This window comes from Lagopus leucura, unplaced genomic scaffold (genome assembly GCF_019238085.1).
Source record: "Lagopus leucura isolate 7727_CA_CO unplaced genomic scaffold, USGS_WTPT01 Super-Scaffold_100001, whole genome shotgun sequence".
In the NCBI taxonomy this organism is placed as follows: domain Eukaryota; kingdom Metazoa; phylum Chordata; class Aves; order Galliformes; family Phasianidae; genus Lagopus; species Lagopus leucura.
Genome location: NW_024962262.1, coordinates 10,436,845 through 10,573,019, shown reverse-complemented (window position 1 = coordinate 10,573,019; position 136,175 = coordinate 10,436,845). Strand labels below are relative to the sequence as shown.

Sequence of the window (136,175 nt, the reverse complement as noted above, 5' to 3'; positions counted from 1 at the left end):
AGATGGCCTTCAGGGGTGCCTTCCAACCCAAACGATTCTGTGATTCTATGAACACAGCCACCTGAGCTGCAGCCTTCATTTTGTTTCTGGCTTTACAATCTGAATATAACCTCAGTTTACTCTGGCATAAAGATGAAGACAAAGCTTTTTTCATCAGGAGTGAGAAACAAAAAGACCAAAGATCACAAATAACTTGTAAAATACTTGAAAGCTGTTGGATCAAAGGCAGTATAGTAAGTGCAAAACACTCAGGTATGAGGAAAGCATATCACCACGTTTCAGGCTCTTTCCTGTTTAGTGAATTTATTTACTCCTCTGCATTACAACAGAGGAAATACATTTTTTCTCAGTGATTAAATTTTTTTAAATTGTGTTTCTAAAGGAAAAAAGCATGGCAAAACACTCACCTATGTAAGTTTGTCAGACGTTAAACATAGGCAGTAAGTGAGACTTGAGTTTCAGTCCTGGGCACTTGGTAGAACTTTCAGTGCATTGCAAACACTCTTCCCCATCACCAACAATCTCTTTGTAGTATTATTTTATTAACAAATATGATTTATTAACAATTTCCTTCACCAAATCCACAACTGTGACACATCCACTCGTTAGCTGGCACCCGAAATGGTCAGCACACAATGAGCTTCTGGCACATCCACATATCTGTGCACAAGTTCCTCCACAGTGGTGCTGCTTGGAGCTGAACTCCTGTGGCCAGGCTACTTGCATACACTGGGAGCTGCTCAGCATTCAAAGCAAGGGCTGAGTGATGTCATAGAATCACAGAACCATTAAGGTTGGAAAGATCACTGAGTTCATCCAGTCCAACTGCCAACCCATCCCCACCATGCCCACTAACCATGTGCCTCAGTGCCAAACCTACATGGTTCTTGAACACCTCCAGGAACTGTGATTCCACCACCTCCCTGGGCAGCCTGTGTCAATGCCTCACTGCTCTTTGTGAGAATGTTTTTTTTCCCAGTATCCAACCTAAACTTCTTCAGATGCAACTTAAGGCCATTGCCTCTTGCCCCGTGTCATCACAGGAACCCATCAGGGTGAGGCCCTGGCACAGCTGCCCAGAGAAGCTGTAGGTTCCCCATCCCTGAAGGCAGTCAAAGCCAGGTTGGATGGGGCCTTGGGCAGCCTGAACTACTGGCTAGCACTGCCCATGGCAGGGGAAGCCATGGATTTTAAGGTCCCTCCAAACTCAAGCCATTCTGTGATCCTATCATTCTATGATTCCATGACACAGCACAGATTGCCACATCTTCCGTGGTGTCCTAATGGTGACAAGCTGTGATCATTATTAGACACACGCACATGCATACTCCTTCTCTGTATGTTGTGTTACAAGCTCCTCAGCAGGCATTTACCTTACTTCCCTGAACCTTCCCAGCAGCACTCCAGATGGCACTCTGCCTTCGGAGCTTTCACACCACGCACCACAGCCGGTGTATGGGAGAGTAACCTGGCACATGGATTCAAACAGGGCCACAGTGGGAATGGCAGTGGCATGGGGCTGCAGCCTGCTGCTTGGCCTCGGCATGCCAGTGGGGCAGAGGTCTGTGCTGCATGGAAGGCTTATTTTCATGGTCACACAGATGGTAACTAGGAACAGTGCTTTGAATTTTGGACTTAAAAAAAAACCAAAAAACTGACAATTGCTTCCTCTTGGTCTTCTGTAGGCCATGCCTCTGGAAAGCAGGGAGATTCTCTGCGTGGCAGCAGTTAACACAAAGGCCTCTTCAGATCCTTCTGTTGTTTTCACAGAATCACAGAATGGCCAGGGCTGGAAGGGACCTCAAGGATCATGAAGATCCAACCCCCTGCCACATGCAGGGCCACCAACCTCCCCATTTAATACCAGACCAGGCTGCTCAGAGCCCCATCCAACCTGGCCTTGAACACCTCCAGGGACGGGGCATCATTTTGTAGGAGAGAGGGTGTATATTTAAAGCACAGACTGCACGTCTGGGAAATACAGGTAACAGTGGTTTGAGATAAATCAGTCGCTCTTGTGTAAAAATGCATGGATTTCTCTTTTAAGAAGCCCCTCTAGAAGACATTTCCATTCCTTATCAGCATGTCCTGCCGCAGCAGTCCCCGAATTTACTCATGATGAGGAACACCCATGCACACGCCAAGTTGGGCAGCGGACGGGCACTGGAGAGCGGAGGGCTGAGATCACCGAAGCCTCCGCCGCCGCGGGCCCACTGGAGCTGTCACGGGGCCTCAGGTGCCTCCGTCCCAGCGGCCGGGCCGTGTCACCGAGGCGCTCGGCCGAGTCCGGCCGTGGGCGCGGGGCGGGGGCGCCGCCACACCCTGGCGGCGGGCGGGCGAGGGCGGCGCGCCCCCGGCGGGAGCGGGGCGGGCGGTGCGGCGCTTCGCCTCGCCTCGCGTCTCTTCGCTTCGCCTCGCCGCCAGGGGCGCGGGTTCCCCTCGCGCGGCGCCCGCTGACAGCCGCCCCGCCATTTACCCCGGCCGCTGCCTGAGGTGAGCGAGCGCCGCGGCCGCGCGGCAGGCGGCTCTCCGGAGCTCGGGGGTCCCGCGGTCGCGGTAGGGAGTGAACGCGGGGCCGGGGGGAGGCGGAGCGGGGCGCGCTGTGCTGGGGGCGCGGGACCGCGCTGCGTGTGAGGAGGCGCGGAGTAACTTCGGGCTCCGGGCTGCAGCCCGCTGCCCCGAAGCGCGGACGGGAGAGACCGCGCTGCGTCCTGCCGTGCGCGGCGTTGCTGCTGCTGGCCGTCGTGCGCCGGGCACAGTGCGCTGTGCAGGCGCCAGGGAGGCTTTCTCCTGCTCGTATCGGCGGTTGGTGGCATTTCGGAGCTGATTCCTAATTGTTTCAGCTGTGTGATGCGTGTCACGATCCTTACGATAAACTTCCGTAAGTGGGGGATCCCAGAAACGATGGGCGATACAGAGAATGCCAGCAAAATCTGGAGGAGAGCGGAGGAGCGGATGGCTGCGTCCACCTTACGCCACGAGGGTCGATCCGATGCATTTAATTCTGCACGGAGGTGATTCATTATTGCTTGGATGTTTTCCTGACCCTCCTTATGCTTAATGAACTTATTGTTACTGTACGTTTTCCACAGCAAACCTCATCCATCTATTCACTCTGCTGTAGGATGGGGAGTACTGGCAGCTCTCATATTGCTGAGCCAATACCAATAAGAGCTGACAAATCCCAGCATTTCTGAGCATCAGCCCCAAATACTGATAGCTGTATGCTTTACCAGCATATTATTATTATTTTTTAACCTCGCAAAAGCGCTGTCATTTTCATCCCGATGAATTTAGATGCCTAATTTCAATACGGCCATTATCTGATAACGACGTCGAATTGTCTGATGTGTAAATAAGAAAGAGCGATGCCTTTGAGGCTGGCAGCCCCGGCCCCCTGCTGCGGCACACAGCCTATGTGCGTTTCCCCGAGCCCAGCTCCAGTCTCAGAGCGCAGCTGCCGGCCAGCAGCCGTGTGTATGGCCAGCAGCAGTGGGATGTCAGCGAGGTGATGTGCACCTGAGGTGCTCCCGCATTTGTGACGGGGAGGAGGATTTGGTGAGAAGTTTTGAAATTCCCAGCAGGTGGTGACACTTCAATGGCTGCCTAATGCCACGGCGCAATAGCGAAAATAATTAATCTCTTTCCCTACAGACAGATGAAGTATCTCACGTTTGCAGAAACGTGGCAGATGGACGCTTGTTTTTTGTGCTGCTAGCGAGCTTCCTCAAGTGAAAAGCAGGAAGGGCTCTCTGACTTAGGCTGGAGCAACTCTGAGCACCTGATCGAGCTGTAGGTGTCCCTGTTTGTTGCAAGGGAGTTGGAGCAGATGGCCTTTAAGGGTCTCTTCCAACTCAGATGGTTCTGTAATTCTGATTCTATGACTTCCAGGATCTGTTTTGCTGGGCTGCTTCACTGTCAGCCACTCTCATGCATAATACAACTGTGCAAATAGGACTGCAATACTTTTACTAACAGACAGCAGTTAAGGAGACTTGTTTTTCATCTGGGACTTTGTTTTCCCTCTTACATTCTAGCAAGGTTGACCTCAGTACAACCTTTCAGTACCTAAAGGGAGCCTACAAACAGGAGGGGAATCAACTCTTTGAAAGGGTTGATAACTGCAGGACGAGGGGAAATGGTTTTAAGTTGAAGGAGAGAAGATTTAGGTTGGATGTCAGGGGGAAATTGTTTACTATGAGAGTGGTGAGGTGCTGGCACAAGCTGCCCAGGGAGGTTGTGGATGCCCCATCCCTGGAGGTGTTCAAGGCCAGGTTGGATGGGGCCCTGGGCAGCCTGGTTTAGCATTAAACGTGGAGGTTGGTGGCCCTGCATGTGGCAGGAGGGTTGGAGATTCATGATCCTTGAGGTCCTTTCCAACCCTGGCCATTCTGTGATTCTGTGATATTGTAATGTTTTGCTCATTTTGAGTTTCAGACTTTATTTACCTGACAGCTCCTGGCTGGGTTCCTCGAGGTAACTGGGAGAAGGCATCTGAGCTATGATGGGATGAGGTGGGCGAGAACAGGCCTACTGCAGGGGGGTGGAGTGAGGGCAGGGGTGCTCTGCCAGGGATCTGCAGAGTACACATAGGGAGAATACAGGCTTTGTCTGATGCACATGTCATCTCAAAGCCTGAGGCTTGTTTGTGGGGTGGGTGATTGATTCCTCGTTAACTACAGCCCCCTTCTTAACTGCAGCACTGATTTGTCTTTTGTCTGCCCTATGAAGAGGACGTAGTTGCTGGGGGATATGTTGGTGAAGCTGCACACTTGTTAGCTGTGCACACTAGCAGTGATAGCACCATCCACCCTGCTCAACAACCAGCCTGCTCTCTGGCCTTTTGACGTACCAACTCGTGGAAAATGCACAGGAAGTCATAAATCCAGTAGGTTTTGTTGTTGTTGTTGTAAAAGCTATCTGCCATCCAAAGTGAACATAAAATAGTGTGACTTTGGTTCTTGCACGGTTCCTGATATTGCAGTGCCCACGTGCAGTGGATTTGTTCTCCTAAAACCTGTCAGGCAGCAGGGTGCAGCTTCCAGCAAGAGCCTGTGCCAGAGGAAAGCTAAGTGATGAGACTAAGACCACATGAATTGAATAGAATAGAATAGAATAGAATAGAATAGAATAACATAGAATAACATAGAATAACATAGGATAACATAGAATAACATAGAATAGGCTAGGCTAGGGTAGAACAGAGTAGAGTAGAGTAGGATCAGGGAATCATTTGAATTGGAGGGGACCCTTAAAGGTCGTCTAGTACAGCTTCCCAGCAAGGAACAGGGACATCTAAAAGGTATTTGTGACAGAGGAAGGACTCAGTGTTTTCCTGGCATTTGTGCTACACGCAGACCTCTTGCTCTTCATCTCCAAGGCTTTTATGGCTTATGCCCTCCTTATCTGCCATTTCCAATTCCTTTTGGAGAGGAAGTCTTCTATTTCCAGTTGGCCCCCTTCACCGTCTCTTGGAGCAGAAAGCATCTTTTTGTGCTGCTGTCCCTCTGCTGCGTCTCACACAATGGAGCCTCAGTCCCTGCTGGTCCACCAGAGTAATAAATTAAAAAAGCCAATTATTCAAAGTCTGATAGTCTTCTCTGTTCCATCATTTTTCATCTCATCAAGCTAATGAACTCGAGGTAAAAAGATCTGCATAGAGAAGAAACTATTTAAGATACGCTGTCTGTCTTGAAAAGCAAGATTTTATGTGAGTACTAGAAAGGGAGCAATAGTGGAGCAGGGGGCAGGAGGCAAGGATGGGGAATTTTTAAGCGAAGAAGAAAAGAGTGCAAGGGAGAAGATGGCTGAGGGAAGGCTGAAGGGGAGAAACGTGAATCAGGTGCAGAGGTCTGTGTGCACAAAACTGAGATGGGGAGGGAGAGAAAGTCTGAGAGGAACAAACATAGGGGAAAAAAGAGTGAAGGGAGAGGGGGAATGCAGTGCTAGGGATGGGTGGGCAGCCAGCTTTGTGCTGGATCAGGGCTCCAGGGCCTTGCAGGGCTGCAGGGCTACACAGGGCTCAGCCCCAGCATAGGCTTTCCCAGGCACCTGGGTGAAGTCCCTGGAAGTCAGTCTTGGTGCTGGTTCAAACACTCGTCTGAGCTTGGGTGTTGCCTGTGCACCCTGCCAGAGCCTTTTCCTAAGCAAACTCAGATAACACAGATGAAAGAGTAAAAGGGAAGAGGGCTTATGGTCTGGTGAACGGAACGCCCAGAGGTGCTGGGCTGTGTCCACAGACGTCAGAAAAAGCTTCCACCCTGCACAGTTTCTGGTATAAATACAGCACGGGGGAATGGGAGGAGAGGAGCGGATTAAAGCTGCAGTTTGCTAACATGGTGCATCTGACCGAGGCAGGAAGAGGAGCAGAAGTCAGGTCTCCTGTGTCTCCCTCCAGTGCCCCATCTCGTGAACCACGCTGCTCTTCCATCTGTCAGCCTGACATGTGTGAATTAAAATGTATGGCCGCTGTCTCAGGAGAATTCTCCCGCTCAGCCTTCTTTCTTTCTTCCCTAGGATGTGTTCTTTCTTCTGTCGCTTTGTTTCTTCCTGCAGCGTGTCACTTGTGAGGCTGCAATTAGGATTATGTGGATTTTACCTGCTGGTATGCGATGGTCTATAAACAGTATTTGTAAAACACATTGGAAAAATACATAGCTGGGAAAGCTGGAGATGGAAAGGACCCGTTGAAGCTTTCAGCACGGCTGTGATTGTTGCCCACAAAGCATCTTTCTTCCCTCTTTAGTGCAGTGAAATTTCAAGCAGAGCTGCTTAATTTCTTCTGTTTTCCTTAAGTGATTGTGCCGTGGCTCTGCCAGCAGCCTGCCCCTGTGTGGAGGCAGGAGGTTTGTCTTCTGGTAATTTACAGTGTATCAGATGTGGGTGTTCGGGGTATCGCTGCTGCTATCTAATTCTGGAGCCTTGTCAGGCCTGTGGGCAGGCGATGATATTCCTTGTCAGATGGGTACAGCTATTGCTACAATGGGCCTGTGCTGAGCAAGCTACAGAAATTATTCTCTCCAGCCACTTGAATTATGTGCATGAGAGAAATCAGAGAGCAAATTGGCATAGAGAAGACAGGAGAAGAAGCTAAAACAATTTTACAAGCTTTCAAAGAACACATCGGCTGTGTCGTAGGTCAGCAGCGCTAACAGTGTTACTGTTGAAATACCTCATTATTTTTGTGATTCCTGAAGATGCACCTCATCTTTGCCATAGCCCTGTGTTTCATGTTTACGTTCCACCATGCCTGCTGCCGTGCCAGTTTTCTCTCATAAAATTAGGTTGTAAACTCCACTGAACAAGAACTTTCGTGCTTGTTTGAGTGATGGTGAGTGCAGTCAGTCTGACTTTCTGACACTCCTTTGCAATGCAAAAGAGAGCAATTCTCATATTTTGAGAGTGGCTGCTTTGAGCTAGATTTTCTCTTTGTAAATACTCTGTGACTTCTGTTTCTGTAGCATGCTGTTGGTTTTGCTGCAGTCCTTCTCTTCCAACCTGTTTTATGTGATTGTTATGAGACTCGTGATGACTGCTTTAGAGCACATTGAAGTAAGATCCTGAAACTTTCCAAAAGGATCTCTATTTTTGTTTGCATAGGCGATGCTACAGGAATTGTGAACTTAAAAAATTGTGGAGAAGATAGCTAAAAATATACAGACTGGCACGTGGGATCACACAGCTGAGCTTTCACATCTGAAAGACAGAGAAAGCAGTTACGGGTCTTTTATAGAGCCAGGCAGATAACGTAATGTGTTATATAGAGCCAGTGAGATAACAATAGATTACTGAAAACAGTTTGAATTATGTAGCAGCAATAAACCTCTAGTGTCTACACGTGCTGAGGTGAGTTACATTTTGTACAGAATACTTGTTACTTTGCTGTCATGAATCACAGAATGGCCTGGGTTGAAAAGGACCACAATGCTCAGCCAGTTTCAACCCCCTGCTATGTGCAGGGTCACCAACCACCAGACCAGGCTGCCCAGAGCCACATCCAGCCTGGCCTTGAATGCCTCCAGGGATGGGGCATCCACAACCTCCTTGGGCAACCTGTTCCAGTGCGTCACCACCCTCTGGGTGAAAAACTTCCACCTAATATCTAACCTAAATCTCCCCTGTCTCAGTTTAAAACCATTCCCCTTGTCCTATCACTATCAACCCATGTGAACAGTCATTCCCCCTTTTGTTTATACTCTCCCTTCAAGTATTGGAAGGAGTCTTGATCTTAATATAAGACATGCACAAGAGCAGTTTCTGCAGTACAAAGGTAAATTCTTGTGGCCTATCTTTGTTGTTGTGACTCAAGGGCTGACGTATACTGAGGGAAAATTTATTCTGTGATGAAATATAGTTGCACTTATCCATTGATCCAATATTAATAGTGGTTGGATAAATGGGATAAAAATGTTAATCAATGCTTTTTATTTTCTTTCTTTCTTTCCAGATGTAGTCTTCCTCCTTGTATTTTATGAAACAAAGTCAATGCAGCTGTAATTTTTTATCTTTCAGGTGTTCTTGAAAAAAGTGCCTGCACTTTAGAACTTTGGAGCTGAAGAAGGACATGAGGAGTAAAAGGACCTGGGATCTCACTGGTCAGAATGAAACAGATGTTGAAAGATTTTTCAAATCTATTGTTAGTAATGCTCTGTGACTATGGTGAGTATTGGAGCTTACAAGGGAGAACTGTGAGTTGCATATTCATAAAGTAGTTTTGGATAGTGCTGTTTTCATTTTGTCTGCTGAAATAAAATCACAAAAAATCACTGCTCACACAAGCCAGCAGTGATATGCCCAGGATGTAGTCAAGGCCTTATGTAATATGTAGGTGGAAGAGACAGCTTTCATGAGCTGCTCCTCTGTGTCAAAGTGGCAGGAACATTTCCTGCTATGAATTTGCTCTGTGAAGGAAGCAGGATAAGTGAGCAGATTTCTGTGGGCCTCATCAAGGGACTAACTGTGTTAGAAGCAGTAGCAGGAGCTCTGCTCTCTTCTGAGATTTGTATTTGGTAACATTTAATGCATGGCAGATGATAGATCAGAGATCAATTAAGTGTCTGTACCAAGGTGGGAGGAACCACAGCGTACAACTGCCCATTTCTATGAAAGTAGCTTACAGTGGTTGGATGAAATGTGACCATCTATAGTGCAGGTCACTTCCTATGGTTGAATGAGACCCCATGTGATGGACTTCACCCACCAATTCAGAGAAAACTTTTGAGGACAGGAAGGGTATTGCCTCCTCTGACTGTGTAGGAATCCAAAGGATGGAATTCATACTCATTCCATTTTGGTCATGTAAAATTAGTCTGAGTGTTGTTTGAGTAGTTCACACACAGATCAGCACATCTGGAGGACAGTTACAACCTAACCACAGCCTGAGATTCTAAGGATGAGAAAGCACCTCCTTCTCACCTTCAGCTGCCAATGGAAGCTGGACATCTAGTTTGGGTTAGCTATAAAGTGGTTGCAAGCTGAGGGGCATGCTATGCATGGCATCTATCTTTTCTAAGAATGTACTGCATAGAAGGTAGATTTGTAAAGTGAGTCAACATTCAGTTTAGAAATTTTGAAAGTAAGATCCTTAGTTTATAAATAATACATAGATTTTCAAAAATTACATTCATAACTTAAAAGTTGTTAACCTCCCAGTTGAAGTACATTGTCAAACCATGATAAAGAATGAAGTCATGCATTGCTGAAATAGCTATAGCATGGGAAACTGGAAAAAGGACTGTTTTAGTTCCCAGTTATGACATGAGCTGTGATAGTAGGTAGGTCATGCATCAAAAGGCTGAAGATGTCTTACAAAGGAGAGAAATGGACCAAGAAAGTGTGCAGTTTGCTCTTCCTGTGTATGTGAGAAAACAGACACCTTGGTGTGTGTTCCACCTCCACTCTAGAACAAGGGATCATGAGAAGACATAAAGAACTTAGGACTGCCCTCTTTTAGATGAACTCAAGTCTAACAGAAGACACTTGCTTTTAGTACTATGTGTTATTTTAACAAGACAGAGTTGACTAGCAAAGTTAAGAATGGTGCACTGAATGGGAAATACAGTAAAAATAAAGGCTGTTGACGTAGTCTACCTAGACTTCAGAAGAGCCTTCAGCACTGTCTCCAGTGGTATTCTAGAGAAGCTGGCAGGCTGTGGCTTGGACAGGTGCACCCTTTGCTGGGTTAAGAACTGGCTGGATGGCTGGGCACAGAGGTGGTGGTGAATGGAGTTAAATCCGGGTGGCAGCCAATCATGAATGGTGTTTCCCAGGGGTCAGTATTGCAGCCCATCCTGATTAATATCTTTATTGATGACCTGGATGAGGGGATTCAATGCACCCTCAGTAAGGCTGCAGATTACACCAAGGTCGGAGGAAGTGTCAATATGCCTGAGGGTAGCAAGGTGCTACAGGGGAATCTGGACAAGCTAGATCTCTGGGCTGAGGCCAATGGGATGAAATTTAGCAAGACCAAGCGCTGGGTCCTGCACTTGGGCCACAACAACCCCAGGTAAAGCTACAAGGTTGGGGCAGAGTGGCTGAAAGATTGTCTGGAAGAAATGGACCTGGAAATGATGATCGACACTCAGCTAAACATGAACCAGCGAGTGTGCCCAGGTGGCCAAGAAGGCCAATGGCATCCTGGCTTGTATCAGAAATAGTGCAGCCAGCAGGAGCTGGAGGTGATCACACCTCTGAATTCTGCACTGGTGTGGCCACACCTCAAGTACTTTGTTCAGTTTTAGGTCCTTCTCTTCAGGAAAGACAGTCAGGCCTTGGAGCGTGACCAGAGAAGAGCAGCAAGGCTATGGAGGTGTCTGGAGCACAAGTGTTGTGAGAAGTGGCTAAGGGAACAGGGGTTGTTCAGCCTGAAGAAGAGGCTCAGGGGAGACCTTATAGTTCTCTACAACTACCTGAAGGGAGGTTGCAGCAAGGTGGAGGTTGGCTTCTTCTCCCAGCGATAGAACTAGAGGGAATGGCCACAAGTTGCACTAGGGGAGATTCAGGTTGGATGTTAAGAAAAATTTCTTCTCTGAAAGAGTGATCAGGCACTGGACTGGGCTGCCCAAAGCAGGTGATTGAGTTAACATCCCTGGAGGTGTTGAAGAAATGTCTAGATGTTGCACTAAAGGACACGGCTTAATGGGGGAATTTTGGTGATAGGTGAACGGTTGGACTGGATGGTCTTGGAGGCCTTTCCAACCTTGGTGATTCTATAGTTCTATAACATTAAGTTCACTTAACCCAAGAAGGGAGGTGAATGATTGTGATATCCACTGCTTCTTGGTGTGCCAGTCCTGTAGGCATTCACAACTAGTTGACTCAGAGGTAAAAGCTATTATTCCGGAACTTTATAGAGGGTGTGTAGTTAAAAGGTGAGTGAGTAGCTAAAAGGTGCAGTTGAACAGCTAAATCTCTGTTGCAAACTTTAGCTGTATTATATTTTCCCTTGTTTCTAAAGAAGAGTAGTCCATACTTCAGAAAATAACTTCTAGTTTTGTGTATACAAATCACTTCTTAGATAACTGTTTCCTTCATATGCTTATCTGTATTACACCAAGACTGTTTCAAATGTGTTTTAAACGATTAAATATAAATGACCGCAATGCTATAAAATAAAAACAACAAACAAACCAAACCAAAACAGGCATACAACAAAACTGTATTCTCATTTCTTACTGTTTTTTCTGGTGCTTCTGGTGCTTTTTCTTCATAGCCCTGTGCTACTGGTTGCTGACAAGCCAACATCACAACCCAAGTTGGCTTAAATATAATTAAAAATAAATAAATATCAGAACAGCATGCCACTCACTCTTCAACAAAACAGGGTTTTCCTTTTGATCTTTCTAAGAGGGAGCTCCTGCAAAGACCACTGTGGCATTTGGTTGGTGCCACAGCCAGGCTCCATTCAGTGGGACAAAAACTGTAGTGACAACTAAAAATACACAAATTGAAAACTGCCCCTGGGGCCGAGGTTTGGCTTATGGCAGAGATGTTCACATGCAGTAGGCTGGAGGGCAGTTGAAGGAGCATGCAGTGGAAGCTCACTTTTGCTGACTGTGAGTGGCCTTTTGCAGAAAACTGTTACATGGGGCACCTAGAAGTGCAAATTTTGCTATTAAATGAAGATGGGAGAATGATTCTGTGACCTGCAGTGCACCAGGCAGAACTCTGCAGTGCTGTAAAGGCGTCCTCCAGTAATACTTGCTTTCCTCACTTTCCAACAATCCATATGAGGGTTGATGAGAGCTACATGGCAGACCCCTGGTCTTTCTCTCAGTGCTTTTCATTACTATCACACAAATGTTTTTCTTGAAAATTTGAAGCTTGATGTTGAAATTTTTCATGTTGAGGTTTTGTTATGGTCTGATTTGTTTTTCTCTTAAAACACTTCAGCCAAGTTGAATCTGATCAAGTCCTTTATAGAGAAATATGTAGGTTTGCTCATGTTCAAATCAAGAAAAACCCAGCAACTTGTAAGCATTTCACTGGGAAACTGTAACACAGCTGTCAAAACTTCATGATGCTCTGGGACATACTTTTTGTTCCCCATATGGAGGTTTGCTTGGACTTGGTCCATATCTGAGTCCTTGCAGATGAGTTCGCAATGAAGTTCTCCAAAGGGTCAAACATGTTCCATGTCCGTTCAGTTCCTCTTGCCAGCCCCACATGATACTGTGCATGCTTCAGCCCAGGCCAGCAGATTTCCACATGCTTATAGTAACAGGCCCTCGAGCTGCATATACTGGGCTCTCCACTCACACATTCTTGTGTTAAAAGATGGTTGTTTAGTTAATGTTTGACAGTTTTCACCTTTATGTCTTTGCCTTGGTTCCTAACACTCTAAACAAGAATAGTGACATTTACTCATCTTTCTGGAACATTGCAGGGATAAACTCATTAATATTTCTAATACACTAATATACTATGATAAGAGCACAATAGCAGGATCCATGGGGAAAATGAATAATTCTGTGTTATCAAGGTGAATTTTGAACGGTGCACAGTCAATAATACATGGGACCACCCAAGGAAGAACGAGAATAAAAGACCCTCTGGTAACAAGCATTATCCATCTGCCAAATGAGGCAGAATCTTGTGCAAAAAAAGTAGTGTTGAGTCACTCAGATGAAAGACTGACTTACAATACATGTATGTAAGAGTATATACGTGATTTATGTATGTAGGCTGTGCATACAGTCTTCATTCAGACATTATGGATGTGGTTAGAGCTGGTTATTTTAACCACATTATAGCTGGTGGGTCTTAGTAGTGTACGCTGTGCCTCACCCTGACGTAAATGGCCTTAGCTGGTCAGATGAATTTCTTCCTGAAACTCATTTTCTGTTGACAGGAAAGTGAATCCAAGGTGACAAACTCAAACTGAAGCTTACAGTAGTAGCTGTCTAGTATTCTGTAAGATGAGTCCTGCTACTCCTAAATGCCGAGTGCTTGCTTTGGCACTTGCAGTGTTTTTCCAGCAAAGCTTTCTTTGAGGTAATCTTAAGACATATGTAACAGATTTAACAAGTTGAAGTACTGTTAGTTGATACTACTTATGAAAGGATTGCTTTAACTGAGGTTTTATGCTCCCAGAGCACCTTCCATCCAAGACTCAGAAGCCCTTTTCCAGACACTTTATTATATAGAGATGTCTCACAGCACATTCTGTATCTGGGATAGGTGTATGTAGTTCCCATGTTTCAGGTAACCTGTCAATGTCTGAAATCCTTAAGTTTCAGGCAACACAGAAAAACTAGCTGAGCTGAGAGCAGGAATGTGATCTTCCCAATCCAATGCTTCAGATATCATCTATCCCCACTAGTTACAGCATGTCTCGGGATAATTTGGCAACTTGCACAAACATGGTCATGCAAGAAGTGCATCTAAAAAGACTGTGCCATTTATTATGAAATGATGTCATTTAGACATGTTGCACCACATCTGAGACAAGAAAAGTGCTGCAGTCACCATCACTGTTATTTTCAGCCCTTTCACTCATGTGTCTGTGATGCAAATGAGCAAAATGAAAGATTCATAAGACAGAGCAAGAGAAGAGGCTTCAAAAAGCATCATGCAGATTTACTATCTTATTTAATTTGAGGGATATTTTTCATGTTTCTGTATTAAGAAACTACTGTGGTTTTTTTACTGCATTACCACTAAAGAAGGTAGAACAGCTGATCATGGTGAAATGGACTATAAGAGTCTACAAGTGAAGGGAAGTTGAGCATTTTCATGGTCTATCCTTAGAACTGAAGTTTTCTGTACATCTTTTGTTTTTATTTGAGAAACCTTCTTTTAACCTTCCTTCCTAAACATGTTGCTACAGTGGACTTTGAGCTTTTGCAGATCACGTCCCTGCACAAAGGAAAGGTGAGCTATAACTGCTCTAGCTAGGACCTTTTTTTTAGTGAACTGATTCATTCACATTTAAGAGTTTAACAGCCATTTCTTAAATATCCACTTCATAAATACATATTTTCTTCTTTATGTTTCATAAGCAGTTGGCTGCTGCTTTGATTCTTAATGCTGTTGTTAACCTGTTTTCATTTCAGTTCTTGGTGAAGTGGAGGACCTCCTGTTGAAGCACCCAGGTCATGTAGCCTTCAGCAACGACACAGTTTCTGTGGAATACCACTACTACAGTGGTAATGAGACAGCAGAGAACCTGTCCATCCTACTGCTGGATGCCAACACCAACAAGATCATTGCAAGAAAACAGCTTCCAGCAAATCAGTCCCGGGGGATGGTAGAGTTTGAATGTTCCTATTTCACAAGTGCTGGAGACTTTTTGTTCAGAATGATCTCTCCCAGTGATAATAGCAGTGCTGCTGCAAGCAGAGGAAGAACATCCACCCTCCATGTGGAATGGCCTGTATTTCACATTGATTTGAACAAGACTTCAGAGGTGCTTGGGAGCTCCCTTCAGGTTGGAGTTTTTACAAATGAGCAGCTATGTGCCATGAACAAGACATTGGTTTCACTAGATGTGATATTCACCAGCACACTTTATGAACTAGGAAGAGTAAGCTCTGATGAGATGCTGGGCATTAGAACTAGCAAAGGAATCCCACTCTCTAGATCCCAGTGGGTAGAGTTTGACTGCCCACATGTTGGTCAAGAAATGTACATCACTGTGTTACTGAAATCATTAGAAACACGTTCTGTTATTGCCTCTATGGGACCCATAGATCTCCACAAATTTGGATACAGACTGGTTGTGGCACCAGAAGCAGTGTGCAGAACCTTGGTTCAGGTCTTCATAGTCTCACCACCATGCACTTCTATCAGTGGAAAAGTTGTTGTCTATAAAGAGGCTCTCAGGCATCCTAGTTTGAGAACAGCTTGGCTGTATGAGAACACCATTCACCCAGGAGACAACAGGACAGAATTTAACTGCACTTTGTTCGATGTGGGAAAGAACAAATACTGCTTTGACCTCTATAATTTCTCAAACCGAAGCCTTTTCCCAACAAGAGTTAAGCAGTGTATGATGATCGAAAGGAATATGGGTTTGTACCAATGTTTGTCTTCTTTTATCAAATATCAGCATTCTTTCCAGCCAACGTGGATAATGATAAATGGGTTTGACTGTATTGTCTCTATTGCATAACTATTTTTTGGGTCTCCTGCATGAGAAAAAAAGAGTTGGAGAGGTAGATGGAAACAAATTGGATTAGACCTGTGTAGGGGCATACATTTAGTAACAAAAGCCACAGTGGTAGCTTGAAACTACTTAAACCAAAACAGTTTGGGATATTTAAAATGATGTATCTATCTAGTTTCAGTAAAACTGAAACTTGGCCTTCACAGTGATTTAAGAAGGCACAACAGTAGATCAGACCCATTGGAAACATTAAATCTAATCTCTGTACATACAGAGATACTACATTTATGTGTCTAGAAGTCAAGTGTCCAACATTGAGAACCCATCTACCTATTTAGTCAAGAGAGACAGACATCTCACAAGGGTGATTCATCCCATATAAAAATAGGTATAGCAGATAAATGGGCTGAGTCCATGTCTAGCTATCTTTTTCTCTACCATTTGCTGTGGGAGATTAAAAACCTACCTACTAGATACATAAATTTTGGTCACATGAATCAACGTCCGGCTATAGCAACAGACACTTGTGGGTTTTTCTATCACCCTTCCAACCATGTCTCAGCTGCTGCTTAAAAGCAATCATGGCACATTTTATGATCAGTAAGGCCACCTGACAATCTTGAGTCACATCTGCACATCTAAGTTCTCTTCTTCCAAGCAAACACTAGATGCATACAACTAGCTGGGGACAGTCTGTAGTCTGTGTAGTCCTTTGGCCATGACTGGGCATTCTTCAGGATAGTGCTGGTTGGCAGAAGCCAAAACCATGGAGTGTAAGTGGTCACAGTTAAGGAGTGATCGTAAATGGGGATGAACTTGGGCCGTTCCTCAGTCCTGTCTAAGGAATATCCATGCATCTGTTTATATCTCTACAACGCACATAGATGGACCCTCATAGTCATTCAGGGGTAGGAGTCCAAGGTTTGGCATTGTCCACAAATCCCAGTAGCAAAGCAGAGTAAGACAAATGCATTTTTTTCCCTAATTTGTAGACGGCAGCCATAGCGAGGGATGGGCTGCATTTACATGAGGGGATAGGAGTTGGGTTAGGCTGTGTTTCCCACATCCTGGAACAGAAAAGTAAATGTTCCGAAGGCTTGGTGCAGGCTTGCGTCCATAGGTAATGAATTAATCTTTCCCATGAGCACACTTCAAAGAGCTTGGCTTGAAAGGCTGGAGATATATTCTATACCTCCCCACCCTTGGTCTTCCTGAGAAGGAAGTGCAGGTCTGAAGCCAAAAAAGGGTCACTGCACTTCCTGGGCAGGTCTCTGAGGAGATCATTGGGGCCAGGAGCACGGAAGATGTTCTATAGCACGTGGTCCAGGCACAACCTACTTTAACAAGGCTTCTAGCGTTGTGTGGTTTTACTTCAGGCTATCTCACAAATTTTAAAACTGTTAGCCCTTTAATTAACAATCTGTACTAAGAATGACCTCTATTTTCACCACATGCCAAACGTGGTACGTAGTTCTCTTTTGCTTAACTTTCCAACTATATTCTCTGTTGGCACTCTCTCTCTTTGGCACAAGAAAGTCCGCCTAAAAATGAAAGCGTTTTTCCTTAATCAAGGTAATTCTCAAGGAAAAAGGAAGAGAGAATTCTAATTCTTCTTCTGTGCTTGGGTGGTATTTTTATGTCACGCTGATACTATCTAGCTAATTACCCAGAGAGATGAATATGCAGGATATGACATAGCTGTGTTTCTGTGTCCAATATTTGACCGTTTTAATTGGTGAAATCCACCCTAGGCAACAACTCCCTGCAATTTGCTGTGTTTCCTGGGCTGCGCGGTAGCACCATCCTTGTGACTGCAGTCGAAAGAATCAGGCTACCTGCGTGCGGAACGGCCTGAAGTCAATAGCTGGCAAGTTAGAGGTGTCACATCCACAAAGCCGATGAAAGCGTAACCACATCGCGTAGCCGTAAATAAAACGTCAAACTGAAATTAATTAGGCGGCAGCTCATCTGTCTTCGTGTCTGTGCAACTTCAAAGCCTCCAGGCAGCGTTGAGAGGAGCGGGCTGCGCTTGGAGGAGCGCGTCAGCCTGAAGCCGCGGCACGCAGAGCGAGCCTGCGGAGCCAGAGATGGCTGCCGGCCTCTGACCGCCTCACAAGGCCCTGTCCTGAGCCTCTGGCCCTGAGGGAGGTGCAGGGAGCCTCCGCTCCCGGTGATGGCAGCCAGCTGCTTCACGAGGCCTTCTCCAGAGCCCCTCACCGTGCCTCACTGCACTGTAGGTAGACCTGCACCCCTGATGGCTCTCCATGTAAAAAGTGCTTCTCTGCTCAGATCGCTGATATTCTTCTGCCTTGTGCTTCTGAGCTTGCTCAGGTTAAGGGCAGTTAAATCGTTGACTGTGGTCTCCTGTGCGGCGTGGGCCATTGCAGTCATCCAGTTAAGCTGGTAAGGAGCCCACAGCCGGTCTTTGCATGCAACTGCTGCTCATCCTCCGCAGCCATCCAGTGTTTTGCTGAAGGCACCACCAAACAGAGACCCTTCTGGTAATTTCTCTCAACACTGTGCTCTGATGTAAAAGAAGAAAGGATGTGGCATGCAGTTTGTAACGAAGCTCATCTAGCTTCATCCTCTAGTGACTGGCTCTTCTGCTAGTCTCTCTGCTAGACTAGACAGCTGTTTCCTATCCATTGTGTTCCCCTTCAGAAGCATTTGCACGTCCAAATTGTGTCAGTCCTTCCAGATAATCTCAGTGTTCTTTTTAATAAGCTGAAAAGATTGAGTCTTTAATTGGAACGCATTTTCTTCAGGATTTAATTAATTTTCTGGCTCTATCTGCCTCTATTTCCCTTTTTTTTTTTTTTTTTTTTAACAGTACTTTTAATTTCACTACACAGTCACCGACTTTGGTGCCTTCTGACATCCTCCTCACCGATGCCGTTTGAGCAGCAACACTCTCCTTACCCTGACTTATTGCTCCTCAGTTTTTAATTCCACAGATGGCATTGGCTTTGACCCTACAAACGCCTCCCAAGCTGCTCTTGCATGTGACCTCTTAGTTACAATCTACCATTCTACAATCTCTGTGCTTTCTGCCTACGTTTTACATTTTGCTGATTTTACAACTTAGCTGGCAACCTCCATTGCCCCATGCACTATGTACTTATGTCATCACAGTAGTGACATATTTTCTCATTAACGATTTTATATTTACTTTCCTGTCACTGAGGCAAGCGTTGTACAGAACAAAGCATTATACTAATTCCTTTGAAATCTCTCCAAATGCATTCCCACTCGGTGATGATTTTCTGTTGACAACTGCATATCAAATCTGTCGCTCAGCCAGTTCTTACTCCATTTAGAATACAGTCTATTATTATGAAACAAAGGTATCGTCTTGTAAAAGATGAAATATCTGAAATCATTAAAGCTATCTTCATCCAAACCGCAGAAGATGAGATATAGTTTATTTTGCAACTACCCGTTTTCCATAGGTCAGGCATCAGTTGTGTTCCTGACCCTTCTTCCATCCATCTCATTACTCCTCATCCTTGGCAGGGCTCGGGCAGCCCGTGGAGCAGGAGTCTGTCTGCTTTGTGCCTGCAGTAGGGACAAGGTTCCTGATGACCCATAGAGAGCAACAGCTCTCCCAGCAGGAGCCGTCAGCTTCAGAGCAAGTGTCACAAAAATGCCCCTGCTTTCCAAGACTCTGAATCTTACCTATTAGATGTGGGGAGAATGTCTATCAGATGTGAGCCAGTGCTTGTGTAACTTTCTGTAGACTCCAGCTGGAGAACCTGTGAAAAAATAGGAGAGATGTGAGTCACTTAATTCATCTCAGTGGGGTGCTAACTGTTTCCCACAGATGACTTAGAGAGAGCCATGCAGAGTTCCCTGCATCTGACGGAATCGTCTGAATGTCTGAGAAAGAAAAGTGCTAGATGATTTTACCCAGCAGCAGAAGTGCTGTAGGCTCATTCATTTCAGTGTGTTATCCTGTGCTTTACATGCTTAGACTCTGAGCCCCCAGCAGTGAGACTTCTGCTCTCCTTAGGAAAACATCCTAGATCCTAGCCATTGTCAAGCTGGAGTCGTTTGGGATGCCTGATAAAATTAATCAGTAGTGCTGCAGCATAGAAAGGGACACGCTTTTTGTGTATTTCCAGTGTTAATTTTTTTTACAGCTCTTAGCTACACTTCTGAGGCCAGTTTCAACTCTGATCTAAGTCCTAGTGGAGCTTATTGCCTTTATTGGGATGAGTTTTGTTACCTTCTCTGGCATCTGACTTCTTCCAACTATCCAAAGAAGCTGCTGTACACAAGAAGTACAGATGTTGCTCTCAAACGGAAAGCAGAAGGTGGGAAAAGACCTTGTGAAGGGAGCAGTAGTTGGTAAACAGGGAGTAAGTGGAGTACCCAGGAGTCAGGCAAGGATACAAGACTCCCATCAACTTCTTGCTCCCTGAGTAAAGTAGTATGAATCAGACCTGCCAGTTATCTGTAGGAAGATCTGGGAACCAATTAGCTCTGTTGCCTGAATTGCTCTTTGGTTTGCATTTATTTAGAAACAGACTAATTTGGGGAAGCACAGTTTGTGCCCCAGTCGACTTCTCTTACGCCGTTGAGTTCTACATCTCCGTATCCCCAGCATTTTAAGAATACATCAGGTGTTGTGGAGTCACAGGGATGGCTCTGAGCTTCTGAGAAAAGATTTTAGGCAATGCTCCTGCAGTTCTTAAAGGTGCTGGTTTGTGGGGAAAAGTCTGTAATTAGCCCAGGCACAGTCTAGGCTTTCTTCTTTTACAGGGATCATCGTCCTTTCATTGTCCAAATTAGAAGCTTGTTGGAGCATGCCACCATGTCAGCTCACCTGGGTTTTATTCCCATAGAAAAGCACAGGATGGGTGAGAGGAATGTTTTCCCAGGTCTCATCCAAACATCACTGCACCTGGTCTCAAGACCTGGAAACTGATCTCAGCTTTCACAAGTAGCCTGCACTCCCCCACGCTAGCAGAGGCATTTGCGTGAACCTGTAAATAGTGATTTTATCCCATATTACTGGTCTTGCTGGAGAGCTTAGGACAGTCATACATGGGAGGCTGGGAAGGTGATGCAGAGCATTCCTTGCTGGCTCTGCTGTTGGATAGCATCACAGACACACAGTCTCACAGAATGAGGATGAAATACAGAAGTTGGAGGGGAAATACTTCAGCAGAGCAACAATTAACACAGTTAATTGAGTTTATCTTTCATGTCGACAGATCTGCCAACTGTCAGCTATTTCAAACTAACTCATCAATGAGATGTCTTCATGTTGATAATTGATTCCTCAAATGCGTATAGAAAGAATTCACACTTATTAGCGCTAGTTTGCACTGCATACCTTCTGGTTTTTTCCCCTGGCGCTTTGGATCTGTTTGTCTTAAATGGAGGTTAATTATTTTGTTTCCTTGGGGGAGAATAAACTCTGCTTCATTTTCTTTTGCATTCTGGTAATTGCAGGAGGTTGCAGAGCAAGTTGCAGGGTTTAACTCTCTGTTTCTCACAGGGGCTGGAGCGCTTCCTGCTCTCCTGCTCTGCTGCAGGCACACATTCATAGCCCCAGAGCTATGGATGCCAAGTGTTCCAGCTAAGGAACTCCATGCCCTCAGCTGAAGCTGAACTCTGTGAAAAGAGCCTGAAAGCAATGGGCACGTCCTGGGTTTGACATTAGAATTAGAAAATTACCCATCCTAAATGTTATGTACATTGAAGCTTGCCGGCTCAAATGTAGAGGCCCCTCCAGTTGAGCGGGGCCTCAAATGTTGAGCACCCTCCAGTATAACAAGTAGCAGCACTGGAAGCAGCCAGAACCTTTCTGGATCTGGCCCTCTATCTGACTGTTATTAGCAGAAGCTAAAACAAGCAGGGAGTATGGAAATAGGGAAACAAGCAAGCTCATGCACTGGAAATGATGGGACTGATTTATCAAGCTGCTTACATAAATTGATCTGCAAGGAACTTTGTGCTTCTCCTGCTCGTCCCTCTTCTTCTGCCAGTGGTGGGACACTGCTGGGGTCCTTCGTGACACTGACATCAAGAAAAACGTCCTGAGACCCCAAGGTACTATGACACCATGAAGTGCATTGGAGGAGGGACTGTTTGACTATTGATGATGGCCATGCTTTCCTGCTTCCTTCACTGATACCAGCTCATAGCTGGTGGGGCCAGGGTGTGTTTGTTCAAGCTTTGGACCGTGAATATCTCATTGCTGCTGTAGGGTTGGAGGCAAATGCAGAGATCCTTTGACTTCACATGGACCTGGAGCACAGTGCCACCAGGCCCCTTAGTGTTCCCCCCCGTGCTCCACAAGGCCATGCAGATGTACTGCAGCATGCATGGATATAGCATGAAATCACAAAGCCATTTCCAGTCACAAAGCATGACAGTTGTGCAGCACTGGATGTTGTTCACTGATGAGGAGCGCTGAGGCATTCCAGCAGCAGAGCAACTGTGTAAGAAAATTAAATATCATGACCTGGGTTGGCACTAGCAACCATAAATTATTTAAAAGAGCAAGCTTTAACAAATCCAATTTGCTTTTTGTAATTTATCTGATTTTCTGTTTTATCTCTGAGCAGGGAGATGGAGTAATTGCTCTGTTGTTTTTCTTCCTAATGCATTTTAAAGACAGGTATTGAGTCAACTGACCAATCAGACAGTCCCCAGAGTACTTATCCTTAAGGACTGCACTTGGACTCATCTGTTACTTTGGAACTGGAAGTCAGAAATGGTCCCTTTCTGTCTTGGGGTCCTCACTGCTATAAAGTTTGGGTGTTGAGCACTGGATGAGGATGTTACCTTAGCAAGAAAGAGATTGCATTTAAGTATTGAGTTAGCATTAGAACCTGAGCCTGCCTCCACTTAAACAAAATAAATAAACCTGCAAAATCTCATCTTGCGTTAATGGCTGAAGCACAAGAAATAAAACAACAGGGATCTGTAAAGCTGTCAGATGAGTGATTCAATAACATGTTTGTGTGCTAAGAGGATCATAAAGAGGAAAAACAATATTGCCTTTTCATTAGGCCTCATAGGCTTCTTGTCCTTTCACAATTATATAAATCAGGAGTAACTACACTTAAGTCAATGAAGTTATCCTGCTGTAAAAGCAGTATTTGCCAGGTAGGAATTGGACTCATGAATATATAAATTACTAAGCCATTAAAAAGATTTGTGGATTAATTTCTATTTGCTGTTGTTCCAGACAGCTCTTGCCAGCCTCAGTTAGCTGAGTGCTGCATAGCATGGGGCAAAGAAAGGAAAGCAAAAATGGGAGCTTTGCCCCAAGCTGGTGGGAACGGGAGCAAGTCCCTGGATGCTGCCTGCTCTTTTGGTGTTGCAGTTTGCATTGTTTGGTTATTTATTGCTCTTCTTAAATAACAGAGGATAGTTAAATGCCTTTCTCCATACGGACAAGGAGGTGGATGTGTTTCTCATTGCTGTGAGCTTGTGTGTTTGCAGAAGCATGGAGCCTGTGGCAGCCCTGGAGCCCCTGCAGCGTCACCTGTGGAGACGGCATCCGGGAGCGCTTCCGAGAGTGCCTCACCTCCTCACCTGTGAAACCAGGCTGTGCTGGCTCCCCAAAGGAGACCTCCTTGTGCTCGCTAGAGGAGTGTCTGAGTACGTAGCTCTGCTCTCCTCTTCCTCTGGCCTCATGTTGCAAAAGCCAGCAAAGTATAGTTAGGAGGGCTTTGTAAAATGAAAGTGTCCAAACTCTCCTTCAGTCCTACTGATTTATGGAGGGATGTCACATTTCTGTGGTTGACAGGAGCATACCTGTGTTTGTGGGACAGCTGGAGATAGGGCTCCAAGACTTCTGCGTGCTGGGGATGCTATGGAAGTGGTTTAAAATGTGAGTTTTAGGGACATGTTTAGTGGGCATGGTGGTGATGGGTTGATGGTTGGACTGGATGACCTCAGTGGTCTTTTCCAGCTGTAAAGACACTGTGATTCTATGAAAATCTCCACGTGGCTGAGGGCTTAGGGAAGGACTGCAGGAAAGATCTCAGGGCCAGGGGAACAAGGAAGCAAGAGTGGGGTTGGTCTCTTCTCACTGGTGACAGATGACAGGACGAGGGGAGATGGCCTCAAGTTGTGCAAGGGGAGCAGCAGCCAGGGGAGATTAGTTTCTAGGTTGGATATCAGGAAACATTTCTTTAGAGAAAGGGTTAAGCACTGGAATAGGCTCCCCAGGGAGGTGGTTGAGTCACCATCCCTGGATGGTTTAAAAAACATTTGGATGTGGTGCTCAGGGACATGATTTAGTGGAGGGTTGGTAGTTAGGGTAGTATGGTTGTGGTTAGACTTGATGATCATTAAGGTCTTTTCCAACCCGAGCAATTCTATGATTCTATATCTGGTACAATATCTCAAAGACTGTAGGCAATGGAAATCTATTAAAAAGGTAATTTTCTGGCTTGCAACTGGAGGAATTATTTATTTTTTACGTCCTTTGGAAAGGTGTGGAAAAATCTACTGCCACAATGAAGGTACCTGTAAAAAAGCTGGAGATGTATGTCATACATAAAATGTGCAGTATGCTGGGATTCATGAACCTGCAGTAGTGGGTGTTGGGAAGTTCTCCAGTGCCACCTGCATGGGACCTTGTGGTTTTAACAGAGTATGGAACTCTGCCATATTTCTGTTTCTTGTGCTGCTTCATAATCAACTTTCAAATTGTCTCTGCTTTGATGGGAGAGATTGGAGGTCTGTCTGCTCAGAACCTGGCTCATGTAGGAGATGCAATGTCCTCATGTCCCATAGGTGCCACTGCCCGGCAGGGATGGGTAAAGGGGGGCTCACAGGGCCATGCAAACTCCTCGTCTCTTAGGCTATAATTTAACAGATTACAGCTATAAACTATCTATCTCTGTGCTATTATAAAGCGAGCAATGCCTTACTGCTTGCCTTGGCTGCTTCCATGCCACTTAATCCCTTCTGCTGGCAGAAATTTGGTATGGAGAACTGGAGTGGATCCAGCTAAAAAGTGGGTAGTCTCGGGTTTTTGTAAGTTGCATAGCACATGGACATTGCAGTGCTTGTGCCACTGAAGATGGAAGAACAGCAGAGGGGGAAAACATGTAGCCACAGCAGGAAAATGCAGGACTGCTCTTTCGATGAGAGCATTGGCTTGAACCAGCTTCAGAAGGTTTGTTGAACATTACTATATTGTTTCTAGAAGGTAGGAAAGAAATGCATTGTGGAGCATTGTAAGAAATGGTGTTGAGCAAAAGGTCAGGTGAAAGGAAAAGGAAAATATTAAAATATAAATATCATTACAAATGATATTCCATATAGCCAGGTTTTGCATTTTGTCAGTCTTCATTTTAGGAGTTGGTTGTTAAGGTTTCTAATGTTTTTAATCACCAGATAAGGCTGTCTCTGTGGACTTTCTTATATTGTAAACCTGCAAGTGTAAGAAGAGGGGAACAACTCAGAGGGCCACAGTTTGAAGCTAATGGCCTGCTCTAGGGGCGGTCACCTTCTCTGTGCCCATCTCCTTCAGACTGCTGAGGGCAGTAGTGACACCAGGGGCTAGATTGTCTTCTAAAGCTGTCTGATCTCAGCCTGGGATCGTCTCTCCCTCGGCTGCCCACACTTGCCCAGAGCAATTCCAGCCTGACCGTGTCTGCAGTCAGCAGTCCAGCAGATGGAGCAAATGGCTGAATAAGTGGAGAGAGAAGCAAACCCTTGTAACTTTACCCTGTTTCAAACGTCACTGTTTGCTACCTGTTAGTTGCATAATCCAAATGTTATAGCACAATGCACATTGCAGATAGAAAACAGAGTATTTAGAAACTGAGCAAAATGAAACTGAGAAAAGGATGAGCAATGGATGAATTACTCTGCAACAGTGCTAATGACCAGGTCAAATGCAGGTCCTGCTTTCTCTGCTGGGATCAGAACAGCAGTGCTCTGTGCCCTGGGTGTGGTGGTGCTGGGCTGAGTGTAGGTTTTAGGGATCCTCAAAAACATTCAACAGGCAGTGCTGCTGTTCCTCGTGCTGATATTAAGCTCTCAGTGTGGTATGAAGATCAAAGTTTAGTTCACAGCGGGATTTTTCAAAGGTTTTCGGGCTGCCATTGCAGCTCTGAGTCAAAGAAATGGGCCTCCAGCACCCTGCACATCCATTATTGTAGCAGCCTGAGACCTTCTAAGCTATGTTTGCTTGTGCATTTGTACATCTTGCACACTTAATAGCTTGCTGCTGAATGAGCGCTTTTTGGGGTTTTAGGCAGTACATTCAGACTGGTGTCTGCCTCTCATTATTCTACACACGTTTTGCATGGTGGACAGTCACTGCGAGGCAGGCATGGCCAGATTTACAACAGACTGTCCATGGCTTTGATGCAAGGCTCTAGGTCCTGGATCAAACTAGAAACTGGGGCAAAGCTTTAAGTGGTTCAGTCTGTGTTCACAGCTTCATGGCCAGCTCTTGACCACCACAACGGAGCAGCTTTGTCCTCCAGCAGCATTTTCATGGCCTTATGAAGATGTTTGGCTGTAACGAATTAGGAAATGAGTGCTGTCTGCTGGAACAGCTTACATGCTTTCAGTTATGCTGTTTTCTGCTTGGGGATGCCACTGAAATGCCGGAGACCTTGTCCAAAACAAGAGTTACTTCTCTCTCAGTGATTCAGTGTTGCGATGTAACCTTCAGGAAGGAGGTTTAAATGCTATGGAAATCTTTGAGATGTTCGTATTTCAGTTAGTATTTTTCACTTTTTGAAGGTCCATCTCCAGTTCACAACAGAAGTTTTAATGCCAGTATAGCCATGGCAGCAGAGCAATGGAACCTCATTTAGGAACCTGCCGTGTAGGGGGAAGGCTTTGTCTTGTGTGGTTGACAACACTGGGAAGTGGAAGAAGCACCTGCAAAGGACTGCTCTGTTAGTGCTGTCTCTCTTCAATCTGCAGGGCTCACAAGTTGATAATTTTCACACCCCTTAAGTGACCCTAAAAATAATGTTAAAGTGATACCTGTGCTACTCTCCTGTTATTTTTACTCCTTTGCATTACTTTTCAGCAGGGGATTTTGATGTACTTTATAAAAGAGGGCAAGTATTATCATCCTGTTTTACACTTATTTAGGAGTGTCTTTTGGAAAGAGCAGAACAGGCAAAGGTGACAATTACATTTGAATGATCTTTGGGTCCCTTGATTTAAAGTAAGTAGATCTGGTCCTGCCAGTTTGAAGTGAGCCATCTGCAGTAAGTCATCTGCAGTGAGCAAATCGTATAGGCAGACCACTTACTGTACTGTATTAATTAGTTACTCTATTGAAGTATCCATTCTAAAATACCAACTTCTGCTGACAAATGTAACTCTGGTGACAGACTGTGCTCTTTGTTGCAGCTGTCAAGCCTCCCACCCCACCTTCTGTCCAGCCAGGAGAGGACCAGAAAGCAAACAACATAGTCACCATCACAGGTATCTCCTTGTGCCTGTTCATCATCTTTGCCACTGTTCTCATCACCCTGTGGAGAAAGCTCTGCAGAGCTCAGAAGTGCAGCACGGCCGTGCATCGGAACTCCGTCCATTCCCCTGGCTTCCGAAAAAACTCTGACGAGGAGAACATCTGCCAGGGCAACAAGCAGCGGGACAGCTTCACCGAAGTAGGGGATGCCCCTGTTCACATTCCTCTGACCTACAGGCGGAGCCTTCAGTTTGCCCAAGAAGACGATGCCTCTGGAAGCGAGAACTTTCAGCCAAACGCCCAAAAAATAATCCCTCCGATATTCAGCTACCGCCTCGCGCAGCAGCAGCTGAAAGAGATGAAGAAGAAGGGCCTGACTGAGACCACCAAGGTGTACCACGTCTCTCAGAACCCCCTCACGGACACGGTTGTTGGTGCCACTACGATGCTTCCCCTGAGTGCAGAAACCCAAGAGGAGGGAGTGGCCAACAAATTTAGGATCAAATCTCCGTTTCTGGACCAGCCGGCCGGTCAGCCCAAATTCCTAGGAGAAGGCTGTAACCCGAGGCTGGATTTTCCGTTCTCCCAGGCCGGTGCTGCATTGAGCCCCACGCAGACCTTGACAAGAAGAGCTCATTTCAAACACCCGGATAACAGAGGTGAGTTGTCCGAGAGGGGCTGCCACAGAAACCCTCAGTTTAGAAGAACAGCCAGTTTTCACGAAACGAAGAAGGCCAGGCCTTTCAGAGAGAGAAGCATGTCCACCCTCACCCCCCGGCAGACTCCTCTGTATACCTCCAGGACCAGGATGTGGGACCAGTGCTTGGAAGACAGGACGCGGCCAAAACCGAGGAACCCAAACCCAACCTCTGAAAAGCTGGATCAACCCCACGGCGCCGCGCCAATGTGTGAACATGGCACAAAAGGCCACCACAGGCCATGTCCGCCTGTGAAGAAGCTGGATCTGATCGCCGATCGCCAACATGCCAGTCAGGACAGGGCCCCTGAAAAGCCTGAGCCCAGCAGGAGTAAGCGGGGCTCTTCACCTAACCCCAAAGGTGCCTGGCGGAAGGAAACGAGCTCCGCTGGCAAAGAGAGTTACCAGAGAGGCCTCACTGTAAGCCCTGCCCAGTACCGAAAGGACAAGTGCCAGAGCTTCCCGGTGGACCCTGAATTTGCCTTCTACGATAATACCACCTTTGGCTTAACGGAGGCGGAGCAGCAAATGATCGATCTCCCTGGGTATTTTGGCTCAAACGAAGAGGACGAAAGGAGTACTTTAAGTATTGAGAAGCTTGTGATCTGAGGGACTCAGTGCAACCGCATAGGAGGGGTGTGTGCGGGAGCGGGTCTGCAACATCTGCTGGATTCTGCTGAGAGGAGCAGTGGGAATTATGTTCTTCTGCTTGGAGAAGGAGGGAAATCCCAAAGTCTGACTTGCGGGAACGCATTCCTATATAATGACTAGAAAGTGCTTTCATATAATTATTTTTTGTATGTGTGTGTCTAAAAATACACACATGATACCCTGGGAAAGCTCGTGTTAGTGAAGGCGTGACACAGGAGCGATCCACTGGGTTTTGTTGCATAAAGCAGTCACCTTCCATGCTTTAGACATCATGAACCCCATTGATATAGACATTTTCGTCTCATGAAAACCTTCTACTAGTAGATGATGATGTCCTAAGAGATCCGTTTTCCAAACATCTGTCCTAATTAGTGAATCATTTCCCATTTAGGAAGCACAAACCCCAAGCTGCGAGCAATTTCCATCATTTTTTGTGGTCATTATTGAGCTGTGTTGATTGGTTGCAATTGCTGAAATATGTCATGTGTTGGTGCTTCTCTTTGCTGGTTGGGTGAAAGTGCAAGCAGTGCATACTGCACATTTGGAGAGAAAATGGAGGGGGTATTTTTCATCATTCGGCGCTTTGATGTTCTCTTTCTGCCAGTATTTATAGCAAAAAAATACAGTGATGTGCAGATATTTGCAGGAGATAGTAAAAAAGAGCATGCTGATGGGAGGGGCAAAGAAAAGTATTAAGTTGTAGCCCTCAGAAACCTTAGTGGAGTGCTTGGATAGCCATAGTGGGCAGTGGGAGCCGTCTGACCACCCGCCCATTCTGTGATCATCATTGCCTTTATTGAGCGGTTTATTTTCTGTGTCGATTAAACGACAGTAATACTACTGAAGCAAGTTCAAAATAAATTATGGACAAACCCTGCAAAGAACACATTTATTTGGTAAATACCTGGTTTGCAAATCAAAAGGAAAAAGGCTTGTCAACATCTGTCGATTCCCAGAGAACTTGGAGGTGAAATGCAAAAGTTACATTGGTGTTTTCTTCTTCATGCTTTAAAATCAGGAATTATAAACTGTGATTACACAGTGCTGCAGGAATTCAGAGCTGGGTCTAAACCCTGACTGACAGCAGAGACAGAGCTCGGGCCAGCGAGAATGACTCAGGATGTTTGCTTGGCGTTCGTTGGAGCAGCCGCCTCTTCAGAGTCTGCAGGGACAAGGGGAGCACTGCTGGGCGTAAGCAAGGAAAGAAAAGATGCTGGCAGCAGAGGATGGGATGAGAGAAGGTGGGTTCAGGCAGAGAACTGTCAGTCTTCAAACACCCCCATAAGCAGCCTGATCTGTATGGCAGGGCTCGCTGTGCTGGGAGGAGGCAGGATGTCAGCATTTGGCCGCCGGAGTTGGGCTCTACAGCCGATGGAACATTTTGCAGCTGCTGCTGGAGCTCGGGGCCTGAGTGTCAGCATGCTGAGTGCAGCCTCTTCCCAGAGCTGCTCCAGCACGGCGACGTGTTCCCATCAGCTGTCAGCTCAGTGTGCTGCTTACAGCAGCTCAGAACATGTCCGCACTTGAGGACCAATCCAAAGCTAATCAAACGTAACTGGTCTTTAAATTGACTTAAATGAGCTGGAAACCAGATCTCTAGAGCAATTACCTCTTAGCTCACTTACCACCCCTGTGCTAAGGTAAACTTGGCTGTGTGAAGCACATTTGCCCTGAAGCAGTGATCCATCAGCTTCAGAGCTACAGTGCTGCGAGATATATTTACAGTCTCGTAAGGCAGGAGACCCTGGAGAAATGGATGATCAAATGTACTGCATAAAGACATTCAGGAAGCCTTAATAAAACCTTCAGTGGGAGGTATTTGAGCTTGACAGTAGTCCTCAGATCAAACTAGTACTTGTCTAGTGTCACTTTACGGTATTTATTAAGATTAAAAGGGTTCTGAAACACTCAGTAGGGTTTGCTTTAGGTGCTGTGGGGTCCTGCCCAAAGCCTTGTGACTCTTGTGTCTCCAAGGGGCTCCCAGCACAAGAAAGAGGCAGCTCTGCTCTAAGCCAGTTGCTGCTTTCATAGAATCACAGAATGGCTTGGGTTAGAAGGGAACTCAAGGATCAGTAAGTTCCAACAGGCCTGCCACAGGCAGGGCTGCCAGCCACTAGACCAAGTAGCAGATCAGATTGCCCAGGGCCCCAACCAACTTGGCCTTAAGGCTTTCTGCAGCCTCTTCTCAACGTCAGGCTCCCTCCAGTGACTGCAGTGCATGAGGTGGACATCACAAATCTAAAGCACCAGTGAATGAATCAGACTCCCTTCCATCCCAAGCTGACAGATCTTGACCCCATTTTCTGCCTGAGAAAAGCAGCAAAATACCGGTGCAGACTGAAGTCAGTCCAACTGTAATGGCTTTGGATAATGGACTCCTGAAGCTTTATGGCTATTGGAGGATTGGACTGGGTAACAGCTGTCGGAGTAAGCCCTGTTGACTGCTGCTGCTTGGTTGTTTGGCATCAGATGGGGGTTATTGGCTGCTCAGCAATCTGTCAAACCACTAATGCTGGCCCTTTGGTAGCGTTGCTGATTTCCAGCATGCAGAGTTGAGTTTCACCAGCTTAGTCTTTACTCTGCTTCCCTAGACCTGAAGAATGAAGGCTGAGTATCATATGCCTGCTAGAAGGCCTTAACAAAACCTGAAGTTGTTCACATTTCTCTGCATCTTCTGCATAAACAAAAATTGTCCTTCCTGCTCTTGATACCACACCACTGGCTGCCTCATTATACAACATGCAAAGGGATTTCTTATGTTCTCAACATACAGTTAAAGCTTTGCACTGATTTTACCATTGTAAAATGCAGAAGGGATCAGTTGAGGAGTTGGAATAGATGATCTTTAAGGATCAAACCATTCTATGATTCCACGATTCCATAAAATGATATACTAAGTGCTGGTTGTTAGCAGGTCCTTCTTCACAAGGGCAAGCTCACTGCAGACATACAGGTGCAGGTTTTTCCACGTGGACCCACATCAGTTCTTGGGAAGAGGACAGTGATGTGGTGTCATCAAGGCGTGGACTTCAGGAGAAAGTCTCCCTGGAGCACCAGCCCACTGCACGTAGGCATTCACTTTTGCAATCATTGGGGTGTCTAGAACAAGTGAGAACAGGATTTACCTCCTGAAAAAGCAGGGGAATCAAACCAAATGATACACTGACTATTCATACGTCTCCGCATTGTCTCCAGGACAGCCTGAGACATAAAAATCAGATTCACTTTGCAGACCCCTCTGAACTACCCAGGACAGGAGGTATCTAAGTGCCAGAGATAACAAAATAATGAAATTCCTGCATTATGTGCTTTCTCATCCAAACTTCTGTTCAATTTCCTACTGTTTAAAAACAGATACAAAGTGTTAAGTGCTACTCAGATGGTTTTATTTCACACTTATGGCTATATAATACAAATTATAACATGTATTGTTCTAAAAGCAAATAAATGAAAAATAACCTGTTTAAAAAAATTGTAATTCAGAAAAAAAACCAAAAAGGCTCATCCTACAACACAGTAGTTAAATGATTTGCATCAACTTGACAATACTGTTCATTTTGACTTGTTGTTCTCAACAACTTGTGGAAAATAAATTTTCAGCATTCTGTTTCAGTCATTTATGCTCTTTTATTTCAGTCAGATGAGATAATGAATGCACTATGCCTTATGTTTCAATCCCTTTTTGAATTCTAATTCCCCTTTGCTAAAGAAAGTCTTACAATAGGTTTAGTGAGGCAGTGGCACGGGTTGCCCAGAGAAGTGGTGGATGCCCCATCCCTGGAGACACCCAAGGTGAGGCTGGACGGAGCTCTGAGCACCTGATGGAGCTGTAGGTGTCCCTGTTCATTGCAGGGGAGTGGGACCAGATGGCCATTGGGGGTCCCTTCCAACTCTGACAGTTCTATGATTCAGTAATTCTAAAGTGGTCTGGTAAATTGCATGAGACCATAGAGATGGATCACGATTGCATTTTGTGAACTCCCAAGGATATCTGTTCTAATCTTAAATTTAATAAAATCTGCCTCATTTAAATCTAGACTTAAATATAGTTACCAGCATTGTCTATGATTGCATTAGCATGCCCCATATGCTGTAGAAGTGGCTCTGCAGAGCAAAGCTGGGGCAATGAAATGCAGCATCAACACTGCCCATGCTGTGGGGGCTTACTCTGAAGTAGTCTTACTTGAAAGTAGTCAGGTTGCTGATCAGCTGTTGGAGCACATCCATCTGCTGGCTTGGTGTCACGTTCTAGGTGTGTTCTGAAACTGAAGTGTAGCAATTGGTGACTATAGAGAGTTGCTTAAAAACATGCTGCTAATCCAAATCCAAGCTCTAATGAGGGCACACCCGATGAAGTCCAATTCCTTATCACTTCATTATTTCTGTTATCATGTTCTCAGGCACTGACCATCACAATCAAGATGAGAAAGACTTACCCTTGAGGAGTACAGCTAGCTAAAAGAACATGCTTGATCATTCAGGATCCAGAGAGCTTTTCAGAAACATTCTGCAGTGAAGTCCCAAAAACTGCTGAAAAAGGAAGCTGTGTTCTTCTCTACATTTTTCATTTGATTGTTGGCTGGCTGTGCTCAAACAACTCAGCTAGTAGAAACAGCTGCAACTACAGTTACTGCAGTGCCGTTTTGACAGTTGGCAGCAGCAGCAAGTTGGCTATTACTGTACAAAACTCATCCCATACTTTTTCACTTTTCAAAGCAGCAGATTTCAGCTGCCCTGACCATCCTCACCATCTCCGCTCTCGCCGTCAACAAAGAACGGAGACCTGATTTTCATGGCCGAGAATTTGAGCGAGTACCACATCCCGTGCCACGTAGCCCAAACAATGCCGTCGTCATGGGATCCGCTGTACCTCCCTGTTGTGTAGAAACGTCCATTGAGATTTACAGCGTGGCACCTTGGAACAATAATGTAGGGGAGGGAAAAAGGAGATCGTGTTGAGCCTGGGAAGACATTGCGTTGTTATAACAAGGTACAACTTTCACACAGCAGATGTTTGGAAATACCATGGGTGGGATTCACTGACAGGTTCAGACACTGGACACACCTGTGATAAACTAGATGTCTGATATCCTACTACTACCTATGGAGAACTGGTTAATGCAGTCAGTGGAGCCAAGATAAGTATGCGGGTCATCCTAAAGTAAACAACTACTCTGGTCAGATAACACAACCTGCTGGCTGCTTTGAATGTACTGACCAGGGACGTGATTCATTTCCCTGAACGCAGAGAGGTCTGTGGTATGCTTCAGCTCAAGTGTGGGTAACTATGTATTAACACCTAAAAATGCAGATGTCTTTGAATCTAGGTATTGATGTACACTTTTGTAGCTCCACTGACTCCAAATTGTATGCAATGGGGGCTTAGACTAAACAAAAAAGAGGTTTGTCCTGTGCCAAAGTGTAGGAAAACTCCTGATGGTGGGATGTCTATGCTCCTGAGGCTGGTGAACTCTATCTGCTTTTTGTGGGCATACCCAAATGGAAAACATATCACCAGGAAGAGTAAGGAGCAGCATGTCCCCCTTTACAAGTGCCATAAAAATACTTTTGCATTCTTCCTCTTGCAGTGTCTATGACTATTTTCTTTCTTAGGATATAACCCAAAGCACTTCCAAGGAATTTTCAGTCAGGCTCTTCTTCCAAGTCATTCCCCCTGTACTTTTATTCTGGCCTATTTTCTTAAAATGAATGCAACTGACCTGCTTGGCTTCATAACAAAAGTAGCAGATTGTTTTCCTGTTGGTATGAACATGTCAGATTTAGCTGTGAGAGGTGGCGTGTGCCAACAGCAACCTCCATCTGCTGCAAGGCAGGCAGGTACTCTTGGCAGAACTGCCACCCACACCCTGTTCGTACTTCCAAAGGCTGAGTAGAATCAACTGTTTTCCATACCTGTTAAACCACCAACCACCACTGCTTTCCAATGCACAGTTGCCTGCCAGGAATCGATCGTGATCCTCGTCAGATGTGGTGAACTGCATTCCTCTGTGGGAGGCTGACCACTGATCTTCAAAACTGCTTCCACCAGACAGAGCGTCACCGGCATTACCAGAGTAGGTGCCAAACCACAACCTGTAGTTGTCCTGCAACGGGATGTGAAATGTGTCTTTGATATCAGCTCTTATTTTTGAGATATCAAATTTTCTCCGTCCATTGTATCCCCTGTCAAATAAGTGGCTGTTGAAGCGACAGGTGACTTTTGGCCTTATGATTTACAGAATATCAGAATGGTTGAGGTAGAAAGAGGCATCTGGAGACCGTCTGGTCCCTGCTCAAGCACGCTCCCTATGGCATGTTATGTGTGTCCACACAGCTTTTGAATATCTTTAGGAAAGGAGACCCCACATACATTCTGGGCAACTTGTACCAGTGCTCTGTCAGCCATGCAGTAAGAAGTTTTTCCTTGTATACTGATGGAGCTTCCCATGTTTCAGTTTCTGTCCACTGCCCCTCATTCTATCGCTAGGAACAACTGACAAGAGTTCACCCCATCCTCCTGGCACCCTCCTTCCAGGTATTTATACACATGGATAAGTTCCCTCCCGAGCCCTCTCTCCTCTAAGCTGAGCAGGCCCAGCTCCCCCAGCCTTGCCTCATATGAGCAGTGTTCCAGTCTCTTCATCATTTTAGTAGCCTTTCTATTATACTAGCATTGACACAAAGGGCTTCAGGTTTTATTGATTTCCATGAATCATTTGACACACTATGCAACAAGCTGGAAAGCTCTGCCTGGCTCATTGGTCACAACACCTGTTGCAGGAACCTGTGCCAAGCAGATGTTTTCATAAACTGGTCATGGTTCAACTACAAGTCCTGTAGCATTTTCTCTCCTCTAAGACCTACAAGTCATCTGATTTTTAGTTTAACAGACCTGTCCTCTTAAGAATTCTTGATAGAACTGTCTGTGTGCAGCTAACATTTCTGAGAAACATTTGATATGAGGTGGATGATTACTTCTGTGATGTGGAGTGTTCCTGATATCACATTCCAATTCTATTTATGGGAAAAAAAAGAAAAAAAAGAAAAAAAAAAAAAAAAAGAGAATGGTTATTTTCAAAACTTTTCATAAGAAAGCTGTAATTGCAAATGGAACACAGTGCATGCATTTCTGGAACAACGATGGAGGTGGGACTAGAACTGGTCCACGCAGGGTGTGTGGGGCACTTACACATGGGGTTCAGAGGTGCAGCCCCTGCACTGAGTAGTTTGCTGTCTACAGATAGAATGCAAACATGGAAGTACATGAAAGATCTGCCTGTCTCTTTCTCTGCCTGTGGCACTTAGTAGAGGATTGATGCTGAAGGCTGACGCTGTGTGGATAAAACAAGAAGTCATTGCTCTCTCCATTTCTTACCTGTTCACTGGTGAGCTGGAAGTTTTCATACACTGCGTAACGTCGTTCCCCATGCCAGTCCATCAGGTCAATCTTTAATGAGCTCTCTCCTAAGCACAAAGTGGGCTCCTGTTAGAGGAACTATCTCAGGTGAATTGGAAAAATCAGCGGAGGGAGAATACTTGCACCTCTAGCAAGCAGGTCATAGATGTGGTCGTTGCCCAGCCAGTATTCATCATTCTTGCCCTGGAACTTCCCAAATCCCAGTTTGTAATCATTCCATTTCCTGCAGTAGATACAAATATGAATTTCAGCATATGAGGGCAACAAGTGTCGGTGATACTTGCAGTTTCATAGATATAACAGTCTTGGATGAATAAAGTGATATAGTGAAGAATCTGAAAATGAGCAAAAGCTGCATACAAAAGCTTCTGGATGAAGCTGGAAGGAAGATATCTGGATCTGTTTTGTGTTGCTGTTCCACTTAAACCTATTTTTAATTCACTGACCACTCTCACTTCTGTTTCTTTGCGAAGTCACTGCTTGTGGCAACTTGTCCTTTAAGGATACATACTTGTTTTTCCCCAGAATCCTGTAGCTTTGTTGTTCTTAAGATAAATCTTACATTATTACATTCTTCTAATCATTTCAGTAACTTAAAACCTCCTGTTATTTCTGTGCTGTCCTTGATATTCACATATACTTTCTGTGTACTGATATTTCTAATTTAATTAACCCTGCCTTTATTCCCTCTCTCAGGTTGTTTGTGGGGATTTCAAATCTGCCTGACCTACTTACTAGTCAGTGCTACTCCTCAGAATGTTTTTCACTCTGCTAAAAGTTGAATCACCATGGCTAGATAGCTACCCTCCTCTAGGTAGGCTAGCTTAGAGCCAGTTGATGTGGCTTTACAATAGGTTGCACTTGATTTAAGAGACACTAGATATGCCCTAAAACTCTGCGAGCTATAATTAATCTTCATGGGGACATTTTTTTCCAGGTAAAAAACTTTTTCCATAAGGGTCATCAAACACGGGAACAGGTTAAGGGGCATTTGGATAGTCCTGCTCCTAATGCACTTTGACTCTTGGTTAGCCCTGAGGTGGCCAGGCAGCTGGATGATCTTTATAGGCCCCTTCCAACTGAACTGCTTCATACAAACATGCATGCACATACACTCTCAAATGCAGATGACCATGGAAAAGGTATTATAAATCCATCTTCAAAGTGGCCTCCTGTTACCAGTATATACCCACACATTGCCCTAATGCAAAGAGTTACCATCATTATCATCTTGCATATCCTGCTTCCCAATCCTTGGGTCCTGCCACCCGTTGGGCGCTGGGGGTCTCACTGAAGGTTCTGTTGGTGGCACCTCAAGGCACCTACCTGTTGAAATTCTCTCTGCCGTTACTCCGCCGCTGAATTATAGTCCAACCACCACCATCAGACATGTCACAGTACACCAGGAAAGGCTCTTGGTCTGCCCTGGGCCTGACTCGATAGTAGCCACTTTGGGTCTTCTTCCTGTTATACACTGCAGAACAATCTGGGCAGAATGGAATCAGTTTGTTACATGAGGGAACACAACGGGGTGCGTGCAGCTGAGAGAGGGCATCGCTGAGAGAAATAGGACATGGAACCTTGGCCGGCTCTGCAAGGCCTGCAGAGACAAAGCAGACAGGTCAGAAAGGTGTTAGCAATGCTGACTTTCAGAGCAGGGCTTTGGAGCCTTGGGAGTCATTCCCAAATATGCAGTGAGAAGGGGACAGGTGCAGCTCAGGTGGGGCGAGAGCACGTGGAATGTGGGAGCAGGGTTGGCTCTGTCAGCAGGTGCCGTGCAGAGACCAGGGAATGGCATGGGCAGCTGGCTGGGCCCAGCTGTTGTGCGTACTTCAGACTCCCAGAACAATACAGATCTAGCATCACTGCAAGCGGTATTAAATTTCCACGTGGAAACTTAACCTCAGCTGTACTTTGACCTGGATAAAGGCCTAAAATTTCTAAAGCTAGAGGTGAGTTCGTGTGACCGCCTCCAGCAGGGATTCATACTTTTAGAGTAATGCCCATCAGGAATGAAATCACAGCCACAGTCTATGATTCAAGTTATGACAGCATTATCAAAGTGACAGCAAGAGGCAGAGCATGCCTGTGCATTACCATGCAACAGAACAGGAATGCTGGTTTCTTCCAGACAGGTTGCAGTGCCTGCATCCCATCTTCTCCTGCAGCGCATGTCTAAAGCAGGTCTGATGGAAAAGAGCTGCACCATGCTTTTTCCTTTGCACCAGAGTCTCTGGGTGAAAACCTAGCTGCAGATAGCTGGGTGGTAGCTGGGTGCTGGCTGCCTAAAGCTGGGCCAGGTGAATCCTGCCCCAGGGAAGCCTCCTGGCACCAAGGCCACAGCTTGCCCTTCTCCTTCCATGTACCTGACTGCGTGTTAAAACACATTCCACTTGAACATTTTAAAAGCTCAGTAAATTTTTAGCAGGAATAAAATGTGATACAAGGGACACTGCAGGAAGAACTAAACTTTTTTGCAAGCTGACATTTCCACACAGACTAATGCAAAATGTACCTTGGTCATAGACTATCAAATTTCCACTGGTTGTGGGTAAAGGAGCCTCAAGCTGTATGCTCCCGTTGCCTGAGAAGAGCCCACTTTTTGTCCTATGATAACTGTTCTCCAGGATGTCCTTCAGCTGCAGTTCATATAAGTAAAGCAGATCTTGAAGATGTTTTAACCTTTGCCTCAATTTACTGTTGTCTAGGAAACAAATATCATTTTCCTGTGGGGGGAAAAAAATAAATGAAAAGAAAGAACAAGAAACACACTTCAATCAGTGATAGGAACAGAGGGGCAGAGAGGGAATGAGTGCGTGTCTCCTCTTGACCTTAGCACATTGCTCTGCCTCTATGGATCAAGATGATTCTATGATAGCAGTCCCTCTCTAAGAAGTGTGAGTCCTGCAGCATGGGCTGTTGAGTTGAACCCAATGAAAAGTGATTTCTTGCAATGGTCTTTCCACTATCTGAGCATTGCAGAATATCATCAGATATGTGGAAAATTACTTTGGACAAAAGTCATTCAGCTCAGTTAAGGAAATCAAAGGGAATTTTGCAGACTATGAAACTGCTCAGGGTAATAAGAGCAGAAAATCCTTGCTCTTGCACTGCAGCCAGACTAAACCAGTGAGGTACCAAAACATCTTGTAAAACTGGAAGATAAAAGAGCTGAAAAGCAGTGGGCCTACTGGGATAAGTGGAGTAACTTCAGAGCTGCATTACTATAATCAAGACCAGAATCAGCCCGCTGTGGCTGGGACTTTCAGCAGTCTGTGGTGGATGTTACTCCATTAGTTACATCAACAGAACAGAGCAAATTATCTTCCAAGAAAAGGTGTGCGTAAGAACCGGCTGCTGGTTTTGCTCTGAGCATGCTGGTTGGAGCAACACCAGAGCAGGCCCAATTCTAGGCATGAGAGAAACAAGCAGGACAGCAGATTGCCTTGTGTGCCAACACATGGTTGCCCAGCCGCCTGCTTCTTTTCCTCCACTTGTTTGTTTTCCCCTGCAGAGGAGTGTTGCCAGGTTGGAGCCACACAGGAACTTGCTGCAGACAGCTCTGGGCTCACCTCTGCCAAACTCTGTACCTCTTTGAGCTGGCCCAAGAGTAATTTGCTCATCAGATGAAAACGGATTGCTTCAGACTATGTCTAGCTCCTCTTTCCCTGCTTCTTAAATTGCAGTGAATAAAAAGAAGACAGTTTTCCCTGAGGAAATGGGATGGAGTATTTCTCTGCTGGCCGTAAAATCTTTTTTTTTCCCGTCTTTTTTTTCTTTTTTCCCTTGAAAGGGCTTTTTTGTTGTTGCTTGCAATTCTTAGCAATGTCAGTCCAGCCATGTGGAGGGTTGCACAGCCCCTAATGCTGTGAAACTCTTGTTATCAGCAGCAGGAGTAACCTTCACTTAGTCGTAAGCTCCTGCAGTCCCACGTTGTCTGCAGGGGACACCCATCCCTATGTGACTGGAAATGATAACCACTGGCATATCACAGAGAGGCTGTACAGACACTGGTTGAGGCATACGCACCGAAAACCTGGGTGCAGATGAGCCAAAGTTGACCAGAAGGAGCAGCAGCCACCAGGACATCAACACACTCATCTCTTATCACCTGAAAAGAAGCATTGACAGACTGCACTGTTTCTCTCTCAGCTTACCCTTTCTCCCCTACATCACAATCACATTTAACTCCCCAGTAAATGCTGCAGGACTGGATATGTTTTCACAAAGAGTGGTGAGCACTGGCACAGGCTGCCCAGGCAAAGTGGAGTCACTGTCCTTGAAGGTGTTCAAGAACTGTGTAGATGTGGCACTGAGGGACAGGATCAGTGGGCATGATGGGATGGGTTGGTGGTTGGACTAGGTGGTCTTAGTGGTCTTTTTCAACCTTAACAATTCTGTAATTCTGTTCTATTTGTTAAGGAGGTAACTTGAAGCCACAGACAGGAAAGAATGGGAGAAAAGGTACATGCAAGGGAGAAGCTGAAACATCAGTGCAGTGTGCTGACATGGAGGCCGAGGGTTTGATCCAAGCTTCTGCTGCACTGGAGGAACAAACCCCCTATGTGATGCTCCAGCAGCTCTGCCCCCTCTCTCTGGTGCTCACACACATGGGAAGTTACTCAGCATCTCACCAGAGTGCTCCTTGTCAGAATAGATTATCAAAACTACATAGTCCCCATGCAGTCCTTTCTCCCCACAGATAACAGGAATTTTGCCTCCTGGTTCAGTGTGCATATGGATTTTCCCTTCTGAGCTCCACAGAGCTGTCTATTAGTAGGGGAGCTGCAGAGTGAGCACAGATAAGGCACAGGATGGTTTTCAGTGGAGTTTTCAGTTTTTCAGTGGGGAAGTGGGAAAAAAAAACCTCTGTTGCTGTTCTTTGCCCCAGCACACAGACAGGGCTTTGGGATGAGGCTCAGCTATAAAAAAAACACATAAACAACCACCACTGGGAACATGCAGCTGAGTGCAAGCAAACAGTACAGATTGTTCATAGTGTGCCTGCGTGGTGCACTTAAAAAAAAAAACAAAAAAAAAAAACAAAACAATCGTAAAAGAATAAAACAAAATCTGAGAAATGGGATAAAGCAACTCCCCCTCTTCATATCTGGAAGTGCTGCAAAAAAGTTGGCTCCCCAGATCTGCACTCCCAAGACTTGCTTTGCTTTAGCTGCAACTCTAGCAGCATCGCTGCAGCAGCTGCATATAGAGCTGGCAAAGCTGCTGTGACAGGGGAGCTGCCTGGAAGCAGGGCCAAGGCAAACCAAGAGAACTGCCCTGTGGAAGTCACTGATAAGAGACATGCAGGTGTGAGCTCTGGCACATGGCATTTTTTCAGATGACAGAGAAAAGAGTTCAGAGTTATAGAATGGTTCCCCCTGAGCCCAGGATTGCTGGTACTTCTCCTTCCCGTTGCCCTGCAGCATGCTGACATTCTGGCACTGAGGTCAGGATCAGGCCCAGTGCAGAGAATGAGGGTGGAAGCAGAAAGGTAACAGGAAGGATGGATTGGAGCAATGACTCCTGAAAAATAGGTAGTGAAGTCTGGAGGGGAAAAAAAAAGTGATTTTGTCTATGCCTTTATCAACATATATTAAATCCACATACCTGCAACTCGCCTTTCCTTCAGACCTCCTCCTGATACGAATATCTCTCTTGAAAGTCAACTGCAAAATAAAGTGATCATAATCCTGGCTTTCTTTCTAAAGGCTGAGTAGATTTTCCTTTCCAGATGGCCCACATCAAGGGCTCAGGAAAATGCTTCACTGCAACAGGCAGCTGCACACAAAACACGTGCGGTTTTACACTAATCCTGATGTATCTGTTGTTACCCAATACTGCTCTTACCCTGCTGCCTCACAGTTAGAATAAGGAACAGTTATGTGGTGCTCTCCAAATGAGAGTGACTCTGCTGGTTGTGCATCATTACCCACCTTATCTGACCATGGAGCTCAAACAAGACTGACTTGCTGAAATGTGTATATGAATCACTCAGACTAACGCTCCCCGTGGGAGTTTTATCTCATATTTAATACGGCCAGGCTCATTTCAGTAAGCCCCGCAAGGTGGAACGAATGCAGCTTTTGTGGTCGGGTGTTTCTTTAGCTGTTTGATCTGGTTTATATGTAAAAAGCACAGTGCAGCCGTAACGCCGAAAGAGCTGAAAGTTTGAACCAAGAAGTGAATGCAGGGGTGTTGAGCAAGATTTGATACTCAGCTGAAATCTCAGAGGGTTTACAGTTGTGTAACTCCTCGGAGCTGGATGATGGGATTTGCTAGTTAACACAAACAAGGACATTTGTGGAAGAGAGAAAAAAGCAAACAGATGAGTGCATCCAGTTGCATTATGGCCAAGGAATTACAGATTATTTTAAATACAATCGCAGGAATGCTCCATTTTACAGGGCTGAGGTCAGAGGAGGGGCTGTGGGGCCAAAAGACAAGGTATATAAGTGAGCCCTTCATAAACTTTTCTATTACTCTTCACTAAACAGGACTTTACAGCTCTTACAAAGCACAGCAGTGATGTTTATTTCTTAAAAATTCAATTTGTCTTCTTCATCAGGAACTGCTGACCCATCTCATCACAAAAGGGTTATGTAAGCAATGCTCTTCTCACCACTTATTCACTACCCTTGTTTTGAGGCAGGCTTTTGAGACTGTTTTGGATGCCCCTGAGCACATGGAGTCTGCCTGCTGTTCCCTGGGGCCGTGTCACTCAGCTCTTCTCTTGCTTTTATCCACGTTGTCCCTTTCTCATCTTGAGCAAGTCAGACAGTGCTTGAGATGACACACACCAAACTATGCTCTTGCCTACCTGGCCAGCATGCATGTCCCCTCAACCCATGGATGTATCTTGATTCTGGATAGAGAAGCACAATGGATTCCAGCCAGCAGCAGCAGCAGCATTACAGCAATATGGTCAGCCATGGGTGTTTGCAGCGTCCCATGGAGGCCATCAGACCCCACATCTCCAACTCCAGCTGGTCCCTGGTAGAATGGGGCAGTGGGGCTGCAAACCTGGTTGGGGAACAACCCCTGCATGTATGTTAAGTGACTGCCACTTTGTAGGGGCAGAACTCAAAGTCCAACCCTTCTTCAGGGACCTCCAAATGCCTCTCAGAGCCCAGAGGCCCGGAACGCCCATGTTCTGTTCAGGGCTGCAGTGGTGATAGCCTCAACAGTGTCTGCATGGGGAAAATCCCGGTCAGCTGGAACATGTTCCTTGCATATCTATTTCATGATGAATTTATTTGCCCAGGCTAGAAGAAGAGTCAGGAATACCTGAAGTACTGGAGAGAGGTTGCCACGAGGTTGAGTTCCCATGAGGCAGCTCCAGCAGAGAGACATGTTCCTGCACCGCTTCACTGGCCCTGAGGTGAAACGACCAAGTCATCGTGCAGAACGCGGACAGTGTGAGCAATAAAGCGTCCTCACAGATGTTGAAGTCTCTAGGCAATGGGGCTGAACTTTTTTTTTGGGTCTGAAATACACGTGCTTCACACACGTACTGCAGTGCAAATTCCTGTTTGGTTACTTGGAAGGAGACCAAGTTCCCTCTTCACAAGACACTCAGTGATCTTGTCAGCAAATAATAACCATTTCATTAAATAAAAACTTCCCCACCCTGCTTTCTTCTTCCCTGCTCCCAGCGAAAGTACGTAGGTGCTGAATAACACTCGTAAAAAAACTACTATTCATGCATTAAATGCACAGCCAGCACAGCAAGAATGGAAAGCAGTGGTCAAAAGTGAACAGAGGGGCTCTGGGACAGCTCTGGATATTCCTGCAGCTGTGGTTTGCTGGGCTTCCCCAGAGCTGCTCAGCATGAAGACGTGAAGATGATACCCCTAGGACACTCACCTCCCCCTAGGCATTAATAGAACATCATTGCTGCTGGAAGACAGAGGTGGCATCCCCAGACTCTCAGGACAAGTTTTTCTCCCAAACAAGTTCCTGGCTGTTTGTTTGTTCTTAAAGCAGTAAGGAAGAAATGAGCCAGCTGCTCCAAGGCTTCAAAGGAGTTACAGACTTGAGGTTTTCACAGCAAGAGTCTGGCTACCTACCCGCTCCCTAGGAAAATTCAGAGCAGTCCAGAGCCAGCTCCAAGCAAAACAGCTCATTTGCACTGAACCCAGGTGCTCTATGCATTTGCCATTATTTCTGTGCCTCTCCACCACTTCCCACCTTCCATGAACATCTTGCTCACTGGCAGAGACAACAAACCCGTGTTCTTTGCAGGCCCTGCAGGTGTGGAGGCAGCAGCAGCCTGCAGGCTCTCAATGAGCCAGCTGCTATGCATTTTCTGGAGGAATGTGGGCTGCTAGGGTTTTTGGTTTTGTTTTTTTTTAACAAAGTTAATTTATGAGGTTTGAAGCAGTTTTGTTTTGTTTTTCAAATCTAACAATAAAGGACTTCAACGAAAGTATGATAAATTTAAAACATCCTGATGACGTCAGCCACTGTAGTTTCAATCTATGAAATAACCGAAACCGGGACATACGTATGAAAAGTTTGTGGTTTGTTAGCAAGGGATAACCACAGAAATCTGTGCACAAAGGAATAATGGTGGCAGGCCTTGAAACATGCCAGATCTGAATGTTTTGATAACGTTCAAAGAGCAAAGACATAATTCAGTCTAAGAAGCCTATATGCAGCCTATGAGTATCTAATGGGTTGATACAACAAACATAATTAGTTCCTAAGCCCCTGAGGGCAAGCACAGGTCTGAGCCCATCTCATTTACATCAGGAATAGCTGTACAAAAGCGAATTAGTCACAAGGCCAGAGGGAACATGTGGATAATCTGTGTGATCTCCTACCTACCTCGGGTCAGAGAACTCCCCTGACCTAACTCATTCCCATTGGAACGGAAGCATCTCTTTGAGAAAAAGATATTTTGTTGTTAAATATTCCGTGTTGAACAACAAACCACAGACCTTTGCATGATCTTTCAGTGCTTAATTACTCTCATTGTTTATTATTATTATTATTATTATTACTATTATTATTGTTATTTGCCCTGAGTCAGAATCTGCCGAGGCCCATCCTCCAGCCTTTTATTCTCATGATGCCTTACTCTGTGAGCCCTCTTGTGTCAAATTTGTTTTTCTCTGCTTAAAGCCAAGCAACTATGAGCTCTGTGCCTGCCTCCAATTGGGAAAAGCAAGAGCAAGTTCTACTCCTGGGCTGATTCAGAGTTGCTTAATGCAGAACTCGTACAGAAAGCTTCAAAGAGCTTTGGCTGGTCTATGGTGGACTCAGGGGCTTTACTGAGCAGGTAACGCAGTACTTCTCTGCCTACATTTGGGAACCTGCTCTGATCTGCCCCATTAGGAGCAGACACAGAAGGCCAGAACAGCCCAAGGCATGCCAGAAGCAGAACAGCAAGTTCTGAGGACCTCTGCAGTCCAACAGCAAAGTGCCCAAAAAAGCTTCATATCCTGCAGGATTAAGCAGGTGGATCTTTTTACATCTGCCTTTATCTCCTTTTGGTTCCCTAGATGTTTTTCTGGAACTAGCCTGACCAACAGTGCTAAGTCATCCCTTACCTTGGATAAGTTGCATAGCTTTGAGCTCTTAGATGTGATGAGCTACACTTTGGTCGTTTGTTCTCATCATGGTCCTTTTTCTTTTTAGAGTTACGGCTATCAGGACTAGAGAACTGAGAGAACACAGGAGCCAAGTAGCTCCAGCAATGCCCTCAGCCTCACATCTTTCCTGTTTGTGGATCTAAGAATCTGGTTATGCATTTTGCCACAGAGACGTACGGAAAGACAACCTGCAGCTGATTACTCCCTACAGCTAAGCCAGATTTTTTCAGTTACTTGTTTTCACAACACGATCACTGGTGCTCTAAGTCTGATCTGCCTTGGTCTTAATCACTGCAGTCAGGATTTGCAACACATGAGAGGTTAATCTAGAAATGCTCATGAGCTTTATGACACATACACACATTCCTCATTCGGGTGGCTAATGTCTCTCAGTGACAGTGAGACTACAAGATGACCAGGACTTTTGTTTTCTGAAAGATGTTGCATTGTTCCTTCAGGTCTGCAGGCTGCACCACCCTGAGGTCCTTCGTTGCGAGACTGACAGTGGATGTATGGAATGCAAGCTCTTCATTCATCTTCTCTTACCAAATGTTACAATTAATCAGTGCTTGGCAGCAGTTCTTGTAACTGACCGCTTCTCCAAGCTCTGTGTCAGCTGAAAACTTTATCAGTGGAGGTTTTATTTGGGGGCACGGTTCAAAACAAAACAGCCCAACACAGTGTTAAACAGTAGACAACACCCAGTCCCTGCAGAATCTCTTTGGGAATGAACTGCTTAAGGATTGTTCTCCTTTTACATTTATTTTAAGATTAGTGTGCAAGGTTTTCATTAAAGTCGTGTGAACCACATTGATTTCATGCCCTTCAAGCTCTGTAAACAAATACAATATTCTAGCCAGACAGTTGTTCACAGAAGCAACAAAATACCTGTGTTTTATCAGTAAAACTTGCAATCTTGTTTTTGAAATACCAATTAATTTGACAGGAATTATTTTTCATGATCCCACGTTGACTGGCATTAATTATTATTACTATCACTGAGCTTCTTCAATATTCTATCAATTGAAGCCTCTGTCTACCCTTCTCTGATTTTCTGAGAGCCAAACCAACGGAGCTAGCACCATTAGGCCATCCCATCTGTCTGCTTTGGATACTGGCACAGAGTTGATCCCCCTTCCCCTCTCCTTATCTCCATACTTCTGTTATCCCAAAACAGAATAAAAAGCTCGTTATTTTGCTTGGCTCTCTCTCTTACAGGTATCAGATATAAATGATCTGTACCTACTTATCTTGACGTCTGTCAAGTTCAGAGATTCTGTTTATCATGCTTCTCTGTTATTTTTGGAATTTAAAATATGCCATCACCTCTCTGAGATACACACACTTCATCTTGCTCCTACCCAGTATAACTGGATTATTTACTGAACATTTCAATCTTTTTTTGTATTTTATTGTCAATTCTGCTGTTTTACACCTATGAGTAATCATCCAGGGATCAGAACTGGATTCTGAGGGGTTTTTAAATGTCAGTATCATGAATTAAACAACGTAATACAACAAAACTGATTTACAAGACTTGAATTTAAAAAACAGAATACTATAAACGCTTCTTTTTTATTTTCTGTTTCATGAACCTTGGGTCATATTTATACATCTTTCTCCACCAGCTGAGAGCTTGAAAATCAATTTTATTAGAAGCTAAATGTGGTGTTTTTACTTTAGCCCTCTCACTTCAGAAGTCGTAGTTTTAAGAAAACAGATTGACCATCAGGAAACTCATGAAGATACATCAGAGCTGGCAAACCTGCTAGAGCCATTGGATTAGCTGTACTGAAAGCAAGTTATAGTACAATCACTGGCAATAAATGAGAAAAACTGTTTGTTTGTTTGATTGATTTTTATTCTAAGTGCATCTGCATCCTCTAGGAAGTTGTTGTATTTTTGGCCCTCGCATTCAGCCTGAGTGCCAAACTGGAAGCCTGCCAGCCTCCAGCCCCTGCTTGGATTGATCGTTGTAGGTTGTTAGTGTAAAATCCACTTCAACAGCCTTCACAGTTTGGTGCTTACAAGGCCCAGGAGAGAGGATACCAAATTCCCAGATCTGCACACTCTTCTGTGATACAGTCCTCCCCACAAAGGTGTCCCACAGCCACAAGATCCTGATGAAAGGAACGTACAGAATCCCACAGGGTCTGCAGGATCAAACCTGTACCAAATGACCTGCCGTATTTAAGGTCATTTTCAGAGTTAAGAAGTTAATCTAATGCTTCTTCTCATCATCCAGCTTATCTTTGATCCATGTTTAGCTGTTTCTCTAATTATTTGAATAGCCAAAATGTATTTAGCTCATCGCTGACTAGCATTGTCTGTAATAACTACTTTTTCAGATATTAATAGACCTGAAGGGGAAACTACTTATTCTGATGTCCAGAAATGTTCCACTTTCATAGACTTATTTTTGTTAAGGTTGGAAAATATCACCAAGATCATCTATTCCAACCACCAGCCCATCCCACCATGCTCACTGATTTGTGTCCCTCAGTGCCACATCGGCACAGTTCTTGAGCACTTCCAGGGACGGTGACTCTACCACCTCCCTGGGCAGTCTGTGCCACTGCCTCATTTCTCACAGAATCACAGAATGGTCTGGGTTGGAAGGGACCTCAAGGATCACGAATCCCCAGTCTCCCTGCCACAGGCAGGACCACCAACCTCCCCATTTAATACCAGACCAGGCTGCCCAGGGTCCCATCCAACCTGGCCTTGAACACCTCCAGGGACGGGGCATCCACAACCTCTCTGGGCAGCCTGTTCCAGCACCTCACCACTCTCTCTGGAAAGAACTTCCCCCTGACATCCAACCTAAATCTTCCCTCCCTCAACTTAAAACCATTTCCCCTTGTCCTGCTATGATCTACCCTTTCAAAGAGTTGCTCTTTCTGAGAAGTTTTTTATCTGTAAGTGTTACAGGAGAGCGACATAATTCAGGCAAAATACTGAAAACAAAAATACTGAAGCCTTCAAGAAAAGCTTGTCCAGCAGTCCCTTCCTCAGTGCTCGCGTTGAAAATGTTATTTCCTTCGGCAAAGGCTGCTGCTCCCTGCCCCCCCCTGCCTGCCCAACCTTGCAGCTGTGGAAGCAGGCCCCAAGCGCTCTCCTGGAGCTCCCTCTGCTGCTGAGCGTGCTGCAAAACGCTGGAAAAGGGCAGAGCTGGCCCCAGCGTTAATGAGAAGCAGGTTTCTGCCACAGAGTGCTCATGCTAACGGGCAGCGTGTAGATTACTTGATATATGGTAACGGAGCAGCCGTGTACCACGTGCTGCTTCGCAGGCTTCTCAGGGAAGGACTGATTCAGCCCAACTGCACGGGCTGAATGTCACAGAATAACAGAATTGTTGGTGTTGGAAGAGATCTCTGCAGATCATGGAATCCAACACCCTTCTAAAGCAGGTTCCTTACAGCAGGCCACAGAGATAGAAGTTCAGACAGGTCTTGAATATCTCCTTTGAAGCTCAGAAAGCAAATGATATCCTGGACTCTATCAGAAGAGGGGTGGCCAGCAGGCACAGGGAAGTGATTGTCCCTCTCCGCTCTTGCGAGACCCCATCTGGAGTACTGTGTCCAGGTCTGGAGTCCCCAGTACAAGAAAGACAGGGAGCTGTTGGAGAGGGTGCAGAGGAGAGCCACAAAGATGATCAGGGGGCTGGAGCACCTCCCTTACAAAGACAGGCTGAGGGAGCTGGGCTTGTTCAGCCTGGAGTAAAAAAGGCTGTGGGGTGACCTCATTGCAGCCTTTCAGTACATAAAGGGAGCCTATGAACAGAAGGGGAGTCAACTCTTTGAAAGGGTTGATAACTGCAGGACAAGGGGAAATGGTTTTAAGTTGAGAGAGAGAAGATTTAGGTTGGATGTCAGGAGGAAGTTCTTTACAGAGAGAGTGGTGAGGTGCTGGAACAGGCTGCGCAGAGAGGCTATGGATGCCCTGTCCCTGGAGGTGTTCAAGGCCAGGTTGGATGGAGTCCTGGGCAGCCTGGTCTAGTATTAAATGGGGAGGTTGGTGGCTCTGCATGTGGCAGGGGGTTGGAGATCCATGATCCTTGAGGTCCCTTTCAACCCGGGCCATTCTGTGATTCTGTGATTCTGTGAAGGTGACAGACAACCTCTCTGGGCAGCCTGTTCAGTGCTCTGTCAGTCTGACAGTAAAGTTCTTCACATTCATATGGAAATTCCTGTGTCCCAGCCTGTGCCCATTGCCCCTTGTTCTGTCACTGAGCACTGCTGAAAAGAGCCAGGTCTCATCCACTTGACTCCCACCCAGTAGACACTCATAAGCATTGGTAAGATCACAGAATCACAGAAAGGCCTGGGTTGAGAAGGACCTTAATGATCATCTAGTTTCAGCCCCCCTGCCACAGTCAGGGTTGCCAACCACCAGAGCGGGCTGCCCAGAGCCACATCCAGCTGGACAGCATACCCGCTCAGCCTTCTCTTCCCCAGGCTGAACAGCCCTAGGGCTCGCAGCCTTTCTCGTACAGGAGGTGCTCCCGGCTGTAGCGGAGGGCAGAGGCGGGCGGCGGAGCGAGGCCGTCGCCATGGCAGCGGTCGGGCCCGGCCCGGCCCAGGTGCGGCCCCGCGGCCCTTTTAACCGCGTCCCGGGCTGCGGGCCGCAGCGCTTTCTTGCCTCGCGGTTCCGCTTCGGCTCGGCGGGTGAGCGGGGCTTCGCTCGGGAGGTGGGCAGGCTGCCCTCAGGAAGTTTAACGCAATTTTCCGCTGAGTTCGCGGGGCGCCGGGGGCGGGTGTCCGGGCTCGACTTTGAGCTCGGAGGCGGGTGACCGTGCCGAGGTGAGGGCGCTCGGGGAAGTTCCCGGGCCGGCACCGCCGGAGGTGGCCGGGGCCGTAGCTGGCGACGACCGGGGTTCGGCCCGCGGGGCTCTGCTGGGCGGGGAGTGCCGGGGGCTGAGCGGGGCCGGCCCGCAGCCCGCCTCGGAGCCGCCTCTCTCCTCAGCCCGGCGGGTGAGGCTGTGCCGGGCGGGGCTTCGGAGCCCGGGATCGGACGAGCTGGGTGCAGCAGCCGGGTGTGAGGTGTGGGCGTCACGCTGTGCTGCTACCCGGGTTCCTGGCTTTGCCAGCCGGAGCAGGGGACGGGCTGGAGGTGGGGAAAGGATGGTGCCGAGATAACAAAGCTGTCGTCTCTTGTGCGTGCTAGATGTGCTGGGTTGTGGTGCTGAGCGGTGGCTCCTCGGTCCTCTCCTGTGAGGGAAGGGGCTTGAGAAGGGAGCACAGGCCTGCCCTCTCATAGCGCATAGAGCTACTATAGGCAAGAATGTGAATACTCCTTGCTGCTTGTACTGCTATCTAACTGCATGTGTTTCTCTTAACACCAGCAGAGCAAGAAAAACCACAATGACGACTGTGAGGTATGAACAGGGGTCAGAGCTCACTGAAGCTTCGAGGTGAGTGGAATGAACTGCACTGGTGCACGAGTTCAGAGCTGAAGTGTGCTGCCTGCAGCCTTCTGCCTAGCATTCCTTACTTAGTTGAACATAACAAAGAGGAGATATGTTGTATAAACTTCAAGCACTTCATACACAGTCTCTCTTTTTTCTTTTTTCTTCCACCCTGAGAACAGTGCTTCTTGAGGAGTGATATCTCTGATAGGAATGTGCTTTTGTGCTGGGCTTCTTACAAGTGGTTGAGAACTGTAATGAGGAGGTACAACTAACCTGCCCTGGTGTGCTAAGTTGAGGGCAGTAAGTCTGCTTTCTTCTAGCTTTTGGGAGCCACTGTCAAGTTGTTCTGTAGTTAGTGCATTGCTCTGCTCTCCTTACAGTCTTCCAGTCTGATGTTTGCTCTAACTGTGAGCAGTTGAAGTTGTCATTCCCCTGTGAAGACAGGCTGAGGGAGCTGGGCTTGTTCAGCCTGCAGAAAAGAAGGCTGCGGGTGACCTCACTGCAGCATTTCAGTACCTAAAGGGAGCCTATAGAGGGGAGGGCAATCAACTCTTTGAAAGGGTAGATAACAGCAGGACAAGGGGAAATGGTTTTAAGTTGAGAGAGGGAGATTTAGGTTGGATGTCAGGGGGAAATTCTTTACAGAGAGAGGTGAGATGCTGGAATAGGCTGCCCAGAGAGGTTGTTGATGCCACATCCCTGGAGGTGTTCAAGGCCAGGTTGGATGGAGTCCTGGACAGCCTGGTCTAGTATTAAATGTGGAGGTTGGTGGCCCTGCATGTGGCAGGAAGGTTGGAGCTTGATGATCCTTGAGGTCCCTTCCAACCCTGGCCATTCTGTGATTCGGTGAGGAAAAACTTGTGTACTCTTTAGACAGTACATAGGCAGGAAATAGGTTGTAGTATGCCTTCATTTTCTTGTCTTCTTCCTTGTGTTTGAAGACTAGATGTAGGATCTTGTAGCAGAAAGCTTTTTCTAGTTTGGGCAACAGTTAGATGTAAAGTAAAACTATCTGCTAGGGGAGCATTATTCAGATCTGAATTACTGTGTGAGAGCACAGTGTAAATAGTGTCCTTGGAGTTGGCTTCTATTTTCTTCTTATGTTAGCCCAACACACTGTTGTAGCTCGTTCTTATCTTATTTCTCTCAGAGTAGAGGATAAAAAGCTGGCTTTAAGTTCCCTTCACTTGTATACAAGTACAAGCAAGTGATCTGCAGCTGGAGTGCTATAGTAGCAGTAACACATCCTTATAAATGTTTCAGCCCACACTAAGCAGATAACTCTGAAATGAATGTCCTGTGAGAACAGCTGGGAAACAGAGCTGAATGGTCACATACCTCCAGAGCCTTCAGTTTTGGGAACAGAGCAAGCTTGCCAATGCCTGGAGATACTGGAGCTGGAAAATACTGTGCATATGGTTGTTTCTGTGTGAGTAGCAGTGATGCCAGAGACAGAACCGCAGCAAACACTGTGGCTGTGCTATTATGCAATACACTATTTCTGCACAGTAGGTTAAAAATGCAAATCGTTGGATTTGCCTATTACATTTGACTTTCTATGAAGTCATCTTGTGGTATTCAAAGCATTTAGGTGGCTAAACAAAATCCTGATTTAAGGAGACTCTTCTGAGGAAGTTCCGGTGAGCAGCAACTGCACAAGTTTTCAGCAGCCGCTGCTGCCCTGGTCTTCCAGTTTCCGGTCTGGTATCCTGCTCAGCACAAAAACATTGCTGTGCTAAGGCTTCTCCTAGCAAGCATTCTATGAACAAGTACTTTACTGTAGTAGGGTTGAACTTTTGGGTTGGTTTTTTTTTTTTTTCCACTCTTTTGCATATGCATGTTTCCAGCACTTCCAGAGTCTGGACTTGTCTCAAGTTCTTGACAGACTTTTGGATGATTTACTTCAAAGTCCTTTGTCTTATTACTTAATAAAATATCTTCCCTTCCTTCCCCAAAAGAGAACTTTGGTAGGTGGATAGTTAAGTGGATCTAGGTCAATACAAACCAAAGGCTTCTGTTGTGCCAACATATGGAAAGTCTTTCTTCTGGTACTACTACTGTGCTCTTGCCCAGGTTGCTCCTTGCTGCTCAGCTGACAGTAGTTAATGCTACTTTATCTGAAATAATGAAGGGTAGCAATATATGAAGTTGATGTCTGTACTGGTATGTGATTATTTTTTTTGTGCTGTTCCTTTGCCAGCTCTCCAAAAGCAAATGAGCCCACGATAAAGATTGATGATGGTCGTGATGAGGATAATGAACAGGACAGCTGTTCCAAGTAAGCTAATGAGAGACTAAGTGCCTTTTTTTACCCCCTCCCCCCCAAAAGTGAGAATGCCTGAGCCAAAATGAGAAGGCAGGTGGTGTGCTGAAGTTAATGATAAGCCTTAATTATTTTGATACCAGTGCACTGATCTTATCTTGATACCTTGAAGCTGTACGTCATTTGATACCAAGATTTGCTCTAATGTATAACTGCATGCAAGTTCAGGAAGCTTCTTAATACCTATGGAGATGAAAGCTCAGTTCACCAATTAACAACAAATCTGTTACAGAGTGGGAAAATAGGTAGTTCATACTGCACTGCATACGTGTTCTCTCAAAAGAATTGGCTTGGGAGAGCACTGAGGAAACGCTGGTGAGAAAATCAGGTGAATGAGTATCTGGAGCAAATGGTAAGCATCATCAAGAATAAACTGTCTGAACCTGCTAGTGATCAGTAAGAACAGTAAGATTAAGCCTGTTATCTCAGTTCCTCTCCCATTGTCCTAAATTGTATGAATTCAGGTCAAGGTGCTTAGAAGTGCGTTTCATAAAGGCTTAAGCTAAATATGCAAGCAACTCTTGTGCTTTTAACTGATCAAAGATGTTGGCAGGCCAGAGTAGAGTACCTTTATAGTGCATCCAATAAAGGTGCTTGTCCTTGGGCTGTGGAAGCTGCAGTCTTCCTGTACATACTATACCTATATCATAGGGTTAGCTGGACAAAGACAAAGTCACAAAATAATGTATACTTGTTATAAATGTTACTTGTTCATATTTTGAACTTTAAACTTAATAATGAGGAGTATGGACGAACTCAGTGCGCCCATCAAAATGCTTCCTCTTCACTTCAAAGATACTCAGCCTTGTCTTAAACTGGATAATGGAGTTAAGGTCTGTCACCAAGTGAAATATAGTGCTCAAACTGCCCTAAAGGAAACGAGTAGTTTAGATGAGATTGAGGTGCAATATAAATTACTGAGTTGAACGTTTCCTCTAACAGGGTGTCTCCAATGGTGTGGGTGGTGATGGGGAAGTACAGTAACCATACCTAACAGGACAAATATGTGAACAGTACTGACAGAAGAGTACTGTTTTTTTTTAAGGATGTAGCTGATAAAATACTACTTGTTTGAGTGATGAAAGATTTTTTTTTCCAAACACTGCCTTAATGTATTTGCTTCAAGAATCATAGAATCATAGAATCACTAAGGTTGGAAAAGACCTAAAAGATCACCCAGTCCAACCGTTCACCTATTCCCAATAGCTCCTACTAAACCATGTCCCTCAACACAACATCCAGTCTTTCCTTGAACACCCCCAGGCTCGGTGATTCCACCACCTCCCTGGGCAGTCCATTCCAGTGCCTGACCACCCTTTCTGAAAAGTAATACTTCCTCATGTCCAGCCTGAATCTCCCCTGCCGTAGCTTGAAACCATTCCCCCTGGTCCTATCACTAATGACACAAGAGAAGAGGCCGACCCCCAGCTCACTGCAACCTCCCTTCAGGAAGTTATAGAGAGCAATGAGGTCTCCCCTGAGCCTCCTCTTCTCCAGGCTGAATGCAGCTGAATACTCTTATATCAATGACACAGTTCTGAAAATAAAAAAATGAACTTCAGTAACAGTGGTACTCTGGCTTAATCAGTAGCAAATTGTCATTGTCTTGATGCTGATTCTCTTTTCTTGCAGTACCATTAGGAGAAAAATTTCCCCGTTTGTGATGTCATTTGGATTCAGGTAAAAGATTATGCTTGTAATGATGTGGGAAGGATAGAAGTAGTTCTTTTTATTGTAGGAACTCTGAGACTTGAGCCTCTGTCTGGGAAGTACTGAATCTATCCCCTCCAGCAAAGGGGAGGTTTCTCTGAGAAGGATGTCTTACACAGATGTCTGTGTTCTCCAAAGAGAATGGGAAGTTGGAGTTGTAAGTGTTACTGTCATTTGTTGACATAAGGGTTCTTAATGTTGTATGAAAGCCTGTGACAGCTGATCTGCTGTATACAATCTAGGTGCTACAAGAGGGTGAACCATTAAATATGCTTATTTCTGAGGGACTGCTCTTCCTTACACGTGGGAGGGAAAGTGAGTAAGCTGGAAAGCAGCACTGGTGCTTCTGTGCCTTAAAGCACTCAGGTTGGCATCATACATGGATAGATATGGGATTATTGATTAATAACTACTGTTGAGTCTAAAAACATACAGTTCCACGTGGATGGTATATTCTGTGCAGGTCACTTAAAAAATGCAATTTGAATCTTTCAGCTGTAACACAAGCAGGACTCAATCTCTGTATCAGCTTAAAATAAAAACCTAGATGTGTAATCTCCAGTTTGTGTATTCCACTAATTATTTGCTGTTTCTAAAATTAACTTGTATATTTATTTTTTTCCCTCACAGAGTATTTGGGGTTGTGCTTATCATTGTGGACATCGGAGTTGTGATTGTGGATCTGGCCATCAGTGAGAAGAAAAGAGGCATTAGAGAGATTCTTGAAGGTGTTTCCCTGGCTATAGCACTCTTCTTCCTCGTTGATGTTCTCATGAGAGTGTTTGTTGAAGGGTAAGACACAAGCAAAGGAATTCAGTGTGGCAAGACCTCAAGCAGTAAGAGCAATGCTTCAAGCTTGGAACGATAGGCAGGTTGACTTCTCATAGAGAAGAGCCTCATCTTCTCTTGGCTGTGCTCACTGGCTGTTACTATTTCATAGGCTGATCTGTAGAATGCTTTGAAGTGCTTGGAAATGGCATTGGTCTTGCTGTGACTGCTCTCATAGTGGGTCTTTTGTGTTTAGCTTTCTAAGAAGAAAAGCTTTCTTTTTTTTTTTTTTTCAGCTTCAAGAACTATTTCCGCTCCAAACTGAATACTTTAGATGCACTCATAGTAGTGGGCACTCTGCTAATTAATATGACCTACTCCTTCTCTGACCTTGCTGCCACAGATCAGATGCCAAGGTAAGAATGGTATGACAGCTGTTAAGTGTGAGCTTTCCATGATGGGCAATAAAGAATGTTCTTGGCATATCTAGGCTAGGTGAGTGTCTGCTAGATGACAGATATAGCTGTGATAATATTTCACAGTACAGAATTCAAAGGAAAGTCGTCTTATTCCCCATCTGGAATACTGTGTCCAGGTGTGGAGCCCTCAGTACAAGAAAGACATTGAGATTTTGGAAAGGGTCCAGAGGAGGGCGACGAAGATGATCAGGGGGCTGGAGCACCTCCCCTATGAGGACAGGCTGAGGGAGTTGGGCTTGTTCAGCCTGGAGAAGAGAAGGCTGCGGGGTGACCTCATTGCAGCCTATCAATACCTGAAGGGAACCTACACCCAGGAGGGGAGTAAACTCTTCAAAAGGGCTGACAATAGCAGGACTAGGGGAAATGGATCCAAGTTGAAGGAGGGAAGATTTAGGTTGGATGTTAGGGGGAAGTTCTTTACTAGGAGAGTGGTTAGGCCCTGGAACGGGCTGCCCAGGGAGGTTGTGGATGCCCCGTCCTTGGACGCGTTTAAGGCCAGGTTGGACGGGGTCCTGGGCAACCTGATCTGAATGTGTATGTTTGGTGGCCCTGCTAGGCAGGGGGGTTGGAACTACATGATCCTTGGGGTCCCTTCCAACCCGGGTCGTTCTGTGATTCTGTGATTATTCTTTAGGCTTACAGTTGTGTTGTAGCTTGACCCTGTCTCAAAGGCAGATATGATCTAAACACTTACTGGTGTAATTAAAAGTGAATGGTGGGAGGCAGAGGGGTGTTTCTGTGCTGTTGTGGGTTGGTGTGCAAGTACCTTGTATTCTGACTTGATGGAGCTTGTAGGACAATCTCAGTTTTTGCACTGCCTAGTGCAACACAAGAAATCATGCTGGGATATTCAGCTGGGACCTGCTATCTCACCCATGCAACTCCTGAGGCCCTCCGTAAGACTTCTTCTGTTAAAAGCTCTTCAGTCCTGCTCAGATGCCGTAGACGTGGCCAAATATCAAATTTTGAGACAATTTTGAGTCTTCCCACCTAATCCTCCAGTTGCAGCCACACAATCAAACTAATTCCCAGCAGCTTACCTGAGCTTTTGTTGCTTTTCTTTCCTCATGGCTCTTCCTTCAGATATGAACAGTGGTCTTAAAATCTGTTCAGACTGTTTGGAGATTTGTCGAGTGCTCTCTGTGGGTGACAGCTTGTCATACAAGTTAGATTTCAGTGGCAGTCCAGAGAGGCAACATCACATCCTTTCATCAAGGGGTATCTATTTAGAACCTGATCTAGCTAGTGTGGATTGGAGCAAGTGTCTCTTGACCAATAAAAGGATGTCTGAGTTGGGTATCTACTTGCAAACTAATGCTTGACTAGCTGCCTTTGAAAAGGGCAGAGGGCAAACTCTTCATGTAAGCTCTGGTTCAAGCAGAGGAGGGGGCTCTAATGTCTTCAGTCTAGTATTAGTTCATGTCCTTGTCTGGCTTCTAGTTCAAGGGAATTCCTCTGAAACAATAGCAGAGTTATCTTGGAGTAGGAAGGAGCTGGGGAGAAATTGAAACTTAGCAAGCTTCTGGGACAGCTCTGTGTGTGGTTGACTTCCACAAGCTCTACGTTGGTGGAGAACTGTGGGTATCTACTGAAGTTCTTACCTTAGGTATAACAGGACCTGAAACATGTATGTACTCCTTAAAAATGTGTGCTTGTGTACCTCCTTAAGAAATGAGTGCTTGTTTGCCCTTGTCCCTAAGGGTGTGCTGAAGCAGCTCCCCCTGTTTCTGTAGTTACTCGCATAAGCATCTTGCCTGATCCAAAGTTCAGTAGGAGTTCAAAGTTTCTCAAATTTGTCAAATTGTTGACTGATTAAAGAAAATGTTTCTTGTTGAAGCATGTCTAGCTTATTTAACTTCTTTTCAGCTTGTTTGTCAGGTGGCTGGTTCCACTTCAATTGTACACTTCAGTATCAAGGGATAATTGGCAGTGTTAAGGGAATTTGTTACTTGCTGGGTGGAGATAGCTGAGAAAGTTCCTAGAATAGACTCTGGGACTTTCTAGTTCTGTTACTACTTTAGAATGTGCATCACTAGTACCATCAACAATAAAACTGTGGTACTCCAGGTGTTGGGTTTTTTACATGAAACAAAGCTTTTTTTTTTTTTTAATATTCTCTGAAACAGCTGTTAAATAATTTTGAGCTTTACATTTAGGCTCAACACTTCTTTTTACAATTCATCTCTTTCATCTAGAATGGTTACTCTCCTTCGAGTTCTGAGAATTGTCATCTTAATAAGAATATTTCGCCTGGCTTCACAGAAGAAACAACTTGAAGTGGTAACCAGAAGAATGGTAAGCTGGCCTAGTAGTATATCTAGGCAGCTGTTACTCTTCCTTTCTCTAGGCAACTGTCAAAAAAACAGCAAGCAACAAATCTGTCTGCTGCATATTGATCTGAAACTGATAATACAGCAGAAGCAACATGCCTGTTCTGTGTCCTTGATGGGGTATTGCAATTCTGCCTTTGGCTGCAGTAGAACTAGCAATTCTTGCCTCTAGTTGAGCAAGAAGCTCCTTGACTTACAAAGCCAGAATATCAGTGATTGTGACACTGTGGTGTGTCTTGGTCATTGCTGGCTTGTGTGGTGCATGGACTGCAGGTTCCTCCTTGGCTGACGAGAGGTTGGTGGAAAACTAAAGCAGCTCATCTGTTAGCTGCATTAAAGCCCTGTCTGTTTTAGATACCTCTTACTTTCATCAGGGTACTAAAGTGAAATCTGAAGCTTTGAGTTCAACCCTTTACACAGCAGTAAATACCTAAATATTCTGCCCTAATCATTCTCCTCCTTTTGTTCAGCTCCCAAACGCTGAAGTAGCAAAGACCCATTCATGTGCAGCTTGTGGAGAATCTACAGTGTTTTTCACTTCTATTACCTAAAATAATTTTTGCCTTGATGTATAGGAGATCATTCAAATAACACAATCAAACTCGTTCTCAGGTAATGCTGTGAACTCCTCAAAAATAAAATGAGGTTCTGAAACATGACTTGGTCAGGGTTTATTTTTTTTCCTAGTAATAGACAACACTTGTTGATCTGTGTCATTCTCTTGAGAGACTGCTCCATTTTCACAGGTCTCTGAAAACAAAAGGCGTTACATGAAAGATGGCTTTGATCTGGATCTCACTTATGTTACTGGTTGGTAGAAATCCTATAACAACAGATAAAACTTCACAGCATGAAATTGGCTACTAACACTGAAGTAACTACTGCTTTCAAGGGTTAGCCTTCTGGGAGAGGGCTTGTATGTGCTATAGGTAGTGATAGCAGTTCTGAGGCCTAGGGAAGCTATGTAACTACTGCCTAACTCACTGGAGGGGTTTTGTCTGTGGTGGCTGGCACTTACTGGTAACTAATCCTTTAGAAAGGTCTATTAACCTGCTCTAGCTGTGCTAATTGTGGGAGTGGGGGGAAAAAACTCTTGGAAATGATTAGGTGCTTTTCCTAAACAGTGTACTCATAGGGTAAGAGTCAATTATTTCGTAATGATCTCAGTCAAATTGTTCTTGGACTTGGGGAGGGAGGGGAGCTGCCTCCATGTTGTTACTTCTGATTGCTGTTTTCTCCACAGATCGTGTTATTGCAATGTCTTTTCCATCTTCTGGGAAGCAGTCTTTCTATAGGAATCCTATAGAGGTAAGAATCTCTCATTACCAGGTTTAGTATTTCTAAATGCTGTTTCACTTCTAGGTGAACTGGAACTTGCATGTGAACTAACTTGTGTGTGGATTACACTATCGAATCCTAGTCCTGAGCTTGGCTGGTCAGAATGATTTAATAGTGATCTCCCCTGTGCTGCATTGCTATGTTTTAGTCTCAGCCTAATAAGATGCATCTTGTGTGGACAGACTGATGTTCTGATGTCTTACCTCTTGAGGAATCTTTCAGTGAACCAAATAAACTCTCTCACAGGCTAGTGGTAGTGTGAATAATATGAGCTATGTAATCATGACAATGTTTAAAAGCTTTATTGCTCATGTAGAGCTGTGCTGTCTGATACCTTTACATAAATATGTAGAGTAAGGAATTGAATCACAGTCATGCTGTCTCAGAATTGAGACAGGAATTTGAACTACTGGGTTGATGAAAAGGCCTCTTGGTCAAGGACAAGAGCACTAATTACTTTGAACTTGTTTCTTGTTACTTCAGGAAGTTGCAAGGTTTTTGGACACCAAGCATGCAGACCACTATAAAGTCTACAATCTCTGCAGTAAGTGTGTTTTGTTGCTGACGATTGAAAGACTGCTAAAAAGAAAAGTATCACTTCAAGGTGTGGTGTTGATGCTATCAGATCTTCAGGAATTTAAAATGCATCAAAAGGACTTCAACACTATTTTATGCTCAGACCAGCAGTCTTTATCACAAGCTGCTTTCATTGTTGCAAGCTGTTGTTGCTCTTCCTGGTGTAACACCAGCTCTTACTTTGTAGGTGAAAAAGGCTATGACCCTAAGTACTTCCACTACAGGGTAGAAAGGATCTTTATTGATGACCACAATGTTCCAGCATTACAGTGAGTCTTGTTAATGAGTACTTGCACCAGTATAACTTTTCATGCTTTTGCTTTGTCTGCACTAATTTTCTTCTCATCTAGGGACATGCTGAAATTCACTGCCAGTGTCAGTGAATGGATGAGTCAAGATGAGAAGAATATCATAGCAATTCACTGTAAAGGAGGCAAGGGTAAGGCTTCTCATATACAGCCTGTGTATGCCCCAAATTGCACATTCTTTGTTAAAATAGGACTTAAGGATAGTCTGGTACTCTGAACCCATCTATTCTGTGATTTAATTTGTCAGATTCTACAGGCACTGTGACTGGCAACAGTGTAATGCTGTTTAGTGTTGCACACATGTGTTCTGAAGTAGTTTTAAGAAATCAGCTGCTATTTTATGGAAAGAGCTAACCTGAATTCCTCTGTAAGTTCCTGCTGTCCTGGCCCTCCTGGTAGGAGGGACTGAGGACAGGAGCTACTGATGTTGCTGCTACAACTGTGAAGCTGCTGCTTTAGTTTTGTGCCAGCCGGTGATCCATACATACTGAGTATTTTGCACTGCAACATACTTTGAGCAGCTGAATTTCTGTGGGGGGTTGTCCAAAGTATTGCTGGATCCTTAAGGCACACAAGGCATTGAGAAAGAGTACATGGTAGATTTGTGGGGACAAGATTTTGTGTGAGCTCCTGCATAAGGTGACCTGTGGGTGCTGTGTGTAATCTGTAGTAGTGCAGGAGCTGTTGAAGTGCATTAGTGGCTGTGTGAACAAGCCCTGAAAACTTCTGTCACATTTTTTAGATGTAGCATCAGGTGACTACAAATTCTGGTTCACTTGAGCCAGATGTCTACAAAAGCTTTTTCTCCACAGCTGAAAACTTAGCATGGAAGGCTTAATGAAACTGAAAGCTGAACCTACCTGCAGGCCAAAACCAGCTTGAAGAACAAGGGTAGGGAGGGATGATGTGGTTTCAGGCATGAATTTGAGACCGAGATTGTACTGGAGACTGTGTGCTAGTAGTCCTGGTGCTGCTTTAGTAGGGCTGAGGGGGAAAAGTGAAGTGGAGAAGTTACCTTGTGAGACTTCAGCTGGCACTGGCTGGTGCTGTAGTGTGTAAGGACTTGGTAAGATGTGCTTGACTCTCTCCACTGCTAAATAGAGGATGCAGTTACTGCCCAATTAAATATCTTAAGTAATACCATAAAGAATTACAGGGACTGCTTTCAGTAAGCAAGGTAACAAACCACAGTGTTTTATTCTTCTCAGAAATACAGATTCTTGATTACTTGTGTGCCACTTATTTCCTGTTACCCCTATTTTAAGTTAGGAATTAATTTCCACAAAACTAATTCTCAAATCTTTGAGCTCATATAACTCAGTTTCTCTTACTTCTAATACAGGTAGAACTGGAACAATGGTCTGTACCTGGCTTATACACAGTGACCAATTTGAGAGTGCAAAGGTAAAAACTAGCTTTTATTTCTGCTTCTTTCAGTAGTCAGAATACCCTCGTTAGAATCTGCTTACTTAGTGAAATGCACTGATATTATAAACTAAGAATATTGTGAGTCTGTATTTAAAAAAAAAAAAAAGAAAGTCTTACAGCTGTGTGAACTTTTTGTTTGAGATTATTCCTGATCAGGGAGAGTGGCCTCTAAAGCATTTCTTTAGAAACTAGGATCTTAAGCAACTTCTTCAAAACTGTAGGTGGCTTCCTTGCATCCACTACTAAAGCCAGTCTCTGTTTAAGTAGCCTTGTGCAGTTGTCTTCCCTGCCCTCCTTCCAAGGTGTGCAAGGCATCAAGAACTGCTTGTGGTTTTATTTTGATTGCCAGCGTTGCAGCAAGAAGTCTTCCTGAACATCCTGGGGAAAAGGAGATGAGCAAGTCTGCAGTCAGAGCAGCCATGTTCTTCTGCTTTGCTGTACCAGATCTTTGCTGCAGGCTCAGAAACCTGGGTTGCAGAAGGCTCAGGTCTGCTGTAGGTGATCTGTGTGGAGCATGTATCAGTTTGGCCTCTTGCTTTTCTGAATTTAGTGTAGATCTCCACAAACCAGTGTTCAGCTTTTGTCTGCCACAGGTAACTTGAGAAATGTGTATGGTTCTACAACAATTGCTTAAGCATGTTGCTTTCCTCTTTCAAAGAGTTTTACCAGCTTGCTTTCTGAATGGTGGACTTAAAGCTACTCGTTAGGAAGTCAGCTACAATACCTTCTAGCTAGAAGGTAACAGAAAAACTTGTGTATCTTCTGTATTCCTTTGGAATTGATTAGTTTAACTCTGGTTTGTGTTAGCCTCAGGGAGGGGAAATGGTGGTGATTTCACTCTTGAAATCTTCCTATATAGGAGAGTTTGGACTACTTTGGGGAGAGAAGAACTGACAGAACTACAAGTACCAAATTTCAAGGAGTTGAAACTCCATCCCAGGTAAGTTTGAGCAGGTTTTGTAATGAGCCAAGTTAACCCTAGCCTTATGAGCACTTAAACAAGGTGGCAGAGATGGAGCAGCTTCAGAGATGTAGGTTCCTACTACTGTACTCTTTTCTTTAGGGATTGGACTATCGACTATTAGGGTTGCATTGCATCTTTCTTATATGCCCTTATTACAGCCCATTTCTTATGCTGCTTCTGAGTGCAGTATTAAATGTGATTATGGTATCTGGGCTCCCAGCCTTCTAAGACGAGGAGACCATCTAATCCAGCCCCACTGTTTAAGTAAGGTGAGCCAGAGCAGGCTGCCCAGGGCCATTCCTGATTAGATTTAGAACATCTCCACAGATCCTGATTCACTGTGTACTGTGAGATGAAGCTGTTGGCAGAGGTACTCTAGTTGCTGGTATAAAATAGAATGGAAGGGTAATTACTCATCCAGTTGGTGCTTTTTCAAAGTAAAAGCTTTCTAGAGCTTTTTAAGGGGTAAAATGTTTAAGCACAAAGTTCCATGCTTTTTGCTGATCTCTAGAGATTTCTTCTTAAAACACTAAGTATAAATACTGTTTAGAGATAGATATAAAGCTTGTTTAGAGCTTTAACAACAACATGCTTCAATTGTGGAAGGAAAAAGCAAATGGCTTAGTTTCTTTTAAGCCTTGGACTTGAGAGAAGAACTCAGTGCAGACCAACTTAATCCTTCTACCTGGAATTAGTCTGTGTGGGATACAGAAACTGCATAATGTGTCTGGGTTTTTTGCATTACAGAGTAGGTATGTTGGGTATTATGAGATCCTGAAAAACAAGTATAACTTCAAACTCCCACCAGAGAGACAACTCAAAATAAAAAACCTCAAAATCCACTCTATACATGGTAAGAACTTTTGAATTTGGGCCTTTCTATCTGGTGATGGTTTCTTAGCACAGGCAGCTGATCTCTGTTCTGTCTCTTATTAAGCCTGTGGTAGGAATGCAGACATACTGCGACTTGAGAATTTCAGTGGCACAGATTTGAAAACAAAATCTGAAGTGCAGTTACCTTGTTTTGTCACTTCCTGGGTATGTGGTCAAACGGTGCTTTACGTGCAAGCTGCTGTTTTGGATAAGTAATCAATTATCAAGTAGGATTAGTGCATCCAACTCAACATCTGGAGCTGCAGTTTCTCAGCTTGATATACAGAAGTTTCTGTATGTACAAACAAGCAACTAGTACTAGAAGTTTGGTGTTATTTTTTTTTCTAGGGGGCCTGAACTGCTGCTCTTGTTCAGTGATAGAACTACACGTTCCCGCTCCACTAGTAGGATTCACTGGTGCTTCAAAATCAAGCTCAGACTCTGCAGCTCAAGCTACTTTCAGGGTTTGAGTTCTCTGAAGTCTGTAGCAAGGCAGTTTTGAATAAGATTGATGTACTTGGTTTTGATTTCTGCGTAGTTTTCAGCAGATGTTTTGCTCCAGTGTAATGCAACTTCTTTCTTCCTAGGAGTTGGGAAAGGCAATGGAACTGATATGAAGGTGCAGATAATAATGAAAAAGCAAGTTGTGTTGGAATGTGTGTGTGCCACTCAAGGAAACTGCAAGGTGAGAGTATGAAACTGTCAGCTGAGTCACAGAAGCTGGATACTGGACATAAAACTATCTAAATAAATAGACAGTATGAACTTCAAAAAGATGCAACTTTGCTAAGCCTTAGGAAAAATAGTGTAAGGTATAAAAAGCTTTCCTAGAAGACACTTGAATGTACTTAATGGCTCACTCTGACCTGGGAAGCTTAAATGGTTGGCTAATATTCTAGCACTGCTATTGTATTTATATGTGATGATTTGTAGCTTTTGTTGTCATCAGTTGACCTTCTGTCTCTATGGTGGGTTTTCATAAACGTCATATTTTGCTCTGTTACCTAGCTCTTCTTTGATTCTGAAAGTGACTCTGTAGTCATTGGCTTGGAAGACAGCCCTGTTATAAGTGGTGATGTGAAAGTCAGATTTGAATCTAACTCTGTAAGTACAACAGCACTAAGATCCTCATTTCAATTTGAGGCAGGACAGCAATGCAAATGCCAGCTGGGTCTTGGCTGGCTTAGCTCTGTGGGGCAAAGCCTGATTTTGTTTTGTTTTTATTTTTCTCCCCCCCTGCTTACTTTTGTGTAGGAATGGACCCTAATGAGCCAAACAAGAGCTGCTACAGTGCAGTGAGAACATAGCAAGTGTTACTGCAGTAGCTTGTACAGATGGGGTGGCTGTTCATACAGAGCAACTGAAGCATCTTAGTTGAGCACCTGCTGCTTCTGATATGGATCTTATGTTAAGCTTGGGTGGCTGGGAACAAATTGAATGAAAAATGTGATCTGGGTGTGATACGTCTTGTTAAATGTACTGATTCTAGCACACCAGTTTTGTAAGTCAAACTGAGGACAAATGGCTACTTGTGTCTGCAAAAACTGTTCCTTAAATGAAGCATTTACTTTCAGGATCTTCCAAAAGGCTATGATAACTGCCCGTTTTTCTTCTGGTTCAACACTTCCTTTATTGAAAATAACAGGTAAGCGATCACAGTGGCTGCCTTCAGAAGCTGACTTCTGGTGTATGAACAGAGCTGGCAGTTACTGAACACAGTGCTGAGAGTTGAAATAGAGTGCTAACCAAGCCAGTCTTTAGCTTCTGTATGGCTTTCTGATTTCCAGTTCTAACTTGTGAGCAGGTACTTGGCACACACTTGTACTGTGCTAAGTGGATTAAACATAGAATCATAGAACAAGATGGGCTTTAAGGTCCCTTCCAAGCCATTCTAACCTCCTGCTGTGGACAGGCTTGCCACCCAGCAGCTCAGGCTGCCCAGAACCCCATCAAACCCAGTCTTGAGGACCCTCCAGGGATGGGGCACTCACAGCTTCTCTGGGTAGCCTGTGCTAGTGCTTTACCACCCTCTGAGTAAAGAATTTCTTCGTAATATCTAATCTGAATCTCTCCTCTCTTTAGTTTAAAACCATTCCCCTTGTCCTGTCAGTTATCTTAATCCATTGGTTTGTTTCCCAGCATTCTATAGTTAATAATACCCTTTTGTTCAAGGTGGTTAACTATTCAAATGTCAATAGCACAACTGACTGAGGCTGGAACTTGAATTTAGCAGCTAAGCGAGGCAAATGTTAAAAGTTAGATATCAATGTTTTGGATCCTAAAAAAGCTCTTAACTTGTTAGTTCTCATGCTTTTGTTAAAAGTTTAAAAACTTTTGTGGGCTTGTTGTTGAGACCAGAATTCCTGGGGGAGCTCCTGCCAGCAGAGGCTGGGCTTGTCTGTCTTGCTAGGGGAGTGATAGAGAAGTAAAGAGACTTCAGCTCCTTCTGGCCTGTCTACTAAAATGGGTAGGATTAGACAGCAGAACAATGAACTTGTGTCAGGTAAAATTCTTTCCACAACTGTAAAAGAACAAACCTTACTGAATTTCTCCTGTCAGTCTGAGGAGCCATGAGTTATAACTCTAATCCTAATGTGCTAGGCAGCAATGCACCTTGCACCTGAACTGAGATAGTCATTTACACGAATCTAGCAGCAGGAGGAATGTGTGCCTGTGGTCGTGTAGCTCTGCAGCAGTGTTATAACAAAAGGTGAAGTGCAGGTGCTATCTGGTGATTGCTAGAAATGAATTTGGTAAGCATTAAAGGAGAAAGGGTGGGGAGAACATGGTGGCTGAGCTTGACTGAATACTGAACCAAGCGCATGCCATGAGGTCAGTTATTAAACAGGTGTCTATTCCCTTGAAAGGCCCTGAGCTGGACATAACACTAATTTTACTGTAATGGTTGTGTCCTGGGTGGAATAGACCACAAATCATCAGGTTGGCTGTGTATTTGTGAGCTATTTCATGTCCAAATCCCCATGCCTATTTCATCCCCATTACCTAATGTCTGTCTGAATTTAAGATCTAGGCCTGTAGTTAATACTCTTGAGCCAAGCTTCAAGCCTTCTCCACAATCTTAATGGAAAAGCATTCCTCAGGCCCTAAGAAATACTATTGGATTTTATCTTTCAGACTGTACCTTCCCAGGAACGAGCTGGATAACCCTCACAAGTCAAAAACATGGAAAGTCTACAGTGAGACGTTTGCTGTAGAGATGAACTTTACTGAGCTGTAAGGGAAAGCTGAAAGAAGGAAAATACTTTAACTCATCTCCTGTCCTGATGATGCCTTGCTGCTTCAGTGTAGTGAAGCGGTCTCACTTTGATGTACTTAATGTATTTCTATGTAGATACAGCTTCTCAAATAAACTGACCTGAAGTTCTGTTGTGCAGAGCAATACATCTCTGAAGTATTTAATGTCATGTAACTGTGATTTATGTGAATGTGCTGATAGATCTGCTGGAGCCTAGATATGTTTACATGCAGGTAATCCCTACTCTAAGCTGTGAGCATTAACCAACAGCATTCACTTGTTGCTGGGTAGAGAACAGCAGTCTGCAGGGCACTGTTGGAGTAGACTGAGACACTTCCCCCAGCATCAGGTCACCAGAACTAAGGTAATATTGAGGGGAGGGGAAATAATAACCTGCCACTGGCAGGTGGGTGCTTACCTTAGCTAATACCCATAATGAAGTAAGCAGAGATCCCAGACCTTCCAAATGCTCAGCTGAGGGTTGTGGCATGCTCTGAGGTACGTATACAGACCTGAGTCTGGCTGTTGCTGAATGATAGCCTGGTATTTAGTAAGTGTGGTGTTGAAGCTCCCATCTAGTTGGCAGCAGCAGCTTCTTTTGCACTGTGGTTCAAGTACAGAGGTCTGAACTCATTTTGAAGGTGCATTCTACAAATGCTTAGCACTTCCATAAACAGGATGCTGTGGGCCTGGGTCTCTTAGTTACTACACGTGGAAGTGTGTAGTGAGATGTTATTGGAGCTTCTGAAGGTGAAGGGATGACGGTGGAGTTAATGCTCTGCTACTGGTCTGATGGCAACGAAATTTCCCCCTTATAAAGGCGTGAGGCCAAAGTTCCCTCGCTAGAGGGCGACCGAGTAAGGCAGCAGGCAGGGCCCTCCAGTGCAGACCGAGCTTACTAGGAGCTGGAATCCAATGCTGTTTTATTGCAGCTGGAAGTGTCTGATGACTGAGTTCCTTTTAGCTCAGCTCTGGCAGTGAGATAGCATTCACCTAAACTGTCCTTTCTAATCAGCTGCAGGGCACTTAAGGTTCTCTGTCCTGCTTGTGAAGGCTCTCACAGCAAGAAGTCAGGGGTTTTTGTCCAGCTGAAGTATGCACTTCCATATTATAAGCAGGAACAGGTAACAAAATAAGTACAAGTGCTGCACTGCATCTCATTTCAGGGATCCAAAGACTGCTAGCAGTAGTTTCTGAACTTCCTAGAGCAGTAACCTCTGGCTTCAGTGTAGTGGACACTCATCCTTTGCTTCTGGGGGTCTTATGTGACCCAAGTTTCCCTGTACTGAGCTACTGGTAGGTAAATAACACAAGCTGAGTGTTACTGAAGGGCAAAGCCTGCTACTCAGTTGAATCAAACTTTATTGCTATGAATTCCTGTAACATTATGAAGTTCTCAGCTGAACAACCCATACATGTGTGCAGCTTAATTGCAGCCGTAGAAGTTACTGCTTGGTTCAACCCTGAAAGGTAAACTGTTCATGTCACCAACTTCCTGCTGTCAGTGGTTCTGAAACTCCTGCTTCTCTTGAAGCCTTTTTTTTTTTTTTATTAGTAATTAGATATTGCAACTGAGCTTTATACAATGAAAGCAAAGACAAATCTAAGACATAGATTTCAGTATTCCCCTGGTATGGATTCTGTTATCTTTGTATGCAGTTGTAATAATAATGACATTTGATATTATTTCTCTTGGATAAACTACTTCAGAAAGCAGGAAGCTTAAGACTCCTGAAATCCAACCCTTGTACCTGAATTATTCAAGCCTTTGCCACAAGCTCCTTTTTAAAGAACTGACTTTGTGCAGTGTTACAGCCACAGATACCAGTGAGTCGAGGTAAAGTTGTGCAATAGACAGTACAGCCTCTTCAGCCATGCACTGTTTGTAACTGCTCCTCAGGTGAGAGTGGTTTGTGCTGCTCCTGAAGGCTGAAGAAACAAAAAGGGTCTGTGGACCTGCAGTAACCACCTTCCACCAGAGACCAGTAGCCCATTCCACTGTACTTGGACTCCATCACAAGAGGCAGTGAGATGTTTTTCTCTGTGTCTACAGCTTTTTCCTCTTTCTGGGGATATGAAACAGGCTGTAGTATGAAACTGCCACTTACTGGCATGTTCTAGGTGCTGTAACAAGTGGCTAATTTCTATGTGATGTGTCAAAGTGCTGCTAGCCAAGAAGGTGGCTGTGTCCAAAGGGTGAGTATGTCACACCATCACATAGGTAACATCTCTCTCAGCACCTCCAGGTTTGATTTGTGAACTGCACTGTACTGAGATTTGCTTTGTCTTCGTCCAGGCTTGGCAGTAGGCTGCTTTCTTAAAGAAAAGGAAGGAAGCAACTAGAAAAGTAGGTGCTACAATCTCATTTTGGGTAACACTAACTGGCCTGAAGTTGCATATTTAAGCAAACGCCAGGAGAAAGCATATGTGTCCTTCAGTCCTGAGGGTGATGTGAATGGCCCGAGACAAGTGCTTTCCACTTAACTGAAGAGCTGCAGCAAGTGGCACATGTGGCAGGACTCCAGTTGATGTAAATTAAAGCCCATGGTATCAGCTGTCTTCAAGAACTTGGCTCTGGCTTTTTCTTCCTCTTCAGCTTCCTCTCCTTCCAGCACAGGCTCATCTACATCAAGGTGGCCCAACCCTGAGCTCGCACATTACAACTCCATGCTTTGAACAAGCAGCTGTTTCCAGTAGCCCTCCTATGTTAGTTTAGTTCAGTGACATTTATAATACTTCAGCACTGCCTGCAGCAAACACTTGTCACAAATGCTGCCTTGTCTTCTTACACCCAGAAACTTCATCTTTCATCTCAAATGCAACCCTACCTCAGCTCTAGATCATAGGACTGTAAAAGCAGGGGGTGAAAGCTTCTAGCTTCTGTAAGGCCATCAGTGTGTCAGAGTACGAAGTCAGGAACCAGCTGCAACAATCATAGACAGTCACTGGGTGGAAGGGAGCTAGAAAATGACAGCCACACTCAGTAGGATTAGACAAGAAGCCCCTCACTGCAAGAAAGATATTGAGGCCCTGGAACGTGTTCAAAGGAGGGCAACAAAGCTGGTGAGGGGTCTGGAACACAGGGCTGATGAGGAGAGGCTGAAGGAGCTGGGAATGTTCAGCCTGGAGAAGAGGAGGCTCAGGGGAGACCTCATTGCTCTCTATAACTTCCTGAAGGGAGGTTGTAGTGAGCTGGGGGTCGGCCTCTTCTCTCGTGTCATTAGTGATAGGACCAGGGGGAATGGTTTCAAGCTACGGCAGGGGAGATTCAGGCTGGACATGAGGAAGTATTACTTTTCAGAAAGGGTGGTCAGGCACTGGAATGGACTGCCCAGGGAGGTGGTGGAATCACCGAGCCTGGGGGTGTTCAAGGAAAGACTGGATGTTGTGTTGAGGGACATGGTTTAGTAGGAGCTATTGGGAATAGGTGAACGGTTGGACTGGGTGATCTTTTAGGTCTTTTCCAACCTTAGTGATTCTGTGATTCTATGATTCTATGATTCTAAGATTGGAATTACTTGGAATCAGATACTGCTAGCAAGAAATGGGAAATGCAGCAGTCACAGCCCAGGCTCTAAAGCAATGCTCCTCTTAAACAAATCACAGCCTGTTATGTCTGTAACATTAAAAACCAATGTGTCTTTTTAGCACCATTACAGGCAGGCATTTATGATGTGCAGCATACCCAGTGCAGAATCTGCAAGATGGAGACAGTCCTGCCCGCTTAATTCAAGAAGCATATACACCTCTCCATAAAAATCATCAGAATTTAAAAGATTACAAATCCTAAACTGGAATTGAGTTCCTAAAATCAGGTCAGTGATCTGGTAATGCTCTCAGATCATGATGAGTCCTTTTTGATTGTTTATTTAAAGGGTTGATCTGTTTGCTAGAAGGTATCAGTAAGAATCTATCTGTTTCATCATAAGTTTCCGACTGTACTCATAGGCAAGGAACAGTGCCCCATTGGCCAGGAATGCACGGATCATAGTTGGCTTTAGTCCAGAATACAAGGCAAGCACACCTGGAAATGAAATTACAGCTGGTTAGCAATTCATTATAATGCCTTTTATCATCAAGTCCTATGCTTTCACCTTTCAAGGGCACTTAAGTTACGGTTCTGCACATGTACACACAGCCACACGCAACTGAAGTCCTTGCTGTAGCAGTTAACTAGAGAGCTGCTGGATACTGATACAGGAGCATCTTACAGTACTAACAGGAGCTGAGCTTTTTAACTTTTGTTGCTTACATGAGACACATCTCAGGCATGATGGAGTCTTCAGAAGGCTACCTTTGTCTCTAGAGGATGCAGGCTACCCCTGAGCCACAAAATACCCCTGCTCTGCTGACTATCTTCCTCAGTATCAGGGTCAGGAATCGCATCTACTGCCATTTATGTTCTTACACCACTTCTGGAGTGCCTGCTCCAGGCTTTTTCCACAGAGGACATGCTTAGGTAGAAGCTCCAAGTTGCCAGTCCAGATCAGACCAATTTATCAAACAGCCTGCGGTCAGTCATAAATCAACTTCTAGAGGTAATTTCAGCACACTTCTTTAACTGCTTCCTTCAGGTTTTATGCATAAATAATGAAATTTACTTGTCTGATTTTAATGCTTAATCAGCTTTTGTTAGCTGTAAGGGAATTGCTTCCTGACTCAACAAGCAGAGCAGAATGAAGTAGGTCTCAACTTCTAGAATCCAAGATTCTCAAACTAGGAGAAGCAACAATAGCTCTGCTAGAAACTGTTAATAAAAGTCTCTTAACACATTATCAATGGACAAGGTTTATTAAGCTGCTTTTGGTGCTGAATAGGTTTGAAGACGTAGCCCTAGAGCTTCTCTCCATCTCCTGCACACTTACCTTCAGTTCTCACAACAGTTACAAATGTTCCCATGAAGCCCGCTTGCTTTCCAGTCATTGACAGAACCTGAATTCTAGATTTGACACAGTCCACAGGATACACAGCAATCCACAGACAGCTGCCTCCAAAACCTCCGCTGAGCAGCAAAGGAATGGGACCTAGGGTTAAGAAGCGAGCTTTTAGGCATACCACAAAACATTTGCAACATACACATTGCATTATTTCAACTACAGAAGTCAAAGAGAACACAGAGGATCTCACAAAAGAAGAGCAGTTTGTGCTTCCTCAGAAAGCTCTAAGTTAATTTTAAGCCACTGCTATATTGCAGGTCTAGCCAGAAGCTCAAAGGTTACAAAGGAATGCTTTATAGTTCATTGGCCATGCTAAGAAAGCACAGCTCAGAGCTCTGTTTTGACTATTAACCAAATTAACTCCACTCCCTTCACACCTTTAATCACTTTCTAGTGTTAATTATGAAACAGTTAAGAGAAACACCACATAGTGACGCTGATTACCTTGCAGAGTTTTACTTGGCACAGTGAAATTATTATGTGATCAATCATTGTTCATGATGCAAAGTCACTTTGTGTTTCAGATCACATTTTAATGAATATTTTACAACAGGGTTTAGAATACACACAGCTGAAGTAGAGCCTCCCAGCAAGACAAAGTATTATTGTTCAGTCTTTGAGAAGGAGACAAACAATGTCTATTCTCTGTTGGCATCTCATTTCTTAATGTCTGATTTTTAATATCTTCTCTTACTGTCACTTTAATGACCTCTACAGGTCAGCATACATTTATTTGTACAATGCAGTGCTGCAGAAGACTTCAAATCTCATTCCAAACAGCCGCTGAGAAGAAACAGTTCAGAGATGTTACACAGTGGTGTAAATATTACTGTTATATTACTGCATATGTTTTCCATTTACAGTGCATCCTGCATCATTAGAAGAGGATGATTTCAGTAATTGATTACTGTTTATGCACAAAGTGCAGATCTCTGTATTCCGTATATCTGGTTCCCTTTGTTTTATATCTGCTGTGCATCATCCCTCGCAGATTCACCCTCTCCCTTACGAACCCCGTGACAGCATGCTGGAATCCACCTGAAAAGGGCACCGTACCCAATTCATCTTTCGATCTCCCAGAGGCAAAGAACGTCCGGCTCAGTTCATACCCCCCAAAGAAGAAGAAATAGCCGGGGACTTCCCGCAGCAAGGTGCTCGACAGGCCGCGGTAGAACCCGAGGGGGCCGTCCCTTTGGATAACGCTCTTCACTACTGCCCAAACTGTACTGAGGGAGAGATTGATCCAGTTAGTGATGCTCAGTGACTCAATAACAAGATTACGGACAAGAAACCAGTAAGTGTTAGACGAGTGTGCAGAGAACAGGGCCCACATAGAACTCAGAACTAGGTTCTGCCTACAGTCTGTCCTTGGCACCATCTTTACCAGTGCCTGTGGGGTCTCCAAGCATAGGCCATGACCCTCCCATCACAGCTCTTCTCTGGCTAACAGCGTGTTACCAGTGTGGCACTGCCGAGACGGCAATTAAAAACAATAAACACACACACAGAGGACTCAGAGGCACTGAACGTGAGCAACACTTACTTCTGTCCCTGCGTTATCTTTCCCGACAACTGCATTTCGTGCATGGCCTGCAGCCGGCACTTCACCAGCTCTGTGGGGCACAGGGCAAGTGCAGCAAAGGCAGAGGCGAAGGAGCCCGCGGCAGCGTTCTGTAGGTCACTGCAAGAGAGGAAGGCACAAAGCTCTGAGTGCACAGCCGTTACTGACAGGCAGCATCCAAATGTGCATCCTAAATGTTATCGACAAACTGAAGGACAACCCTGGGGAAGGAGCCCCAATAGAGGAGAATGGCAGTGTGAAATATGGAGATAGATAACAAAACTCATCCCATTTTCATATCCACCTTGAATACAACCTTTTGACACCTGAAAAGACATAGTGCAACCTTTACCCTTTTTTGATGTAGCAACAGCAGAGGAATTAACACAATCAAACCTTCTCCTTGGCTTTTACAAGAATTCCTATCAGCTGCGTAGATCTGGGGACTTCTTACTGTTGCAAAGAGAGTATGAGCGATAACTGCCTTAGGTAGGTATCCCTGTGTCATGGTTCTATGTTTTTTGTTTTGGGGTTTCAGTATTCCACATCAAAACATCATGTAGTGTACGGGGCATTAAAGTGTCACTGCCCCAATTCCAAGTACCTATCCCTGTACATTACAGCAGTCACGGGATCTGGCCCTTCCGGGTGGGGGGGGCGCTCTCTTGCTGCCTTGCAGTGGGTGCTGGAGGGTGCTTTCCTAGCCATTCCAAGCTTTTCAGGTTTGAATCAGTCCCAGGAACTCTCTCTCTCTCATCTTGTCTGATTTATTAATCTCAATTTCAATTAAATTGTATATATTGTGTTATCTTGTATTCCGGTATCATAGTAAAATAAGTTTTCCTCCTTAGATTGCTGCCGCTGCTCTTTTCCTCCCTTCTTTCCTTCCCATTTTGTGGGACAGGGGTGGGGGGGAAGGGCAGAGGCCTATTGCCCCCCTGTCACGGACACAGATTGATCTAGTCAACTCCATGACACCTCAAAAGACTAGGCATACTGCCAGCGTTCTGGGATATTTGTAATCTTTGAGCACCGCTTAGTCTGGGTAGTGCCTTTTTCTTTTCTTTTTTTCTTTTTTTTCCCCTCCTCTTGTTAGCTTCAATTCATTAACCCCTTTTTAGCAGGCACCAGCAATGAACCCATTCTTTATCGTGGGGGCACTGTGTAAAGGATTAAAAGCAATGGTGTTACTCACAACCTACTGGCCAATAATCAATCACATTGATTATCCACTTGTTATGGAATTGTGTTCATAGATAACTGCCTAAGGGCACTGATGGAGACACCTGTATTATACCTACATGCAATGTGGTATGACTTGTAATTTGACATTTACATCACAGACAGAATGGCTAATTTTACAAAAACTACGTCCCAAATGGAATAGCTGATCTTACAAACAACACGATGTTCAGACCAGTCTCCAGGTTTTCTTCTCAGTTTATCACACGTTTTTTGAATCTTGAATTAATACTCATGTTGGTGTGCATGTTATTAATTTCCCTGATTATATTCCAACGCACTCATAATAAGGGGAAGGAGTCTCCTCCAAAACCAGAGAATGATGACTGGCAGGGAATATGGAGAGGCTTAGGAAAGGTCTTAGAAGCATGGGGACCAGTAGTGTTATGGGATTTTACTCTTGAACACCTGTGGGATCCTGAGAAACTAAGCCAGTATTTGAGTCAGGGACTATGTGGCTTACATAAACCTAAGGAGGTACAACTTATTTGGGGTTTGGCTTGTGCTTACCGTGCCCTATATAATACCATTCTGGAGAGAGAGAGTTTCCGAGCTGAGGTTCAAGCTAAAGGGGAAAATCCCCAAGTCAAATCTAATCAATCACAGGAGACACCAGTAACAATACCAGTTGCTCCTGTGGAGGGCAAGAAATGGAAACGAGTGTCTTCGCGTCTTGAACGAAAAAGAGAAGAAGAGGAGGAGGAGGTGGAGGAAGATCCAGGCGAGGGGCCCTCCTCAGAACCACCATCATGGCGAAAGGAAAAACATAAAACCATGACACAAGGTCAGGTTTTCCAGCACAGAAACCCGAAGTACTGATAATGCTCCTTAACGAAGCTCTCTAAGAGCAGAGAGAGAGAGATTCATACTAAAAGCTAAAAAGCAGCTGTGCCCACATTCTCCACCAAAATCTGTCACAGAGTTGACTAGATCAATCTATGCCTGTGACAGGGGGGCTGTAGGCCTCTGCCCTTTCCCCCCATCCCAGTCCCACAAAATTGGAAGGAAGGAAGGGAGGAAAAAAACAGCAGCAACAATCTATGGAGGAAAACTTATTTTACTATGATACCGGAATACAAGATAACACAATATAACACAATTTAATTGAAATTGAGACTAATAAATCAGACAAGATGAGAGAGAGAGAGAGTTCCTGGGACTGAGTCAAACCTGAAAAGTTTGGAACAGCTAGGAAAGCACCTCCAGCACCCACTGCAAGGCAGCAAGAGAACGCCCCCCAACCCAGAAGGGCCAGATCCCATGACTTCTGTAACGTACAGGGATAGGTACCTGGGATTGGGGCAGTGACACTTTAATGCCCCGTACACTACATGATGTTTTGATGTGGAATACTGAAACCCAAAAAAACCCAAAAAACATAAAACCATGACACCCTGTACTCAAATTCACCTTGCCAGTAACAATAAAGGATTTTGGTGGGAGATGCTACAAGTCTGAAACTAAGGCAGAGCGGACCGCAATAGACGTGCTGCCACAAATGCAACCACGTGAATTGGACACAGTGCAGACAAACATAAACCATGCTGTTGAATAAGACAGCACTGCAAACTGTGAACTCACAGCATTACACATGTGGGACTTGGTGATTTTAACCATACTGCAGAGAACACCGGTAAGCTGCCAGGAATCAGAGGCTGGCACTTCAGGATTGCACTGCTTTACAATACATCTGAACAGGCTCCTGCAAAGGTATGCTAGATAGAACCAGAGAATCCTTAGAGCTAAAAGGGATCTTTAAAGGTCACCTAGTCCAACTCCCCTGCAGGGAACAGGGATACCACAGCTCCATCACGTTGATCCAGCCTACACCTGAAAGTCTCCAGGGACGAGGCAGCCACCACATCTCTGGGTAACCTGTTCCACTGCCTCACCACCCTCACTGTAAAAGACTTTTTCCTTGTATCCAACCTATATCTACCCTCTCTGAGCTTGAAGCCCTTATTCTGTCACCACAGATCCTGATAAAGAGTCTGTCCCTTTCTTTTCTGTAGCTCCCTTTTAGTGACCAAAAGGCTGCTCTCAGGTCTCCCCAGAGCCTTCTCTTCTCCAGTCTGAACAGCCCCAGCTCTCTCAGCCTGCCCTTGTAGGAGAGGTGTTCCATCTCTTGGATAATTTTTTGGCCCTCCCCAGGACACACTCTAACAGGTTCATGTCTCTGCTGCACTGAGGACTCCACATCTGGATGCAGTACTCCAGTTGAGGTCTCACAGAGCAGAGCAGAAGGGTAGGACTGCTCCCTCATCCTGCTGGCCACACTGCTTTTGATGCAGCCCAGGGTACAGTTGGCTTTCTGGGCTGTGAGGGCACACTGCTGGCTCATGTCCTGCTTCCCATCCACCAGTACCCTCAGGTCCTTTTCAGCAGGGCTGTGCTCAATCCTCTCATCCCCAAGCTTATACTGTTAACGGATGTTGCCTTGACCCAGTTGCAAGATGCTGCACTTGAATTCATTGAAGCACATGAGGTTGTTCTCCTGGGCCCACTGCTAGAGCCTGTCTAGGTCCCTCTGGATGGCATCTTGTCTCTCTGCTGCTGTCTACCACACCCCACAGCTTGGTGCCATCCCCAGACTTGCTGAGGGTGCACTCAACCCCACTGTCTATACCACTGACAAGGATATTAAAGAATTTTTTGGACAACAGTGCAGAAAAACAAGCAGGGCTTCTCCCTTCTTTCAGAACCTGGGGAGCAGTACAGCAGGGACTGCTGCACAGAACCTCTTCCCATGCAAAGGAGACATCTGCCCTGTGCGTGGTTTTAAACACCCACAGTATCAGAGATTACAGCTGCAACTTCTCAGCCCACAGAAGCATTGTGAGACCTAAATCACAACATAAGATAAAGCTTCTGATGTATTCAGATATGGCAGTGACAAGAACAATTAGACTGGAAGAAGTCAATTTTGCAGAGCAGCAATTAAGTAATATGCAGTAAATACGGAATGACAACTCTGGTCACATAATTCTCCTGCAGCACACACAGTTTGATATAACAGGGACCTGAGAAGAAATCCACTACAGGAAAAGACAGAGCAAGGCAGAGTAAAAACAAACTGTGGCTGAGCCCCGTATTCATTGAGGAGCTAAAACAAGGCAATAAAGTTATACAATAAAGAATCAGGATAAGGAAACATGGAAGAGGTGCCTCCTAACTGCATGCTAAAGTAGTTTCCCCTCTTTCAAGGGGAAAAAAAAACCCTAGACATCATCAGACTTAAAGAGAGTTCTGACATATGTGAAGAGCTAGAACAAGACTTCACCATAATTCAGATCTCTTCCACTTCTACCTATCCTGACATTTAATTCTACATACAACAGGTCAGTGAGGCCTGCTGTCTCGGCTTTGGTCTTGAACATAGAGAGTCTCAAGGCACAAGTGGTAAGCCTTCAATCCTGTTCAAGTTCACTCTCAACTCGAGTAATTATTTTTTCTGGAAAGTTTTGAATACACAGCATGGGAACAAGAACTGTCCACTCTTTAACACTGCTGCTTCTTCTACCAATGTTTTTTTCCCTTGTTTTGCAAAGAAAGCAATCTACTTAAGATGACTTGTCACGTACTGAGAAAGTCAAACTGAGGTGAACAAGAATAATAGGTGCCTCAGTTTAGACTTTAGCATGGGATGAGATCAGTTTGGTTGGACTTAATGGATACTAAAAGAGAACTGGAATTCAGCATTTTATTTGTTTTCTTTTTGACTTGTGTATCAGTGGCATGTATTTCTTCAACTGGAGAAAGTGTCATTTTGCAACTGTCCTTGAGAGTGTTTTGACCAGGTATTCCTGAACAGAGGGAGGAAAGCTTACTTCCAACCCATTTGGACATACTACCAAAAATCTAAACAAAAACAAAACCAAACTAAGGTAGCAACTGCTTTGGTAACTGTAAGGTCAGGTTCACCTCAGTTTGTGCCTTTATAAGTTTTCTGTTTCAAGGTAAGACAGCACAACATTTTCTAAACAGCAAAGGCAGTGGAAGAGTTGTAGTTGTTTGTCTCATTTGAAAGACATCCACCTCAGCTTCTACCCCCCCATCCCCATCGCCATCCAAATGGCATACTACAAATTCTTCTTGGCTCTTCCAAAATGAGGATTGGTGGCAACACATTAGATATGTTTCAGCATCTCATATTTGCTCCTATCAGGCCTTAGTATTAAGACATAGCACAACTTAACACGGGCAGCAGGGAACACCAGATGTAACACCACTTTTAGACAGCTGGGGGAGGCTTCACTCAGGTAGCTGTCCATGTCATGTCAGATCTAAAACAAAATCATGACCTCCCCCAGCTACTTCTGGAGATGCCAATTGACACGAGTCAGAATAAAGCTATTAAAAAAAGCTGAATGAGGCTCAGCCTTGCATCTTGGAATAAACTGAGCTAGGAAAACTGTAAGTAGTCTCTTATACACAGTGGGGCAGCACACAGATGGAGAAGGTGCACTTATTCTCATTGCTGAACTGAAAACATAGCTTGAGGGATGCTTAAGAGTGAGGCACACAGACTGCTGGAATTGAAACAACTGGAGAAAAGCCATCCAAGCTAGAAGGAGATTATCATCATTAGGCCAGTGCATAAATCCACGGCTTGTCCACACTGTGAATTTTCTGCACAGCTCTGGTCTCATGAGCTTAAAACCCAGGTGCTTTGGCACTACAGTAGTTTCAGAGAAAGGCAGCTAGGACAGCTAAAGGTACAGCTTTGATTGTTCACTCAACAGGAAGGCTTCTACCTACAAAGAGACTTGGGTGAGAGGAGAGGCACAGAGAAATAGAAATCTAGAAAATGCAGACAGGTATCTATGAGATCCAAATGATCCAGAGAAGGTGGCTGAGCACCAGCTGCTCCCCATCTCTTCCAGTTACAGAATTAATAATTACCACCTGGGGCAGGACCTTATAAGAACTCAAGGGGAGACTGAACAAGTGCTTTGAAAGAGATCCAAAGTCACTGATTAAAAATCACATTGGGATCAAGAAATCTTCTGAACTAAGAACACAAACTGACAGGACTCAGAGGAAGCATTAAATATTTTCTCTCTTCTTTCTCATCCATTAGGCAACCACTTATTGCCAGTACTGTAGACAACACATTGTGCTTAAAGGATCCTCTGGTCTAATCAATATTACGTTGAAGTAATTCAAGTACCTTTGAAACTTGAGAAAAAAAATAACATTCAATAAAACCATTCAATAACAGAGCATTCTTTCCCCTCAGTATGTTTCCCTGTAAGAGGAACCATTATCTGGGGGTTGGGCACAATGATCTCTGGAGGTCCCTTCCAACCCCTACAATTCTGTGATTCTGTGATCTCCCCTGTACAATCAGAACAGCTTGGGAATTGTAAGTTGCAATGCTCAGTTCTTTGGTAAAGTGTTCCAGGTCTTGAGCATTTCAGCTGAGTTGTGAACATCTAAACCAGTCAGCTTCAGCCATGAGATGGCTCTGACATAGTAAGACACCATATCCTAGCATGAAGACCTACATTTCAAAACACACTATGCTGCATTATTGGCAGAAAGATACCTGGGATACCAGTTGCACCTAGAAAATGTCTCCAAGTAGCAGTTCTGTAATTTTTCCCCACCCAAGTTCATTTTAAATACAAAACAGACTGCTGTTACTAACCTGAGCTTTGTTTTCCTGTCTACTCCAACAATTTTCCGCACAATTTGTTGGCAGAACCCATAGCACATGAAAAGAACAGAGTTCTCCGCAACGTTGGCTACCAGAGCAGGTGTGGTCCCCTTGTAGAAGCCTCGAAATCCCACTTGTTTGTAGGTTTTCACAAAACAGTCAACAATTCCTTTGTACATGTCAGGGAATGTCTGCATCTTCACCTTTGCTGTGTCGAAGGGCTGGCCAGTCACCACGCAGGCTGTCCCACCTAAGCAAGCAGTGGAAGTTAAGAGGGTGACTGAAGGGTCTGCACACAAACATTGCTAGAAAAGTCATGCAGAAAGCAAAGACGAATCAGTTCTCTGCAGGAAAAGACAACTGCACTAAATTTAGCACAATAGCATCTATTGTCAGTGGTGAACTTAGTCACCTGAGGACAAAAAATCATGCATAAAAAGACTAATAGCTTGATTCTCAGTAAGAATGTCTCTACTGTAATAAAAGCAAGCATCTACATTGATCAGTTCTATAAAGGAGTACTGAATTAGAGCTATTCTTTGGCAATCAAGGCATTTGTGATAAGTTAAAAAGCAATGTTTTCACTTATTAATACAGTGGATCAGAAGCTATCTGATACTGTGTTCCAGCAATAACAAAACTGAATGATTTGTAATCAGGAGAGGCAGATTCCTCCAGGACAAGAGGAGCACTGCTGAGACTGCTAAAAACTGATGACACATTATAAATTGAGAACCAAAGTTTTAGGTCCTCCCCTTCAAAACCTGAGATGAAGTTTCTTTACTTGTATTCATATATACTGGAACAGTGCATCCAGGAGAAGTTAAAAAGGGCAAGAGGGCAAAGTTTCCTAAGCTGTTATCTTTTCCAAACTGAATTGCAAGGTCAATACCCTTGTACAAACTTGTGAGATATTCCATCAGTGTTGTCAATAACCACTTTGTCCTCACTATAATATTCTTCTGTGAAATTCAACTCAATTCAGTAGTCTACAGAAAAAGTTACACATAACTTATCAATAAGAATTACAGGAGTACATTGGTAGCAACCTGCTGGGAGCTGACAGCTAACAGGAAGCACATGAAAGGTGTCTGTTACTGGGCTTTGCTTTTAAAAAGAAGGGACATCCTACAACAGAACCTGACCTTTCTATATAGTACCATTGACATGAACGTGCCCTAAAGAGGGCAGATGGTGTTTTTTTCTTTATTGCTGAACTGAAATATTTATCTGTAAATCCAGCTCAAGACACTGAAGTAAAAAGAAGTGTGTGCATGTAAGCAGTTATTTTTCTTCTGAGAGACAAAGTGTAAGCAAATGGTTGTTTAACCAGGGTTATTCTCAACCCATTTTACTCTTTGTAAACACACTTATTGCTGTTCCTCTGCAAAAAGGCGTTTTGGGCCTCTAAGAATTCAGGAACCCAGCTCTCACAAAACCTGATTCTCAACCACATGGATCACTGCAAGTTTCAGAGTAAGTTACACAGGGAAGTATGAAAAGCTGCCTGCTCTGGGAGGGATAACCAAGTAACAGCCATGTAAGCCTCAGATGATGAGAACTCTGGAAAGGCTCAGCAAATGCCACTTGCAGGAAAGCCAAGAAATGTATATCCAGGACAAGTGTTAGGTTCCTGTGTAAGGGTAGACCTAAAATATACAGGTCATAAAATAATGGCTGTTGGAAGAAGACCAAGATAATCAGCAATGGCTTTGAGAATCCAAAGCTGGAAAATTGGGAGCTGACTGAATGGTTGTTCTAAAAAGAGAAAGTGCTCTTCTTACAGCATCTTCGGAAAAGGCATGAGAAGCCCAATCAAGTACAGCAATGAACTTTGGAACCTCAAGGCAAAAAGTCCTGGTTAATATCTCAAATATTAAGGAAAAAAAATTCTTCCAGTCAGCAGCAGAATGTCTGTAAAAACAAACTTGCAAATATCCTGCTTGAAAGCTTAGGCAAGTGTGGTCCTAAGAGTAACAGCAGCATGGTGAGAAGAGTCCTGCTTTAAAGAAGTGATTAGAGGCAGCTCAGATCCTAGCCAAAGGACTATGACTCACAGGCACATAAATGACTGATTTATTACTGCTCACAATTTACTTGCCTCAGAACAACTCTATTTATCAGCTAGTTGAAATTATTTGTAGAGGAAGGTAAAATCAGGTAATGCATTTGTTCAGGAACAAGCTGTTTGCCTTGTTAAATACACTTGCTAAAGGGAGCAAAGACACGTATAACAGTAACAGGCACAGCCAGTGAACACAGGCAATACTGAGCAGGTATGTGCAAAGAATGTGGCAAATAAACACTCAGGCAGAACCATCTATTACAACAAAAGTCGCAAAGAAAACCAAAGAAGAACAATTATTTAAGAACTCTGAAATCATATTGAAAAAAAAATCTGAAAGCAGGAGAACAATACCATAAGACAGAATGACATTGAAAGTTTTAAGACTCTCTTATCTCTGTTGGGGAAAAAAAACCCAAAAACAAATATATCAAAGCAACAACAACAAAAAACAACAAAATGGGCAAACCCCACAGGCATGCATTTTGCCTGTATGAGAGTACCACCAGGCAAATAGATTGCTCAGCTAACGCTAGCTTTCAGCTCTTGTAGTAGACAAGAAGAGACAAACAAGGCTTCAACTCAAGAAGTCAGCATTCTCCACTGCCCTGGATGTTAATTAAGAACAGTATTCTCTAGCTGAAGTCCTGGGAAGAAAAGCAATCGCATCACCTGGTTAAGAACCAAGGAACATCAGTAAAACTGTCAAGAACTGCACAGATAACAAGTTGCTCCCATGGAAAATAAAGCAGCTGTCAGCTACTCTTTAAAAAGACACCTCCACCCTCATTCCCTACAGAAGCAAAAATAAGCAAACCCCGAAACAACAAAAATATAGAACACAGGGTGAACAGATTAAGAGAAATAGATTTTCCTGAGGCAATAAAAGAATAATAGTAAAAACAGCCTTCCCTCACAGTGAAACTGTGTAACAGAGTGTTACTTTGCCTTAGCATTGTGCAAAGACTAACAAAGCACTGGCAAAATGTGTTGGAAGGTCAAGTGCTTTATGAAGGTGGCACACTGAACTCTTACTGTAAGTCACTCTTCGCCTTCTCAGTGGACTGAGGTTTACTCCACTCTGGCAGATGACCTCTAACAACTACACTTAACACCATTAACACTGTCATAAAAGGAATGACTGCAATAGATAAAGTATGGCCAAAAAAAGATGAATTTGTTTAAACCAGTTATAACAGCACTTTACATAAACTCCTGCAGCCTTTTCCCTATGAACATTATCAAATTAACTATTCTATCCCAATATTTAATCAGTCCTGGGTATCACATAAGCTTCTACGAGAAGCTAGTGTCTGTAACTCAGCCTGCTCCAAAAACAAAGGCTTTGCTACATAGCTCTTTCCATGTCACCCAGAGATGAAACTTAGAATCTCAAAGACTGCTTTCCCTGGTGATTTAAAAAATGTTCATCCCTCAGCCATGGATGGAGCTGTGGATGTCCCTGTTCATTGCTAGGGATTTGGACAAGATGACCTTTAGAGGCCCCTACCACCACAAATGAGTCCATGGACATCACCAGCACAGTAACATCAGAGACACTGCAACTTCTGACAGCCAAGGTCAGCTGTTTTACTTCCATATCCTTAAAATACAGAAGGTGAGTTTTTCTACCCACCGCCCCTCACTTCTCTAAGCAGTGGGAAATTGCTTAAGCACTTATCAAAGGTATTAAAACTGTCCCTCAGCATTACCTGCAGCTCCTGCTGTGAGATCAATAGCAGCCTGAAGAGCAGAGTTGATCCTCATGCTTCACACTTGTTTATTGATTATTGCAGAGTGAAAAGTCTCCAGATTCCTGGAAGGCGTCAAGATATTTTCCCCCTGAGGTAAAAGTGAGATGAAGCACACCCAGTTCACAACAATAATTGACAAGCAAGAATATGACATGAATGCTTTTGTTTCCACTCAGCTTGTTTCATGGTAGTTGGGAACAGAGAATGCCTGTCCCCAGAGCTAAACCAAAACGTAGCAAACCTGTACTCTGATTACTTCTGCCATATTAGGCAAACCCTCTGGAGTATCGCCACTTAGCTTCAGCTTATTTCTGCTTTCCAGTTTCTAGAACTCTTGGATCTCTCACATAAAGAGAAAGAGTAGCTCCAGGGAACACTGTTGACTATTACCTTTCTACTGATTACAGAAGCAGCATCTCCATCAGGTGTCCGATGCCAACCAGCAGGAATAACTACTTGTCTTGGCTCCCTGGCTATAAAGCAAAATAGATTGCAAAACTGTTCCACTCACAGTGAACAGCAGCTCAAGAACTATATGCATGATCACACAGATACACGCACATCAAGTATTTCTGTGTGGCTTTCAGAAGATACAAGTGGAAAACTGAATACGAACATCTAGAATTGCATCCAGCTGGTCCAGCTGACATGTTCCCACTGCAAGTTCTTACACAACTACATATTATAAAGTAAAATAAGAATTATAGCTCATCTCTCAGGAAGGCAGCTGGAAAGCAGAAATACAAAGGCAACAGTTTCAAAGAAAACATTCAAAAGAATTCAGTTTTCAAGCTTGCAGCAAGGTAATTTCGCTGGGTGAGCTGTTAAGACAAGCCTGCTCATTTGGAGTAATTTGGAGTAAGAACAGTGAGCCAAAGAGCTCCCACTGTTTCCGAATCAGCGCCTCATTGACTGGTGAGCTTGTCTTCACACAGAGTAAACAGTATTTTCTATTCTTCTACCCACTGTGGTGCTTCTTTTGAAGCCTGTTGTTACCCAAACCATATTCCTGAGTAATATAAAGTGAAAATACAACTTCCTGTAAGTCACCTTCCACGACTTAGAAAAGACACTGTACAAAACATCATTTTTACATCCTCCTTGTTACAAGCATGGGCATTCAAGTACAAACAAGGCTTTAAGAAAATCTGTCTCTGAACGTGTTTGTTATTCATGGAGCTTAAGAAAGAAGTAGGGCAAATACTGTCACTCAGTGAATTTGCATATTTCACCTGTTTAGATGCACTGTGTGAATCCACAAAAAATGGGTTAAAAAAAAAAAACAACAACCAAAACAACAAAAACAAACCCTGATTTTGTAATAAATGACACCAATATTTCAGTATTTCTATGGTTACAGATTAGTGCTGACACAGGCTGCCCAGAGAGGTTGTGGATGCCCCGTCCCTGGAAGTGCTCAAGGCCAGGTCGGATGGGGCGCTGGGCAGCCTGGTCTGGTATTAAATGTGCAGGCTGGCGGCCCTGCATTCAGCAGGGGGTTGGAGCTTCGTGATCCTTGAGGTCCCTTCCAACCTGGGCCATTCTGTGTGAACTGTTTCACTTCTGATCACACAATAAACTTGATGTTCATTACAAAGCAGAGGCTCTAGGACCAAGCTGCACTCATTATTCCTCACACCTCATTAGCGTTCATACAGCACTCCACAGCATTGCTTCTCACTTGGAGAAAGTGCAGAAAGGCAGATTAGTGAGGCAGCCTCTGAATGAAGGGAATTACCAAACAGCAACCACCACGAGCCTTCAGCAGAAGGCATCATGCTGAGCGCTATCAGCTTGTGCCAGTCACCAGAGCAGCACATGCCACCGAATGCTTGGCAGCAAAAGGAACAAAGAGGGAGGTGAGAGTATGAAAGTTCCACAAGCCCATGATTACTAAGAGCACGCTGCCACTTAAGTCTTTTGAAAGAGTAGTCAAAACTGCAGTTATTACACATGCACGTACCTACTCCTGCGTCTTCTTTGTGATTACACGACCCTATTACAAACTGCTCGTGGACATGCCGAATTAACGACCGTTCTGCCACTTCTACAGCAAACCCTGAGCTCGGACCTGCAAACACAGAAGCATCAGCGAGCTCAACAGGTCCGCAGGGCCTTCACCCCAACCCCACACACGTCACCTCCCCACGCCCGACCCGGAGGAGCTCCGAGGGCAGAAGGTGACATCGGGTCGCCGCTGCCAAGGTCAGAGCGGCCCCACGTGCAGCGGGACACGCCGGACTCAGTCCCGGCAGGCTGCGGCGGCTGCTCATCGCCAGCCAACCGGCGTAGAAGGGTGCGCGTGAACGGCCACCTCCGGCGCGCTCGGGACGAGGGGAGGAACCGAAGGAGGAACGGAGGAAGCCCGCACCCGCCGCTCCGAGCCGAGCCCCGGGTCCGCCCGGCGCCGCAGGCCGCGGGGAGCCGGCTGCCGCCCAGGACTCGCTCCGCTCCGCGCCTTCGCCTCCCGCCTCAAGCTCTGGGAAGCGGACAAGGCCGGCCCACCCCCCCCAGTCGCCGCCACTCACCGCAGCGCCCAACCGCCCCGCCGCCGCCCTTATTTAGGCGACGGGGTAAGGCGGCGTGGCCCCCCCGCGGCCCCGGGAAGGCACGGGCCGGGCGGGCGGTGGGCGGGACGCGGTGTCCCCGGCGGCCTTCCCCGCGCCCTCTGTCGTGCGGCGGTGGCTGCGTTTGCTCGCGGCTCTGATTCACGCACCGGTGGAGCCTGGGGACGGGGCCTTGGGGTCGCCGGGGAGAGCGCGCACGGCGGGGGGCGCCTCCCACAGTGGAGGTTGCGGGTCCCGGAGCATCGTCCCTCGTGCCGTCCCCCGGTTCCGGGAGCTGCGGGACGCCGCGTGGCTCCACGTGGTGGGGAAGGATGGAGGGAAGCGGCCTTGTGGAGCTGTGCTCCTGGTGTGTGCGCACCGCCACGCAGCATCCTGCAATTTGGGTCACGCGGAGCGTCATCCTCCACTCATCTTCTGTCAGCTTTATTCCATCTGTCTTAAAAAATAAAATAAAATGGCACTGAGGTAGGAATTAATCACCCAGAGATAAGACAGAGTTATTTCCCTGGGAACCACAACAGGCACGTGCTTGAACAGGACGTGTTTACTTTCCTGCTTGATTGCAGTTTTTGGCATGCTTATTATTGAAACAGCACGGGAGAAGGGAAATTATCATGTGGCCATTTGTTTGTATAACAGTTAATGGAAAAAAAAAAACCAACCAAAAACGGCTGTTACCTCTTTGCTAAAATACAAAATTCCCCATACGCTTAACATGTGTTAATGCACAAATTATTGTGGAAATACAAGCTGAAAGGTTCTCCTGTTCTGAAGTTTGCTGACAGCTCTGGCTATACTTGCACATGCAAGCCAGTGGCATGTTGAATATGGACAGACATCCATCAGCAGTTTGCTGCAGGTCAAATGACTCCTCCTAAGATGTCCCTTTATTGCTTCTAAATTTTTGGCAATTTGAGGTAGAATATAATGGTTCAAGCAACATGGGGAGGACTAACATCACTTCCTTCTACTGAAACCATGCAAAGCTCCTTTTCCTCCTTTTGGTTGAGAATTAATTGAAATGCCTACAATCAGGCTCTTCCGAAGCTGTGCCAAGCTGAAAACAACAGGACACAGTATAGCCCACGTGTATTTTCATGCCTTGAGACATACAGACCTTCCATCTTAGATACAGTGTTTTCTCCTCGATAAAACTGCTCCCGTTTTGAGAGCCCAAAGCAAAGAAAATGACTTGGGGCTAATCTTCAAAATGTGGCAATTATTAAAGAAGAGCAGACTTACCAAATTGTGAATTTTTTACTTGAGAGTAGAAATAATAGCTGGGTCTTTGGTAACCGTTTAGTGACAGCAGGTTAATTGTGCATCTCAAATGATCTGCAGCAGATTACTGTTTAATTGCAAGGAATTTTCAGCTGTGTTGACTTTTTATTTTTAGTAGAACTGAAGTGCTGTTGGGAGATCCAATTGGTGAGAAATATCTAATGCCTACTGCAGTGGGGACAGTGACTAATTTGCCATTAGAAATACATGTTGCCTGCAGTTGCAGTTTGTCAGCTCCATCATCAGATCTTGGGTGTTTCAGGATGATTATTCTGGGAAAGACCCCATTGTAGCCTTCCAAATACTTAAAGGGAGCTTGCAAGCAGGAGGACTGACTTTTTGTGTGGTCTGGTAATGATAGGACAAGGGAGAATGGCTTTAGACTAAAGAAGGGAGACTTAGATTAGATGTTAGGAATACATTTTTTACTCAGAGGTGGTGAGGCCCTGGCACAGCTACACAGAGAAGCTGTGGGTGCCCCACAGCTGGCACTCAAGGCCAGATAGGATGGGGCCCTGGACAGCCTGAGCTGCTGGGTGGCACTGCCCATGGCATGGGTTGGGACTGAGTGTGCTTTAGGTCCCTTCCATCCTGAGCCATTCTGTGATTTTATGGTTGTTCAGACCCCCAGTCCTGGTGGGATGTGTTTGAGATACAGCATGAAAGGTATGAAGTACTGGAGATGTTGCGTGGGAAAGTTTAGAGCTGTGAAATGCAGCGCTGCAAGGAGCACATTGCCACCATGTGGTTCTCTGTGTTACTTGCACTGCTTTTTATAAAGCCCAACGGTAACTTCTGCGAGGGTTTCCTTGCAAAATGCATTCATTTCCATTCTGCAGGATCCCAGTGTCCCAGCTCGTGGGCCCATCTCCAGTCAACCACAGGAAGATCATTTATTCCCTAGAAACTAGTTTGCCTTTCCTTAGTTCATCCAAGAAGATGAACACCAGCTTTTCTAAAGTGTCCTCCTGGAACAGCAGCAGAAGCTGCGTGAGACCACCAAAACTCACCCAGTTACATGTAGAGGTAAATCAAGCCATGCAATGCCACATGGGGGTTGCACAAGGAGCAAAAGTAAGATTGTTTCTGCATCTCAGGCCTTATATAGGTGATGGCAATCTTAATACTGAACGAATGCTGCAAGTAAAAGAACAGAGTTGGCCTTTCCAGTGTAGGTTGCAATCGATGAAGTGAAAGTCTGGGAACAACTTTGTACCATGTATTTAGGAGGGATGTTTGGTCTGCTGGACTAGACAGAACCTAAAGCAAAATAGACTTCCTGGGACAGAGGTGAGGATCCTCAGTATCGGACATTTCAGTCTGTGAGTCCATTTCTGCTGCACCAAATTAATTATTGGCATAGGCAGTCCTGTCACCTTGGGAACTGCAGAGCTGCCTGGACTGAGGCATATTTCTAGTAAGCATGGAGACTGACTCACTACAAGTTTATCTGGAAGCACTGTGCTGGGGGAATAACACAAGTATGGGGGAAAATGTACATATTGTTGCTATAGAGGATCACTGTGAGCAGAGGACCTGGCTGCAGTCAGCATTTTGTCATTCAGGACCTGCTTGCGGTGACTCTAAAGCAATAGTGAACATGTCGGTAAATGGTGGGTAAACAGGACATAATGCAGAACTGTGTAAATGGGCAGCTGAAAACCACCAAAATAGTTTGGATCAGATTTGATGACACAGACACTGCTGTCATGTTACTTAATTTAGGGTGAAATTACTGCTGATTCCAATCATAGGATCGTAGAATCATGGACTCATTAAGCCTGGAAGATCATCTAGTCCACCATCCCACCATGCCCACTAAATCCTGCCCCTCAGTACCACATCTACACATTTCTTGAACAGTTCCAGAGATGGTGACTCCACCACCTCCCTGGGCAGCCTGTTCCAATAATAATGTGCAAGTAGGTCTTCAGAGGAACATTCATCTTCAGTGAGAGAACTGTCTTTCCATATTTTATTTTCTATACATTGACCACAAAATAAATCAGGTTTCTTAGTTTGCTTAATATTGATATTAACCATAAAATGCATAACGTTTCTCATGCCTCTACTAGTACTCATCATCTGCCTTTAGTAGCCATCCACAGTTTTTCCAGTTATTCTACTTCTCTTCTACATCTCTAAATTTTGAAGGAAGAAAGGAAAGAGTTTTAGACAATTTTTTTTTCCCAGACAACTTGCACATGGAATGGTTCTTGCCTAAAACATGCAGCAAGAAAGATACCATCAAGCCACAGTAAATCAGTTAAGAGAGGTGTAGTGGAAATACAGGGCTTCTGTGTTCCAAGGTGAAAAAGTCACCTGGAATTTGCTATTCCATACAATAGGAAAAAAAAAAAAGCACAGCAAAACTTAAGAGGACAAAAAGCACACGTACAAGTGAGTACTGCCAACAGTCAGACAGTTTGAGGAAACTGGCCAACAACAGCAATTCCCAGTTCGTTGGGTTTTTGTTTCCAGTTTGGTTTCTTTGAGATGTAGGCCAGACCCAATATTTTCTTTTAGTTTCTGGTACCTCTGAAGCTCCTCTGATCCTTTTCAGTCAGATCAGGATTCTTGTTAGCATTTGTGCTCAGAGCTGGATCTTTCCTCAGCAACAGCAGAAGGCCTCAAGTCAGATCTACTGCATGTGTCCATCCCTGAGCTGGGCACCCCAAAGCCGTTATTAAAGAACCATAGAATGGCTTAGGTTGGAAGGGACCTTAAAATCATTGAGTTCCAACCCGCTGACATGAGCAGTGCCACCCAGCAGCTCAGGCTGCCCAGGGCTCCATCCGAGCTGGCCTCGAGCACCTCCAGAGATGGCGCAGCCACAACCTGCTTTTTGGAATTTAAATCAGCTGCTGGCAAAACAATCAAGAAATACGTACTTAATAGTCAGGTAAGCAGCACTAGTGGCCACTCTTCTGTTGTGGCACGGTTGGTGGATCCAGAACCAACTTAATGACTGCCCAGGGGTGGAAGTAATGCGAGCTATCTGACAGAGACGCAAACTTGACAAAAAGGAGCCACTTTTTCTCCACGAAACCCAATTAGGGGTAGGTGCTGCAAGGTCGGGCAGGCTCATCCCGAGGTAAATCCTAAGCTTTATGTGCCCTTAGCCCACCAGGAGTCCAACCCTACGGGAAAAACTACTTAACGTGGAGGTTTACACCGTTCGAAGCTCTGCTGGGGCCCCAAGACCACAACCCCGACGTCACCCCGCCCATCCACGGCAGCGGGGCCGGGCGGAACGCCGTGGCGCGGAACGCTCGGCGCAGCTCCCGTTCCCGGCCGGCGGCGCTGAACGGACGACGCGCCTGCGAGCGCCGCGCCGAGGGCGGCATGTGGGGTCGCTTCCGCGGCTCCGGCCGCCTCCTCTTCCTCGCCGGGGCAGCGCGGCGCTGCGGGCGGCCTCACAGGTACCGGGGAGTGGGAGTCGCCTCAGCGTTATCGCGGGCAGGTGGCCTGCCCGCGCTGCTGCCTTGAGCTGGGCCTTGCGGTGAAGGCAGTCGGCTTGCGGCCGTGGGCCTGTGCCCGGTTACGGGCTGCTACCCGCGGCGCTCGGGCGGGCGGGAGGAACGGAGAGAAGCGGGGTGCCGCTGGCTCCGTGTATTGAGGGCTTCGCAGTCTTGGTGCCTGAGTTTGATCCAGTGCTGTAGGCAGAGATCTCCGAATGGATAAATAGTTGTACAGAGCATGCAGTTAATGGAAAACACGTTTGGAGAAAGATCTGTGGGAGCAGCCCCGTGTAAAACAGCAGGGAACCTGTTGTCCTGTAATGCGGCTCTGAAGCTTTGTGAGAATCTTCCTGTTCCTATCAGCGTTTAAGGTTTAACGTTAATCGTTTGTTGTGAGTAATTTACTAAGTGCAGAGTGAAGTAGTAATGGAATGGAGACCTCGGTACAGGAGAGACGTGGACCTGTTGGAGTGTGTTCCAGGGGAGGGCCACAAAAATGATCCCAGGGATGGAACACCTCTCCTACCAGGACAGGCTGAGAGAGCTGGGGCTGTTCAGCATGGAGAAGAGAAGGCTGCGAGGTGACCTGAGAGCAGCCTTTCAGTATCTAAAGGGGGCTGTAAAAAGGAAGGGGACAGACACTTTAGCAGGGTATGCTGTGACAGGATAAGGGGGAATGGTTTCAAACTAAAGGAGGGGACATTTAGATCAGATGGAACGAAGAGGTTTTTTACAATAAGGGTGGTGAGGCAGTGGCACAGGTTGCCCAGAGAGGTGGTGGATGCACCATCCCTGGAGGCATCCAAGGTCTGGCTGGATGGGGCTCTAAGGACCTGATGGAGCTGTAGGTGTCCCTGTTCATTGCAGGGCAGTTGGACCAGAGGCCTTTAAAGGTCATTTCCAACTCAAATGATTCTGTGACGCATTTCCTAATACAGCTGCATAAATGCTTGGCTGCTGTGTTGCAGATCCTAGGTTTAACGTGAACCTTAGCAGTCCTGCAGATGCAAAACAAAGTGAAAATACAGCGTATATACAGACTGATGTTGTCAAATCTCTTTTTCTGAGGGGTGGGAGTTAGGAGTAATAAACACAGAAATAAATAAAAGTTTAGTAGTAATAAATTCAGGTGTTAGGTATGAGTTGCTTTTTGTAATTGGCATGCTTTTTTTAAATTTTGTTTTGTTCTGGCTTTTTTTTAACAGGCCTGTGATTTTATTATTATTTTAATTTAGGCTTACAAAACTGCAAGTGATTCATTCAAATTCATGTTTATAAGGTCACAATCTGTAGCACTGAATAAAGCCAACACCAGCAGTAGAAGGTAGAAACCACAAACTCTGTCTGCAGCCTAATGTAGAGGTACTCAACACTTCGTTCAGAGATTAAGCACAGTTTGCTTGTGAAGGGAATAAAATCATTTACGTGCTTTTTGTGCTGAAGGAACTATAAATTGCTAAGAGTTGAAAATAGTGCCTTGGTCTTTCTCAAAGAACAAAAAAATATGTTTCATATGTACTTAACATAGACACGATTTGTTTGCACACAGTTAAGCCTAGACAGTTGTAAGTAATGGTTTTGGTTTTTTGTTTTTTCAGCCTTGGAGTGTATTAATAACTTCCATTTTTTTTTTCCTCAATTTTCTGTGTTATTTAGCAGACTCTTCAGCACTAGTAGTGTGCTCTCTACTACAAAAGATGAATCTACTGCTTCCACAGACAGCACCACCAAAGCGGCATCAAAGGAGGGTGCAGCAGAAACACCAAAGCAAAAATTGCTAAAAATTATTGGTGATATGAAAGTAGAAGTGACCACCAAGAGGAAATTTCAAGAATTAAAAGAACAGGAGATCAAAAAGCAAGCCACTAACAAGCAGGAAGGCCTGGACAGTGAAAGTAGCACATTTCAAAATACTGCAGAAGACGTTCAGCGGTAAAGTATAACGTGTGCACTTGGAACAGTTTTTTTTCCCCCACCATTTTTTTTTTTATCATTATCTAGGACAAAATAAAGTGTCAAATGCTGTTACCAAATATGGAAAAGAATCTTGTAAGAGAATGTGGTATATGAATGTGGTTTTCAGTAAATCACATGAGAGAATCTGGACAAAAGATGTGTGCTTCTTACAATATCCTGCATTCTTCTGTGCTGAGGCTCTTGAAAGCACTAGAATTTGTCTGTGGAAAGTTTCTTTAATGGGAGGAAGGAAATATTGTTTAGATAAAATGTGATGAGGAAAAAGGAAGAACAAAATAAGGACAGCATCATGATTTTGTGCGTGGAACCCCTCCACAATAACCCCTCCACTGCAGGTCAGTGCTGCTTGTGGTCATCAGCGTTTCACTTCTGACAGGCTTTGCAGTTGGTATAGCTGCCGTTTTCCCCAGGCTGAGAAGAGCAGCCTGTCAGTCTCATTTGGCAGTAGATTAATGAAATGTAAGACAAATCAGACCTTCCCTCTGTTTACCTACGGCCCCTTTGGGATTATTTGCAGCTGTGATCGCTGAGATGGGAAGATATAAAATGACAATACAGAAATGACAGTTTTAATATATTATGGCTTTTTTTTTTTTTTTTTAATATATATTTCCCTATTTGTTGTATCTCTTACAGAAGCAAACCTTTAAATCCAGAACTGGTGCAGGCTGCATCTGCCGTTGCATCTTCTTTCCCACGCAGCAAGGAACAGGCAGAATCAGAATTACTTGCACAACTTAGAAGACATGAAGAGACCACAGATAAACAGAGAAGGGGAGGAACTATTAACATACGGTCCGTATACTGAATGTTATTTTCAATAATACTTGAAATTCTGATTTTGCAGTGTCATCGTGAAGGTTACTAGATTCTCTTTTAGAGAGATGGCCCTAGAAGATAAATTTGGACCTATTATCCATGGAATTAATGAGTAATGGAGATATCATTGGTCTGGTTATACCAAACCTCTTAAGTTTTGGCACCCTCGTTCTAAAATGTTTTTGCAGAAACGGAATTGTTTTCCTGCCCAGGATCATTATTTTCTTGGATAGGTTAGCAAAGCCAGTGGGGTTTTTTTTTTTTTTTTTTCAGCTTCCGAAATTTTCACACAATGGAGGGACTTGTGGACGTTTCAGACATTCTGTCTGGACCAGTGAGTTTTCATGACAGGTTTGAAGAACTGGACTGTACCAGTGCAGCTCTATTTATAGCCCCACCCTTCCTTTCCAAACTTTCCAGTCAACCCAAGAAACTCATCACTTGGCTCTGCTCCGTTTCCAGTGTGGCTTTCAAACAGATGAGAAACATTTGTTTGGAAACTTGAATGGTTGTGTGTGTATTACACTTCTTTGGGACGACAGCTAAATACAGGCTTTCTGTTGTCTTTTTTATCTGTTCGGTTTGTATTCATACAACTGCTCAGAAAATAAGGCATTAAATCGGGGTGAAATGTTGAACTAAGCAGAAAACTGGATCTTCAGCAAAAGAGGAATATGAAATCTTGATGGCTTTTTGCAGGGTGGGAAGGAAAGGAAAGGAAGGAAAGGGCAGAAACTTGGCAAGATTTCCTTCCAGCCTGAATTCAGGATTTTCTACCTAGATTGCTAGTTGTGGAGAGCAGAATGGAATTCTCTTCAAGTGTTTGAAGTCCATGTTGTAGGTGGACGTATTGGTTTTGGGTAATGTACACAAGCACCTCCAAAAGTTGTGTGTATGATGTTTTCATGACCTCTCCTGAGGCTGAGTGAAAGCAATCTTGAGAATTTGATAGAAGTTATCTCCATGGGCTTTTGGAGCCAAAATGAGATCAGAAATATGAGTGTTTTAAGTAAAATCAGTGTGTTTCTGCTCTTTTTTTGGCTTGTTTTTTGGGCAGTGTTGCAAAAAGCTGAGACGTTTCCTAATTACGAAGAATAAATGAGGAATGTTTTGTGTAAAGAATGTATTTGTTAAACTGATAATAACCAGTGGGGTTATTCCATTCCTATTGCAAGGGATTTTAGACAAGCAGGATAGAGAAATGTATTAATAGTGGCTTAGGCTGTGAGTTTACCAATTTAAATGTAATTAGAATATTAATTCCTGATAAGATGTTGGAGGGTCATGCTATTACTGACCAAGCTAATAAATGCAGTGGTTAACCTCAAGTGCACCTGTGCCTGTTTATTGAGGCGTGCACTCTAAATTTGGTTGTTTTGCTTACTGGCAACAATGGCTCTCTGTCCTCACCAGTCACTATGCTTGTCCTGAAGCACATACCAGCTGTGACTGCTGTGGAAAAAAGAAGGTGTCTAAGGAAGCTGTAGTCTAAGCAGAGAGACTTTTCTTTTTTTTTTTCTTTTTTTCCTGCTGAAAGAGAGTTTAAATTCTACGAGCATTCAACAGCCAAAGTTCCTGCATTGTTCTGTGTAGTTGATGGATACGTTAAGATGTGATCGTACATTTATCCTTCAGTGAGCCTGTGGATAAATTGTTAAGGTTAGAAAAATGTGGATAGAGCGTTTTTAGTTGGTTAGGAAGGTCATGATGAGCTTGCTATGCTTTGGGTTGGCAGTTTCTTCTACTCGTGATGGCAGCTTGGTGAATTACTTTTTTTCCACATGGAAACACGAAAGGTTCTGTTTATAGTTAGGTAACAGTACGAAACCAGCAGTAGATGAGTTGTGTAGAAGGATCAGTAACTTGCTGATTATCATGACTGATTCTAACCTTTTGTGGTTGGAATTTGAGACTCATTTGTTACTTTTAGCTATCTGGTCAGTTTTAAAAACGTTGATTTGAAAGGTCCAGTTGATTTCATTCATGCCTCTTGGGCAGGAGTTCATTCTGCAAAAGTGCCTCAGTCCACATACAACATTGGAGTCCTTTTAATGTATCAGAAAGTGTTTCTTTGTTTTTCCCAAATAAAAATCAATATAAAATAATCATGTCTGAATCAAAAGGAAATGTGGGCCATTGAACTTTTTTTTAAAGTATAAGGTTTTGCATTCAGCATACTGACAAATTAAAAAAAAAAAAAAAAAAGAAAAAAAAGAAAAAAAAAATTCCTCTTTTATTTAAAACAATTCTTAAGATGAGATACCTTCACAAGTGTTGTCACAGAGCCATTGAATCTCTTGGGTTGGAAGGGACCTCAAGGATCATCAAGTTCCAGTCCTCCTGACACAGGCAGGGCCACCAACCTCCACATTTAATACCAGACCAGGCTGCTCAGGGCCCCATCCAACCTGGCCTTGAACACCTCCAGGGACAGGGCATCCACAACCTCTCTGGGCAGCCTGTTCCAGCACCCCACCACTCTGTATAAAAAAACTTCCCCCTGTCATCCAATCTAAATTTTCCCTCCCTCAACTTAAAACCATTCCCCCTCATCCTGCTGTTATCTACCTTTGTTAAGAGTTGACTCCCATCCTGTTTGTAGGATGTTTAGGTACTGGAAGGAACCACATAATGCCCAGTTGTGGAAAAATTGGGAGACTATTGAGATTTTTGAGGGTATGAGATGTGTATTTTCTGGATCTTTTGGTTTGTGTGTGTCCTAACCTCCAGAGGTCAGTGTTACACAGCTGTCTCGTTGTCTTGTTGTGTAAACGTGTGAGGACAGCGTGTTCACAAGAAGGGGAAAATATTAATGATACAGGAATTTATTTTTCTTGGTGTGGAATGAAGTTTCACTCAATGGAAATTACAACAGCACTGTACCAAAATAAAACCAGTGGCAATACAAGTTGAAATTTCAGCTCCTGTTCTGGTTAAAGAAAATAAGTAATTGGAACTTAAGGCTAAAACAGATGTTAAGCTTCCTGAGTCTTTGTTTTTGGTGTTATAATTAATGGTAGTCAGGAAAGATGGAGAATCTGTGTTGATTATAAAAGCTCAATTTCTTCTCATCTCTGGAAGGCAGAGGTAACTGGGAATTTAGATTCTTAACCTCATGCTGGGATGTGAGGTTTTATCATGTAATATCTAACCACTGTACATACTCGGGTTGGAGTATGAATTTGTTATCTGATGTTTTTCATTATAGGCAGTGATTAAAAACATCTTTGTAGATTTATTTTTAGGGAATAAAGGGGCATCATTAGTTACGGAGTGATGAGCACTGCAGCCAGTAATGTTCATGTACCAGCAAAGGGGTGACATTAGGACTTTCTGATCAGAAACACGAGATCGTTGACTGCATGTGCTAAATAGTTTGGTGGCATAGTCTTTGCAGAAGGAAGTATGAGCCACTGTGCAAAAATGCCACTAAATCAACCTCTGTCACGAGGAGAGCTTCTTGGAGGATGCCTCATCCCCCCTGTAGCATGGGGAATACCACAGCCAAACTGAGCAGTTGGCCTCGGCCATGTGTGACCTTAGGAACTATATCTGCTTGACCCTCAGAAGTGTGTTGGGTCTCTAGCCCCCTGATACCTCTAGACGTTTCACAGAACAATTTGTAGTGTGAGATACACAGGTAACCTGAGATAGTTCACTTTAACCTTAAAGAAAAAGAAGATTTCAACCCTTTTTTGCCTGATGCCTTAGAGTAGGTACTTGAAGAGCTATGCTACTCTTGGTCTGATGTTTAAAACTGCACCTAAGACTGAAGATAAAATCCCACTGCATTGCTGTGGCAGATTTTATGATTTCCAAGAAGTATTTCTTGTTAATAAAATCTCTTTTAACTTAAGGTAACAGAACCAGCAAGGGACAGTGAATGGGCAGTATTTTTTTACTTAGGCTTTATGTATTAAAACTTGAGTACTGCAATTTTGGCTGCCTGCACGTTATTGGAAGCAGCTGGGAGAAAGGGATAGCTGTGAGGAATAATCTCCTTGGTCTTTCCCAACCAACGGGCATAGCAGTTAAGGGACTTATTTGACAGGGGCAGATATGTTGTATGTTTTAGCCTTTATGTTCACTATAAACTGCAAACTGCACTGGCGAAGATAAGAGTGTTTGTTCTTCGTATATGATCTTGGCTGCAGGATTACAAAGGAAGATGAGGTTTGCAAGTGCTGTAATGTGATTATGCAATGCAGCAGATTGCAGTGGATCAGGAAAGGTGACCTACTTATTAGGGTGGCATGATTGACCCATGTCAGCTGATGTGTGAAAGCAAGCTTCCTTTCAGTGTGTAACAGCGCAGCTCTGTCCCTGGGCAGAGTTGATTCCTCTCCAGTTTTTTTTTTTACCTCCCTGCTTCAGCAGATTCCTTGTATCTTGAGAACGTTCTCATGTACTTGAGCAAAATGTACCTAGTACACTCTGTGAAAACAGATATGCAGATTATGAAATGGTAGTTTTCTTGTAGTTGGAAATGAGATAATTTCAAAGAAAGTATTAATTGTAGGCTAAAATACCGCTTTCAGTTCTTACATTCTATATGTAGATGGTTTAAAAAGTAATGCTCGATATTAGGATGACTTAAAAATAGGTGCATTTTGTGAGGAATGTATTAATTCTGTCTTAACAGAGACTTTTAAACCAATGGAGAGTAGACTTTCTGCTTAATAAATGTGATAAGCTTCTTTTCCCTGTCAGTTTGTTGAGGTTTCTATGTTTACATTTTTAATTTCAGCAATGTTATTTCGGAAATGGCAGTTAAGAGGCAATCCCCAGCTCAGAGAGGTGTGAGGATATCCAGTCGCATCTCCTTGGAGATGGATGAAGATGGTCAAAGAATCAAGCTTGGAAGATCTCTCTCCTTTGACTCCGGAAGGTACTTTTGTAGTGTTACTTTCCATCTCTCAGAGGAGGAACGTGTGAAAAATTACTAATGGGTAACATAGGGGAATCAACTTTTTACTCAGGTGGACAATGATAGGACAACGGGGAGTGGTTTTAAGCTCAAGGAAGGAAGGTTCGGATTGGATATGAGCTGTTTGTGTTTTAAAGTTTTTTTTTTTTTTTAGAGTGTGGGTTTTTTTTGTTGCTGTTGTTTTGTTTGTTTTCAGTGTTTACTACCACGTTGCAACTGGCAAGTCATTCTGTGGATAATTTCTTTATTGCCCATGGTAATTGTCTATAGAGTGAACTTCTCAATTTACATGATGATTTCAGGTTACTCTGTAAGCTCTTGCTGCTCTTTTACCTGGCCAGTCTATCTCTCAGTCCGTGCCTGCATTCTTTTTATTTTCCCATCGTAACTCATGATTGCATTTCTTTTCAGCATATTCTTTCTGTGGCAGTTCTGTTTTTAGTAAGATTAACTTCTTTAGTCATAGCCTTGCAAATTAACCTCACTTTCTTGGAGATCTGGAAGTTGAGGAATTCATTTGTGTTTAGAATCATAGAATCATGGAATCACTCAGGTTGGAAAAGACCTTAAAGATCATTGAGTCCAACCACAACCTGACCATCCTACCCTAACTCTAACAACCCTCTGCTAAATCATGTCCCTGAGCACCACATCCAAATGGTTTTTAAACACATCCAGGGATGGTGACTCAACCACTTCCCTGGGCAGCCTATTCCAGTGCTTAACAGCCCTTTCTGTGAAGAAGTGTTTCCTGATATCCAACCTAAGCTTACCCTGGCACAACTTGAGGCCATTTCCCCTCGAAAACAGACCAGCCCCACTCTCGCTGTAAGCACCTTTCAGGTATTGGAAGGGAGCAAAGGTGGATAATGCTGGAGAAAAAATGTGGAGAACTAAGAACAACATGAGCATAAAGTTGTAGCTGAAGGTGTACATTGTTCTGCCCGCTTTGGCTGAGACGTCTATTTGAGTATTTTGTAAACAGAGTTCTGACTTCCACAAGGAACAAAGTGGAACGTAAGCACTGAGCCATGTAGATAATGCAAAAACCTCAGAGAAGATTCTATAGCCAGTCATTAGAATAACTTGGCCTGCTAGTTGAAATGTTCCTATGTAACTTCTTTTTTCTTGAGATGCCAAGCCATTAAGGTTAGGGAATTATCTCTTGGGACTTGTTTTAAGACCGGCAAGCAGTGTTTGCCTTTCTTGATAAAAAGCATGTAAAAGTGCAAGAGTTCTTGTGCTGGGAGCTGAAGAGAAGTGGAATGAGGTTCTAGACCAAGCCCTTCACAGCTCTGCTGTTTTTCTCTTGGAATTTTCATTCAGCTACGAGCTGTCAGCCTACAGAGTGAGGTAACAGCCTTCGTTATCGCTTGCTGAATAATAGCTTAAAAGATATCTTTAATCTGGGGGTAATTATCGGATGAGTTGGTAGTCAGATGATAGTGATTTTGTTATTAGGCTATGATTCTTAGGTAATTGGATGGAATACTTGTCTTAAGGTGTTGGATTAGAAGTTTTTCAAAGTTTAAGAATGGAAATAATGTGAGCTATAAGAATATACCAAAAACCTGAGCTATTACGTGCTTACATGGTGTGCATTTTTTTTATTTATTAATATATGGCAAAGTAAAGCAAATTTGAAGAATGTTTACTAAACTTATGGTATCACAGAATCACACAGAACAGCCCAGGTTGGGAGGGACCTAAAGGATCATCCAATCCCCATGCCACATGCAGGGCCACCCAACCTCCAGGCTGCCCAGGGCCCCATCCAACCTGGCCTGGAACACCTCCAGGGATGGGGCATCCACAACCTCTCTGGGCAGCCTGTTCCAGCACCTCACCACTCTGTAAAAAAAAATTTCCCTCTGATTCCAACCTAAATCTTCCCTCCCTCAACTTAAAACCATTTCCCCTCATCCTGCTATTATCTACCTTTGTTAAGAGTTGACTCCCCTCCTGTTTGTAGGATCCTTTTTAAGTACTGGCAGGCTGCAATGAGGTCACCCTGCAGCCTTCTCTTCTGCAGACTGAACAAAGCTCAGCTCCCTCAGCCTGTCTTTGCAGGGGAGGTGCTCCAACCCTCTGATCATCTTGGGCCCTCCTCTGGACCCTCTCCAACAGCTCCCTGTCTTTCTTGTATTGGGTGCCCAGACCTGGACACAGTACTCCAGATGGGACCTCATGAGGGCAGAGTAGAGGGGGACAATCGCCTCCCCGTCCCTGCTGGCCACCCCTCTTCTGATGGAGCCCAGGATACCATTTGCTTTCCAAGCTGCAAGAGCTCACTGCTGGCTCATGTTCGTTTTTTCATCCATCAGGAACCCCAGGTCCTTCTCGGCAGGGTTGTGAGAAGCCCTTCTCGCTTTCTTTGTGTGATGAAATTTTACGTGCTTTAAAACTTGAGGAACAATACCTTGAAATAATTTTTAACATATCTGTAACTGTCTCCAGTTTCAGTTGTAGGTTTCCTTCTGCATCCCTGAATGTCTAACAGGTGTACTTATTGTTTGATAATATGCAAAGAATGGATTAGGGAGAATAGACTTACTGGGTTAGGAGATTTCAGTGACATGGCTGATTTGCTTTGTAGTAATTTGAACTAGTAATTTGAACTAGTCATCTTGTTCTTCCAAGTCATTCTTCTATCTTCAGCCAATGTTTTGGGGACTTAACACACAGGTAGGAAAATATAATCCTAAATCAACATTCTTTTAAGGGTTTGTAATTAGATTGCTCCGTGCTGAAGTGGATCCAGGGTAGTTACATCAGTAAAATGTGATATGACAAGAGCAGGTTTGCAGAAGTAGTTGTTGGCATTAGAAATCTGCAGTAAAACCAAAGAGGTGAAATTCTAAGGTCAAGAAAAGCAGATGTTGCCAGGGCAGCTGTGGATATGTATTAACGTTATGTGGGAACTGTTAGATCTCAGTGGGAGCCTACAAAACCAAGGACAACTGCATGATTAAAAGAATCATTTGTCCTAAGTTTCAGTGTATTCTACAGTAAAGGCATTGGTTTTCCTTAGTTTCTGTTTATATGAAAATTTACTTGGATTAGTCATTGAGCTCTTGGAATTTATATATTTTTTTTAGCATAGGCTCTTGCCTGTTTAAAAATAGAATAAAATATTTTCATACTCAGAAGGGAGAGCACCAGGGTGATGCTGTTTAAAATATATCATACAGATATGCTTTATATGTTTGCCATATGGCACAGGAGGTGGCTGTGTGATCTTCCAAAAAGGATATTTATGTCAGAAAGCAAGAATTGTTTGATTAAACTGTTGCCTTTTCTCTTCTCAAATTGTGTAATAATATTTACATTAAAAAAAAAACAATCACCAAATTCTCTTTTTAGTTACAACTTTGTGAAGTTACTGAGTGCTGTAGTTTGATACTGTTGAACTGCATTCAATTCCTAAATATTTCAGTAAAAAATGATTGCAAATATAATATTTGATTTATGCTCATTCTTTTACGCCGAAGTGTTTTGGGAAGCTCTGTTACAGAGTAATAATTCAGTCATAAACACTCTGTTAAAAGCCTGAGGATTTCGTGAGAGTCACTATCTCATTTTTTTTCTCCAGAGATCTGTTAGTTCATGAGAATATTTTGTGCTTTTACATTTTTTTTATCTGGCAATATTGTGAAGTGTTGTGAAATACCGAATATCACTTTTCTTTTTTGTTTATAGAAGTCTTAAAGCAGGAAAAAGGCTTAATATATTCACCAAGGCTTCTCCAGAAACGGAAAATGCGCTGAAAACAGGTTAGTGGAAATTCAGTGATTTAAAAAAAAAAAAAGCACCCAGTAGAGCCAAGTTGTGAATTTTTAGAATATCAAGGATTCAGTGTTGTGAAGGAGACTCTGACCTGTTCACTTCCTGCTTTTGGATCTGTAAAAAGAGAAATAATAATTTTAACATTACTCTACTTTTTAGCACGCTGTATCATGGGTTAGTATTTTCTGTACTAGTTGGAAAGGCCTGTTACGAGCTTGGGCAGCCTGGTTTAGTACCAGACCTCCAGAGTTTAGTACCAGATCTGGAGGTTGGTGGCCTTTGGTAGGGGAGTTGGAACGTGAACTCAGAGTCCCTTCTAACCCAAACCATTCTGTGGTTCTATGATTTGATGGCTAAAACTGACTTTTTGTCACTAGATTGGGCTCCTTTTGACAGTATTAAACCACTTTGGAGAATGGTTTTGTGGGTTCTGCTGGTGGATTTGTTTATTTCAAAGATGCCTTGCATTCATTTAATGACACAGAAACTCAAAGCTGTGATCTCAGAGCACAAAGTTTGCTCTACAGATAGCTAGGCCAGAGCACAGTGGAAACAAACTATAGTCTTATAGTTTATACAGAATGTTTTGTTCCTCTGGGGGCTTCTTTCATCTGCTGCTTTGTGTTGAAAGATCCTGTAGTGCCTGACAGATGCTTTGCTTTACCTGCTGTAGCTCATTCTTCATGTGTGTACACTTAAAATACACACCAAGTTAAACTCAAAAAGTGGAGGAATGGATATGATCAGATATGATCGACCTTTGTATTCACTGAAGGGCACAGTTCTGCAGGAAGAGCCTCAGTTTCAATGTAAACAGGATGAATTTCACACAAGAAGACTAGTATTGAATTATGACTTAGCTTTACTACAGACTGAGGGTGTGTGAATATGGGCAGGTCATTTAAAGTAGTCTCACTTGCTTTTGCTTTCTGAACAGTGAAACTCCATTCCTAGCACTAATCCTTAGTGTACTGATATCACTAAACTCTCCTGAGCTGCTTTGGAAAAATGGGTTATTGCAGTGTAATGACTTAAAACTGTACATAAAGGTAGCATTCATAGAAGAAAGATAATTCCTCTCTGGCATCTTAGAAAATGGTACTGATTTCTTTTTGTTTCAAGACTAGTAGTAGTTTTCTATTTTTTTGTTGTTGTTGTTTAACACTTGAAACTCCAGGGATAAAATAGTGAGTTTATTTTCTCCAGTCAAATGTCAGACAGTGATCTTTGCATAGATTCATGCAACTGTGAGCTTTCTGAATGCAGCTATTTCTATGTTGAATTATGAAAGTTGCTTTTTAAAATAGAATTGAATTTGCTATTTTTAAGGCAGTTGACTTCAAAGTCCATCAGTTTTTTGTGTGAAGCCACAGTGCATGCTGCAAGATGGTTTTTTTTTGTTTTGTTTGGTTAAGCTATCTTCACCAAAAGGATGTTCAAGTTTTGTTGAATGTTTGAGTTGCAACACTTACTTCAGGTGAAACAATCAGCTTTTAGTTACGTATTTCTTGGATGGCACAGAAGAGATGTGGTGGCAAAAATGGTAGTCACACCAAATATGAAATTAGGATGCATAAGTTTTGCCAAAAGTGGTGTAAGACAGCAAGTGGACGTTACCACATTTGTATCAGATACAAAGAAATAAGGTTCTTTCAGCTTAGATGGCATTTTCTTCTTTGATTCCAGGTTGCCTTGAGAAAATCTATAATATCTTCTAAGAGAGAAGGCTTGTGAAATGGTTTACTGACTAAGCTTAATGATCATAAATCAAAAATTAAAAGTCTAAGCCTTAGGAAATACCAAGGTGCTACTTGATACCTTGTTCCATTGGCTTGCATTTTCACTTTCTTGGCTCATGCTGGTGGAGATCATGAGTTAAAATATTATTTATAGGTGACAGAGAAGCAAGTTCTGTGTTAAGTATTGAGTATTTATTTTGAAACGCAACCATCAACTTTAAAGTAAATTGGGAAAAAAAAAATCAGAGCATAGAATATAAGCATTATTTACAGTTGCACAGAGGTGAAAATACATAATCTTTATTGTAAGCATGAAAATATGACTTCTATTCTATTAGAAGATGTGTTAGCACATAATTAGAAGGTCTTCTTTAAGATGTGGATAATGCTTACAGCACTGTTTTTCTTTGTTGTCTTTTATCTGCTTCTTACTACCTCTAGCCCTCAAATCAAGGTAGGCAGCTGGGGAATATCGTTCTTAGCAGGAAAATTAGCAGATAAAATTTGAAAAAGTATCTTCTGATTTAATGCAAAAATGAAAACACTTTTCAGCATGTAAATCACAGAATAAAATGCTGTTTGCACTTTTATTTCCTAAAAAGGTGGGGGAGACTCTTTTAAATTCGAATTGTAAGTCACTGAGCCAAAGATTAAATTGTATCTTAGTTTCAAAATTATGAGTAGTAATATAGTAGCTGGTTGACCATGATCTACATCAAGTGTAACATTTGAATTCACACCAGAATTTCTGTCCCAGGAAGTTCAGGGTGAATTGATAACCACAGGAGGAAGAACCAGTTCATGAAGGTTAACAGCTTGCTTCCTTCATTTTCCCTTCATTTCAGTGATGTGGTTCAGTCTGGGCTCATGACTGATTCTCCTGGGGCAGAGGGGCAGGAACTCATTGAGAGTAGCTCCTGCTGTATGAGTGCACTTGGATTTAAAACATAAATAAATTCAAATTTGTAAACATCAGGATAAATGCATCCCTAAAGGAACTGCTGGACTTTGGGAGAAGAATAGAGGACCAGGATTTCTCAAGCCCAAGAGGCAAAAAATCAGGTCTCTTAAGAGGATCAGGAGAGGGTTTGCTACAGTTTGTAAATAAGAGTTGCCCCTTGAAGGAGAGTACAGTTGTAAAGTGCCTGACAACTCCTTTAGTAAGCAAAATTGCTTTAGTATAGTGTACCAGCCAAGTTCAAAGTTTGTCATGTGTACAATTTGTGAAAGACAAAAAGGGAGGAAAAAAAAACTATGAAAAAATCATGCTCTGAGTGAGAGACTTAAAAATAAACTGACCTCTGAAAGTTCAGATTTGTTTTCAGTGGATATTTGATCGTAGAGTGAATTTTCATTTCAGCAGAGGATTCTCACTGAAGAAAGATGATGATGGCATCTAAGATAGAAAAGCTTGCACAACTCAAGTACTAGTCTCTGTAAAGGTCAGTGTTGAAGGATATATATGTATATAGTTTTAGCCAAGGAGAAATCTGCCATACTGATAGATCTTATATTAAAAAATTCTTATTTAGTATCTATTTCTTATTTAGTATCTTCACCAACAATTTGGGATCTGGAATTTGCGAAGGAGATTGCAGCAGTAACTGAGCAGCCTCCCCGGAATGGTTTTGAAGAGATGATCCAGTGGACAAAAGAAGGAATACTGTGGGAGTTTCCAATTGACAATGAAGCAGGTACGTACATTTTACCTTTGATTATTTATGTGTTTATCATTTTCGAGAATTGTGGTGTGCTGTAACACTTGGACTGTTTTAAAACATAGCATTTCGGATTAGGATAGCAAACAAATGTCACTTTCCAACTATACCAAATGAGAGATTCTTCAGATGAACTCATTCCGGTTCTCTTTGGGTGAAGTCCTGCAAGTGATTTGGCTGATCTGATCTGGCAGTTGGCTTCTGCCAGAAAGGGATGCTCTCCCTCCCTGCCTCCCAGTCCTGATGCTTTCGACACCGTAAGGCTGTTTGAGCCTTATTACATAATATCTTTTAGTAGGAAATGTCTTTTAAGTAAAGCTTCTAGCAGAAGAAGGAGACTCTTGAAACTGCTGAGTGTTTTATAATGCCTATACTGTTCTTTGGTGTGGCTCATAGGCTCAGTTGCTAGCTATCTGCCAGTTCCCTGTCTGCACTGGCTGGGCGTTGAACAGTCACTTGCTTCCTTAGCTCTATCAGTTTCCCAGCAAAAACAGTCACAGTATTCACTCATCCTGGGCATCTATCTTGACATCTTTGTGCTTCTATTTGCTCCTATTTCCATTTATTAAAACAACAGCAGCAAACAACAACAAAACTCTGTGTGAAGGTAGGCTAACAGGGATAGAATGTTAAGGGAAGAGGAAATACAGGAAGCAAGCATACGCTTTAGGAATAGAATTCGTAACTTCAGGGAGAGCTTGAATGTGGATTTTTTTATTTGAAGACATCAAACAGAATTACTTTTAAATCATTCTGAAAGCAAAACAGGTTAGTATCTGAAGCTGGGAGTCTTTGAAAAGCTGTCCTTTACAGAATTGCAAATTGCATGATCTGGTTCATTGTTTCTTGATATTTATTCTCATCCTATTTTGACAATTTCTTCACAGAATTTAATCCCTGGTCCCAGAATTTATCTGTTCAGGTAGAAATCCCAAGTGTACTCTACTCATGTTTTTGCAAAATTAACACCACAGCCAGTGGTTTTTCTGTTGTTGTAACGTGGCTGGAACCCTGCTGTCTGGGGCTGTTAGTGGACCAGGTGTCTTTGGCAGCCAATGGTTTTTCTGTTGTGGCAGCGCGGCTGGAACCGTGCTGTCTGGGATGCAACGACGGATGGACAAAGAGTCTTTACATGTAGTTAAACAAGAATCTTTATTGATTTGTCTACAATGACTGGTGGTGTGGAAAATTCCAGTGGAGCGTTCCAAAATCTATCAGCTCTCAGGTTAAAATATCAGGTCGGGAAATTCAGCCCTCTCAAACTGCCAGTTCTATCACAGGCTGTTAATCAGACCAGGTGTGTCAAAGTACAGTTAAAAACTTCAGAACCTCACTCCAATTATTTCAGCATACTCCAATTTCAAAAGAAAGATGCCCGTTCCCACTGTTAATTTTGCTGTTTGGCAACAGTCATTCCTCGCCTTGTTTTGTATCAAGAAATGAGAGATCTTTTATGCACAAGCACGTGGTTTTACAAACATCTATGTAATTAAATTTTCTACAGAGGAAGCATGTGTGCTCAACTTTTAGCATTATGGAAGCCTTTAAAGTTGTAAATAAAATATGGAAAATAAAGAAGACAGTTTGTCACTGTTTTTCTTGGCTTCAGAGCATCTTCAGTGTTCTTGTTTGAGTGCTTTACTGAGGCACTGTGCTTGCTTTGAGGCATCAAGGCAGGGACGTGACTTTTAAACTTGTCTGGCCCTAATGGGGACATCTGAAGATGTGGCCAGACTTAATGGCTTGCTGCAGTGCTGGTAGCAGTCTACCCCCTTTTCCTGTTGTTGGTTCTTGCATGCATGTTCTTGATGTTCTTTCCCTTCTCAAATGCAGCTGAAGTCACTGCTAGGCAGAAAAGAAAACCTTTTTTTTCCTTCTCTCCTGCCTCTAATTTTTACCAGATTAGCAAGCCATTAGTATAGCTCAGGTGACATCATTCTCACTCCTCCATCTGCTTGTCTTTTCTTCTTGTAGTGTTACTTCTACTCCATGATTTGCCATAGCAGAAAGTTGAGGAAGACATCCATTTCTGACTTCCTAAAATTATTTTTGTGCATTTGTACCTTGATGACTCCAATCCAGAGGAGCAAATGCTTCAAGTATGTCAGAGGTTGTTACAGCATAAGCAATAGGCTTAGTGGAAGACTCAACAAATTAAGGTCCCAGTTCCTTCCAAAGGCTTCTGTAGGCAGAAGAACACAAAGTCCTGTTCTGGTTGTTCTGTTGTAGTGCTGTTCCTAGTGTTGGGTAGGTTTACCAAGAGAGCTGACAGATGTTATGCAGCCATTTGAAGGGAAGGTTTCTGTTAATTTTTGATCTCTTTTAGGGACTTACTGTAAGGGCTCAAATTCTCTCTTTCAAAACTATAGGGATAGACATCTACATTTGAGATGTTGTCTTTAAGGGTAGACTGGTCGTCTTTAAGAGTCATTGTGTTAGCTAGAGAAATTCTTCCAGGCTTTTGTAGTACGCAGCAGATTGGAGATAAGATATTGAGAGTAGATGACCTTGCTTTGAGGTTGATAAAGAAAATGCTCTGCTTCAGGCTCCTGCTGTGCCAGTTCTTTCAGAAGAGGTTTCTTATGATGGTTAGAGAGAGAGTGAGGATCAGGCTTGATCATTCTCTGCAGCAGAAGGTGTGACTTGCTGGGAGAGGAGGAATCATGCATGGTTTCTGCCAGAAGTCACAGCCCCTGATGCTTTGGTCTCTTCTTGTGATGCATGCTTTACTTTTTTGAGGACTGATATATGTGATCTAACTGAGATATTTCGACTTAGCACTTCATCCTGAAACCACTCATCCTGTCTTTTACAAATGGGAGATCAAAACAGATGACTCAGTTGTTCCTCCTGGCCTGAATTTTTGCATAAGGCTAAAAATGATTTAATTTCTTTTAGGATAGAAATGAAAATTGGAGAAATTATTAATAGACATACTCTCTTCCTTTATCACCAAAAGAGGAGCATCAAAAAGACGAGACTTCCTGGCAGCACTGTCCAGATTCTATCAGTAGTGGGTTCATTGGTTTATTTCTTTTGGATTTTTTTTGACCAACAGAAGTATGAAATCTAGAAATGATGTTAACTTCTGAAGTCAACTGTCAGCATCTAGGTACAATGAGATTCCACTTGTTCATGGGGGAGAGAAAGCCAGTGTAAATGGCATGGTAAGATACCAACCCTGTGTTTCTCTAAGTGGATGTAGTTTTTCAAGCATTCTCATTCCAGAGTGAGTGAGGTCTTTTTTTTTTTTTTCCTTTTTTAACTTAACAGAAAAGGAGAGCTTATGGAAGAAGAAAATAGGCTTTCTATTTCAGAGACAAGGGAGATAAGTAGCTGGCACTGATAGACCCTGCACACATTTCTTGGAAAAATGCGTAGGGAAAAATAGATGCATCTCCCATCTCCTTCAGGCTTTGCATTACCTAACATAGGAAGGAAAGAATACAAACTCAACAAATATGACATACTGGCTGAGAGTGTTCACTGTCCCTGTATTATGTATATGAAATTGAAGAAGCTGTAACATGGGACGAAGCCTAGGACTGAGATGGCTCGTTTTTAAATATTGCTGATTTCATGTTGGCAAACAATTTATCTCAGATTTAGGAACTGCAAATCAGCTCTTTTTTTTTTCTCCTTTAGATAGGAATTCATGTTCTGAATCTAACTTGTGTACAGTGGTGTTAAAATATGAACCAACTGTAAATGAAATCCATGGGACGGAGGACAAAAACTACTATAGGATCTGAGCTGTATTTGGTTAGAGATCTAAACGATCCCTTATGCCATTTTCCTGTGCAGCTGAATGCTTTTGAATGCAAAGTCTTGTGCATTGGTCACTACTTACAAGTAGCAGCTGTTGTGACAGACAACGTTTTTACATCAGAATACATCCACAGATTTGAAAAACATTAGAAAAACAAATTCCCATGCCCATTTGATAGCAGAGGGGTGCTAAAACTGACTTGTAATGAACATGCAAGTATTTCTTAACTACTCTGTATTAGATACTTCAAGATTTTGCTTCATTCAAGACTACTTTGTGTTCCTTAATCCTGTGTAGAATTAGGCAGTCACTGTTTTCCTCAAGTGTTAAAAACGTTGAGAATCTAAAATGTAATTCACACAGTCGATAAAGGTTTCATGTATTGAGTTTTTTTTTTTTTTTTTTAGAAGATTTTTGGTATGAGCCTTCAGCAGGTTTACTATCAGATATTCTTATAGGGCATAAAATGAAGGTAACATGGCAGATGAGTAGGATATATGCTGACTTTTCTGTTAGAGTTCTGCAGTTTCTTCCACTTCTTCGTTGTTTGTTTATGGGCTTTTTAATTCTTTAGCAATAACCATTAATTTTTCTGATTAAAGGTCTGTTTACAAGCTTTACCCTTTTTTATTTTGTTAAATTCTCTGTTACGTGATGATAATGACCTGCCTTTTTGTGTCCCTTTCGGTAGGGATGGATGATGATGCTGAATTTCATGAACATATCTTTCTGGAGAAACACCTCAAAGACTTTCCCAAGCAAGGACCTATTCGCCACTTCATGGAACTGGTCATCTGTGGGCTTTCAAAAAACCCATACCTCAGTGTTAAGCAGAAGATTGAACATATTGAGTGGTTTCGAAATTATTTTGAGGAAAAGAAGGAATTTCTTCAAGAGATTTGAGACTTGGGAAAGTGCTTAACCTTGAAGTGAAGAAAATGTGCAGTAGTCATGTGATCTGAAAGTTGCATTTTTAATAATAAAGGCTGTACTTCTGTGTGTGTATGTCATGTATGTGTAGATCTCTTTTAGCAACAAAAGAAGGAACTGAAAAGTCTAGGTTTTGTAGAATGTGCATTTAAGATTTAAGTTATCAAAATCGTTGTCTTTTAAACTTGAAACTTAATCTTTTGTCCATAGGAAATATTAAATCTGATTCCAGTTCCTACTGCCTTCACGTTTGGTGTATCTTGACAGGTTTGTTCATCTTTCCCATTCTTGACAACTTGCAGTGCTTTCATTTTTAAAAATTCCTAATGCAGCCTTATTTGTTAAAACCTGTTACTGAGACAGTAACAAACGCTTCGTTTTGCTAGTTCATTAAATACAGAGGTATTTGGATGATACTTGGAATACCATCTCCTTTCATTAATCATCTCTCTTGGTTCATTTTAAAATGTAGGTACTGACTAGGTCGTATGAAATGAATCCTTAGTTCACCTTCTCAGTGAAATGCTATCGTATTCTTGAGATATATGTGCAGCGTAATAGTGGTGAGTTGCATAAAATAACACAAGTCTCTTCTTCTATTCCTTCAGCAATTCTGAAGCCTTTGACCAGCTTCTCATCAGAGAATGTTTAAGAATAGCCTGGTTGTTGAGAAGTCCATGAAATTATGTATGATTAGAGCAAGCTTCCTTATGATTGCTGCGAAGTCTGGAGCTGAGGCTTTATCTTCTGTATCTGCTGGACAAGAAAGAGGACTTGGTTCTCTCACAAGGAGAGCTGTTGCCCTCTGATTGTGGCTGCACTGTGCTACTATTTTCTGTCTAGTCCTGTGATGCTGAAGTAACTATATGAGCCTTACTCTAATTAAATGCATGTGGTTCTTTGCATCTCTTAAGCAATGCAGTATATTTACTTGTCCTCAGTTGTCTTTTGTTGAATTTTCTCAGATGTTGAGAATTCTGGATTACATCTCACTGCTTAGATCTCTAGGGCATTTCCAGCCTCATGCATTGAATTCTTGCTTGCTTTCTGCAATTTACAACAACCACTTCAGCAGTTAATAACCCTATGAGGGTTATTCCTATTTCCTTGTAGTCAGCGCGGGAGGTTTTGTAGTGAAGATAAAGCACTGGCTTCACATGCAAACTGATTTTTAATCAGAACCGCACAAAACAAATGAAAAATAAGAGGTGGCCTTTTTCTATGACTTAAACATTTTGTGGAAGGGATAAGCTGCTCTTCAACTTTCTAGCTGTAAGAGCAGCAAGGTTCAGATTTCTGCAGAATTGTTCAGAGAATTCCTGGCTTTGGAAAGTAGAAAGCAAGAACAATATCAAAGTCTATCCATTCGATACCAAAACGGTTTTAACTTTCAGTTTAATGCCTGGATGCATTTTGCTTAATAAATGCCATTCTTCCTAAATGTTAATGATGCTGGGAATTGCTTGAAGAGGCCCTCCTGAAAGCCTGCATGTTGCTGTATTTCAAGTTTGCCCATGAATGTATGTTCTTTGCAGTGAACTTGTGTTTTGGTATGAAAGATAGAGTGCCCTCACATGTTGTGCCCTCAACAGAAGAGGTTCAGGAGCCTCAGTTGTGTATCTGAGCAGTGAACTTCACAGCATTTGAACCAGAGGTGCGTGTTGTCGTTTAAAGTTATTTATTAGGAGGTCACTACTTCGACAAGCTCTTAACAAGAGCTCTTGGTGCTTAGCATCTTTGGAAAGCTGTAGTAATTCCTTCTTAGGTGCTTAAATATAGATTTGGGAGTTAATACAAGACAACAGGATTTGAATAATCAGATCTAGCTACACGTATGTATATACACTTACTGGGGCTGTTCAGTGTACATTACCAACCTAAGCAGCAGGGATTTAATGGTGGTTTTTTTTTTTTTCCTTTTTTTTTTTTCCCTCTTCTTGTTGTTTTTGGGGTGAGGGCATGTATTGGAGAGGGGTGCACACACTTCTTGTTCATCCCAGAGGAGTGGTCTCGGAGGAATTTAAAGTGTTGCTAAGATCAGTCATTTAGAAGCAAGCATAAGCATTCTTTTGTGGCCCAAAGGGCAAACGCTGGCTGCTGGTGGATGCAGCAGAATGCAGCCGGTGCTGGAGCTATGGGTTCCCTCACTGTGGTCATTTGGGGATTTCTTATGATGGTGGTTTTTCCCTCTTGTAACTGGCTAGGTAGTGTTATGTGTAGCATAATATATTCAGCATTGGGAGCTGTTGAAGGCGAAATAGCATCTGTTATATACTGCAGGCTTAGATCTCCTTCTTTATGCCTGAAGCTGAGGACTTAATGCAGTGCTAATGCCATACTCCTGTGATATATCGTACACAGCTATAGCTGCAATAGTTGTGCAATGAACAAAACCATCTTATTGAGAGGAGATGGCTGAGCTACAGGAACTTGTATCCAGATGTAAAATAGCGTGGTTGGACTTTCTAGCAGGATTTCAGAAGGGTTCTGGCCACCTCACAGGAAATGGAGACTGCTGTTATGGTTTGGTGTCACAAGAACTGAGACAGAGGCAGGCTGAGGTGCGCTGAGATGTGCCTGGCTGAGCAGAGCAGATCAGTGAGTGCTCAGAACAGGACAGCTTGTTCCCCTCTGTGCCTGTTCCCAGCCCTGAACCAAACCCATGCTGGGGCTGGTGAACTGGCCTTTGGCCAGAAAATGAGATGTGATGTCGGTGGTGCAAGCATTTTGGGTTGTGTGGCAGTTCCCTTCTGTATTTTGATGTGGATACCACAAAGACAAAACAAACAAAAAACCCCAAACAAAACAAACACAAACACCCCCAGCCCCCTCCAGAAACCACGGATTGAAGGTGGAAAAAGGTTGAACACGTACAATTTCTTAACACTCTCTTTCTGCCCTTGTAATTTCCTTATCTCTGCTTTCCAAATGCTGATCTTGCCCTGCCCCCCTCAGTGGTCTTATTGATAATCATAATGAGCTTAAATGCAAAGCAATATGTTTGCAACTCAGGGTTAGCTGTTTTTTTAAGTTGTCCTTAGCTGAATTTGCTGCTCTGGTTTGGGGGTAGCGTACCAAATGGATACTCTGTGGTGGTTTGTTTGCCTCATTTTTCCAGAAATATCAGACATTCCTTCTCCTGACAAGCCTTGCTTTGTTCAGAACCTCAGACTGCCTGGGTTGCAGCGGCGCGGTGCTGACTTCATTGTACAGACTTGTATTCCCTCTCATCAGGCATCCCTTCATCTGAGCACTTATGGGTCTGTTGGGTGGCTGTGCTCTTGGTGCCATCCATCTGCTTACAGTACTTGGGAGCCTGGTGCTGGGTCTCTCCAACTTCAGCTGATGTGTCAGACGTTGGGCTGGGAAAAAACAAACTTCTCAGGGACCGTTCCATGCCTGAAGGGGGGGGATGAAAGACCCATGACAGGCCAGATGACTGTGTTAATGCAGAAGATGGCAGTGGGGTGTTGATACCACCCCAATCTTGTCTTTGACATTGGATGGCATGCCATGCCTTTTTAAACTTACTTTATATGAATGATTTGGTAGAAATTGGATTTTTATTATTTATTTTATATTTTTACCACCTATGTAACGCTTTCTCCCCAGTGTGGTATTAAGAGGAAGCTGGAGGAATGATGCTTTGGTTGCAGGACTTTGTGGTGGAGCTTCAGCTCTTACTATACCGGCCAGTCATACCGTGGCATTGGTGTGCTGTGTGCCTAATGGGAGTCTGTACTCCTTGACTACAGAGACAAACACTTCCCTGAGTACTTAAACCATATATTTTTAAGACAAAGAGGAGCATTAAAGGAGTCCTGGAGCGCTACTCAGGTCCATTTGCTTCCAGTGCTTACAGAGATAATAAAATTCCAGCATGAAAATAGCTCCTCCTCAGGAGCTTGTGCTTTGATGAGAAGCCTGAAGCATTGCGGCTTTTATGAAAGAGGAGCCACACCATTGCTTTCAGTAATGATTTGAAAGTAAATAGTCTCATCTTAGGTGGGATTGTAAGGACCTCTTGGCTAAAGTTGTTTTCCTGATTTAGACAGAGGATGGTGATTGAGGTTGAGGGGACTGGTTTTCCCTGCAGACAGACTGGAGGCCCTCCGGGCAGCCTGGCTGCCCATAAGGTGAAGTCTGGGTGCCCAACATGTCAGCCTGACAGACACGGGTTCCTCTTGGTCTCAGCTGCCGTGTCAGTCAGTCTCTCGGTGGCTACAGCCATTCTGGTCTCGTGATCTCCACAAGATGTCAGTGTAGATTTATGGGATTAGATAGCAAATCCTTGTGCTGTTCCCTCGACAGATTAAAGCCCGAACTTGTTTTAGGGAGACACAATCGGTTTGATTGTGTTCAGGAATGCATTGCCTGGGGAGGAGCGAGGCAGTACTGTCCTACAGGGAGAAGTGTGAATGGCACCCCAAATTGGGAGAAGGACTCCACAAAGTTTGTGGTGCCAGAGCCGTACTGGGCTAATGCTGAATGGGGATGAGTCTGTTTTTGAAGAAAAGCTGGAAGAGGGAGCAAAAAAGCAGGGCAGCTTGGGTGAAAGGAAGGATCCAAGGTCAATTGGATCAAGGTGCTTGTTGGAGGAGCACAGCTGTGCATGGTCACCAGAGCTCATTGGGTTTGTTGGGATTCATTGGGAATCCCAGGCATCCATACAGACTGGAAGGAGCGGTCCTTGAGAGCAGCTTTCTGGAGAGGGACCTGGGAGTCTTGATGGATGAAAAACTTAACATGAGCCAGCAGTGTGACCTTGCGGCTTGGAAGGCAAATGGTGTCCTTGGCTCCATCAGAAGAGGGGTGGCCAGCAGGCACAGGGAGGTGATTGTCCCCCTCTACTCTGCTCTTGTAAGGCCTCATCCGCAGTACTGTGTCCAGGTGTGGAGCCCCCAGTACAACAAAGACAGGGAGCTGTTGGAGAGGGTCCAGAGGAGAGCCACAAAGATGATCAGGCGACTGGAGCACCTCCCTTACAAAGACAGGCTGAGGGAGCTGGGCTTGTTCAGCCTGGAGTAAAAAAGGCTGCGGGGTGACCTCATTGCAGACTTTCAGTACCTAAAGGGAGCCTATGAACAGCAGGGGAATCAACTCTTTGAAAAGGTTGTTAACAGCAGGACAAGAGGAAATGGTTTCAAGTTGAGGGAGGGGAGATTTAGGTTGAATGCCAGGGGAAATTCTTTACTATGAAAGTGGTGAGGTGCTGGAACAGGCTGTCCAGAGAGGTTGTTGATGCCCCATCCCTGGAGGTGTTCAAGGCCAGGTTGGATGGGGCCCTGGGCAGCCTGGTCTGGTATTAAATGTGGAGGTTGGTGGCCCTGCATGTGGCAGGGGGTTGGAGATCCATGATCCTTGAGGTCCCTTCCAACCCTGGCCATTCTGTGATTCTGTTCCGCACAACAAGTGGCCTCGCAGTATGAGCGATGAGCTGGGACTCTGCCAGGAAAACTACCCTCACTTGCATCCCTTGCAATTTTAGAGCTGCCTTCCCAACCAGCTCCTGCCCCGTGTTGCTGCCTGGCTGTGGGTGGCGATGATTCATTTATGGCCCCAGTGCTGCACCCTATCACCCACCAGGGAGGGAAGCAGCAAAAGAGGACAGTATTTGTCATCAGGGTCAGAAATAGCTGCCTTTTGGATTCCAGTGGGCAAGCAGAGAGACAGTGGGAGGGAGAGCAGTGCTCTTCCCCAACCTCGCAGCGAGGGTGGAAAACCTACTGTAAAAGCAGTGCCTCACTGTCCTTCTAGGGCCCATCTCTGATGGCCAGCTAAGCGTTTGTCCATCACAATCTACCTGTTGCTGTTGGTTTGGTGCCACTCAGCTAGAGACAGAGTGGAAGCTCCCTCTCCCCTCCATGTATGATGTGTAAGTTCTCCTTGTGGGCTGCTAGGACTTTTTGGGGATCCAGTGAGATGTGCTCCTGGGATGGAGAACGCTCTGCAAAGCCTGGAGATGTTCACTGATAAGCATAATCTTATCTTTGGAGCTGATCTTTAAATAGAACAATAGAACAACTCCTGATATGCAGCTCACTGTATGAGGGAAAAGGTTCAAACAGTACAGATGTCCTGATTTTAGAGCAAAGCCAGGGGCTTGCTGAAATTAGCGATTGCTCAAGCAGATTGCCATTTTGGATATATGAAGATTTTACTGTGATCTCAGTCTCCCTGGAGAGGGGAAGTTTGCTGGCTGCTTTCCAAGGAGGAAAGCAGAGCTCACAGCCTGTACCAAAAGCTGGTTGTAAAATTCTCCCAGTCTCTTGGATCAGGGCTATTCCACTCTGTGAATGTTAGATATGAAATCCACAAGATATCAGCAGATACACAAATGTAGAAATCTGATCATGCACACTTCCTACAAATGATCAGGCAAGAAGGAAACTAAAAGGAACGAATGCTTTAAGTTTAGCTCAGTTTTAAGGTGTAAATGAACATCACAGCAACATCGCTTCCAACACAATTTCTGGATGTTTCATCTGAAATACAGCTGCGATGAAATTATTGGAAGTTGCTTTTTTTTTTCCTCTCCTGAAAGGAATTTGATATTGCAACTTCTTTTATGGGGTTGTTTTAGGACAGTCACAAGATACACAGGCCAGAGTGTGGCAGTGCTAACTCAGATTGGCAGTGATGCCGAGCAGCACTATCCAGACCCGGATTGTGCCAGTATCTGCCTTGTTAGGGCGTAAATTAGGGTTTCAGATTGCTTTGAGAGCCAAAGGGGTTGCCAGGCTAGATGGTATGCCAGGCATGTGAAAAGTCAATTGTCTGAATTAACCGTGGCTGCAGTGGAGTTGTCTCTGCTGTTGTTACAAGCTTTATGACTTACTAACCAGAGGGATGAGGACTGCCCAAAGCCAGCCAAGGGGCACAATCCGGTGTGCTGGTACAGAGGGATGTGGTCCTGCTGCCCTGCACCTCACCAAGATGCAGCAGGGATGTGAGGAGGCTTCTGGTGTGCTGCAGGAGGCAGTGGACCCACCTGTGGTCTACTTCCCCAGTCCCCAAATGTCTCCTCCTTAATGAGTGATTCCTGTAGATGTCCTAGGACTGTTTTGCAAGCTTTAGATGCTGCTTTGGAGGCTGAACAGCTTGTATCCTCACGCTACGGTGATTGTAAGTATGAAAATTTTTAACAAATGAAGCCAGATTCCTTTCTTTATCTGGTGATCTTTAAAGACCTGGTATTACAAGAGCACTCTGGTGGTCTTTCCAGGTGCTTGGTGTGCCTTCTCTGTTCCTCTGAAGTCCAACCCTACAGGTTGTTACTTACTTGGTGAAGTATTGGAGGTGGCATCTGAGGCCTGGGTTACTTCTAACAGGATCTTTGCCACCGATGTTGTTGGTCCCAGCAACGGTCCCAAGACTAGAAATAACCAATACCAGCACTGGGGATTTCAGGCTTGGGTATCCCAGCTATTGTGCTCCTGCTGGAAGAGGCTTCAGTTGAGTTCACATAATAGGAAGCTCACCAGGGCTGTAGGAAATGTCTGAGAGACTTGCAGCATTTGTGGTGGCCAGCTTGTCTGGGACAGCTCGTGGTTGTACATCCGACAAAAAGAAGTGTTGGAGGGGGTGAGCCTCCTCCATACAGGCATTGATTCTCTACTACATGTATACCATATAATGCAGAGGTTTGGTTTTAGGGTAACTGCCACTTGAGGCAGTTTTTCTGCAGTGCGATGATAATAGGACTGACTAAAACTGTAGCTAAAATACCCAGCCCTTACGTTTTGCCGTTACCAAATGAAGGGCTGCAGATGGCGGGCTTGCTGAAGCCTCTGCCTGGGCTGGGCTGCCCAGTTGTTCACTTTCTGCATGGAAAACTGAGGAGAGGGGGATATCATGAAGTCCAGAGTGCACACCAAGCCCTGAGCACTGAACCAGGCTTCGATAAAAAGTCTCTGACCTGTTGAAGGGAACATGTTTGAGTCTGGCACCGAGTGCAAGTGAGGTGGGTTTGCAGATGCAGCTCCTTGAGTCACAGCCCTGGCTTTTCACAAGATTTTGAAAGGAAATTGGGTTTCTCTTTGGCAGTAGCGTCACTTGGAGTTTGAAGCAGGCTGTGTGAGGCTTGCTTTGATTCCCCCCAGCTGTTGGCAATAACTTGTTCTTTTTCTCCTTCTGCAAGGCTTTCCTCAAATGGGCATTTAATTAGATGCACATGTAGCAAGCAGACAGCTTTCACCAGTGCTATTCTCTGCCCTGAAATATTTAAACCACGCTGTGGTTTAAAAAAGGGGTTCTGCATCCCTCCCTGGACCACCTTTGGGGCTCATTCAGGTGCTTCTTTGGTGATGGAAGCAGGTTTGGGAATGGCCAAATCTTTCTGTCTCTGGGATACTTTGGCTTACAACTTCTCTCCATGTTGAATATTTCCATTCCCAAAGCATGACCCCACAGCATTCCACTCCTTTCAGCAGGCCATGGTGGCAAATGTCATGATAGTGGAGGAGTCTGACATGAGAGAAATAATAGATGAGGAAAAGATGGCCTATTTGGAGAAGGGCTGGTGGCCACCCAGAGTCTCTTACCACCTTAAAACGCAGTTGATGTGGCTGTAATTTGGAACTTTTTTTTTTTTTTAATAAGGTTACATCATTTTGGGGGTGAGCATGGTGGGACGTGCTCTGTAGATACCAAAGTTGGAGTAATGTTTGGTCAGAGGCTGATGAGGGTGTCTGTGGTCCTCGCCAGGGTCCAGTGGCATACCTTGAGACCCAGCAGCAGAGTACGTGCCTCTGCTTTCCCTCTCACTGTGCCCTGGGAAAGTCCTATTCATCAGGTCTCACTACCACATGCAAACGGAGAAGGGAAAGCCTGCTTCACTCCTCATGTGTCTATGATGGGAAAGAGAAGCAGTATTTACTTTCCACTGCCATGTAACCAGGAGAAGGAGGAGAAAGGAGGATGTGGAAAGGGAGAAAGGAGAAGTTCAGGGCATAGGCTGTTCCCACTGATGTGCACACTGGGCTCCACCGAAACGTGAAATTGGCACGCAAGGTTTAGCAGCCTGCAGCGTGGCACCCAAAACTTGGATATTCAGTTGTGGACTGAACTGTGCAAGGCAAATCTGAAAGGTGATGCAGAGAAAAATCTGTCCCACCTGGTGGTCGTCAGAGGTGTTGATAAGACAGCATGTAGAAGATTTAGTTGAGAGCTGAACATGGCTGTTAAAAAGAAGGGGAAAGGCAGAGTGGAGGACAAGTGGAGATGAGAATGGATGAATCCTTGCCAAATCTAAAAAAGCTCCAAACCTCCAAATATTAATTTTGTGGTGTCAGAAGTGCCTGGAGCAAGGCAAGTGCCTCTTGGAGCTTAGTGGTAGAGGAGGTGGCTGATGGCGGCAGTGCTGGATGCCACACTGGGGCTGGTGGTGGAGGAGGTGACCTATGGCCTGTGGTTTTACTTGGATCAGTTTTCTTCCCTTTTTGTGCCAACATCACATACACTCAGGAGGAATTGTTGCTGCTGGAAGAGGAGGCAAAACCATCAAATGTGAAACATGGGAAGAAATTAAAATCCCAAAGCAAATTTTCCCTCTTGCTTTTGCCCTCCTTATACTAAGAGAAGCTCAGAGGCCTGGGGGCTTTCAGCAAGCCTTTGGCTTAGTCTTTTGGCTCCAGACCTATCCTGTTATCAGCAAAACCTCCCTAATTTGCTGGATCTGGTGTAACAGTGTGGTGTGGGATTGGTTGCATGCAGCCTGCTCCAGCGTGGTGACACTGCCCAGGATGAAATGGCTCTGATAAAAAATTAAATCTGGCTCTTAACATGTCTCTCCTCACTCAGATTCTCGTAATTAGCCCATATAGAGCAGCTGCTAATTTGAATAGTTTCTGTGGCTCCTTTTAGACCATCTTTGCAGCAGTTACATATTTTAATTGGGCTATGGAAAGACATTACACCCTTCTGAACCATTTGAGAGACCTACTCACCCCCACAAATGGTGACATATGATTTTTTACTGCACAGAAGCCAAACATAACAAATCAACAAATAACCCGTGGTATCTGATAATTCAGGTGACGCATGTGTATAATTGCTTAGAAACTTGTAGGAAGACACTCAAATGTTGGTTTTTTTTTTTTTTTTTGGTTGCTTGGTTGGTTGGTTTTTTTTGCTGGTGACAAATGAACTGTGAGTATCGGGCTGCGTGCTTTGGCTTTCAGCAGAAGCAGAGATGAAGTGCTGAGTTCAGGCCATCTCAGACCGATTCAGGTTGCTTCAAAGGTCCCTGCCAAGGGCTTGTCTGCAAGAGGGATCTCCTTCACTGTCTGTTAATATTGCCCTGAAAAGACTTGGTGATGCTGTGAGAAGGTGCCTGTGCTGGGAGAAAGGCTTTTCACACCATACTGTGCTACCACGGAGCTCCTGTTCTGAGACCTTTCGTTTGTGGCTTGTGAAGTCAAAGTGTGGCAGTACAGCCCACTCATCTGATATCACGTACAGCACAAGCCAGTTGGCTTATTAGTTCCAACTAGAACATCATTTTTTAGTTTTTATTCTATTTTTTTTCCTCCGGAAAAACAAACAAGCAAGCCAGACATTTGGGACTTAATAATTTCCAGTGATGGAGAGTCCGTGGCATCGCTGGATAAGTTGTTCCAGTGGCTAATTATGCTGATGAAGTCAATGGAGTTACTGTAAACTCAGTTTATACCACCAGTGTGACTGAATACAGAATTTGGCCTACTTACCAGAAGGGAGTAGCACTTTGAAGTCTCTGCATGTCTTCAAATAAAATTACTCTCCTGCAGAAGGCATGGAAATGCAAGACACTTCTTCTAAAGCAGCTGTCAGTTGGCCTCCAGTATATTACTGAAACATTACTACCAAGTACAAATTGGGCACGTATTTAAGGCAGTTAATTGGGATTCGTTCATACACAAGTCTGTGCCGTTGTTAGGGCTATATTACTGCTGGCTGTGATAACATTTTTATCTGTTAACTTCCAAGCTGCTACGACTGACACCAGCTACTTATGGAATGAGTCAGCTAACTTTCCTTTTAACCGTTTGCTCTGCTCCCTGGAGGTGTTATGAATGTTGTGTTACAACAAGCTGGTCACCACTCATTCCTTTAGAGCCTGTGTAGCAATTCTGTTGGCCCAGCAGCCTGTTTAGAAATGAGGCCGGAGTTTCTTGGCAGCTGGGCAAGAAGTTACCTTCTCAATGCAAGAACCTGTGTGCGAACAGTTGGTTTTGATTTATTTAAAATCTTCTTACAATGGAAATTAGTGTTACAGTATCCAGACTGTTGCTCTCACAGGAACAGTTCTTACAGGATATCTGCCTTATTCAGAAACTGTCAAGGCAGATTTGTACTTGAACTGAATTATCAGGAAACACACCACAAACCACTGCAACAGATCGTTACTACTCGTGATCGACCTGCATGATTAAAGACCTGAAATCTCTCTTGAAGTTCCATTAATGAATTATAAATTGTCTTAAAATTATGTTGTGGTTCTCAGTTCCAGCCGCTCACCCAGTGTGTTTGGAGGCTTTCCTTCAAGCTGGTGTCCCAAGAAATGACTTTTCCTTCCCAGGGGAAGTTTCCTCAGAAGGACTGGAGACACTTATCTGGGAAAGAATGGACAGTCAAGTCTGTTGTTAAGCACTGGAATAGGCTCCCCAGGGAAGTGATTGAGTCACCATCCCTGGATGTGTTTAAAAACCATTTGGATGTGGTGCTCAGGGACATGATTTAGCAGAGGGTTGTTAGTCAGGGTAGGATGGTCAGCTTGTGGTTGGACTTGATCTTTAAGGTCTTTTCCTACCTGAGCAATTCTATGATTCTAGAAGCTGTCCCTTGTATACCAGTCACACGCTGACTCAGGTAAAGTCTGTCAGACTCAGGTAAAACTGCTGTCAGAGCAGTTAACTTATCTCTTCACATGTAATATGTCTGTGGTATTCTTCTTAACTTCCTGCGCCTAACTGCTGGTGTTCTTATTGCTGTGCACAGCCAAGGAGCTATTCCTTCCCACCCGAGTTGTGAATAAAGTGATCTAGTGTATATTTAACTTTTCTTGAATACTTCACTAAAGTATTTTGAGGCTCTTAAAGTTCCTCTGATGGCATCTGTTTGGTATTTCAATAACCTCCTATAATCCTTTGCGAGCAAAGGATTGTTCTTTCCTGTCCGTGATGATTTACTTGTTCCTCCACCTCAGTGTTTATTTCACATGGAGTACAGGAGCCATAAAACCATGGGTCTCCCATACATCATTTCCTGAGGCTGCTTTCTCTTTGCTGGGAGAAGGTGAGAACCAAACCCCAGAGTAAGTTTCAGGAGGCAGGACAGAGCCTACTGGTGTGGAACTGCAGAGAGGAGCAATGGGGTGCCAAAGTTCCACCATCAGCCAGTGCTGAGTGGGAGCAGAGGGAAACGCATGCTGCTGGGGTGCATTTGTGGCTGATAGCATCTGAGGAAGCTCCCATAAAGCATAATCTGTAATATCTTCTTAGGAGCCAGGAGAGGCTGACAGAGCTGGTGGGTTATGCACGGAAGATGGAACAGAGCATCTCCCCTAGGGGATGGATGAGTGTGGAGGGAGGCATGAGCATAGATGTCTCTGCACAAGCCTGAGGGCCATTACGTTATTGTTCGGTGAATACAAGTTTTTTTAGGATCTATCCCCAACTCACATTAGAAGGCTCCAGGGAGACCTCATTGTGGCCTTTCAGTACTTGAAGGGAGCATATAACCAGGAGGGGGAACGGCTGTTTACGAAGATGGATAGTGATTGGACAAAGGGGAATGATTTTAAACTGATGCAGGGGAGGTTTAGGTTAGATATGAGGAGAAAGTTTTCCACCCAGAGGGTGGTGATGCACTGGAACAGGTTGCCCAAGGAGGCTGTGGATGCCCCATCCCTGGAGGCATTCAAGGCCAGGCTGGATGTGGCTCTGGGCAGCCTGGTCTGGTGGTTGGTGACCCTGCATATATAATAGCAGGGGGTTGAAACTGGATAAGCATTGTGGTCATTTTCAACCCAGGCCATTCTGTGATTCTATGATTCTATATTTTCTTTTCTTCTTAGAAAGGAGGTTAACTCAGCCCATCAGTATCCTTGTAGCAAGAGAGCACTGTGCAGCTCTCCTCTGCACAGAATGAGGGTGCTCAGTGCAAGAAAACCTGTGCTGCACAAAATTTGCCCACCCTCTGAGCTGCCTGTTGCCACCTCCTCCAGCTGCTGTGTCATGGTAAATTGCATCTGGAGCATGGCAAGCAGCAGTATCACAGTGGGGTTTCACAGCTGCGCAGCCAGGAAGAATTATTAGTGCCTTTGTTAGGATGCTCCCATATCCTGATACAGTAAGAGCATCTCTCAAAGGCCAGAGAGGACTGGGTCCAGTGCAGCACATCTCCATGAAGGATGCTGCTGCAAAGTGGTGTTTCTTGATGCAGTTGCTTCTCAGCAACAGGAATGAGGTAAATGTGATTCAGTGGAGTGTGTCCATATGGGCGGCTGGCTCTGCTGTGGGATGGTTCACCCTGCTCTCCCTCTGGTCCCATCTGCTGCAGCATCATTCCTGTGGCTCTGGCCAGAAGTCATGGAACCATAGAATGGCTTGGGTTGGAAGGTCCCTTAAGGGTCATCTATTTCCAACTTCCTTTCTGTGGACAAGGTGTACACCCACTAGATCAGTCTGCCCAGGGTACTGTCCTTCTGTCCATGAACACTTCTGTTTTGAGTCAAAGAACCCTTTGAGGACATCAGCCTTCTCCATGCCTGTTGTTTCCAGCTCTCCCTTCTCATTTATCAGAGGGGATATACTCTCCTTGGACTCTATTTTGTGAGTAATGTACCTGTAGAATCCCTTCCTGTTGTTTTTCACATTCCCTGCCAGTTTCAGTTCCATCTGTCACCAGAAGCCCTCCTGCTGGTGATGCTGCTGGTGGTGCTGCTGGTGGTGTACAAGTTGATCAGCTGAACTGATAATTGCATCTTTTTTTTTTTTATAACAATAAATGAGCAAATACTTGATGAGGAAGAAACTAGTGAGGGGAGATCTACCTGTATTTGTTACTGTTTTGGGGCTGAACTAGCAGGATGATGTGTGCTGGAACTGTTTCAAGCCGGAGTGTTTCTGTGTGGCAAAAGACCTTCTGTAAATGTGGAACAGCCACATATGTTTCCTCAGATTTAATATTGATCTGAAAGCAATCAAGACCACCTCCACCAGCACCTAATGCTTTTGTGAGTCCATGGCGCATCCCTACAAGCATGCACACAGTCCTGTGTATGCCAGAATTTCAGTCCGTGTGTTGTCATCAAATATTTTTGCTTCATTTTTCATAATGTTTGTAGGAATTCCATATTTTTACAGTCAGGAGGTGTTACCCAACTGAGGGAATGGGCTTGCAGAAGATATTCACCCCTTCATGCCAGAGATATTCCTTCATGACAGAGACTTTCTGACTTGCTTGTTCTTACTCCTCTGAGCCCTTGTCCCATAGGTTCTCCATGGGAATCATGATGTCTGATCCTGGTATCACTCCTCCATGTCCACAGACAGTATAACTGTTAGCATGTTTGGGGTTGTGTTCTCCCTTTCTATTTAAGTTTATGAATATTCTCTACCAGAACGATCCTCTCACTCAGCTGATCACGAGAAGCTGTTTCCCGCGAAACTGAGTTTGTGCTTCAAAATCTTTCCTGCTGCCTCCTGGTGAATCAGCTTCTAGTGATGATCAGCTATAGTCAAGGTGGTGCTTCAGGCACTAAGCATAGCCATCTTCTGAAAAGCCTCCCTTTCTCCTATTGAATCTTTCCCTTTTTGACTGTGCAGTTTCTGCGTGCTCTAGTTCTCAGTGTGAAGATTCTTGCAAAAAAAGTTGCTGCTTTTAAATGAAATAGCTCTTTGAAAAGGCAGACTCTGCTAGCATGTGCGCTTCTTTCCATCTCTTACAGTTCCTTAAGTTCATTTTTGGTGCTTCTCGCAGGTGTCTCCCCGAATCCTCGGTCTGCTTCCCCTTTCTGTGCACAGTACTTCAAAGCAGTTCTTCCTGTCTTCATGAGAGGACAAAAGCAATCCTCTCACAGCCATCAGATCAGTACATCCCTGGGATACTTTGGTTCTGTTTCCTTCTGGGTGAGATTCCCTCTCGGCCTGTTGCTCTCACTCCTCACCACTGGCTGCATGGCCGTTTTTTGTCCTGTGGCTGGAAGAAGTCACCATTCTCAGCTGGTAGGTAAGGGGAGCTCTGTGACAGAGCTTCTGATGTAGATTAATCATCATTATAATAATAGGTTAAAGGAGCAATTCGAGAGGGAGAAAAACCTACTTTACTCTGTAGAGATGGAGGCACCAGCTGGCTGCACCTGCAGCTCTTCCAGGCAGGAGCAGTATGGTCTCCTAAGGCCACCAGTGACTCTAACTATAACCTGTGCAGGAGGATCACGCTTTAAAATCAATCTGTCTTCTCTCCCTTTCCACTGACATCAATCCACTTTCAGGTCAGCTCCTTTATTTTTAGGTTGCTGTTAGGCTTACCACACTGACATGGCATTTCAAAGTAAATTTAGTAGCAGAGGTTGAACGATTAATAATTTATTACTGATGACTAAATTACTACAATCTTCTCACTCTTTCCAGGAACACCAGACGAGTCAAGGTTCGTGCTTCTGTTTTTAAGTCACTATTAAGGCTGTTACATTGGTATGGTATTTTGAAGTAAAATTAATAGCAGAGGTTGAACAATATTCGCAGGTTTCTAATTAGCATAGCTTTTGCCACAGCAGCATGCACAGGTGCTTTTAAATAATAGTGTCTTTTGTTAATACCATCTATACTACTATTACATAGCATTACCAAACATGCAATTTTAAGTTTAGCTGTGAATTTATTTTACAGAAAAGAAGATGGTTTGTAGTCGAAGCTAAAGATCTACTTGGTTAAAGAATGGTGCTGTATTTGGCGTGGTTTTGATTTCACAGAATTATGGAATGGCATGGGTTGGAAGGGGCCTTTATGACCATCCAGTTCCAAGTCTCCTGCAATTGGCAGAGACACCTCCCACTGTACCTGGTTGCTCAGGGCCCCATCCATTCTGGCCATTAACTCCTGTGGGAATGAGGCACCCACAGCTTCTCTGGGCAGCCTGTGCCAGTGCTTCATTACCCTCATGGTGACGAATTTCTTCCCAATGTCTAGCCTGAATCTCTATCCCCTTTCAATTTAAAGACTTGTCCTACCACTGAATTCCCTAATAAAAAGTTTCTCCCCAGCTTTCTTGTAGGCCCCCTTTAGGTACTGAAAGGGCCATTTCTTCCCTGGAATCACAATTCACCTTTGCACAAAGCAAATGCTCTCTCTGTCTTCATTGCTGTCGGACGCCAGCAAATAATCTCAAAACTTAGCAATATGTGAAGGCTTTTCACCTGAAACTGAGGTGATGGCACTACCCAACATGTTGCCTTCAAGCACAGAAGTTGCCCCAAAACTATCAATTGATATAGGCTAGATTCAGCATTCAACAGGCCTTTAAGGAAATGCCAGTTGACTGACAACTGTGAAGGCAGTTAATTTTTTTTTAATAATGCTTTGAGGAAGATCTTTCTTGGTCATTGGCCTGGCAGTTGTGTGGCTGTCAAGTTTGAGCCAGAGCCAAGGCTTACCAACACGCTCCTTGATGTGCTCCGATGTCTGATTTTGTGTAGATGGAGAGAACTGGGATTGCCCTTGGAGAAAAATCATTGGCTATTGAAGCAGCTGCAGGTATTTTTAGTCAAATAACATTTTGGTAATTTTTGCATCCAACAGTGGAGGTTTGAATTCATGTCCAGGTCAGATCCAGCTTTTCTTTGTGTTCCCTTCAAGTCAAAACACACAGAGGCACCATCAGGGTATCCTTTGGGTCTCCTGGATTTGTTTAAGTGGATTTGTTTTCTCTGCTGGTTATTCTTCCTCAAGTACAAATGGAGCTGAAGGTGATTAGTAGGGAACTAAACACTAAGTTTCAGATGCCTGAGTCATGGCTGGTGAACCTTGCCTACACTGAACTGCTGAATGGAACAGCTTGCAGGCTCCTCAGTGCCCATCTCCCCAGAAGACTCAGCCAGCACAAAAATGGCTTGAAAGCCACTCTTCCACTTCATGACTGTGAAGATTGCAGGTACTTTCCCCTCTGCCTGGGGATGTTGTTATAAGGCAGCAAAGGCCCGTTTTACTGCCATAATGAGTTAATTAACTCCATTTTCCCACAGTGAAGGTGAGCAAAGACTGTGTGAGCCACATGCGCTATGTTGAGAAATAGAGCTTTTCTCCCATGTTCTTGCTGTGCCTACAGTGATAGGGCTAAGGAAAGCAGCTGTCTTTTCAGAAGGGAAATTGTACTCCTGAATTGTTTCCAATGGCCTGGATTGTTCTTTTGGTTTCTAACTAAACTTGCTTCATTAGAAGAAATTCCTGTTGCGAATTGCCTCTTTCCCTCACCAAGCCCTCGTGAATCATCTACAAGGCAGCAATACGGCGCTGCTACCGTGCTGAGCGCAGCAGCTGCCAGGCAGCTCATGGTGCCTGCTACAAGATGATGCCCAATGTGAGCATTCTGCGGCGTTCTTGGGTCATATCTGCCACTTCAGTAATTCTGCTTTCCATCTTCCCTGCCCCCAGATGGATTCAAAGATACGACACTCAAGTCCTGCAAGTTTTCCATGTACTTTTTTTATAGCAGTGTCGCCTATGACAAGATGTGTAAAAGCTTCTGCAAATGAGGAAGCTGTCGTTCTGTGATGCAGTCTGCAGAGGAAGAAGTTCACTCACCACTTTTGGTGCTTGGCTCCACCACTGAGGATTCAACATCTCGCAGCTTCGATTCCTGTGAAGCACTCTCAAAATATTTGTCACAGACTGCAATTGCTTGAAATCTATGGGAGCGTCACAAGCTGTGTGAGACAGCGTGCCAGCATGCTTGTGAAAAAATCCCTTCTGGATGCTTGTCACTTCTCTGCTTAGCATTTTTACCTTTGGCACGTCCTTGACCTTGCATTTACCCCCATGGCACTTACCACTTCCTTGCTCAGCTGCAGACCTCGTTGGCTGGCTCCGATGCTGCTGCACAAGACGCAATCTGGCAGCAAGACAGTAACCTCACTGAGGAAGAGATGTGCTGATTTCATCTGACATTGGCACATGAATTCGCTTAAAATATCAAAGACAGAATCCATTGACGTAGATGTTTTTGAAGGCCCGTTTGCACGACTTCAGAGAAGTTTGTCAGATAGATGTTTTTCTCTGACCACTGTAGGAAAATTCTGTTTAATCATGAAGGAGTCACTGCTACTCGTGCTGCAACACTGGGGTTTGGGATTAAAGGTTGTGAAATCAGTGTGCCAGTGCTCCACAATTGATGTTTTGCAAGCCACCCATCTGGCTGCTGAACTGCTCTGGCCACTGCTTTCACAGCACCAGCGACTGCCGAGTCTCCTTTCTTACCTTTCTTTCTTTCAGAGCAACCAGTTCATGCTGAAAGCTGAAGTGAGGATGAGGCGATCTGGGCAGCTCCTCCTGATGGGACTTTCAGGACTTTCCTCTGGGTTGTGTCAGGCTGCAGAGTACTTTCCTGTACCTGGAGAAATAAGATTCGAGGGGATAGATTCTAATGCAAACTCACTGGATGCTGCCAAGCTGCAGTAGAATGGAGGTGCATTCCTGAAGATCTGTCTGAAGAATGAACGAACAAAAATGGGAAGTGTTTTGGTGGGTCAGAAATACTGGATGATCACTGGAAACTACAATTTGTGATGATCAGTCAGCTGCTGTGAAATCCATTGTGCTCCCGGTAAGTTGCATGATCTCTGCTTGCAGACTTTGATCATTTTTGAGGAATGGGATGGTCTATTTTTGGTCTTCTAAGTCCTTCTCCTCTTCTTATCTCAGCAGTTATCCCCAGAGCCACCCTTCCATCCTTCACAGTGACCTCCATAGGATGACTGAACATCACCTTTGCTCTTTCTCCAGCTTCCAAGTGATCAGCACTGGTTAAAATCAGTGCTTTGAGAGATCTGATTGAAGCAGGAGCCAACACTGTAAGATAACATGGGTGACATTTGAGGAGCATGGTTTAATTGACATGGGGGATGGGTTGATGACTAGAACAGATGATCTCAGTGGTCTTAACCCAACCTGAACGATTCTATGATAAGATGTATAAAGAGGTATATTGCCCATCATTCAGTCTCCAAGGAGGTAAACCCAGATGAACTCAGTCATCTCTTAGCCTGGGGCTGCTTCCTCTGGAAAGGATGAGTCCCTTCCTTGCTTTTTGATGGGCTGAGGCACAAAACCTCAGGGATGGGCTGAGCGGGTTGCCTGCTGCTGTGCTGGGCTTCGGGTTTCAAGGAGGCTTTACATCATGGGTAATCCACTGCTTATGGGGACATTGAGGAGAAAGGGTCTATATAAGGTCAGACTGTTGTCTGTTTTTACACTCCTGATTTAGTCTGAATATGAAGAAACTCAAACTCATTAGATTCACATGATGAAGCAGCAAAGAAAGTGCCTATTTATGGAGGTTAAGGAGAATCCAGAGATATGCAGATTGCTGTTATCTGCCTGAATAGTGCCTCCTGACATCACGAGGGGCTGAAAAGACTTGTTCAGGAGCAGTGGTGACGGCAGCTCTGACTGGCTGTACTGAAGCCTTAACACAGCACTTCCAGCATCCAGAGCTACCTTTCTTGTCTTCTGTTACAGGGGTCTACTGTCTTAATTTGCAGTAAGTTTCATGCACAGAGAGAAGACTGCTGTTGGGTTTTGTGACAAAAGTGCGTTTTTTGCTAGTTTTCAGAGTGGATTTTCAGTATACTGTAGAGCTTTTACCAAGACTAAGATAATAAGTAAGAGTGAAACAAAAAGTAGTGAGAAAGGTTTCACTGAAAAAAAAAAAAAGTATAGGAAGATATCGACTGAAAGGAAAACACATTTGGCAGATGTAGAAAAACAACAATCTGTCCTGCTTTTCTGCACCAGATTTCAAATGTACGTTGCCATTTTGCAACCAAACCGCACAAGGCTCAAATTGTTAACAAACCCACGTACATTAAGGAATTACATATAATTTGTTTTTCTTTTGACTCCCAAGTCCATGTTTGAATGTAGCCATCGGTAGCCATCATCTCTCCTGAGTGCTCCTAGGCAAAGTACTAGCAAGGGGTGCAGTGGGGCCTTGGCATTTCATTCTGTGGGTCATGGGAGAGCAGCTGTCTGCCCAACCCCTCACCTTGCCCAGAGTCCCTGGCTTCCTCCTCGTTTCCTCAGAAGTAGAGGCTGACCCTTGGCTTTGCTGAGAGCACCATGGGTAAGCTCAGAGCCTATGGAAATGAGGTTACTTCCATCTGATCCTAGACGAGGTTCAGTCTTCAGAGCTTGGCAAATGCAAAATTGCAACTGCTGGTGGCTCTTCTTACCTGCTTCCATGCTGCTACAAAGCATGCTTCTGTTCTTAGGAAGATCCTAGGCTGGCACCTAGCTGGTTTGAAACCAGCCTCCTCACAGAGCAGGGCTGTGTTTAAACTGTTAATGAACACGGTCCCAGCAGACAAGCATTACTTATACCCATTTTACAGAGAGGTAAACAGAAGCACAGAGCTACCGGGTATGGCAGCAGGAGAGTACAGCTGGGTCGTCTTCCTTCTGGTGCAGCCCCTTGGCCTCGCTGCATTTCTGGTGTGGCCCTACCATAAGCATATCCGTGCGTGGGATGTACCTTACCTACTGAGCATCCTGTCCCAACACCGCCTTCTTTAATGCCTTACTTACCAGCAGAGTAGGAATATATACATATATGTCAAAACACCGCCTTACTATTATTGCCTAACCACGTCTCCATCTATATAAATCTAGAGTAGAATGTATATAATGATACCGTGCATATGTGTAGTGTATGCATAATGCGCTCATTTGTATGCAAATGCATTTTTATGCAGATATAAATATGCTTTTCAAGCACGAATTCAAACAACGGAGAAATATGTTTGTTTTTAAAAGTGAGCCTTCCTTGTGCCACCGCCTCTGTGCCCATTTTGGGTGTACGTGATTCTTCTCAGTGATGACAGGTAGCTATCACTGTTCTGGGGAAATAAAGGGGAAGGAGATGAAGCAGCTCTATGATTCTGGTTGTCAGGCACCGCGTTGTGCTGCGCCATGAATTTTCCCTCGCGCGGGTTCAAGAGAAACCACTGCATTACACCGTAACTGTCAAACATCCTGTTTTTAGTTTGTTGCTCAAACACAATCAAATTATTTAATATACAAAAGCTATCAGACGGAGCCAGTCAGTTTTTCCTCAAGCGATACAGAAAGGAAAACAACCACCGAGAAAGGCACCTGAAAGCGCCGAGCCGCTGACTGGAGGATGTGGGAGAATATTGTAATGGATCGTATTTACGACAAAACAGAAACCCAACACCCTGGAAAACATACGTGCTGCTCGAACTGTGTTTACTTCCAGGCACATTGGCCTTTGCATAGGGGTGGGTCGGGTGATTCAGCTGAATCTGAAACCCGATAAACTCTTGCCTTCTGTTTTTACATCACGCTCGGTGCTTGCACATGACACAGTGGGAGCAGATAGAGCTGCTGGGGCACTACCTTTGGTATTTATTGTATTGATCCCAGTGAGGATCACTTCTTGGGCACGCTGCACTTCAGTCTTTCACCTCGGCATGGCTGCACATGGGTGTGAGCTGGGCATGGTGAAATGCTGGGGCTCAGCCTGGACAGATTACCTAAGATAAGGGGCTGTGCTATGGATTTCCTTTGGCTCGTCTTCCTCTTCTGCTTGGGGAGTGTGATGGCAACTTGTGGGTCCCAATAATCGTCCCTCTCTTCTCTGCCCTCATGAGTCCCCATCCGCAATACTGCGTCCAAGTGTGGAGCCCCCAGTACAAGAAAGACAGAGAGCTGTTGGAGAGGGTCCAGAGAAGGGGCATAAAGATGATCAGGGGACTGGAGCACCTCCCTTATGGAGACAGGCTGAGGGAGCTGGGCTTGTTCAGCCTGGAGAACAGAAGGCTGTGAATGACCTCACTGCGGCCTTCCAGTACTTAAAGGGAGCCAACAAACAGGAGAGGAGCCAACTTTTTGAAAGGGTAGATAACAGCAGAACGAGAGGGAATGGTTTTAAGTTGAGGAAGGGAAGATTTAGGTTTGATGTCAGGGGAAATTCTTTACTATGAGAGTGGTGAGGTGCTGGAACAGGCTGTCCAGAGAGGTTGTTGATGCCCCATCCCTGGAGGTATTCAAGGCCAGACTGGATGGGGCCCTGGGCAGCCCCATTGTGGAGATTGGTGGCCCTGCCTGCAGCGGGGGGAGTTGGAGCCTGATGATTCTTGAGGTCCCTTCCAACGTGGGCCATCTATGATTCTATGGTTTTATGATTCTATGTACGTCTCACTGGGACTTATTCAGGGAATATGATTTTGTCCGACTCCTATTAACCATGCTAGGTGGGAATCTGAGCCACATTAAACACACAAGCCAATAACAGCATATTATTATTTCTATTCTTCATTCTTCATCAGGAAAAACATCCAAGTACTTTCATCTTAGACAAAAAAATTAAATTCTGATTCCTTCAAATAACACAATTTAGAAGTATAGGTAGCTAGTGATAACACGAGAGGTAATGGCCTCATTCATTTCCCATATGCAATCAAACGTTCTGTAAAGTCAGACCCCACTGAGAGAGGAGGGAAGAAAATGGGGGTGCTGATCTCCCCCAGTCTTCATCTGCAGTCATCTTCCTCCCAGCACAACAGCTTCTGTCATACCTGGCACAAAACTGATCCTTCATCATGGCTTACTGCTGTGTTACACGTGTGTTCGCTCACTGTGCACACACGCACAGCAAAAGGAGCTCTGCACAGAACAGCACTGCCTGCAACTTCATGCAATCCCCTGCTGAACGTGATCAAAACCTCTGAAAGTGAATTAGACATACAGTAGTAAAAAGGCAGAACAGATCCTTTATTTTGGCTGTCTCAAACCCGGCGTATGAATAAGAGGCTCTGCTATTTTCCACTGAAGATAAAAGGCAATCTTCGGGTCTTTCATTTGGAAAAACACACGTGGATGCAAACGATGAGAGGAGAAAATGCATTGTAGAGGAGTAGAAAATGGGAGCAGGAGTAGGAGGAGAGAAATGGAAAGGTGGAGTGTGGGAGGAGGGCTGTGGGAGTAGAGAATGAATTGTGGAGCATCCATCAGCATTTAGGCATTGTGGGAGATGAGATAAACTTAACGCTGTCATTCATAGATGGGGTAACATGTCTTGCACGGAGCCAGCAGCGTGCTGAGCTGTTTGGGAAGGAGTAACTCTGCTCCAGCAGCTGAATGGAGCATTTTGTTTGTGGCAGCATCTCCCGAGGGTCCTCGGTGATGTTTGGGCACATGCAACCCCAGAGACGCCCACCTGCACAACCACACGGGCAGAGCTGGGGATGTGCTGGTGCTGACCGGGAGTCCTCTGCAGCCCTCGTCCTGACGGGCACAGCTCATATGGAAGGAGAGATGTGTGTGACAACAGAGGTCTGAGAGAACAGAGATTTTATGAAAAAACTAAAAGCAGCAAAGACTGGAAGTAAATGCATTTCCTCCAGCACGATGGGTGCCGGCCTGCCTCTTTGACTTTTATTTCAGGCACCAAAAAAGTACAAGGAAAGGGTTCGGTTATTCATGGGCTGCCCTTTTGCCTCAGCTCCCTCCTGTGCGCCCATTCGCATCCCATCTCGCACAACCCCGCTGTTCTGAGCTGTGCTGGGGAGCGCGGGCAGACACTGCTCCCCGGGGCTGGGACGTGGCACTGGGAGAGTGAGCAGGGACTATTTCGCTTTTCTTTTTCTTTAAATGGACACAAAAATATTATCTTTTAAAAGATCTGTGGGCGAAACGATACAGAGCTGCGGGCTGAGTCCTCAGCAGGCTTTGGAAAGCGCATAAGAGACTTAAAGCAAAGGGACTCCGGGGTGCGATAGGCAGCAGCACACAGCGATCGCCTTTCGCGTGCTGGAGAACGATCACGGCAGCAGCAGAGCGTTCAGTGCCAGCAGTTCCTACCCGCTTACATACGTAGAGGTATAATCTGTTACGCTGTGGGCCTAAATCCAGTCTCCTACTCTACTCTTCTCCTTAATATTGTAGGAGCATATTTTTCTAGGAGCAACGAGCTACATTTAAGTAACTCCGACACTCTCAGGGGAGCGGGAGCAGCCCACGGCCCGACGGGACAGCCGCGGGACCGGCAGCTCCCAGCGCTGGGCTCGCTGGGGGTTTCGAAGCTAAGGCTACAATGGGTTGTCAAAGCATTACGGAAAACGAGGCAGATCTTGTTAAAAAAATCGGCTGCGTTAGAAGGGATCTCATCCCTGGGATCGCCTCTCCCGGCAAAGCCGATGGCATCCTCTCGGTTTCAAACACGGAAAACTTTGCGGCTGCCTCCGCCGCACGCCTGGGGCCGCTCCGCTCCGCTGCCTTCGGGGCCGAGGGCAGCTCCCATGCGGGGACTTTCCCGCACAGTCCCGGCTCCGCTCCGCTCCGTGACAGCGTTCGTCCCCAACGGGACGCGGCAGCTTTGCGCTGGAAAAAAAAAAACAAAACACACACAAAACACACACACACAAAAAAACCCAAACAAAACACAACACCCAAACCCCAAACACACACAAACCGCCCACAAACAGCACGGGGGCACCGGCACCCTCCCGCAGCAGCGGCCCCGCGGCGGGAGGCGGGCGGGCGGCGCGACTCTGCCATTGGCGCTGCTCGGGCCGGCCCTCCCCGCCGGGAGGAGGAGGAGGAGGAGGAGGAAGGCTGGAG

At 44.4% G+C, this 136,175-nt stretch overlaps 5 protein-coding genes across 19 annotated transcripts; 3 read left to right on the top strand and 2 right to left on the bottom strand.

Moving 5' to 3' along the window:
* Positions 1 to 2,419: 2,419 nt before the first annotated feature.
* On the top strand, positions 2,420 to 32,028 carry THSD1 (thrombospondin type 1 domain containing 1). 5 transcript variants are annotated; one of them, XM_042867023.1, is made up of 5 exons: positions 2,420 to 2,493; positions 8,512 to 8,658; positions 14,556 to 15,512; positions 23,066 to 23,224; positions 26,960 to 32,028. In XM_042867023.1, exons 2-5 carry the CDS (start codon positions 8,601 to 8,603, stop codon positions 28,324 to 28,326), a joined length of 2,541 nt encoding a protein of 846 aa, XP_042722957.1. In that variant the 5' UTR covers positions 2,420 to 2,493; positions 8,512 to 8,600; the 3' UTR covers positions 28,327 to 32,028. The 5 variants fall into 5 exon arrangements, with proteins under 5 accessions (XP_042722957.1, XP_042722962.1, XP_042722961.1 ...); XM_042867027.1 differs by lacking the exon at positions 2,420 to 2,493 and adding an exon at positions 2,521 to 2,556; XM_042867024.1 differs by lacking the exon at positions 2,420 to 2,493 and adding an exon at positions 2,844 to 3,014.
* Positions 32,029 to 32,209: 181 nt separating this feature from the next.
* LOC122177538 (fibrinogen-like protein 1) lies at positions 32,210 to 41,622 on the bottom strand. Its single transcript, XM_042867029.1, has 8 exons — positions 41,396 to 41,622; positions 39,815 to 39,896; positions 38,301 to 38,511; positions 37,112 to 37,271; positions 35,911 to 36,008; positions 35,744 to 35,832; positions 34,282 to 34,472; positions 32,210 to 33,283 (listed from the first exon to the last, which is right to left on the bottom strand). The coding sequence occupies exons 2-8, from the start codon at positions 39,884 to 39,886 to the stop codon at positions 33,094 to 33,096; spliced, it is 1,011 nt and encodes a 336-aa protein (XP_042722963.1). The 5' UTR covers positions 39,887 to 39,896; positions 41,396 to 41,622; the 3' UTR covers positions 32,210 to 33,093.
* An 8,311-nt stretch (positions 41,623 to 49,933) lies between these two features.
* On the top strand, positions 49,934 to 67,288 carry LOC122178306 (phosphatidylinositol 3,4,5-trisphosphate 3-phosphatase TPTE2-like). Of its 9 annotated transcripts, none has more exons than XM_042868420.1 (19): positions 49,934 to 50,052; positions 50,729 to 50,794; positions 52,992 to 53,069; positions 54,747 to 54,794; positions 55,455 to 55,616; positions 55,889 to 56,008; positions 58,267 to 58,366; positions 59,148 to 59,211; positions 59,645 to 59,709; positions 60,223 to 60,283; positions 60,503 to 60,584; positions 60,666 to 60,754; positions 61,966 to 62,027; positions 62,911 to 62,991; positions 63,763 to 63,868; positions 64,476 to 64,573; positions 64,897 to 64,992; positions 65,463 to 65,533; positions 67,024 to 67,288. In XM_042868420.1, exons 1-19 carry the CDS (start codon positions 49,934 to 49,936, stop codon positions 67,124 to 67,126), a joined length of 1,671 nt encoding a protein of 556 aa, XP_042724354.1. In that variant the 3' UTR covers positions 67,127 to 67,288. The 9 variants fall into 9 exon arrangements, with proteins under 9 accessions (XP_042724354.1, XP_042724347.1, XP_042724349.1 ...); XM_042868413.1 differs by having other exon boundaries at positions 49,993 to 50,048; XM_042868415.1 differs by having other exon boundaries at positions 50,024 to 50,048; positions 50,726 to 50,794.
* A 3,476-nt stretch (positions 67,289 to 70,764) lies between these two features.
* Positions 70,765 to 87,124, bottom strand: SLC25A15 (solute carrier family 25 member 15). 3 transcript variants are annotated; one of them, XM_042867402.1, is made up of 8 exons: positions 87,079 to 87,124; positions 86,326 to 86,433; positions 84,321 to 84,450; positions 80,535 to 80,793; positions 73,625 to 73,762; positions 73,138 to 73,307; positions 72,010 to 72,168; positions 70,765 to 71,168 (listed from the first exon to the last, which is right to left on the bottom strand). In XM_042867402.1, exons 3-8 carry the CDS (start codon positions 84,373 to 84,375, stop codon positions 71,044 to 71,046), a joined length of 906 nt encoding a protein of 301 aa, XP_042723336.1. In that variant the 5' UTR covers positions 84,376 to 84,450; positions 86,326 to 86,433; positions 87,079 to 87,124; the 3' UTR covers positions 70,765 to 71,043. The 3 variants fall into 3 exon arrangements, with proteins under 3 accessions (XP_042723336.1, XP_042723334.1, XP_042723335.1); XM_042867400.1 differs by lacking the exon at positions 87,079 to 87,124 and adding an exon at positions 86,891 to 86,970; XM_042867401.1 differs by lacking the exon at positions 87,079 to 87,124 and adding an exon at positions 86,734 to 86,780.
* MRPS31 (mitochondrial ribosomal protein S31) lies at positions 86,087 to 111,411 on the top strand. Its single transcript, XM_042868549.1, has 9 exons — positions 86,087 to 86,221; positions 86,416 to 86,935; positions 91,341 to 91,632; positions 93,328 to 93,603; positions 94,285 to 94,443; positions 99,215 to 99,355; positions 103,094 to 103,167; positions 106,470 to 106,613; positions 111,098 to 111,411. The coding sequence occupies exons 1-9, from the start codon at positions 86,087 to 86,089 to the stop codon at positions 111,307 to 111,309; spliced, it is 1,953 nt and encodes a 650-aa protein (XP_042724483.1). The 3' UTR covers positions 111,310 to 111,411.
* The last annotated feature ends 24,764 nt before the right edge of the window (positions 111,412 to 136,175 follow it).

Excerpts from the sequence above, each read along its gene's own strand:
- THSD1 (XM_042867023.1), top strand. The coding sequence starts at position 8,601 with ATGAAACAGATGTTGAAAGATTTTTCAAATCTATTGTTAGTAATGCTC. Across the intron at positions 15,513-23,065 it reads GATGATCGAAAGGAATATGG|AAGCATGGAGCCTGTGGCAG; the intron begins GTTTGTACCAAT and ends GTGTGTTTGCAG. Across the intron at positions 23,225-26,959 it reads CTCGCTAGAGGAGTGTCTGA|CTGTCAAGCCTCCCACCCCA; the intron begins GTACGTAGCTCT and ends TCTTTGTTGCAG.
- LOC122177538 (XM_042867029.1), bottom strand. The coding sequence starts at position 39,886 with ATGAGTGTGTTGATGTCCTGGTGGCTGCTGCTCCTTCTGGTCAACTTT. Across the intron at positions 38,512-39,814 it reads CATCTGCACCCAGGTTTTCG|GAAAATGATATTTGTTTCCT; the intron begins GTGCGTATGCCT and ends TTCCCCCCACAG. Across the intron at positions 36,009-37,111 it reads GGCAGAGAGAATTTCAACAG|GAAATGGAATGATTACAAAC; the intron begins GTAGGTGCCTTG and ends TATCTACTGCAG.
- LOC122178306 (XM_042868420.1), top strand. The coding sequence starts at position 49,934 with ATGGCAGCGGTCGGGCCCGGCCCGGCCCAGGTGCGGCCCCGCGGCCCT. Across the intron at positions 59,212-59,644 it reads GGATCTCACTTATGTTACTG|ATCGTGTTATTGCAATGTCT; the intron begins GTTGGTAGAAAT and ends TTTTCTCCACAG. Across the intron at positions 59,710-60,222 it reads TCTATAGGAATCCTATAGAG|GAAGTTGCAAGGTTTTTGGA; the intron begins GTAAGAATCTCT and ends TTGTTACTTCAG.
- SLC25A15 (XM_042867402.1), bottom strand. The coding sequence starts at position 84,375 with ATGAGGATCAACTCTGCTCTTCAGGCTGCTATTGATCTCACAGCAGGA. Across the intron at positions 80,794-84,320 it reads TCTCACAGCAGGAGCTGCAG|GTGGGACAGCCTGCGTGGTG; the intron begins GTAATGCTGAGG and ends CTGCTTGCTTAG. Across the intron at positions 72,169-73,137 it reads GAGATCGAAAGATGAATTGG|GTCCCATTCCTTTGCTGCTC; the intron begins GTACGGTGCCCT and ends TCTTAACCCTAG.
- MRPS31 (XM_042868549.1), top strand. The coding sequence starts at position 86,087 with ATGAAGGGAATTACCAAACAGCAACCACCACGAGCCTTCAGCAGAAGG. Across the intron at positions 91,633-93,327 it reads CGCTGCGGGCGGCCTCACAG|CAGACTCTTCAGCACTAGTA; the intron begins GTACCGGGGAGT and ends TGTGTTATTTAG. Across the intron at positions 103,168-106,469 it reads GGAAAATGCGCTGAAAACAG|TATCTTCACCAACAATTTGG; the intron begins GTTAGTGGAAAT and ends TTTCTTATTTAG.